Below are 144,179 nucleotides of genomic sequence, written 5' to 3' on the forward strand. Positions count from 1 at the left end.
CAGCAGATCCCTGCCTCACTGGCAGCAGCAGATCCCTGCCTCACTGGCAGCAGCAGATCCCTGCCTTACTGACAGCTGTATATAGGGCCTAATTCAGACCTGATCTCTGCTGTGCATATTCACACAACAGGAGATCAGGTCTGAAGTGTGTGTGTGTGCTGGTGCCGCAGTGCACCGGCACATGCCAGAGATGCGATCAGCATCTCTGCCCAGTGAGCGCCTCTGCCAACACATACTTATCTTGCATATGAGATCTCTTGATCATAAAGATAGTTCTCACAGGGTGAGGTTCATCCATTACATTTTAAAGTAGGAAGGTACAAATTACATATTCAAATTACATATATGTGCTGGATTCAAATGTTTTCCCCCCTTCCTTTCTCAATTGTGCCCATCAGCAGCTATTCTAATGTTGCTGCCAATGGGTGTGACACATTCATTTCTTCTGTGGGGTACACTGGACTCCACAAGGATTCACATTGGGGTGTAGAGTAGGATCTTGATCTGAGGCACCAACAGGCTCAAAGCTTTTGACTGTTCCCAAGATGCTCAGCGCCCCCTGCTCTATAACCTCGCTTCCATGAACAGGGAGCTCAGTTTGTAGTTGGTGCCTTCAGTAGCAGGCCACTTAACAGGGGGCTGCCTCAGGCAGCCTATTCTTAGCTATTAATTTTGACAAGAAAAGAAGAACTTTTTTTATAAGAATCTACAAGGGCTGCAGCAGGCTAGGTCTAATAGACATCTTTACTGCAGCTCCATCACTCCCAGCGGCGCAGTATACTCCCGTGCCCTGGTTGCTGGGTCACTGCAGCGGAGGCTCCGGTTTCTTCCTAAGGTCAGTCACACACACACCGCCCTCCGGGATCACGAGGCCGCTGATGAAAGGGAGGTAAGGGGCTTCTGTGCCCACACTATACCGAGATCCAGCGTGGCTGTAGGGGGCAGGCCGTGTGCGCACTGGCGTGGACACTGATTACTGGGCAGACGCTCCACTAGCCACCAGGGACAGTTAAGGAGCACAGCTCTGGGGGTTTTTCTCCTATATTAACCCCATTTTGTACTACCTGCAGTGCATTGTGATAGGTAATAGAGCCTGATTCAGGTTGGATTGTAATCGCAAAGAGCTGCGCATTGGAAAATTCAGGGCTATGCCGTGTAGATGATGGCCTAACAGGAGGCTTTAAAATTTTCTTTCTAGTGTCCTTCGTTTGGAATTTTAAAGCCTCCTGTTAGGCCATCATCTACACGGCATAGCCCTGAATTTTCCAATGCGCAGCTCTTTGCAAAAGAGAGACATTGGCAAGGAAAAGCTGTCTTGTACCTTTGCATTTTTCTCCCAAACGAAGGACACTAGAAAGAAAATTTTAAAGCCTCCTGTTAGGCCATCATCTACACGGCATAGCCCTGAATTTTCCAATGCGCAGCTCTTTGCAAAAGAGAGATATTGGCAAGGAAAAGCTGTCTTGTACCATTGGATTTTTCTCCCAAACGAAGGACACTAGAATGAAAATTTTAAAGCCTCCTGTTAGTGCTTCATCTACACGGTATAGCCCTGAATTTTCCAATGCGTAGCTCTTTGCAAAAGAGAGATATTGGCAAGGAAAAGCTGTCTTGTACCTTTGCATTTTTCTCCCAAACAAATGTAGTTTGTTTTTGTCAATTACCATTTTAATAATAGGGTAAAAAAAATTAAGTAGATTTTTGAAAGAAAACAATACTGTCAATATACTATTAAAACAAATTAAAATGGTAAAAGTTATTGTACTTTAAGAAAACATAAAAGAGCTAACATATCAATCCCAGTTTTGGATTACTTTAATTAACAAAAAAAATGCATATAGCAGAGGATAGTTTCAATCTGCCTACCTCTGGGTAATGGGCCCAGCATGCTTCCATTGCAGTACTCTGCTGCACATGTAAGTGCAAGAGATCCTAAAGCACTCACTCATCATGGGAAAGTACCAATGTGTTTCTTCGTTGGTTGATGGAAGAAACATCTTAAAAAAACTCTCCAGATTATTGACTTTTTAAAGTTTTTCTAGGAAAAGTTTTAGATGTATGCTTATTAGCCTTTGTCAGTATGTACTTTTCGCGAAGTGTCTCTGTGGCGCAATCGGTTAGTGTGTCCGGCTACTAACCAAAAGGTTGGTGGTTCAATCCCACCCAGGGATGTAATTGACCTTGTTATCAGATTTTGGTGATCTTTAAGTAGACAAGTCAAAATTTCAAACCCCCTGTTATGGTGTAGGGTACCTGGCCTTTTCTGATGTAATCAGAGTTAGATTTGATTCAGTGATTTAATAAAAACAGCTAGGAAGCACAATTTAGCAGTGGGTTGCAGAGAAAAAGAAATATGCTGGCAAAAAAAATCCAATTGAGTGATTAAACAGCTCTTCATTTTCTGGCTTTATTTTTATGCTAACAAATTTGTTCTCTGAAAAGTGTCCACAAAGCCAAGTCTCTGATTAACACCTTTGTAGGGATGATTTTTCACCTATTACTAAATTAAACTTGCTTCATTGGAAAGGCAGCAAGATGCATCCTCATTTCAATGTCTACTGAAATAATACAGGTTGACACCAGGAAACATTAACGCCACTGCATCTTTGCTGCTTTCTCATGTAGAAGTCTGTTTAATGTGAAAACAAGGTGATATCTAATTAGCACACAGGTAAGGAATTAAGAAAATCTTTATTTAAGGGTGAAGATGTTTCTCACAAAATCGTTGCCCCAATGCATCATTGAAATTCAAGCTGGAAAGATGATTTTAATATATCACTTGTACATTTTGTATTGCTCTTCTGGTGACAATGTAGTTTGTTTTTGTCAATTACCCTTTTAATAATAGGGTAAAGAAAATTAAGTGGATTTTTTAAAGAAAACAATACTGTCAATATACTATTAAAACAAATTAAAATGGTAAAAGTTATTGTACTTTAAGTAAAAATAAAAGAGCAAAAATATCAATCCCAGTTTTGATTACTTAAATTAACAAAAAAAATGCATATAGCAAAGGATAGTTTCAATCTGCCTACCTCTGGGTTATGGGCCCAGCATGCTTCCACTGCAGTACTCTGCTGCACATGTAAGTGCAAGAGATCCTGAAGCACTCACTCATCATGGGAAAGTACCAATGTGTTTCTTCATTGGTTGATGGAAGAAACATCTTACAAAAACTCTCCAGATTATTGACTTTTTAAAGTTTTTCTAGGAAACGTTCTAGATGTATGCTTATTAGACTTTGTCAGTACGTACTTTTTGCAAAGTGTCTCTGTGGCGCAATCGGTTAGTGTGTCCGGCTACTAACCAAAAGGTTAGTGGTTCAATCCCAACCAGGGATGTAATTGACCTTGTTATCAGATTTTGGTGATCTTTAAGTAGACAAGTCAAAATTTCAAACCCCCTCTTATGGTGTAGGGTACCTGGCCTTCTCTGATGTAATCAGAGTTAGATTTGATTCAGTGATTTTATAAAAACAGCTAGGAAGCACAATTTAGCAGTGGGTTGCAGAGAAAAAGAAATATGCTGGCAAAAAAATCCAATTGAGTGATTAAACAGCTCTTCATTTTCTGGCTTTATTTTTATGCTAACAAATTTGTTCTCTGAATAGTGTCCACAAAGCCAAGTCTCTGATTAACACCTTTGTAAGGATGGTTTTTCACCTATAACTAAATTAAACTTGCTTCATTGGAAAGGCAGCAAGATGCATCCTCATTTCAATGTCTACTGAAATAATACAGGTTGACACCAGGAAACATTAACGCCACTGCATCCTTGCTGCTTTCTCATGTGGAAGTCTGTTTAATGTGAAAACAAGGTGATATCTAATTAGCACACAGGTAAGGAATTAAGAAAATCTTTATTTAAGGGTGAAAATGTTTCTCACAAAATCGTTGCCCCAATGCATCATTGAAATTCAAGCTGGAAAGATGATTTTAATATATCACTTGTACATTTTGTATTGCTCTTCTGGTGACAATGTAGTTTGTTTTTGTCAATTACCATTTTAATAATAGGGTAAAGAAAATTAAGTGGATTTTTAAAAGAAAACAATACTTTCAATATACTATTAAAACAAATTAAAATGGTAAAAGTTATTGTACTTTAATGAAAAATAAAAGAGCAAAAATATCAATCCCAGTTTTGGATTACTTTAATTAACAAAAAAAATGCATATAGCAGAGGATAGTTTTAATCTGCCTACCTCTGGGTTATGGGCCCAGCATGCTTCTATTGCAGTACTCTGCTGCACATGTAAGTGCAAGAAATCCTGAAGCACTCACTCATCATGGGAAAGTACCAATGTGTTTCTTCGTTGGTGGATGGAAGAAACATCTTACAAAAACTCTCCAGATTATTGACTTTTTAAAGTTTTTCTAGGAAACGTTTTAGATGAATGCTTATTAGCCTTTGTCAGTATGTACTTTTGCAAAGTGTCTCTGTGGCGCAATTAGTTAGTGTGTACGGCTATAAACCAAAAGGTTGGTGGTTCAATCCCACCCAGGGACGTAATTGACCTTGTTATCAGATTTTGGTGATCTTTAAGTAGACAAGTCAAAATTTCAAACCCCCTCTTATGGTGTAGGGTACCTGGCCTTCTCTGATGTAATCAGAGTTAGATTTGATTCAGTGATTTTATAAAAACAGCTAGGAAGCACAATTTAGCAGTGGGTTGCAGAGAAAAAGAAATATGCTGGCAAAAAAATCCAATTGAGTGATTAAACAGCTCTTCATTTTCTGGCTTTATTTTTATGCTAACAAATTTGTTCTCTGAAAAGTGTCCACAAAGCCAAGTCTCTGATTAACACCTTTGTAGGGATGGTTTTTCACCTATTACTAAATTAAATTTGCTTCATTGGAAAGGCAGCAAGATGCATCCTCATTTCAATTTCTACTGAAATAATACGGGTTGACACCAGGAAACATTAACGCCACTGCATCCTTGCTGCTTTCTCATGTGGAAGTCTGTTTAATGTGAAAACAAGGTGATATCTAATTAGCACACAGGTAAGGAATTAAGAAAATCTTTATTTAAGGGTGAAGATGTTTCTCACAAAATCGTTGCCCCAATGCATCATTGAAATTCAAGCTGGAAAGATGATTTTAATATATCACTTGTACATTTTGTATTGCTCTTCTGGTGACAATGTAGTTTGTTTTTGTCAATTACCATTTTAATAATAGGGTAAAGAAAATTAAGTGGATTTTTAAAAGAAAACAATACTTTCAATATACTATTAAAACAAATTAAAATGGTAAAAGTTATTGTACTTTAATGAAAAATAAAAGAGCAAAAATATCAATCCCAGTTTTGGATTACTTTAATTAACAAAAAAAATGCATATAGCAGAGGATAGTTTTAATCTGCCTACCTCTGGGTTATGGGCCCATCATGCTTCCATTGCAGTACTCTGCTGCACATGTAAGTGCAAGAGATCCTGAAGCACTCAGTCATCATGGGAAAGTACCAATGTGTTTCTTCGTTGGTGGATGGAAGAAACATCTTACAAAAACTCTCCAGATTATTGACTTTTTAAAGTTTTTCTAGGAAACGTTTTAGATGAATGCTTATTAGCCTTTGTCAGTATGTACTTTCGCAAAGTGTCTCTGTGGTGCAATCAGTTAGTGTGTACGGCTATAAACCAAAAGGTTGGTGGTTCAATCCCACCCAGGGACGTAATTGACCTTGTGATCAGATTTTGGTGATCTTTAAGTAGACAAGTCAAAATTTCAAATCCCCTCTTATGGTGTAGGGTACCTGGCCTTCTCTGATGTAATCAGAGTTAGATTTTATAAAAACAGCTAGGAAGCACAATTTAGCAGTGGGTTGCAGAGAAAAAGAAATATGCTGGCAAAAAAATCCAATTGAGTGATTAAACAGCTCTTCATTTTCTGGCTTTATTTTTATGCTAACAAATTTGTTCTCTGAAAAGTGTCCACAAAGCCAAGTCTCTGATTAACACCTTTGTAGGGATGGTTTTTCACCTATTACTAAATTAAACTTGCTTCATTGGAAAGGCAGCAAGATGCATCCTCATTTCAATGTCTACTGAAATAATACAGGTTGACACCAGGAAACATTAACGCCAATGCATCCTTGCTGCTTTCTCATGTGGAAGTCTGTTTAATGTGAAAACATGGTGATATCTAATTAGCACACAGGTAAGGAATTAAGAAAATCTTTATTTAAGGGTGAAGATGTTTCTCACAAAATCGTTGCCCCAATGCATCATTGAAATTCAAGCTGGAAAGATGATTTTAATATATCACTTGTACATTTTGTATTGCTCTTCTGGTGACAATGTAGTTTGTTTTTGTCAATTACCATTTTAATAATAGGGTAAAGAAAATTAAGTGGATTTTTGAAAGAAAACAATACTGTCAATATACTATTAAAACAAATTAAAATGGTAAAAGTTATTGTACTTTAAGTAAACATAAAAAAGCTAACATATCAATCCCAGTTTTGGATTACTTTAATTAACAAAAAAAATGCATATAGCAGAGGATAGTTTCAATCTGCCTACCTCTGGGTAATGGGCCCAGCATGCTTCCATTGCAGTACTCAGATGCACATGTAAGTGCAAGAGATCCTGAAGCACTCACTCATCATGGGAAAGTACCAATGTGTTTCTTCGTTGGTTGATTTAAGAAAATTCTTACAAAAAATTCTCCAGATTATTGACTTTTTAAAGTTTTTCTAGGAAACGTTCTAGATGAATGCTTATTAGCCTTTGTCAGTATGTACTTTTTGCAAAGTGTCTCTGTGGCGCAATCGGTTAGTGTGTCTGGCTACTAACCAAAAGGTTGGTGGTTCAATACCACCCAGGGACATAATTGACCTTGTGATCGGGTTTTGGTGATATTTAAGTAGACAAGTCAAAATTTCAAACCCCCTCTTATGGTGTAGGGCATGGGTCTTCATCCTGTGGCCCTCCAGCTGCTGTGAAACTACACATCCCAGCATGCCCTGCCACAGTTTTGCTATTAAGGTATGCTAAAACTGAGGCAGGGCATGCTGGGATGTGTAGTTCCACAGCAGCTGGAGGGTCGCAGGTTGAAGACCCATGGTGTAGGGTACCTGGCCTTCTCTGATGTAATCAGAGTTAGATTTGATTCAGTGATTTTATAAAAAACAGCTAGGAAGCACAATTTAGCAATGGGTTGCAGAGAAAAAAAATATGCTGGCAGAAAAATCCAATTGAGTGATTAAACAGCTCTTCATTTTCTGCCTTTATTTTTATGCTAACAAATTTGTTCTCTAAAAAGTGTCCACAAAGCCAAGTCTCTGATTAACACCTTTGTAGGGATGGTTTTTCACCTATAACTAAATTAAACTTGCTTCATTGGAAAGGCAGCAAGATGCATACTCATTTCAATGTCTACTGAAATAATACAGGTTGACACCAGGAAACATTAACGCCACTGCATCCTTGCTGCTTTCTCATGTAGAAGTCTGTTTAATGTGAAAACAAGGTGATATCTAATTAGCACACAGGTAAGGAATTAAGAAAATCTTTATTTAAGGGTGAAGATGTTTCTCACAAAATCGTTGCCCCAATGCATCATTGAAATTCAAGCTGGAAAGATGATTTTAATATATCACTTGTACATTTTGTATTGCTCTTCTGGTGTTTTTGTCAATTACCCTTTTAATAATAGGGTAAAGAAAATTAAGTGGATTTTTTAAAGAAAACTATACTGTCAATATACTATTAAAACAAATTAAAATGGTAAAAGTTATTGTACTTTAAGTAAAAATAAAAGAGCAAAAATATCAATCCCAGTTTTGATTACTTAAATTAACAAAAAAAAATGCATATAGCAAAGGATAGTTTCAATCTGCCTACCTCTGGGTTATGGGCCCAGCATGCTTCCATTGCAGTACTCAGATGCACATGTAAGTGCAAGAGATCCTGAAGCACTCACTCATCATGGGAAAGTACCAATGTGTTTCTTCGTTGGTTGATGGAAGAAACATCTTACAAAAACTCTCCAGATTATTGACTTTTTAAAGTTTTTCTAGGAAACGTTCTAGATGTATGCTTATTAGCCTTTGTCAGTATATACTTTTTGCAAAGTGTCTCTGTGGCGCAATCGGTTAGTGTGTCCGGCTACTAACCAAAAGGTTGGTGGTTCAATCCCACCCAGGGATGTAATTGAACTTGTTATCAGATTTTGGTGATCTTTAAGTAGACAAGTCAAAATTTCAAACCCCCTCTTATGGTGTAGGGTACCTGGCCTTCTCTGATGTAATCAGAGTTAGATTTGATTCAGTGATTTTATAAAAACAGCTAGGAAGCACAATTTAGCAGTGGGTTGCAGAGAAAAAGAAATATGCTGGCAAAAAAAATCCAATTGAGTGATTAAACAGCTCTTCATTTTCTGGCTTTATTTTTATGCTAACAAATTTGTTCTCTGAAAAGTGTCCACAAAGCCAAGTCTCTGATTAACACCTTTGTAGGGATGGTTTTTCACCTATTACTAAATTAAACTTGCTTCATTGGAAAGGCAGTAAGATGCATCCTCATTTCAATGTCTACTGAAATAATACAGGTTGACACCAGGAAACATTAACGCCACTGCATCCTTGCTGCTTTCTCATGTAGAAGTCTGTTTAATGTGAAAACAAGGTGATATCTAATTAGCACACAGGTAAGGAATTAAGAAAATCTTTATTTAAGGGTGAAGATGTTTCTCACAAAATCGTTGCCCCAATGCATCATTGAAATTCAAGCTGGAAAGATGATTTTAATATATCACTTGTACATTTTGTATTGCTCTTCTGGTGACAATGTAGTTTGTTTTTGTCAATTACCCTTTTAATAATAGGGTAAAGAAAATTAAGTGGATTTTTTAAAGAAAACTATACTGTCAATATACTATTAAAACAAATTAAAATGGTAAAAGTTATTGTACTTTAAGTAAAAATAAAAGAGCAAAAATATCAATCCCAGTTTTGATTACTTAAATTAACAAAAAAAATGCATATAGCAAAGGATAGTTTCAATCTGCCTACCTCTGGGTTATGGGCCCAGCATGCTTCCATTGCAGTACTCTGCTGCACATGTAAGTGCAAGAGATCCTGAAGCACTCACTCATCATGGGAAAGTACCAATGTGTTTCTTCGTTGGTTGATGGAAGAAACATCTTACAAAAACTCTCCAGATTATTGACTTTTTAAAGTTTTTCTAGGAAACGTTCTAGATGTATGCTTATTAGCCTTTGTCAGTACGCACTTTTTACAAAGTGTCTCTGTGGCGCAATCGGTTAGTGTGTCTGGCTACTAACCAAAAGGTTGGTGGTTCAATCTCACCCAGGGACGTAATTGACCTTGTTATCAGATTTTGGTGATCTTTAAGTAGACAAGTCAAAATTTCAAACCCCTTGTTATGGTGTAGGGTACCTGGCCTTCTCTGATGTAATCAGAGTTAGATTTGATTCAGTGATTTTATAAAAACAGATAGGAAGCACAATTTAGCAGTGGGTTGCAGAGAAAAAGAAATATGCTGGAAAAAAATCCAATTGAGTGATTAAACAGCTCTTCATTTTCTGGCTTTATTTTTATGCTAACAAATTTGTTCTCTGAAAAGTGTCCACAAAGCCAAGTCTCTGATTAACACCTTTGTAGGGATGGTTTTTCACCTATTACTAAATTAAACTTGCTTCATTGGAAAGGCAGCAAGATGCATCCTCATTTCAATTTCTACTGAAATAATACAGGTTGACACCAGGAAACATTAACGCCACTGCATCCTTGCTGCTTTCTCATGTGGAAGTCTGTTTAATGTGAAAACAAGGTGATATCTAATTAGCACACAGGTAAGGAATTAAGAAAATCTTTATTTAAGGGTGAAGATGTTTCTCACAAAATCGTTGCCCCAATGCATCATTGAAATTCAAGCTGGAAAGATGATTTTAATATATCACTTGTACATTTTGTATTGCTCTTCTGGTGACAATGTAGTTTGTTTTTGTCAATTACCCTTTTAATAATAGGGTAAAGAAAATTAAGTTGATTTTTTAAAGAAAACTATACTGTCAATATACTATTCAAACAAATTAAAATGGTAAAAGTTATTGTACTTCAAGTAAAAATAAAAGAGCAAAAATATCAATCCCAGTTTTGATTACTTAAATTAACAAAAAAAATGCATATAGCAAAGGATAGTTTCAATATGCCTACCTCTGGGTTATGGGCCCAGCATGCTTCCATTGCAGTACTCTGCTGCACATGTAAGTGCAAGAGATCCTGAAGCACTCACTCATCATGGGAAAGTACCAATGTGTTTCTTCGTTGGTGGATGGAAGAAACATCTTACAAAAACTCTCCAGATTATTGACTTTTTAAAGATTTTCTAGGAAACGTTTTAGATGAATGCTTATTAGCCTTTGTCAGTATGTACTTTTGCAAAGTGTCTCTGTGGTGCAATCAGTTAGTGTGTACGGCTATAAACCAAAAGGTTGGTGGTTCAATCCCACCCAGGGACGTAATTGACCTTGTTATCAGATTTTGGTGATCTTTAAGTAGACAAGTCAAAATTTCAAATCCCCTCTTATGGTGTAGGGTACCTGGCCTTCTCTGATGTAATCAGAGTTAGATTTGATTCAGTGATTTTATAAAAACAGCTAGGAAGCACAATTTAGCAGTGGGTTGCAGAGAAAAAGAAATATGCTGGCAAAAAAATCCAATTGAGTGATTAAACAGCTCTTCATTTTCTGGCTTTATTTTTATGCTAACAAATTTGTTCTCTGAAAAGTGTCCACAAAGCCAAGTCTCTGATGAACACCTTTGTAAGGATGGTTTTTCACCTATTACTAAATTAAACTTGCTTCATTGGAAAGGCAGCAAGATGCATCCTCATTTCAATGTCTACTGAAATAATACAGGTTGACACCAGGAAACATTAACGCCAATGCATCCTTGCTGCTTTCTCATGTGGAAGTCTGTTTAATGTGAAAACAAGGTGATATCTAATTAGCACACAGGTAAGGAATTAAGAAAATCTTTATTTAAGGGTGAAGATGTTTCTCACAAAATCGTTGCCCCAATGCATCATTGAAATTCAAGCTGGAAAGATGATTTTAATATATCACTTGTACATTTTGTATTGCTCTTCTGGTGACAATGTAGTTTGTTTTTGTCAATTACCATTTTAATAATAGGGTAAAGAAAATTAAGTGGATTTTTGAAAGAAAACAATACTGTCAATATACTATTAAAACAAATTAAAATGGTAAAAGTTATTGTACTTTAAGTAAACATAAAATAGCTAACATATCAATCCCAGTTTTGGATTACTTTAATTAACAAAAAAAATGCATATAGCAGAGGATAGTTTCAATCTGCCTACCTCTGGGTTATGGGCCCAGCATGCTTCCATTGCAGTACTCTGCTGCACATGTAAGTGCAAGAGATCCTGAAGCACTCACTCATCATGGGAAAGTACCAATGTGTTTCTTCGTTGGTTGATGGAAGAAACATCTTACAAAAACTCTCCAGATTATTGACTTTTTAAAGTTTTTCTAGGAAACGTTCTAAATGTATGCTTATTAGCCTTTGTCAGTACATATTTTTTGCAAAGTGTCTCTGTGGCGCAATCGGTTAGTGTGTCCAGCTACTAACGAAAAGGTTGGTGGTTCAATCCCACCCAGGGATGTAATTGAACTTGTTATCAGATTTTGGTGATCTTTAAGTAGACAAGTCAAAATTTCAAACCCCCTCTTATGGTGTAGGGTACCTGGCCTTCTCTAATGTAATCAGAGTTAGATTTGATTCAGTGATTTTATAAAAACAGCTAGGAAGCACAATTTAGCAGTGGGTTGCAGAGAAAAAGAAATATGCTGGCAAAAAAAATCCAATTGAGTGATTAAACAGCTCTTCATTTTCTGGCTTTATTTTTATGCTAACAAATTTGTTCTCTGAAAAGTGTCCACAAAGCCAAGTCTCTGATTAACACCTTTGTAGGGATGGTTTTTCACCTATTACTAAATTAAACTTGCTTCATTGGAAAGGCAGTAAGATGCATCCTCATTTCAATGTCTACTGAAATAATACAGGTTGACACCAGGAAACATTAACGCCACTGCATCCTTGCTGCTTTCTCATGTAGAAGTCTGTTTAATGTGAAAACAAGGTGATATCTAATTAGCACACAGGTAAGGAATTAAGAAAATCTTTATTTAAGGGTGAAGATGTTTCTCACAAAATCGTTGCCCCAATGCATCATTGAAATTCAAGCTGGAAAGATGATTTTAATATATCACTTGTACATTTTGTATTGCTCTTCTGGTGACAATGTAGTTTGTTTTTGTCAATTACCCTTTTAATAATAGGGTAAAGAAAATTAAGTGGATTTTTTAAAGAAAACTATACTGTCAATATACTATTAAAACAAATTAAAATGGTAAAAGTTATTGTACTTTAAGTAAAAATAAAAGAGCAAAAATATCAATCCCAGTTTTGATTACTTAAATTAACAAAAAAAATGCATATAGCAAAGGATAGTTTCAATCTGCCTACCTCTGGGTTATGGGCCCAGCATGCTTCCATTGCAGTACTCTGCTGCACATGTAAGTGCAAGAGATCCTGAAGCACTCACTCATCATAGGAAAGTACCAATGTGTTTCTTCGTTGGTTGATGGAAGAAACATCTTACAAAAACTCTCCAGATTATTGACTTTTTAAAGTTTTTCTAGGAAACGTTCTAGATGTATGCTTATTAGCCTTTGTCAGTACGAACTTTTTACAAAGTGTCTCTGTGGCGCAATCGGTTAGTGTGTCTGGTTACTAACCAAAAGGTTGGTGGTTCAATCCCACCCAGAGACGTAATTGACCTTGTTATCAGATTTTGGTGATCTTTAAGTAGACAAGTCAAAATTTCAAACCCCCTGTTATGCTGTAGGGTACCTGGCCTTCTCTGATGTAGTTAGATTTGACTCAGTGATTTTATAAAAACAGCTAGGAAGCACAATTTAGCAGTGGGTTGCAGAGAAAAAGAAATATGCTGGCAAAAAAAAATCCAATTGAGTGATTAAACAGCTCTTCATTTTCTGGCTTTATTTTTATGCTAACAAATTTGTTCTTTGAAAAGTGTCCACAAAGCCAAGTCTCTGATTAACACCTTTGTAGGGATGGTTTTTCACCTATTACTAAATTAAACTTGCTTCATTGGAAAGGCAGCAAGATGCATCCTCATTTCAATGTCTACTGAAATAATACAGGTTGACACCAGGAAACATTAACGCCACTGTATCCTTGCTGCTTTCTCATGTGGAAGTCTGTTTAATGTGAAAACAAGGTGATATCTAATTAGCACACAGGTAAGGAATTAAGAAAATCTTTATTTAAGGGTGAAGATGTTTCTCACAAAATCGTTGCCCCAATGCATCATTGAAATTCAAGCTGGAAAGATGATTTTAATATATCACTTGTACATTTTGTATTGCTCTTCTGGTGACAATGTAGTTTGTTTTTGTCAATTACCATTTTAATAATAGGGTAAAGAAAATTAAGTGGATTTTTGAAAGAAAACAATACTGTCAATATACTATTAAAACAAATAAAAATGGTAAAAGTTATTGTACTTTAAGTAAAAATAAAAGAGCCAAAATATCAATCCCAGTTTTGGATTACTTTAATTAACAAAAAAAAATGCATATAGCAGAGGATAGTTTCAATCTGCCTACCTCTGGGTAATGTGCCCAGCATGATTCCATTGCTGTACTCTGCTGCACATGTAAGTGCAATAGATCCTGAAGCACTCACTCATCATGGGAAAGTACCAATGTGTTTCTTCGTTGGTTGATGGAAGAAACATCTTACAAAAACTCTCCAGATTATTGACTTTTTAAAGTTTTTCTAGGAATCGTTTTAGATGAATGCTTATTAGCCTTTGTCAGTATGTACTTTTGCAAAGTGTCTCTGTGGCGCAATCAGTTAGCGTGTATGGCTATTAACCAAAAGGTTGGTGGTTCAATCCCACCCAGGGACGTAATTGACCTTGTTATCAGATTTTGGTGATCTTTAAGTAGACAAGTCAAAATTTCAAACCCCCTCTTATGGTGTAGGGTACCTGGCCTTCTCTGATGTAATCAGAGTTAGATTTGATTAAGTGATTTTATAAAAACAGCTAGGGAGCACAATTTAGCAGTGGGTTGCAGAGAAAAAGAAATATGCTGGCAAAAAAATCCAATTGAGTGATTAAACAGCTCTTCATTTTCTGGCTTTATTTTTATGCTAACAAATTTGTTCTCTGAAAAGTGTCCACAAAGCAAAGTCTCTGATTAACACCTTTGTAGGGATGGTTTTTCACCTATTACTAAATTAAACTTGCTTCATTGGAAAGGCAGCAAGATGCATGCTCATTTCAATGTCTACTGAAATAATACAGGTTGACACCAGGAAACATTAACGCCACTGCATCCTTGCTGCTTTCTCATGTAGAAGTCTGTTTAATGTGAAAACAAGGTGATATCTAATTAGCACACAGGTAAGGAATTAAGAAAATCTTTATTTAAGGGTGAAGATGTTTCTCACAAAATCGTTGCCCCAATGCATCATTGAAATTCAAGCTGGAAAGATGATTTTAATATATCACTTGTACATTTTGTATTGCTCTTCTGGTGACAATGTAGTTTGTTTTTGTCAATTACCCTTTTAATAATAGGGTAAAGAAAATTAAGTGGATTTTTTAAAGAAAACTATACTGTCAATATACTATTAAAACAAATTAAAATGGTAAAAGTTATTGTACTTTAAGTAAAAATAAAAGAGCAAAAATATCAATCCCAGTTTTGATTACTTAAATTAACAAAAAAAATGCATATAGCAAAGGATAGTTTCAATCTGCCTACCTCTGGGTTATGGGCCCAGCATGCTTCCATTGCAGTACTCTGCTGCACATGTAAGTGCAAGAGATCCTGAAGCACTCAGTCATCATGGGAAAGTACCAATGTGTTTCTTCGTTGGTTGATGGAAGAAACATCTTACAAAAACTCTCCAGATTATTGACTTTTTAAAGTTTTTCTAGGAAACGTTCTAGATGTATGCTTATTAGCCTTTGTCAGTACGTACTTTTTGCAAAGTGTCTCTGTGGCGCAATCGGTTAGTGTGTCCGGCTACTAACCAAAAGGTTGGTGGTTCAATCCCACCCAGGGACGTAATTGACCTTGTTATCAGATTTTGGTGATCTTTAAGTAGACAAGTCAAAATTTCAAACCCCCTGTTATGGTGTAGGGTACCTGGCCTTCTCTGATGTAGTTAGATTTGATTCATTGATTTTATAAAAACAGCTAGGAAGCACAATTTAGCAGTGGGTTGCAGAGAAAAAGAAATATGCTGGCAAAAAAAAATCCAATTGAGTGATTAAACAGCTCTTCATTTCTGGCTTTATTTTTATGCTAACAAATTTGTTCTCTGAAAAGTGTCCACAAAGCCAAGTCTCTGATTAACACCTTTGTAGGGATGGTTTTTCACCTATTACTAAATTAAACTTGCTTCATTGGAAAGGCAGCAAGATGCATCCTCATTTCAATGTCTACTGAAATAATACAGGTTGACACCAGGAAACATTAACGCCACTGCATCCTTGCTGCTTTCTCATGTAGAAGTCTGTTTAATGTGAAAACAAGGTGATATCTAATTAGCACACAGGTAAGGAATTAAGAAAATCTTTATTTAAGGGTGAAGATGTTTCTCACAAAATCGTTGCCCCAATGCATCATTGAAATTCAAGCTGGAAAGATGATTTTAATATATCACTTGTACATTTTGTATTGCTCTTCTGGTGACAATGTAGTTTGTTTTTGTCAATTACCCTTTTAATAATAGGGTAAAAAAAATTAAGTGGATTTTTTAAAGAAAACTATACTGTCAATATACTATTAAAACAAATTAAAATGGTAAAAGTTATTGTACTTTAAGAAAAAATAAAAGAGCAAAAATATCAATCCCAGTTTTGATTACTTAAATTAACCAAAAAAATGTATATAGCAAAGGATAGTTTCAATCTGCCTACCTCTGGGTTATGGGCCCAGCATGCTTCCATTGCAGTACTCTGCTGCACATGTAAGTGCAAGAGATCCTGAAGCACTCAGTCATCATGGGAAAGTACCAATGTGTTTCTTCGTTGGTTGATGGAAGAAACATCTTACAAAAACTCTCCAGATTATTGACTTTTTAAAGTTTTTCTAGGAAACGTTCTAGATGTATGCTTATTAGCCTTTGTCAGTAAGTACCTTTTGCAAAGTGTCTCTGTGGCGCAATCGGTTAGTGTGTCCGGCTACTAACCAAAAGGTTGGTGGTTCAATCCAACCCAGGGACATAATTGACCTTGTTATCAGATTTTGGTGATCTTTAAGTAGACAAGTCAAAATTTCAAACCCCCTGTTATGGTGTAGGATACCTGGCCTTCTCTGATGTAATCAGAGTTAGATTTGATTCATTGATTTTATAAAAACAGCTAGGAAGCACAATTTAGCAGTGGGTTGCAGAGAAAAAGAAATATGCTGGCAAAAAAAAATCCAATTGAGTGATTAAACAGCTCTTCATTTTCTGGCTTTATTTTTATGCTAACAAATTTGTTCTCTGAAAAGTGTCCACAAAGCCAAGTCTCTGATTAACACCTTTGTAGGGATGGTTTTTCACCTATAACTAAATTAAACTTGCTTCATTGGAAAGGCAGCAAGATGCATCCTCATTTCAATGTCTACTGAAATAATACAGGTTGACACCAGGAAACATTAACGCCACTGCATCCTTGCTGCTTTCTCATGTAGAAGTCTGTTTAATGTGAAAACAAGGTGATATCTAATTAGCACACAGGTAAGGAATTAAGAAAATCTTTATTTAAGGGTGAAGATGTTTCTCACAAAATCGTTGCCCCAATGCATCATTGAAATTCAAGCTGGAAAGATGATTTTAATATATCACTTGTACATTTTGTATTGCTCTTCTGGTGACAATGTAGTTTGTTTTTGTCAATTACCCTTTTAATAATAGGGTAAAGAAAATTAAGTGGATTTTTTAAAGAAAACTATACTGTCAATATACTATTCAAACAAATTAAAATGGTAAAAGTTATTGTACTTCAAGTAAAAATAAAAGAGCAAAAATATCAATCCCAGTTTTGATTACTTAAATTAACAAAAAAAATGCATATAGCAAAGGATAGTTTCAATCTGCCTACCTCTGGGTTATGGGCCCAGCATGCTTCCATTGCAGTACTCTGCTGCACATGTAAGTGCAAGAGATCCTGAAGCACTCACTCATCATGGGAAAGTACCAATGTGTTTCTTCACTGGTTGATGGAAGAAACATCTTACAAAAACTCTCCAGATTATTGACTTTTTAAAGTTTTTCTAGGAAACGTTCTAGATGTATGCTTATTAGACTTTGTCAGTATGTACTTTTTGCAAAGTGTCTCTGTGGCGCAATCGGTTAGTGTGTCCGGCTACTAACCAAAAGGTTGGTGGTTCAATCCCAACCAGGGACGTAATTGACCTTGTTATCAGATTTTGGTGATCTTTAAGTAGACAAGTCAAAATTTCAACCCCCCTGTTATGCTGTAGGGTACCTGGCCTTCTCTGATGTAGTTAGATTTGACTCAGTGATTTTATAAAAACAGCTAGGAAGCACAATTTAGCAGTGGGTTGCAGAGAAAAAGAAATATGCTGGCAAAAAAAATCCAATTGAGTGATTAAACAGCTCTTCATTTTCTGGCTTTATTTTTATGCTAACAAATTTGTTCTTTGAAAAGTGTCCACAAAGCCAAGTCTCTGATTAACACCTTTGTAGGGATGGTTTTTCACCTATTACTAAATTAAACTTGCTTCATTGGAAAGGCAGCAAGATGCATCCTCAATTCAATGTCTACTGAAATAATACAGGTTGACACCAGGAAACATTAACGCCACTGTATCCTTGCTGCTTTCTCATGTGGAAGTCTGTTTAATGTGAAAACAAGGTGATATCTAATTAGCACACAGGTAAGGAATTAAGAAAATCTTTATTTAAGGGTGAAGATGTTGCTCACAAAATCGTTGCCCCAATGCATCATTGAAATTCAAGCTGGAAAGATGATTTTAATATATCACTTGTACATTTTGTATTGCTCTTCTGGTGACAATGTAGTTTGTTTTTGTCAATTACCATTTTAATAATAGGGTAAAGAAAATTAAGTGGATTTTTGAAAGAAAACAATACTGTCAATATACTATTAAAACAAATTAAAATGGTAAAAGTTATTGTACTTTAAGTAAAAATAAAAGAGCAAAAATATCAATCCCAGTTTTGATTACTTAAATGAACAAAAAAAATGCATATAGCAAAGGATAGTTTCAATCTGCCTACCGCTGGGTTATGGGCCCAGCATGCTTCCATTGCTGTACTCTGCTGCACATGTAAGTGCAAGAGATCCTGAAGCACTCGCTCATCATGGGAAAGTACCAATGTGTTTCTTCGTTGGTTGATGGAAGAAACATTTTGCAAAAACTCTCCAGATTATTGACTTTTTAAAGTTTTTCTAGGAAACGTTTTAGATGAATGCTTATTAGCCTTTGTCCGTAGGTACTTTTGCAAAGTGTCTTTGTGGCGCAATCAGTTAGTGTGCACGGCTATTAACCAAAAGGTTGGTGGTTCAATCCCACCCAGGGACGTAATTGACCTTGTTATCAGATTTTGGTGATCTTTAAGTAGACAAGTCAAAATTTCAAATCCCCCTGTTCTGGTGTAGGGTACCTGGCCTTCTCTGATGTAATCAGAGTTAGATTTGATTCAGTGATTTTATAAAAACAGCTAGGAAGCACAATTTAGCAGTGGGTTGCAGAGAAAAAGAAATATGCTGGCAAAAAAAATCCAATTGAGTGATTAAATAGCTCTTAATTTTCTGGCTTTATTTTTATGCTAACAAATTTGTTCTCTGAAAAGTGTCCACAAAGCCAAGTCTCTGATTAACACCTTTGTAAGGATGGTTTTTAACCTATTACTAAATTAAACTTGCTTCATTGGAAAGGCAGCAAGATGCATCCTCATTTCAATGTCTACTGAAATAATACAGGTTGACACCAGGAAACATTAACGCCACTGCATCCTTGCTGCTTTCTCATGTGGAAGTCTGTTTAATGTGAAAACAAGATGATATCTAATTAGCACACAGGTAAGGAATTAAGAAAATCTTTATTTAAGGGTGAAAATGTTTCTCACAAAATCGTTGCCCCAATGCATCATTGAAATTCAAGCTGGAAAGAAGATTTTAATATATCACTTGTACATTTTGTATTGCTCTTCTGGTGACAATGTAGTTTGTTTTTGTCAATTACCCTTTTAATAATAGGGTAAAGAAAATTAAGTGGCTTTTTTAAAGAAAACTATACTGTCAATATACTATTAAAACAAATTAAAATGGTAAAAGTTATTGTACTTTAAGTAAAAATAAAAGAGCAAAAATATCAATCCCAGTTTTGATTACTTAAATTAACAAAAAAAATGCATATAGCAAAGGATAGTTTCAATCTGCCTACCTCTGGGTTATGGGCCCAGCATGCTTCCATTGCAGTACTCTGCTGCACATGTAAGTGCAAGAGATCCTGAAGCACTCAGTCATCATGGGAAAGTACCAATGTGTTTCTTCGTTGGTTGATGGAAGAAACATCTTACAAAAACTCTCCAGATTATTGACTTTTTAAAGTTTTTCTAGGAAACGTTCTAGATGTATGCTTATTAGCCTTTGTCAGTATGCACTTTTTGCAAAGAGTCTCTGTGGCGCAATCAGCTAGTGTGTCCGGCTACTAACCAAAAGGTTGGTGGTTTAATCCCAACCAGGGACGTAATTGACCTTGTTATCAGATTTTGGTGATCTTTAAGTAGACAAGTCAAAATTTCAAACCCCTTGTTATGGTGTAGGGTACCTGGCCTTCTCTGATGTAATCAGAGTTAGATTTGATTCATTGATTTTATAAAAACAACTAGGAAGCACAATTTAGCAGTGGGTTGCAGAGAAAAAGAAATATGCTGGCAAAAAAAAATCCAATTGAGTGATTAAACAGCTCTTCATTTTCTGGCTTTATTTTTATGCTAACAAATTTGTTCTCTGAAAAGTGTCCACAAAGCCAAGTCTCTGATTAACACCTTTGTATGGATGGTTTTTCACCTATTACTAAATTAAACTTGCTTCATTGGAAAGGCAGCAAGATGCATCCTCATTTCAATGTCTACTGAAATAATACAGGTTGACACCAGGAAACATTAACGCCACTGCATCCTTGCTGCTTTCTCATGTAGAAGTCTGTTTAATGTGAAAACAAGGTGATATCTAATTAGCACACAGGTAAGGAATTAAGAAAATCTTTATTTAAGGGTGAAGATGTTTCTCACAAAACCGTTGCCCCAATGCATCATTGAAATTCAAGCTGGAAAGATGATTTTAATATATCACTTGTACATTTTGTATTGCTCTTCTGGTGACAATGTAGTTTGTTTTTGTCAATTACCCTTTTAATAATAGGGTAAAGAAAATTAAGTGGATTTTTTAAAGAAAACTATACTGTCAATATACTATTAAAACAAATTAAAATGGTAAAAGTTATTGTACTTTAAGTAAAAATAAAAGAGCAAAAATATCAATCCCAGTTTTGATTACTTAAATTAACAAAAAAAAATGCATATAGCAAAGGATAGTTTCAATCTGCCTACCTCTGGGTTATGGGCCCAGCATGCTTCCATTGCAGTACTCTGCTGCACATGTAAGTGCAAGAGATCCTGAAGCACTCAGTCATCATGGGAAAGTACCAATGTGTTTCTTCGTTGGTTGATGGAAGAAACATTTTACAAAAACTCTCCAGATTATTGACTTTTTAAAGTTTTTCTAGGAAACGTTCTAGATGTATGCTTATTAGCCTTTGTCAGTATGTACTTTTTACAAAGTGTCTCTGTGGCGCAATCGGTTAGTGTGTCTGGCTACTAACCAAAAGGTTGGTGGTTCAATCCCACCCAGGGATGTAATTGACCTTGTTATCAGATTTTGGTGATCTTTAAGTAGACAAGTCAAAATTTCAAACCCCCTGTTATGGTGTAGGGTACCTGGCCTTCTCTGATGTAATCAGAGTTAGATTTGATTCAGTGATTTTATAAAAACAGCTAGGAAGCACAATTTAGCAGTGGGTTGCAGAGAAAAAGAAATATGCTGGCAAAAAAAATCCAATTGAGTGATTAAACAGCTCTTCAATTTCTGGCTTTATTTTTATGCTAACAAATTTGTTCTCTGAAAAGTGTCCACAAAGCCAAGTCTCTGATTAACACCTTTGTAGGGATGGTTTTTCACCTATTACTAAATTAAACTTGCTTCATTGGAAAGGCAGCAAGATGCATCCTCATTTCAATTTCTACTGAAATAATACAGGTTGACACCAGGAAACATTAACGCCACTGCATCCTTGCTGCTTTCTCATGTGGAAGTTTGTTTAATGTGAAAACAAGGTGATATCTAATTAGCACACAGGTAAGGAATTAAGAAAACCTTTATTTAAGGGTGAAGATGATTCTCACAAAATCGTTGCCCCAATGCATCATTGAAATTCAAGCTGGAAAGATGATTTTAATATATCACTTGTACATTTTGTATTGCTCTTCTGGTGACAATGTAGTTTGTTTTTGTCAATTACCCTTTTAATAATAGGGTAAAGAAAATTAAGTGGATTTTTTAAAGAAAACTATACTGTCAATATACTATTCAAACAAATTAAAATGGTAAAAGTTATTGTACTTCAAGTAAAAATAAAAGAGCAAAAATATCAATCCCAGTTTTGATTACTTAAATTAACAAAAAAAATGCATATAGCAAAGGATAGTTTCAATCTGCCTACCTCTGGGTTATGGGCCCAGCATGCTTCCATTGCAGTACTCTGCTGCACATGTAAGTGCAAGAGATCCTGAAGCACTCACTCATCATGGGAAAGTACCAATGTGTTTCTTCATTGGTTGATGGAAGAAACATCTTACAAAAACTCTCCAGATTATTGACTTTTTAAAGTTTTTCTAGGAAACGTTCTAGATGTATGCTTATTAGACTTTGTCAGTATGTACTTTTTGCAAAGTGTCTCTGTGGCGCAATCGGTTAGTGTGTCCGACTACTAACCAAAAGGTTGGCGGTTCAATCCCAACCAGGGACGTAATTGACCTTGTTATCAGATTTTGGTGATCTTTAAGTAGACAAGTCAAAATTTCAAACCCCCTGTTATGCTGTAGGGTACCTGGCCTTCTCTGATGTAGTTAGATTTGACTCAGTGATTTTATAAAAACAGCTAGGAAGCACAATTTAGCAGTGGGTTGCAGAGAAAAAGAAATATGCTGGCAAAAAAAATCCAATTGAGTGATTAAACAGCTCTTCATTTTCTGGCTTTATTTTTATGCTAACAAATTTGTTCTCTGAAAAGTGTCCACAAAGCCAAGTCTCTGATTAACACCTTTGTAGGGATGGTTTTTCACCTATTACTAAATTAAACTTGCTTCATTGGAAAGGCAGCAAGATGCATCCTCATTTCAATGTCTACTGAAATAATACAGGTTGACACCAGGAAACATTAACGCCACTGCATCCTTGCTGCTTTCTCATGTAGAAGTCTGTTTAATGTGAAAACAATGTGATATCTAATTAGCACACAGGTAAGGAATTAAGAAAATCTTTATTTAAGGGTGAAGATGTTTCTCACAAAATCGTTGCCCCAATGCATCATTGAAATTCAAGCTGGAAAGATGATTTTAATATATCACTTGTACATTTTGTATTGCTCTTCTGGTGACAATGTAGTTTGTTTTTGTCAATTACCATTTTAATAATAGGGTAAAGAAAATTAAGTGGATTTTTGAAAGAAAACAATACTGTCAATATACTATTAAAACAAATTAAAATGGTAAAAGTTATTGTACTTTAAGTAAAAATAAAAGAGCAAAAATATCAATCCCAGTTTTGATTACTTAAATGAACAAAAAAAATGCATATAGCAAAGGATAGTTTCAATCTGCCTACCGCTGGGTTATGGGCCCAGCATGCTTCCATTGCTGTACTCTGCTGCACATGTAAGTGCAAGAGATCCTGAAGCACTCGCTCATCATGGGAAAGTACCAATGTGTTTCTTCGTTGGTTGATGGAAGAAACATTTTGCAAAAACTCTCCAGATTATTGACTTTTTAAAGTTTTTCTAGGAAACGTTTTAGATGAATGCTTATTAGCCTTTGTCCGTAGGTACTTTTGCAAAGTGTCTTTGTGGCGCAATCAGTTAGTGTGCACGGCTATTAACCAAAAGGTTGGTGGTTCAATCCCACCCAGGGACGTAATTGACCTTGTTATCAGATTTTGGTGATCTTTAAGTAGACAAGTCAAAATTTCAAATCCCCCTGTTCTGGTGTAGGGTACCTGGCCTTCTCTGATGTAATCAGAGTTAGATTTGATTCAGTGATTTTATAAAAACAGCTAGGAAGCACAATTTAGCAGTGGGTTGCAGAGAAAAAGAAATATGCTGGCAAAAAAAATCCAATTGAGTGATTAAATAGCTCTTAATTTTCTGGCTTTATTTTTATGCTAACAAATTTGTTCTCTGAAAAGTGTCCACAAAGCCAAGTCTCTGATTAACACCTTTGTAAGGATGGTTTTTAACCTATTACTAAATTAAACTTGCTTCATTGGAAAGGCAGCAAGATGCATCCTCATTTCAATGTCTACTGAAATAATACAGGTTGACACCAGGAAACATTAACGCCACTGCATCCTTGCTGCTTTCTCATGTGGAAGTCTGTTTAATGTGAAAACAAGGTGATATCTAATTAGCACACAGGTAAGGAATTAAGAAAATCTTTATTTAAGGGTGAAAATGTTTCTCACAAAATCGTTGCCCCAATGCATCATTGAAATTCAAGCTGGAAAGAAGATTTTAATATATCACTTGTACATTTTGTATTGCTCTTCTGGTGACAATGTAGTTTGTTTTTGTCAATTACCCTTTTAATAATAGGGTAAAGAAAATTAAGTGGCTTTTTTAAAGAAAACTATACTGTCAATATACTATTAAAACAAATTAAAATGGTAAAAGTTATTGTACTTTAAGTAAAAATAAAAGAGCAAAAATATCAATCCCAGTTTTGATTACTTAAATTAACAAAAAAAAATGCATATAGCAAAGGATAGTTTCAATCTGCCTACCTCTGGGTTATGGGCCCAGCATGCTTCCATTGCAGTACTCTGCTGCACATGTAAGTGCAAGAGATCCTGAAGCACTCAGTCATCATGGGAAAGTACCAATGTGTTTCTTCGTTGGTTGATGGAAGAAACATCTTACAAAAACTCTCCAGATTATTGACTTTTTAAAGTTTTTCTAGGAAACGTTCTAGATGTATGCTTATTAGCCTTTGTCAGTATGCACTTTTTGCAAAGAGTCTCTGTGGCGCAATCAGCTAGTGTGTCCGGCTACTAACCAAAAGGTTGGTGGTTTAATCCCAACCAGGGACGTAATTGACCTTGTTATCAGATTTTGGTGATCTTTAAGTAGACAAGTCAAAATTTCAAACCCCTTGTTATGGTGTAGGGTACCTGGCCTTCTCTGATGTAATCAGAGTTAGATTTGATTCATTGATTTTATAAAAACAACTAGGAAGCACAATTTAGCAGTGGGTTGCAGAGAAAAAGAAATATGCTGGCAAAAAAAAATCCAATTGAGTGATTAAACAGCTCTTCATTTTCTGGCTTTATTTTTATGCTAACAAATTTGTTCTCTGAAAAGTGTCCACAAAGCCAAGTCTCTGATTAACACCTTTGTAGGGATGGTTTTTCACCTATTACTAAATTAAACTTGCTTCATTGGAAAGGCAGCAAGATGCATCCTCATTTCAATGTCTACTGAAATAATACAGGTTGACACCAGGAAACATTAACGCCACTGCATCCTTGCTGCTTTCTCATGTAGAAGTCTGTTTAATGTGAAAACAAGGTGATATCTAATTAGCACACAGGTAAGGAATTAAGAAAATCTTTATTTAAGGGTGAAGATGTTTCTCACAAAACCGTTGCCCCAATGCATCATTGAAATTCAAGCTGGAAAGATGATTTTAATATATCACTTGTACATTTTGTATTGCTCTTCTGGTGACAATGTAGTTTGTTTTTGTCAATTACCCTTTTAATAATAGGGTAAAGAAAATTAAGTGGATTTTTTAAAGAAAACTATACTGTCAATATACTATTAAAACAAATTAAAATGGTAAAAGTTATTGTACTTTAAGTAAAAATAAAAGATCAAAAATATCAATCCCAGTTTTGATTACTTAAATTAACAAAAAAAAATGCATATAGCAAAGGATAGTTTCAATCTGCCTACCTCTGGGTTATGGGCCCAGCATGCTTCCATTGCAGTACTCTGCTGCACATGTAAGTGCAAGAGATCCTGAAGCACTCAGTCATCATGGGAAAGTACCAATGTGTTTCTTCGTTGGTTGATGGAAGAAACATTTTACAAAAACTCTCCAGATTATTGACTTTTTAAAGTTTTTCTAGGAAACGTTCTAGATGTATGCTTATTAGCCTTTGTCAGTATGTACTTTTTACAAAGTGTCTCTGTGGCGCAATCGGTTAGTGTGTCTGGCTACTAACCAAAAGGTTGGTGGTTCAATCCCACCCAGGGATGTAATTGACCTTGTTATCAGATTTTGGTGATCTTTAAGTAGACAAGTCAAAATTTCAAACCCCCTGTTATGGTGTAGGGTACCTGGCCTTCTCTGATGTAATCAGAGTTAGATTTGATTCAGTGATTTTATAAAAACAGCTAGGAAGCACAATTTAGCAGTGGGTTGCAGAGAAAAAGAAATATGCTGGCAAAAAAAATCCAATTGAGTGATTAAACAGCTCTTCAATTTCTGGCTTTATTTTTATGCTAACAAATTTGTTCTCTGAAAAGTGTCCACAAAGCCAAGTCTCTGATTAACACCTTTGTAGGGATGGTTTTTCACCTATTACTAAATTAAACTTGCTTCATTGGAAAGGCAGCAAGATGCATCCTCATTTCAATTTCTACTGAAATAATACAGGTTGACACCAGGAAACATTAACGCCACTGCATCCTTGCTGCTTTCTCATGTGGAAGTTTGTTTAATGTGAAAACAAGGTGATATCTAATTAGCACACAGGTAAGGAATTAAGAAAACCTTTATTTAAGGGTGAAGATGATTCTCACAAAATCGTTGCCCCAATGCATCATTGAAATTCAAGCTGGAAAGATGATTTTAATATATCACTTGTACATTTTGTATTGCTCTTCTGGTGACAATGTAGTTTGTTTTTGTCAATTACCCTTTTAATAATAGGGTAAAGAAAATTAAGTGGATTTTTTAAAGAAAACTATACTGTCAATATACTATTCAAACAAATTAAAATGGTAAAAGTTATTGTACTTCAAGTAAAAATAAAAGAGCAAAAATATCAATCCCAGTTTTGATTACTTAAATTAACAAAAAAAATGCATATAGCAAAGGATAGTTTCAATCTGCCTACCTCTGGGTTATGGGCCCAGCATGCTTCCATTGCAGTACTCTGCTGCACATGTAAGTGCAAGAGATCCTGAAGCACTCACTCATCATGGGAAAGTACCAATGTGTTTCTTCATTGGTTGATGGAAGAAACATCTTACAAAAACTCTCCAGATTATTGACTTTTTAAAGTTTTTCTAGGAAACGTTCTAGATGTATGCTTATTAGACTTTGTCAGTATGTACTTTTTGCAAAGTGTCTCTGTGGCGCAATCGGTTAGTGTGTCCGACTACTAACCAAAAGGTTGGCGGTTCAATCCCAACCAGGGACGTAATTGACCTTGTTATCAGATTTTGGTGATCTTTAAGTAGACAAGTCAAAATTTCAAACCCCCTGTTATGCTGTAGGGTACCTGGCCTTCTCTGATGTAGTTAGATTTGACTCAGTGATTTTATAAAAACAGCTAGGAAGCACAATTTAGCAGTGGGTTGCAGAGAAAAAGAAATATGCTGGCAAAAAAAATCCAATTGAGTGATTAAACAGCTCTTCATTTTCTGGCTTTATTTTTATGCTAACAAATTTGTTCTCTGAAAAGTGTCCACAAAGCCAAGTCTCTGATTAACACCTTTGTAGGGATGGTTTTTCACCTATTACTAAATTAAACTTGCTTCATTGGAAAGGCAGCAAGATGCATCCTCATTTCAATGTCTACTGAAATAATACAGGTTGACACCAGGAAACATTAACGCCACTGCATCCTTGCTGCTTTCTCATGTAGAAGTCTGTTTAATGTGAAAACAATGTGATATCTAATTAGCACACAGGTAAGGAATTAAGAAAATCTTTATTTAAGGGTGAAGATGTTTCTCACAAAATCGTTGCCCCAATGCATCATTGAAATTCAAGCTGGAAAGATGATTTTAATATATCACTTGTACATTTTGTATTGCTCTTCTGGTGACAATGTAGTTTGTTTTTGTCAATTACCCTTTTAATAATAGGGTAAAGAAAATTAAGTGGATTTTTTAAAGAAAACTATACTGTCAATATACTATTAAAACAAATTAAAATGGTAAAAGTTATTGTACTTTAAGTAAAAATAAAAGAGCAAAAATATCAATCCCAGTTTTGATTACTTAAATTAACAAAAAAAATGCATATAGCAAAGGATAGTTTCAATCTGCCTACCTCTGGGTTATGGGCCCAGCATGCTTCCATTGCAGTACTCTGCTGCACATGTAAGTGCAAGAGATCCTGAAGCACTCAGTCATCATGGGAAAGTACCAATGTGTTTCTTCGTTGGTTGATGGAAGAAACATCTTACAAAAACTCTCCAGATTATTGACTTTTTAAAGTTTTTCTAGGAAACGTTCTAGATGTATGCTTATTAGCCTTTGTCAGTAAATACTTTTTACAAAGTGTCTCTGTGGCGCAATCGGTTAGTGTGTCTGGCTACTAACAAAAGGTTGGTGGTTCAATCCCACCCAGGGACGTAATTGACCTTGTTATCAGATTTTGGTGATCTTTAAGTAGACAAGTCAAAATTTCAAACCCCCTGTTATGGTGTAGGGTACCTGGCCTTCTCTGATGTAATCAGAGTTAGATTTGATTCAGTGATTTTATAAAAACAGATAGGAAGCACAATTTAGCAGTGGGTTGCAGAGAAAAAGAAATATGCTGGCAAAAAAAATCCAATTGAGTGATTAAACAGCTCTTCATTTTCTGGCTTTATTTTTATGCTAACAAATTTGTTCTCTGAAAAGTGTCCACAAAGCCAAGTCTCTGATTAACACCTTTGTAGGGATGGTTTTTCACCTATTACTAAATTAAACTTGCTTCATTGGAAAGGCAGCAAGATGCATCCTCATTTCAATTTCTACTGAAATAATACAGGTTGACACCAGGAAACATTAACGCCACTGCATCCTTGCTGCTTTCTCATGTGGAAGTTTGTTTAATGTGAAAACAAGGTGATATCTAATTAGCACACAGGTAAGGAATTAAGAAAATCTTTATTTAAGGGTGAAGATGTTTCTCACAAAATCGTTGCCCCAATGCATCATTGAAATTCAAGCTGGAAAGATGATTTTAATATATCACTTGTACATTTTGTATTGCTCTTCTGGTGACAATGTAGTTTGTTTTTGTCAATTACCCTTTTAATAATAGGGTAAAGAAAATTAAGTGGATTTTTTAAAGAAAACTATACTGTCAATATACTATTCAAACAAATTAAAATGGTAAAAGTTATTGTACTTCAAGTAAAAATAAAAGAGCAAAAATATCAATCCCAGTTTTGATTACTTAAATTAACAAAAAAAAATGCATATAGCAAAGGATAGTTTCAATCTGCCTACCTCTGGGTTATGGGCCCAGCATGCTTCCATTGCAGTACTCTGCTGCACATGTAAGTGCAAGAGATCCTGAAGCACTCAGTCATCATGGGAAAGTACCAATGTGTTTCGTCGTTGGTTGATGGAAGAAACATCTTACAAAAACTCTCCAGATTATTGACTTTTTAAAGTTTTTCTAGGAAACGTTCTAGATGTATGCTTATTAGCCTTTGTCAGTATGTACTTTTTACAAAGTGTCACTGTGGCGCAATCGGTTAGTGTGCCTGGCTACTAACCAAAAGGTTGGTGGTTCAATCCCACCCAGGGACGTAATTGACCTTGTTATCAGATTTTGGTGATCTTTAAGTAGACAAGTCAAAATTTCAAACCCCCTGTTATGGTGTAGGGTACCTGGCCTTCTCTGATGTAATCAGAGTTAGATTTGATTCAGTGATTTTATAAAAACAGCTAGGAAGCACAATTTAGCAGTGGGTTGCAGAGAAAAAGAAATATGCTGGCAAAAAAAATCCAATTGAGTGATTAAACAGCTCTTCATTTTCTGGCTTTATTTTTATGCTAACAAATTTGTTCTCTGAAAAGTGTCCACAAAGCCAAGTCTCTGATTAACACCTTTGTAGGGATGGTTTTTCACCTATTACTAAATTAAACTTGCTTCATTGGAAAGGCAGCAAGATGCATCCTCATTTCAATTTCTACTGAAATAATACAGGTTGACACCAGGAAACATTAACGCCACTGCATCCTTGCTGCTTTCTCATGTGGAAGTTTGTTTAATGTGAAAACAAGGTGATATCTAATTAGCACACAGGTAAGGAATTAAGAAAACCTTTATTTAAGGGTGAAGATGTTAGATGTTTCTCACAAAATCGTTGCCCCAATGCATCATTGAAATTCAAGCTGGAAAGATGATTTTAATATATCACTTGTACATTTTGTATTGCTCTTCTGGTGACAATGTAGTTTGTTTTTGTCAATTACCCTTTTAATAATAGGGTAAAGAAAATTAAGTGAATTTTTTAAAGAAAACTATACTATCAATATACTATTCAAACAAATTAAAATGGTAAAAGTTATTGTACTTCAAGTAAAAATAAAAGAGCAAAAATATCAATCCCAGTTTTGATTACTTAAATTAACAAAAAAAATGCATATAGCAAAGGATAGTTTCAATCTGCCTACCTCTGGGTTATGGGCCCAGCATGCTTCCATTGCAGTACTCTGCTGCACATGTAAGTGCAAGAGATCCTGAAGCACTCACTCATCATGGGAAAGTACCAATGTGTTTCTTCATTGGTTGATGGAAGAAACATCTTACAAAAACTCTCCAGATTATTGACTTTTTAAAGTTTTTCTAGGAAACGTTCTAGATGTATGCTTATTAGACTTTGTCAGTATATACTTTTTGCAAAGTGTCTCTGTGGCGCAATCGGTTAGTGTGTCCGGCTACTAACCAAAAGGTTGGTGGTTCAATCCCAACCAGGGACGTAATTGACCTTGTTATCAGGTTTTGGTGATCTTTAAGTAGACAAGTCAAAATTTCAAACCCCCTGTTATGCTGTATGGTACCTGGCCTTCTCTGATGTAGTTAGATTTGACTCAGTGATTTTATAAAAACAGCTAGGAAGCACAATTTAGCAGTGGGTTGCAGAGAAAAAGAAATATGCTGGCAAAAAAAATCCAATTGAGTGATTAAACAGCTCTTCATTTTCTGGCTTTATTTTTATGCTAACAAATTTGTTCTCTGAAAAGTGTCCACAAAGCCAAGTCTCTGATTAACACCTTTGTAGGGATGGTTTTTCACCTATTACTAAATTAAACTTGCTTCATTGGAAAGGCAGCAAGATGCATACTCAATTCAATGTCTACTGAAATAATACAGGTTGACACCAGGAAACATTAACGCCACTGTATCCTTGCTGCTTTCTCATGTGGAAGTCTGTTTAATGTGAAAACAAGGTGATATCTAATTAGCACACAGGTAAATAATTAAGAAAATCTTTATTTAAGGGTGAAGATGTTGCTCACAAAATCGTTGCCCCAATGCATCATTGAAATTCAAGCTGGAAAGATGATTTTAATATATCACTTGTACATTTTGTATTGCTCTTCTGGTGACAATGTAGTTTGTTTTTGTCAATTACCATTTTAATAATAGGGTAAAGAAAATTAAGTGGATTTTTGAAAGAAAACAATACTGTCAATATACTATTAAAACAAATTAAAATGGTAAAAGTTATTGTACTTTAAGTAAAAATAAAAGAGCAAAAATATCAATCCCAGTTTTGATTACTTAAATGAACAAAAAAAATGCATATAGCAAAGGATAGTTTCAATCTGCCTACCGCTGGGTTATGGGCCCAGCATGCTTCCATTGCTGTACTCTGCTGCACATGTAAGTGCAAGAGATCCTGAAGCACTCGCTCATCATGGGAAAGTACCAATGTGTTTCTTCGTTGGTTGATGGAAGAAACATTTTACAAAAACTCTCCAGATTATTGACTTTTTAAAGTTTTTCTAGGAAACGTTTTAGATGAATGCTTATTAGCCTTTGTCCGTAGGTACTTTTGCAAAGTGTCTTTGTGGCGCAATCAGTTAGTGTGCACGGCTATTAACCAAAAGGTTGGTGGTTCAATCCCACCCAGGGACGTAATTGACCTTGTTATCAGATTTTGGTGATCTTTAAGTAGACAAGTCAAAATTTCAAACCCCCTCTTATGGTGTAGGGTACCTGGCCTTCTCTGATGTAATCAGAGTTAGATTTGATTCAGTGATTTTATAAAAACAGCTAGGAAGCACAATTTAGCAGTGGGTTGCAGAGAAAAAGAAATATGCTGGCAAAAAAATCCAATTGAGTGATTAAACAGCTCTTCATTTTCTGGCTTTATTTTTATGCTAACAAATTTGTTCTCTGAAAAGTGTCCACAAAGCCAAGTCTCTGATTAACACCTTTGTAGGGATGGTTTTTCACCTATTACTAAATTTAATTTGCTTCATTGGAAAGGCAGCAAGATGCATCCTCATTTCAATGTCTACTGAAATAATACGGGTTGACACCAGGAAACATTAACGCCACAGCATCCTTGCTGCTTTCTCATGTGGAAGTCTGTTTAATGTGAAAACAAGGTGATATCTAATTAGCACACAGGTAAGGAATTAAGAAAATCTTTATTTAAGGGTGAAGATGTTTCTCACAAAATCGTTGCCCCAATGCATCATTGAAATTCAAGCTGGAAAGATGATTTTAATATATCACTTGTACATTTTGTATTGCTCTTCTGGTGACAATGTAGTTTGTTTTTGTCAATTACCCTTTTAATAATAGGGTAAAGAAAATTAAGTGGATTTTTTAAAGAAAACTATACTGTCAATATACTATTAAAACAAATTAAAATGGTAAGTAAAAATAAAAGAGCAAAAATATCAATCCCAGTTTTGATTACTTAAATTAACAAAAAAAATGCATATAGCAAAGGATAGTTTCAATCTGCCTACCTCTGGGTTATGGGCCCAGCATGCTTCCATTGCAGTACTCTGCTGCACATGTAAGTGCAAGAGATCCTGAAGCACTCAGTCATCATGGGAAAGTACCAATGTGTTTCTTCGTTGGTTGATGGAAGAAACATCTTACAAAAACTCTCCAGATTATTGACTTTTTAAAGTTTTTCTAGGAAACGTTCTAGATGTATGCTTATTAGCCTTTGTCAGTACGGGCTTTTTGCAAAGTGTCTCTGTGGCGCAATTGGTTAGTGTGTCTGGCTACTAACCAAATGGTTGGTGGTTCAATCCCACCCAGGGACGTAATTGACCTTGTTATCAGATTTTGGTGATCTTTAAGTAGACAAGTCAAAATTTCAAACCCCCTGTTCTGGTGTAGGGTACCTCGCCTTCTCTGATGTAATCAGAGTTAGATTTGATTCATTGATTTTATAAAAACAGCTAGGAAGCACAATTTAGCAGTGGGTTGCAGAGAAAAAGAAATATGCTGGCAAAAAAAATCCAATTGAGTGATTAAACAGCTCTTCATTTTCTGGCTTTATTTTTATGCTAACAAATTTGTTCTCTGAAAAGTGTCCACAAAGCCAAGTCTCTGATTAACACCTTTGTAGGGATGGTTTTTCACCTATTACTAAATTAAACTTGCTTCATTGGAAAGGCAGCAAGATGCATCCTCATTTCAATGTCTACTGAAATAATACAGGTTGACACCAGGAAACATTAACGCCACTGCATCCTTGCTGCTTTCTCATGTAGAAGTCTGTTTAATGTGAAAACAAGGTGATATCTAATTAGCACACAGGTAAGGAATTAAGAAAATCTTTATTTAAGGGTGAAGATGTTTCTCACAAAATCGTTGCCCCAATGCATCATTGAAATTCAAGCTGGAAAGATGATTTTAATATATCACTTGTACATTTTGTATTGCTCTTCTGGTGACAATGTAGTTTGTTTTTGTCAATTACCCTTTTAATAATAGGGTAAAGAAAATTAAGTGGATTTTTTAAAGAAAACTATACTGTCAATATACTATTAAAACAAATTAAAATGGTAAAAGTTATTGTACTTTAAGTAAAAATAAAAGAGCAAAAATATCAATCCCAGTTTTGATTACTTAAATTAACAAAAAAAAATGCATATAGCAAAGGATAGTTTCAATCTGTCTACCTCTGGGTTATGGGCCCAGCATGCTTCCATTGCAGTACTCTGCTGCACATGTAAGTGCAAGAGATCCTGAAGCACTCACTCATCATGGGAAAGTACCAACGTGTTTCTTCGTTGGTTGATGGAAGAAACATTTTACAAAAACTCTCCAGATTATTGACTTTTTAAAGTTTTTCTAGGAAACGTTCTAGATGTATGCTTATTAGCCTTTGTCAGTATGTGCTTTTTGCAACGTGTCTCTGTGGCGCAATTGGTTAGTGTGTCCGGCTACTAACCAAATGGTTGGTGGCTCAATCCCACCCAGGGACGTAATTGACCTTGTTATCAGATTTTGGTGATCTTTAAGTAGACAAGTCAAAATTTCAAACCCCCTGTTCTGGTGTAGGGTACCTCGCCTTCTCTGATGTAATCAGAGTTAGATTTGATTCATTGATTTTATAAAAACAGCTAGGAAGCACAATTTAGCAGTGGGTTGCAGAGAAAAAGAAATATGCTGGCAAAAAAAATCCAATTGAGTGATTAAACAGCTCTTCATTTTCTGGCTTTATTTTTATGCTAACAAATTTGTTCTCTGAAAAGTGTCCACAAAGCCAAGTCTCTGATTAACACCTTTGTAGGAATGGTTTTTCACCTATTACTAAATTAAACTTGCTTCATTGGAAAGGCAGCAAGATGCATCCTCATTTCAATGTCTACTGAAATAATACAGGTTGACACCAGGAAACATTAACGCCACTGCATCCTTGCTGCTTTCTCATGTAGAAGTCTGTTTAATGTGAAAACAAGGTGATATCTAATTAGCACACAGGTAAGGAATTAAGAAAATCTTTATTTAAGGGTGAAGATGTTTCTCACAAAATCGTTGCCCCAATGCATCATTGAAATTCAAGCTGGAAAGATGATTTTAATATATCACTTGTACATTTTGTATTGCTCTTCTGGTGACAATGTAGTTTGTTTTTGTCAATTACCCTTTTAATAATAGGGTAAAGAAAATTAAGTGGATTTTTTAAAGAAAACTATACTGTCAATATACTATTAAAACAAATTAAAATGGTAAAAGTTATTGTACTTTAAGTAAAAATAAAAGAGCAAAAATATCAATCCCAGTTTTGATTACTTAAATTAACAAAAAAAAAATGCATATAGCAAAGGATAGTTTCAATCTGCCTACCTCTGGGTTATGGGCCCAGCATGCTTCCATTGCAGTACTCTGCTGCACATGTAAGTGCAAGAGATCCTGAAGCACTCACTCATCATGGGAAAGTACCAATGTGTTTCTTCGTTGGTTGATGGAAGAAACATCTTACAAAAACTCTCCAGATTATTGACTTTTTAAAGTTTTTCTAGGAAACGTTCTAGATGTATGCTTATTAGCCTTTGTCAGTAGGTGCTTTTTGCAACGTGTCTCTGTGGCGCAATTGGTTAGTGTGTCCGGCTACTAACCAAATGGTTGGTGGTTCAATCCCAACCAGGGACGTAATTGACCTTGTTATCAGATTTTGGTGATCTTTAAGTAGACAAGTCAAAATTTCAAACCCTCTGTTCTGGTGTAGGGTACCTGGCCTTCTCTGATGTAATCAGAGTTAGATTTGATTCATTGATTTTATAAAAACAGCTAGGAAGCACAATTTAGCAGTGGGTTGCAGAGAAAAAGAAATATGCTGGCAAAAAAAATCCAATTGAGTGATTAAACAGCTCTTCATTTTCTGGCTTTATTTTTATGCTAACAAATTTGTTCTCTGAAAAGTGTCCACAAAGCCAAGTCTCTGATTAACACCTTTGTAGGGATGGTTTTTCACCTATTACTAAATTAAACTTGCTTCATTGGAAAGGCAGCAAGATGCATCCTCATTTCAATGTCTACTGAAATAATACAGGTTGACACCAGGAAACATTAACGCCACTGCATCCTTGCTGCTTTCTCATGTAGAAGTCTGTTTAATGTGAAAACAAGGTGATATCTAATTAGCACACAGGTAAGGAATTAAGAAAATCTTTATTTAAGGGTGAAGATGTTTCTCACAAAATCGTTGCCCCAATGCATCATTGAAATTCAAGCTGGAAAGATGATTTTAATATATCACTTGTACATTTTGTATTGCTCTTCTGGTGACAATGTAGTTTGTTTTTGTCAATTACCCTTTTAATAATAGGGTAAAGAAAATTAAGTGGATTTTTTTAAAGAAAACTATACTGTCAATATACTATTCAAACAAATTAAAATGGTAAAAGTTATTGTACTTCAAGTAAAAATAAAAGAGCAAAATATCAATCCCAGTTTTGATTACTTAAATTAACAAAAAAAATGCATATAGCAAAGGATAGTTTCAATCTGCCTACCTCTGGGTTATGGGCCCAGCATGCTTCCATTGCAGTACTCTGCTGCACATGTAAGTGCAAGAGATCCTGAAGCACTCACTCATCATGGGAAAGTACCAATGTGTTTCTTCGTTGGTTGATGGAAGAAACATTTTACGAAAACTCTCCAGATTATTGACTTTTTAAAGTCTTTCTAGGAAACGTTCTAGATGTATGCTTATTAGCCTTTGTCAGTATGTGCATTTTGCAAAGTGTCTCTGTGGCGCAATCGGTTAGTGTGTCCGGCTACTAACCAAATGGTTGGTGGTTCAATCCCAACCAGGGATGTAATTGACCTTGTTATCAGATTTTGGTGATCTTTAAGTAGACAAGTCAAAATTTCAAACCCCCTGTTCTGGTGTAGGGTACCTGGCCTTCTCTGATGTAATCAGAGTTAGATTTGATTCATTGATTTTATAAAAACAGCTAGGAAGCACAATTTAGCAGTGGGTTGCAGAGAAAAAGAAATATGCTGGCAAAAAAAATTCAATTGAGTGATTAAACAGCTCTTCATTTTCTGGCTTTATTTTTATGCTAACAAATTTGTTCTCTGAAAAGTGTCCACAAAGCCAAGTCTCTGATTAACACCTTTGTAAGGATGGTTTTTCACCTATTACTAAATTAAACTTGCTTCATTGGAAAGGCAGCAAGATGCATCCTCATTTCAATGTCTACTGAAATAATACAGGTTGACACCAGGAAACATTAACGCCACTGCATCCTTGCTGCTTTCTCATGTAGAAGTCTGTTTAATGTGAAAACAAGGTGATATCTAATTAGCACACAGGTAAGGAATTAAGAAAATCTTTATTTAAGGGTGAAGATGTTTCTCACAAAATCGTTGCCCCAATGCATCATTGAAATTCAAGCTGGAAAGATGATTTTAATATATCACTTGTACATTTTGTATTGCTCTTCTGGTGACAATGTAGTTTGTTTTTGTCTATTACCCTTTTAATAATAGGGTAAAGAAAATTAAGTGGATTTTTTTAAAGAAAACTATACTGTCAATATACTATTCAAACAAATTAAAATGGTAAAAGTTATTGTACTTCAAGTAAAAATAAAAGAGCAAAATATCAATCCCAGTTTTGATTACTTAAATTAACAAAAAAAATGCATATAGCAAAGGATAGTTTCAATCTGCCTACCTCTGGGTTATGGGCCCAGCATGCTTCCATTGCAGTACTCTGCTGCACATGTAAGTGCAAGAGATCCTGAAGCACTCACTCATCATGGGAAAGTACCAATGTGTTTCTTTGTTGGTTGATGGAAGAAACATTTTACAAAAACTCTCCAGATTATTGACTTTTTAAAGTCTTTCTAGGAAACGTTCTAGATGTATGCTTATTAGCCTTTGTCAGTATGTGCATTTTGCAAAGTGTCTCTGTGGCGCAATCGGTTAGTGTGTCCGGCTACTAACCAAATGGTTGGTGATTCAATCCCAACCAGGGACGTAATTGACCTTGTTATCAGATTTTGGTGATCTTTAAGTAGACAAGTCAAAATTTCAAACCCCTTGTTCTGGTGTAGGGTACCTGGCCTTCTCTGATGTAATCAGAGTTAGATTTGATTCATTGATTTTATAAAAACAGCTAGGAAGCACAATTTAGCAGTGGGTTGCAGAGAAAAAGAAATATGCTGGCAAAAAAAATTCAATTGAGTGATTAAACAGCTCTTCATTTTCTGGCTTTATTTTTATGCTAACAAATTTGTTCTCTGAAAAGTGTCCACAAAGCCAAGTCTCTGATTAACACCTTTGTAGGGATGGTTTTTCACCTATTACTAAATTAAACTTGCTTCATTGGAAAGGCAGCAAGATGCATCCTCATTTCAATGTCTACTGAAATAATACAGGTTGACACCAGGAAACATTAACGCCACTGCATCCTTGCTGCTTTCTCATGTAGAAGTCTGTTTAATGTGAAAACAAGGTGATATCTAATTAGCACACAGGTAAGGAATTAAGAAAATCTTTATTTAAGGGTGAAGATGTTTCTCACAAAATCGTTGCCCCAATGCATCATTGAAATTCAAGCTGGAAAGATGATTTTAATATATCACTTGTACATTTTGTATTGCTCTTCTGGTGACAACGTAGTTTGTTTTTGTCAATTACCCTTTTAATAATAGGGTAAAGAAAATTAAGTGGATTTTTTAAAGAAAACTATACTGTCAATATACTATTAAAACAAATTAAAATGGTAAAAGTTATTGTACTTTAAGTAAAAATAAAAGAGCAAAAATATCAATCCCAGTTTTGATTACTTAAATTAACAAAAAAAAATGCATATAGCAAAGGATAGTTTCAATCTGCCTACCTCTGGGTTATGGGCCCAGCATGCTTCCATTGCAGTACTCTGCTGCACATATAAGTGCAAGAGATCCTGAAGCACTCACTCATCATGGGAAAGTACCAATGTGTTTCTTCGTTGGTTGATGGAAGAAACATCTTACAAAAACTCTCCAGATTATTGACTTTTTAAAGTTTTTCTAGGAAACGTTCTAGATGTATGCTTATTAGCCTTTGTCAGTATGTGCTTTTTGCAAAGTGTCTCTGTGGCGCAATTGGTTAGTGTGTCCGGCTACTAACCAAATGGTTGGTGGTTCAATCCCACCCAGGGACGTAATTGACCTTGTTATCAGATTTTGGTGATCTTTAAGTAGACAAGTCAAAATTTCAAACCCCCTGTTCTGGTGTAGGGTACCTCGCCTTCTCTGATGTAATCAGAGTTAGATTTGATTCATTGATTTTATAAAAACAGCTAGGAAGCACAATTTAGCAGTGGGTTGCAGAGAAAAAGAAATATGCTGGCAAAAAAAATCCAATTGAGTGATTAAACAGCTCTTCATTTTCTGGCTTTATTTTTATGCTAACAAATTTGTTCTCTGAAAAGTGTCCACAAAGCCAAGTCTCTGATTAACACCTTTGTAGGGATGGTTTTTCACCTATTACTAAATTAAACTTGCTTCATTGGAAAGGCAGCAAGATGCATCCTCATTTCAATGTCTACTGAAATAATACAGGTTGACACCAGGAAACATTAACGCCACTGCATCCTTGCTGCTTTCTCATGTAGAAGTCTGTTTAATGTGAAAACAAGGTGATATCTAATTAGCACACAGGTAAGGAATTAAGAAAATCTTTATTTAAGGGTGAAGATGTTTCTCACAAAATCGTTGCCCCAATGCATCATTGAAATTCAAGCTGGAAAGATGATTTTAATATATCACTTGTACATTTTGTATTGCTCTTCTGGTGACAATGTAGTTTGTTTTTGTCAATTACCCTTTTAATAATAGGGTAAAGAAAATTAAGTGGATTTTTTAAAGAAAACAATACTGTCAATATACTATTAAAACAAATTAAAATGGTAAAAGTTATTGTACTTTAATGAAAAATAAAAGAGCAAAAATATCAATCCCAGTTTTGGATTACTTTAACAAAAAAAATGCATATAGCAGAGGATAGTTTTAATCTGCCTACCTCTGGGTTATGGGCCCAGCATGCTTCCATTGCAGTACTCTGCTGCACATGTAAGTGCAAGAGATCCTGAAGCACTCACTCATCATGGGAAAGTACCAATGTGTTTCTTTGTTGGTGGATGGAAGAAACATCTTACAAAAACTCTCCAGATTATTGACTTTTTAAAGTTTTTCTAGGAAACGTTTTAGATGAATGCTTATTAGCCTATGTCAGTAAGGATTTTTGCAAAGTGTCTCTGTGGCGCAATCAGTTAGTGTGTACGGCTATAAACCAAAAGGTTGGCGGTTCAATCCCACCCAGGCACGTAATTGACCTTGTTATCAGATTTTGGTGATCTTTAAGTAGACAAGTCAAAAATTTCAAACCCCCTCTTATGGTGTAGGGTACCTGGCCTTCTCTGATGTAATCAGAGTTAGATTTGATTCAGTGATTTTATAAAAACAGCTAGGAAGCACAATTTAGCAGTGGGTTGCAGAGAAAAAGAAATATGCTGGCAAAAAAATCCAATTGAGTGATTAAACAGCTCTTAATTTTCTGGCTTTATTTTTATGCTAACAAATTTGTTCTCTGAAAAGTGTCCACAAAGCCAAGTCTCTGATTAACACATTTGTAGGGATGGTTTTTCACCTATTACTAAATTAAATTTGCTTCATTGGAAAGGCAGCAAGATGCATCCTCATTTCAATGTCTACTGAAATAATACGGGTTGACACCAGGAAACATTAACGCCACTGCATCCTTGCTGCTTTCTCATGTGGAAGTCTGTTTAATGTGAAAACAAGGTGATATCTAATTAGCACACAGGTAAGGAATTAAGAAAATCTTTATTTAAGGGTGAAGATGTTTCTCACAAAATCGTTGCCCCAATGCATCATTGAAATTCAAGCTGGAAAGATGATTTTAATATATCACTTGTACATTTTGTATTGCTCTTCTGGTGACAATGTAGTTTGTTTTTGTCAATTACCATTTTAATAATAGGGTAAAGAAAATTAAGTGGATTTTTGAAAGAAAACAATACTGTCAATATACTATTAAAACAAATTAAAATGGTAAAAGTTATTGTACTTTAAGTAAAAATAAAAGAACCAAAATATCAATCCCAGTTTTGGATTACTTTAATTAACAAAAAAAAATGCATATAGCAGAGGATAGTTTCAATATGCCTACCTCTGGGTTATGGGCCCAGCATGCTTCCATTGCAGTACTCTGCTGCACATATAAGTGCAAGAGATCCTGAAGCACTCACTCATCATGGGAAAGTACCAATGTGTTTCTTCGTTGGTTGATGGAAGAAACATCTTACAAAAACTCTCCAGATTATTGACTTTTTAAAGTTTTTCTAGGAAACGTTCTAGATGTATGCTTATTAGCCTTTGTCAGTATGTAATTTTTACAAAGTGTCTCTGTGGCGCAATTGGTTAGTGTGTCTGGCTACTAACCAAAAGGTTGGTGGTTCAATCCCACCCAGGGACGTAATTGACCTTGTTATCAGATTTTGGTGATCTTTAAGTAGACAAGTCAAAATTTCAAACCCCCTCTTATGGTGTAGGGTACCTGGCCTTCTCTGATGTAATCAGAGTTAGATTTGATTCAGTGATTTTATAAAAACAGCTAGGAAGCACAATTTAGCAGTGGGTTGCAGAGAAAAAGAAATATGCTGGCAAAAAAATCCAATTGAGTGATTAAACAGCTCTTCATTTTCTGGCTTTATTTTTATGCTAACAAATTTGTTCTCTGAAAAGTTTCCACAAAGCCAAGTCTCTGATTAACACCTTTGTAAGGATGGTTTTTCACCTATTACTAAATTAAACTTGCTTCATTGGAAAGGCAGCAAGATGCATCCTCATTTCAATGTCTACTGAAATAATACAGGTTGACACCAGGAAACATTAACGCCACTGCATCCTTGCTGCTTTCTCATGTGGAAGTCTGTTTAATGTGAAAACAAGGTGATATCTAATTAGCACACAGGTAAGGAATTAAGAAAATCTTTATTTAAGGGTGAAAATGTTTCTCACAAAATCGTTGCCCCAATGCATCATTGAAATTCAAGCTGGAAAGATGATTTTAATATATCACTTGTACATTTTGTATTGCTCTTCTGGTGACAATGTAGTTTGTTTTTGTCAATTACCATTTTAATAATAGGGTAAAGAAAATTAAGTGGATTTTTAAAAGAAAACAATACTTTCAATATACTATTAAAACAAATTAAAATGGTAAAAGTTATTGTACTTTAATGAAAAATAAAAGAGCAAAAATATCAATCCCAGTTTTGGATTACTTTAATTAACAAAAAAAATGCATATAGCAGAGGATAGTTTTAATCTGCCTACCTCTGGGTTATGGGCCCAGCATGCTTCCATTGCAGTACTCTGCTGCACATGTAAGTGCAAGAGATCCTGAAGCACTCACTCATCATGGGAAAGTACCAATGTGTTTCTTTGTTGGTGGATGGAAGAAACATCTTACAAAAACTCTCCAGATTATTGACTTTTTAAAGTTTTTCTAGGAAACGTTTTAGATGAATGCTTATTAGCCTATGTCAGTAAGTACTTTTGCAAAGTGTCTCTGTGGCGCAATCAGTTAGTGTGTACGGCTATAAACCAAAAGGTTGGTGGTTCAATCCCACCCAGGCACGTAATTAACCTTGTTATCAGATTTTGGTGATCTTTAAGTAGACAAGTCAAAATTTCAAACCCCCTCTTATGGTGTAGGGTACCTGGCCTTCTCTGATGTAATCAGAGTTAGATTTGATTCAGTGATTTTATAAAAACAGCTAGGAAGCACAATTTAGCAGTGGGTTGCAGAGAAAAAGAAATATGCTGGCAAAAAAATCCAATTGAGTGATTAAACAGCTCTTAATTTTCTGGCTTTATTTTTATGCTAACAAATTTGTTCTCTGAAAAGTGTCCACAAAGCCAAGTCTCTGATTAACACATTTGTAGGGATGGTTTTTCACCTATTACTAAATTAAATTTGCTTCATTGGAAAGGCAGCAAGATGCATCCTCATTTCAATGTCTACTGAAATAATACAGGTTGACACCAGGAAACATTAACGCCACTGCATCCTTGCTGCTTTCTCATGTGGAAGTCTGTTTAATGTGAAAACAAGGTGATATCTAATTAGCACACAGGTAAGGAATTAAGAAAATCTTTATTTAAGGGTGAAGATGTTTCTCACAAAATCGTTGCCCCAATGCATCATTGAAATTCAAGCTGGAAAGATGATTTTAATATATCACTTGTACATTTTGTATTGCTCTTCTGGTGACAATGTAGTTTGTTTTTGTCAATTACCATTTTAATAATAGGGTAAAGAAAATTAAGTGGATTTTTGAAAGAAAACAATACTGTCAATATACTATTAAAACAAATTAAAATGGTAAAAGTTATTGTACTTTAAGTAAAAATAAAAGAACCAAAATATCAATCCCAGTTTTGGATTACTTTAATTAACAAAAAAAAATGCATATAGCAGAGGATAGTTTCAATCTGCCTACCTCTGGGTTATGGGCCCAGCATGCTTCCATTGCAGTACTCTGCTGCACATGTAAGTGCAAGAGAACCTGAAGCACTCACTCATAATGGAAAAGTACCAATGTGTTTCTTCGTTGGTTGATGAAAGAAACATCTTACAAAAACTCTCCAGATTATTGACTTTTTAAAGTTTTTCTAGGAAACGTTCTAGATAAATGCTTATTAGCCTTTGTCAGTATGCACTTTTTGCAAAGTGTCTCTGTGGCGCAATTGGTTAGTGTGTTCGGCTATTAACCAAAAGGTTGGTGGTTCAATCCCACCCAGGGACGAGATTGACCTTGTGATCAGATTTTGGTGATCTTTAAGTAGACAAGTCAAAATTTCAAACCCCCTGTTATGGTGTAGGGTACCTGGCCTTCTCTGATGTAATCAGAGTTAGATTTGATTCAGTGATTTTATAAAAACAGCTAGGAAGCACAATTTAGCAGTGGGTTGCAGAGAAAAAGAAATATGCTGGCAAAAAAATCCAATTGAGTGATTAAACAGCTCTTCATTTTCTGGCTTTATTTTTATGCTAACAAATATGTTCTCTGAAAAGTGTCCACAAAGCCATGTCTCTGATTAACACCTTTGTAGGGATGGTTTTTCACCTATTACTAAATTAAATTTGCTTCATTGGAAAGGCAGCAAGATGCATCCTCATTTCAATGTCTACTGAAATAATACGGGTTGACACCAGGAAACATTAACGCCACTGCATCCTTGCTGCTTTCTCATGTGGAAGTCTGTTTAATGTGAAAACAAGGTGATATCTAATTAGCACACAGGTAAGGAATTAAGAAAATCTTTTTTTTAAGGGTGAAGATGTTTCTCACAAAATCGTTGCCCCAATGCATCATTGAAATTCAAGCTGGAAAGATGATTTTAATATATCACTTGTACATTTTGTATTGCTCTTCTGGTGACAATGTAGTTTGTTTTTGTAAATTACCCTTTTAATAATAGGGTAAAGAAAATTAAGTGGATTTTTTAAAGAAAACTATACTGTCAATATACTATTAAAACAAATTAAAATGGTAAAAGTTATTGTACTTTAAGTAAAAATAAAAGAGCAAAAATATCAATCCCAGTTTTGATTACTTAAATGAACAAAAAAAATGCATATAGCAAAGGATAGTTTCAATCTGCCTACCTCTGGGTTATGGGCCCAGCATGCTTCCATTGCAGTACTCTGCTGCACATGTAAGTGCAAGAGATCCTGAAGCACTCAGTCATCATGGGAAAGTACCAATGTGTTTCTTCGTTGGTTGATGGAAGAAACATCTTACAAAAACTCTCCAGATTATTGACTTTTTAAAGTTTTTCTAGGAAACGTTCTAGATGAATGCTTATTAGCCTTTGTCAGTATGCACTTTTGCAAAGTGTCTTTGTGGCGCAATCAGTTAGTGTGCACAGCTATTAACCAAAAGGTTGGTGGTTCAATCCCACCCAGGGACGTAATTGACCTTGTTATCAGATTTTGGTGATCTTTAAGTAGACAAGTCAAAATTTCAAATCCCCCTGTTCTGGTGTAGGGTACCTGGCCTTCTCTGATGTAATCAGAGTTAGATTTGATTCATTGATTTTATAAAAACAGCTAGGAAGCACAATTTAGCAGTGGGTTGCAGAGAAAAAGAAATATGCTGGCAAAAAAAATCCAATTGAGTGATTAAACAGCTCTTCATTTTCTGGCTTTATTTTTATGCTAACAAATTTGTTCTCTGAAAGGTGTCCACAAAGCCAAGTCTCTGATTAACACCTTTGTAGGGATGGTTTTTCACCTATTACTAAATTAAACTTGCTTCATTGGAAAGGCAGCAAGATGCATCCTCATTTCAATGTCTACTGAAATAATACAGGTTGACACCAGGAAACATTAACGCCACTGCATCCTTGCTGCTTTCTCATGTAGAAGTCTGTTTAATGTGAAAACAAGGTGATATCTAATTAGCACACATGTAAGGAATTAAGAAAATCTTTATTTAAGGGTGAAGGTGTTTCTCACAAAATCATTGCCCCAATGCATCATTGAAATTCAAGCTGGAAAGATGATTTTAATATATCACTTGTACATTTTGTATTGCTCTTCTGGTGACAATGTAGTTTGTTTTTGTCAATTACCCTTTTAATAATAGGGTAAAGAAAATTAAGTGGATTTTTTAAAGAAAACTATACTGTCAATATACTATTAAAACAAATTAAAATGGTAAAAGTTATTGTACTTTAAGTAAAAATAAAAGAGCAAAAATATCAATCCCAGTTTTGATTACTTTAATTAACAAAAAAAAAATGCATATAGCAAAGGATAGTTTCAATCTGCCTACCTCTGGGTTATGGGCCCAGCATGCTTCCATTGCAGTACTCTGCTGCACATGTAAGTGCAAGAGATCCTGAAGCACTCACTCATCATGGGAAAGTACCAATGTGTTTCTTCATTGGTTGATGGAAGAAACATCTTACAAAAACTCTCCAGATTATTGACTTTTTAAAGTTTTTCTAGGAAACGTTCTAGATGTATGCTTATTAGACTTTGTCAGTATGTACTTTTTGCAAAGTGTCTCTGTGGCGCAATCGGTTAGTGTGTCCGGCTACTAACCAAAAGGTTGGTGGTTCAATCCCAACCAGGGACGTAATTGATCTTGTTATCAGATTTTGGTGATCTTTAAGTAGACAAGTCAAAATTTCAAACCCCCTGTTATGGTGTAGGGTACCTGGCCTTCTCTGATGTAGTTAGATTTGATTCAGTGATTTTATAAAAACAGCTAGGAAGCACAATTTAGCAGTGGGTTGCAGAGAAAAAGAAATATGCTGGCAAAAAAAATCCAATTGAGTGATTAAACAGCTCTTCATTTTCTGGCTTTATTTTTATGCTAACAAATTTGTTCTTTGAAAAGTGTCCACAAAGCCAAGTCTCTGATGAACACCTTTGTAGGGATGGTTTTTCACCTATTACTAAATTAAACTTGCTTCATTGGAAAGGCAGCAAGATGCATCCTCAATTCAATGTCTACTGAAATAATACAGGTTGACACCAGGAAACATTAACGCCACTGTATCCTTGCTGCTTTCTCATGTGGAAGTCTGTTTAATGTGAAAACAAGGTGATATCTAATTAGCACACAGGTAAGGAATTAAGAAAATCTTTATTTAAGGGTGAAGATGTTTCTCACAAAATCGTTGCCCCAATGCATCATTGAAATTCAAGCTGGAAAGATGATTTTAATATATCACTTGTACATTTTGTATTGCTCTTCTGGTGACAATGTAGTTTGTTTTTGTCAATTACCATTTTAATAATAGGGTAAAGAAAATTAAGTGGATTTTTGAAAGAAAACAATACTGTCAATATACTATTAAAACAAATTAAAATGGTAAAAGTTATTGTACTTTAAGTAAAAATAAAAGAGCCAAAATATCAATCCCAGTTTTGGATTACTTTAATTAACAAAAAAAAATGCATATAGCAGAGGATAGTTTCAATCTGCCTACCGCTGGGTTATGGGCCCAGCATGCTTCCATTGCTGTACTCTGCTGCACATGTAAGTGCAAAAGATCCTGAAGCACTCACTCATCATGGGAAAGTACCAATGTGTTTCTTTGTTGGTGGATGGAAGAAACATCTTACAAAAACTCTCCAGATTATTGACTTTTTAAAGTTTTTCTAGGAAACGTTTTAGATGAATGCTTATTAGCCTTTGTCAGTATGGACTTTTGCAAAGTGTCTTTGTGGCGCAATCAGTTAGTGTGCACGGCTATTAACCAAAAGGTTGGTGGTTCAATCCCACCCAGGGACGTAATTGACCTTGTTATCAGATTTTGGTGATCTTTAAGTAGACAAGTCAAAATTTCAAATCCCCCTGTTCTGGTGTAGGGTACCTGGCCTTCTCTGATGTAATCAGAGTTAGATTTGATTCAGTGATTTTATAAAAACAGCTAGGAAGCACAATTTAGCAGTGGGTTGCAGAGAAAAAGAAATATGCTGGCAAAAAAAATCCAATTGAGTGATTAAACAGCTCTTAATTTTCTGGCTTTATTTTTATGCTAACAAATTTGTTCTCTGAAAAGTGTCCACAAAGCCAAGTCTCTGATTAACACCTTTGTAAGGATGGTTTTTAACCTATTACTAAATTAAACTTGCTTCATTGGAAAGGCAGCAAGATGCATCCTCATTTCAATGTCTACTGAAATAATACAGGTTGACACCAGGAAACATTAACGCCACTGCATCCTTGCTGCTTTCTCATGTAGAAGTCTGTTTAATGTGAAAACAAGGTGATATCTAATTAGCACACATGTAAGGAATTAAGAAAATCTTTATTTAAGGGTGAAGGTGTTTCTCACAAAATCGTTGCCCCAATGCATCATTGAAATTCAAGCTGGAAAGATGATTTTAATATATCACTTGTACATTTTGTATTGCTCTTCTGGTGACAATGTAGTTTGTTTTTGTCAATTACCCTTTTAATAATAGGGTAAAGAAAATTAAGTGGATTTTTTAAAGAAAACTATACTGTCAATATACTATTAAAACAAATTAAAATGGTAAAAGTTATTGTACTTTAAGTAAAAATAAAAGAGCAAAAATATCAATCCCAGTTTTGATTACTTAAATTAACAAAAAAAAAATGCATATAGCAAAGGATAGTTTCAATCTGCCTACCTCTGGGTTATGGGCCCAGCATGCTTCCATTGCAGTACTCTGCTGCACATGTAAGTGCAAGAGATCCTGAAGCACTCACTCATCATGGGAAAGTACCAATGTGTTTCTTCATTGGTTGATGGAAGAAACATCTTACAAAAACTCTCCAGATTATTGACTTTTTAAAGTTTTTCTAGGAAACGTTCTAGATGTATGCTTATTAGACTTTGTCAGTATGTACTTTTTGCAAAGTGTCTCTGTGGCGCAATCGGTTAGTGTGTCCGGCTACTAACCAAAAGGTTGGTGGTTCAATCCCAACCAGGGACGTAATTGATCTTGTTATCAGATTTTGGTGATCTTTAAGTAGACAAGTCAAAATTTCAAACCCCCTGTTATGGTGTAGGGTACCTGGCCTTCTCTGATGTAGTTAGATTTGATTCAGTGATTTTATAAAAACAGCTAGGAAGCACAATTTAGCAGTGGGTTGCAGAGAAAAAGAAATATGCTGGCAAAAAAAATCCAATTGAGTGATTAAACAGCTCTTCATTTTCTGGCTTTATTTTTATGCTAACAAATTTGTTCTTTGAAAAGTGTCCACAAAGCCAAGTCTCTGATTAACACCTTTGTAGGGATGGTTTTTCACCTATTACTAAATTAAACTTGCTTCATTGGAAAGGCAGCAAGATGCATCCTCAATTCAATGTCTACTGAAATAATACAGGTTGACACCAGGAAACATTAACGCCACTGTATCCTTGCTGCTTTCTCATGTGGAAGTCTGTTTAATGTGAAAACAAGGTGATATCTAATTAGCACACAGGTAAGGAATTAAGAAAATCTTTATTTAAGGGTGAAGATGTTTCTCACAAAATCGTTGCCCCAATGCATCATTGAAATTCAAGCTGGAAAGATGATTTTAATATATCACTTGTACATTTTGTATTGCTCTTCTGGTGACAATGTAGTTTGTTTTTGTCAATTACCATTTTAATAATAGGGTAAAGAAAATTAAGTGGATTTTTGAAAGAAAACAATACTGTCAATATACTATTAAAACAAATTAAAATGGTAAAAGTTATTGTACTTTAAGTAAAAATAAAAGAGCCAAAATATCAATCCCAGTTTTGGATTACTTTAATTAACAAAAAAAAATGCATATAGCAGAGGATAGTTTCAATCTGCCTACCGCTGGGTTATGGGCCCAGCATGCTTCCATTGCTGTACTCTGCTGCACATGTAAGTGCAAAAGATCCTGAAGCACTCACTCATCATGGGAAAGTACCAATGTGTTTCTTTGTTGGTGGATGGAAGAAACATCTTACAAAAACTCTCCAGATTATTGACTTTTTAAAGTTTTTCTAGGAAACGTTTTAGATGAATGCTTATTAGCCTTTGTCAGTATGGACTTTTGCAAAGTGTCTTTGTGGCGCAATCAGTTAGTGTACACGGCTATTAACCAAAAGGTTGGTGGTTCAATCCCACCCAGGGACGTAATTGACCTTGTTATCAGATTTTGGTGATCTTTAAGTAGACAAGTCAAAATTTCAAATCCCCCTGTTCTGGTGTAGGGTACCTGGCCTTCTCTGATGTAATCAGAGTTAGATTTGATTCAGTGATTTTATAAAAACAGCTAGGAAGCACAATTTAGCAGTGGGTTGCAGAGAAAAAGAAATATGCTGGCAAAAAAAATCCAATTGAGTGATTAAACAGCTCTTAATTTTCTGGCTTTATTTTTATGCTAACAAATTTGTTCTCTGAAAAGTGTCCACAAAGCCAAGTCTCTGATTAACACCTTTGTAAGGATGGTTTTTAACCTATTACTAAATTAAACTTGCTTCATTGGAAAGGCAGCAAGATGCATCCTCATTTCAATGTCTACTGAAATAATACAGGTTGACACCAGGAAACATTAACGCCACTGCATCCTTGCTGCTTTCTCATGTGGAAGTCTGTTTAATGTGAAAACAAGGTGATATCTAATTAGCACACAGGTAAGGAATTAAGAAAATCTTTATTTAAGGGTGAAAATGTTTCTCACAAAATCGTTGCCCCAATGCATCATTGAAATTCAAGCTGGAAAGATGATTTTAATATATCACTTGTACATTTTGTATTGCTCTTCTGGTGACAATGTAGTTTGTTTTTGTCAATTACCATTTTAATAATAGGGTAAAGAAAATTAAGTGGATTTTTGAAAGAAAACAATACTGTCAATATACTATTAAAACAAATTAAAATGGTAAAAGTTATTGTACTTTAAGTAAAAATAAAAGAGCCAAAATATCAATCCCAGTTTTGGATTACTTTAATTAACAAAAAAAAATGCATATAGCAGAGGATAGTTTCAATCTGCCTACCGCTGGGTTATGGGCCCAGCATGCTTCCATTGCTGTACTCTGCTGCACATGTAAGTGCAAAAGATCCTGAAGCACTCACTCATCATGGGAAAGTACCAATGTGTTTCTTTGTTGGTGGATGGAAGAAACATCTTACAAAAACTCTCCAGATTATTGACTTTTTAAAGTTTTTCTAGGAAACGTTTTAGATGAATGCTTATTAGCCTTTGTCAGTATGGACTTTTGCAAAGTGTCTTTGTGGCGCAATCAGTTAGTGTACACGGCTATTAACCAAAAGGTTGGTGGTTCAATCCCACCCAGGGACGTAATTGACCTTGTTATCAGATTTTGGTGATCTTTAAGTAGACAAGTCAAAATTTCAAATCCCCCTGTTCTGGTGTAGGGTACCTGGCCTTCTCTGATGTAATCAGAGTTAGATTTGATTCAGTGATTTTATAAAAACAGCTAGGAAGCACAATTTAGCAGTGGGTTGCAGAGAAAAAGAAATATGCTGGCAAAAAAAATCCAATTGAGTGATTAAACAGCTCTTAATTTTCTGGCTTTATTTTTATGCTAACAAATTTGTTCTCTGAAAAGTGTCCACAAAGCCAAGTCTCTGATTAACACCTTTGTAAGGATGGTTTTTAACCTATTACTAAATTAAACTTGCTTCATTGGAAAGGCAGCAAGATGCATCCTCATTTCAATGTCTACTGAAATAATACAGGTTGACACCAGGAAACATTAACGCCACTGCATCCTTGCTGCTTTCTCATGTGGAAGTCTGTTTAATGTGAAAACAAGGTGATATCTAATTAGCACACAGGTAAGGAATTAAGAAAATCTTTATTTAAGGGTGAAAATGTTTCTCACAAAATCGTTGCCCCAATGCATCATTGAAATTCAAGCTGGAAAGATGATTTTAATATATCACTTGTACATTTTGTATTGCTCTTCTGGTGACAATGTAGTTTGTTTTTGTCAATTACCCTTTTAATAATAGGGTAAAGAAAATTAAGTGGATTTTTTAAAGAAAACAATACTGTCAATATACTATTAAAACAAATTAAAATGGTAAAAGTTATTGTACTTTAATGAAAAATAAAAGAGCAAAAATATCAATCCCAGTTTTGGATTACTTTAATTAACAAAAAAAATGCATATAGCAGAGGATAGTTTTAATCTGCCTACCTCTGGGTTATGGGCCCAGCATGCTTCCATTGCAGTACTCTGCTGCACATGTAAGTGCAAGAGATCCTGAAGCACTCACTCATCATGGGAAAGTACCAATGTGTTTCTTTGTTGGTGGATGGAAGAAACATCTTACAAAAACTCTCCAGATTATTGACTTTTTAAAGTTTTTCTAGGAAACGTTTTAGATGAATGCTTATTAGCCTATGTCAGTAAGTACTTTTGCAAAGTGTCTCTGTGGCGCAATCAGTTAGTGTGTACGGCTATAAACCAAAAGGTTGGCGGTTCAATCCCACCCAGGCACGTAATTGACCTTGTTATCAGATTTTGGTGATCTTTAAGTAGACAAGTCAAAAATTTCAAACCCCCTCTTATGGTGTAGGGTACCTGGCCTTCTCTGATGTAATCAGAGTTAGATTTGATTCAGTGATTTTATAAAAACAGCTAGGAAGCACAATTTAGCAGTGGGTTGCAGAGAAAAAGAAATATGCTGGCAAAAAAATCCAATTGAGTGATTAAACAGCTCTTAATTTTCTGGCTTTATTTTTATGCTAACAAATTTGTTCTCTGAAAAGTGTCCACAAAGCCAAGTCTCTGATTAACACATTTGTAGGGATGGTTTTTCACCTATTACTAAATTAAATTTGCTTCATTGGAAAGGCAGCAAGATGCATCCTCATTTCAATGTCTACTGAAATAATACGGGTTGACACCAGGAAACATTAACGCCACTGCATCCTTGCTGCTTTCTCATGTGGAAGTCTGTTTAATGTGAAAACAAGGTGATATCTAATTAGCACACAGGTAAGGAATTAAGAAAATCTTTATTTAAGGGTGAAGATGTTTCTCACAAAATCGTTGCCCCAATGCATCATTGAAATTCAAGCTGGAAAGATGATTTTAATATATCACTTGTACATTTTGTATTGCTCTTCTGGTGACAATGTAGTTTGTTTTTGTCAATTACCATTTTAATAATAGGGTAAAGAAAATTAAGTGGATTTTTGAAAGAAAACAATACTGTCAATATACTATTAAAACAAATTAAAATGGTAAAAGTTATTGTACTTTAAGTAAAAATAAAAGAACCAAAATATCAATCCCAGTTTTGGATTACTTTAATTAACAAAAAAAAAATGCATATAGCAGAGGATAGTTTCAATCTGCCTACCTCTGGGTTATGGGCCCAGCATGCTTCCATTGCAGTACTCTGCTGCACATATAAGTGCAAGAGATCCTGAAGCACTCACTCATCATGGGAAAGTACCAATGTGTTTCTTCGTTGGTTGATGGAAGAAACATCTTACAAAAACTCTCCAGATTATTGACTTTTTAAAGTTTTTCTAGGAAACGTTCTAGATGTATGCTTATTAGCCTTTGTCAGTATGTAATTTTTACAAAGTGTCTCTGTGGCGCAATTGGTTAGTGTGTCTGGCTACTAACCAAAAGGTTGGTGGTTCAATCCCACCCAGGGACGTAATTGACCTTGTTATCAGATTTTGGTGATCTTTAAGTAGACAAGTCAAAATTTCAAACCCCCTCTTATGGTGTAGGGTACCTGGCCTTCTCTGATGTAATCAGAGTTAGATTTGATTCAGTGATTTTATAAAAACAGCTAGGAAGCACAATTTAGCAGTGGGTTGCAGAGAAAAAGAAATATGCTGGCAAAAAAATCCAATTGAGTGATTAAACAGCTCTTCATTTTCTGGCTTTATTTTTATGCTAACAAATTTGTTCTCTGAAAAGTTTCCACAAAGCCAAGTCTCTGATTAACACCTTTGTAAGGATGGTTTTTCACCTATTACTAAATTAAACTTGCTTCATTGGAAAGGCAGCAAGATGCATCCTCATTTCAATGTCTACTGAAATAATACAGGTTGACACCAGGAAACATTAACGCCACTGCATCCTTGCTGCTTTCTCATGTGGAAGTCTGTTTAATGTGAAAACAAGGTGATATCTAATTAGCACACAGGTAAGGAATTAAGAAAATCTTTATTTAAGGGTGAAAATGTTTCTCACAAAATCGTTGCCCCAATGCATCATTGAAATTCAAGCTGGAAAGATGATTTTAATATATCACTTGTACATTTTGTATTGCTCTTCTGGTGACAATGTAGTTTGTTTTTGTCAATTACCATTTTAATAATAGGGTAAAGAAAATTAAGTGGATTTTTAAAAGAAAACAATACTTTCAATATACTAGTAAAACAAATTAAAATGGTAAAAGTTATTGTACTTTAATGAAAAATAAAAGAGCAAAAATATCAATCCCAGTTTTGGATTACTTTAATTAACAAAAAAAATGCATATAGCAGAGGATAGTTTTAATCTGCCTACCTCTGGGTTATGGGCCCAGCATGCTTCCATTGCAGTACTCTGCTGCACATGTAAGTGCAAGAGATCCTGAAGCACTCACTCATCATGGGAAAGTACCAATGTGTTTCTTTGTTGGTGGATGGAAGAAACATCTTACAAAAACTCTCCAGATTATTGACTTTTTAAAGTTTTTCTAGGAAACGTTTTAGATGAATGCTTATTAGCCTATGTCAGTAAGTACTTTCGCAAAGTGTCTCTGTGGCGCAATCAGTTAGTGTGTACGGCTATAAACCAAAAGGTTGGTGGTTCAATCCCACCCAGGCACGTAATTAACCTTGTTATCAGATTTTGGTGATCTTTAAGTAGACAAGTCAAAATTTCAAACCCCCTCTTATGGTGTAGGGTACCTGGCCTTCTCTGATGTAATCAGAGTTAGATTTGATTCAGTGATTTTATAAAAACAGCTAGGAAGCACAATTTAGCAGTGGGTTGCAGAGAAAAAGAAATATGCTGGCAAAAAAATCCAATTGAGTGATTAAACAGCTCTTAATTTTCTGGCTTTATTTTTATGCTAACAAATTTGTTCTCTGAAAAGTGTCCACAAAGCCAAGTCTCTGATTAACACATTTGTAGGGATGGTTTTTCACCTATTACTAAATTAAATTTGCTTCATTGGAAAGGCAGCAAGATGCATCCTCATTTCAATGTCTACTGAAATAATACAGGTTGACACCAGGAAACATTAACGCCACTGCATCCTTGCTGCTTTCTCATGTGGAAGTCTGTTTAATGTGAAAACAAGGTGATATCTAATTAGCACACAGGTAAGGAATTAAGAAAATCTTTATTTAAGGGTGAAGATGTTTCTCACAAAATCGTTGCCCCAATGCATCATTGAAATTCAAGCTGGAAAGATGATTTTAATATATCACTTGTACATTTTGTATTGCTCTTCTGGTGACAATGTAGTTTGTTTTTGTCAATTACCATTTTAATAATAGGGTAAAGAAAATTAAGTGGATTTTTGAAAGAAAACAATACTGTCAATATACTATTAAAACAAATTAAAATGGTAAAAGTTATTGTACTTTAAGTAAAAATAAAAGAACCAAAATATCAATCCCAGTTTTGGATTACTTTAATTAACAAAAAAAAATGCATATAGCAGAGGATAGTTTCAATCTGCCTACCTCTGGGTTATGGGCCCAGCATGCTTCCATTGCAGTACTCTGCTGCACATGTAAGTGCAAGAGAACCTGAAGCACTCACTCATCATGGAAAAGTACCAATGTGTTTCTTCGTTGGTTGATGAAAGAAACATCTTACAAAAACTCTCCAGATTATTGACTTTTTAAAGTTTTTCTAGGAAACGTTCTAGATAAATGCTTATTAGCCTTTGTCAGTATGCACTTTTTGCAAAGTGTCTCTGTGGCGCAATTGGTTAGTGTGTTCGGCTATTAACCAAAAGGTTGGTGGTTCAATCCCAACCAGGGATGTAATTGACCTTGTTATCAGATTTTGGTGATCTTTAAGTAGACAAGTCAAAATTTCAAACCCCCTGTTATGGTGTAGGGTACCTGGCCTTCTCTGATGTAATCAGAGTTAGATTTGATTCAGTGATTTTATAAAAACAGCTAGGAAGCACAATTTAGCAGTGGGTTGCAGAGAAAAAGAAATATGCTGGCAAAAAAAATCCAATTGAGTGATTAAACAGCTCTTCATTTTCTGGCTTTATTTTTATGCTAACAAATTTGTTCTCTGAAAGGTGTCCACAAAGCCAAGTCTCTGATTAACACCTTTGTAGGGATGGTTTTTCACCTATTACTAAATTAAACTTGCTTCATTGGAAAGGCAGCAAGATGCATCCTCATTTCAATGTCTACTGAAATAATACAGGTTGACACCAGGAAACATTAACGCCACTGCATCCTTGCTGCTTTCTCATGTAGAAGTCTGTTTAATGTGAAAACAAGGTGATATCTAATTAGCACACATGTAAGGAATTAAGAAAATCTTTATTTAAGGGTGAAGGTGTTTCTCACAAAATCGTTGCCCCAATGCATCATTGAAATTCAAGCTGGAAAGATGATTTTAATATATCACTTGTACATTTTGTATTGCTCTTCTGGTGACAATGTAGTTTGTTTTTGTCAATTACCCTTTTAATAATAGGGTAAAGAAAATTAAGTGGATTTTTTAAAGAAAACTATACTGTCAATATACTATTAAAACAAATTAAAATGGTAAAAGTTATTGTACTTTAAGTAAAAATAAAAGAGCAAAAATATCAATCCCAGTTTTGATTACTTAAATTAACAAAAAAAAAATGCATATAGCAAAGGATAGTTTCAATCTGCCTACCTCTGGGTTATGGGCCCAGCATGCTTCCATTGCAGTACTCTGCTGCACATGTAAGTGCAAGAGATCCTGAAGCACTCACTCATCATGGGAAAGTACCAATGTGTTTCTTCATTGGTTGATGGAAGAAACATCTTACAAAAACTCTCCAGATTATTGACTTTTTAAAGTTTTTCTAGGAAACGTTCTAGATGTATGCTTATTAGACTTTGTCAGTATGTACTTTTTGCAAAGTGTCTCTGTGGCGCAATCGGTTAGTGTGTCCGGCTACTAACCAAAAGGTTGGTGGTTCAATCCCAACCAGGGACGTAATTGATCTTGTTATCAGATTTTGGTGATCTTTAAGTAGACAAGTCAAAATTTCAAACCCCCTGTTATGGTGTAGGGTACCTGGCCTTCTCTGATGTAGTTAGATTTGATTCAGTGATTTTATAAAAACAGCTAGGAAGCACAATTTAGCAGTGGGTTGCAGAGAAAAAGAAATATGCTGGCAAAAAAAATCCAATTGAGTGATTAAACAGCTCTTCATTTTCTGGCTTTATTTTTATGCTAACAAATTTGTTCTTTGAAAAGTGTCCACAAAGCCAAGTCTCTGATTAACACCTTTGTAGGGATGGTTTTTCACCTATTACTAAATTAAACTTGCTTCATTGGAAAGGCAGCAAGATGCATCCTCAATTCAATGTCTACTGAAATAATACAGGTTGACACCAGGAAACATTAACGCCACTGTATCCTTGCTGCTTTCTCATGTGGAAGTCTGTTTAATGTGAAAACAAGGTGATATCTAATTAGCACACAGGTAAGGAATTAAGAAAATCTTTATTTAAGGGTGAAGATGTTTCTCACAAAATCGTTGCCCCAATGCATCATTGAAATTCAAGCTGGAAAGATGATTTTAATATATCACTTGTACATTTTGTATTGCTCTTCTGGTGACAATGTAGTTTGTTTTTGTCAATTACCATTTTAATAATAGGGTAAAGAAAATTAAGTGGATTTTTGAAAGAAAACAATACTGTCAATATACTATTAAAACAAATTAAAATGGTAAAAGTTATTGTACTTTAAGTAAAAATAAAAGAGCCAAAATATCAATCCCAGTTTTGGATTACTTTAATTAACAAAAAAAAATGCATATAGCAGAGGATAGTTTCAATCTGCCTACCGCTGGGTTATGGGCCCAGCATGCTTCCATTGCTGTACTCTGCTGCACATGTAAGTGCAAAAGATCCTGAAGCACTCACTCATCATGGGAAAGTACCAATGTGTTTCTTTGTTGGTGGATGGAAGAAACATCTTACAAAAACTCTCCAGATTATTGACTTTTTAAAGTTTTTCTAGGAAACGTTTTAGATGAATGCTTATTAGCCTTTGTCAGTATAGACTTTTGCAAAGTGTCTTTGTGGCGCAATCAGTTAGTGTGCACGGCTATTAACCAAAAGGTTGGTGGTTCAATCCCACCCAGGGACGTAATTGACCTTGTTATCAGATTTTGGTGATCTTTAAGTAGACAAGTCAAAATTTCAAATCCCCCTGTTCTGGTGTAGGGTACCTGGCCTTCTCTGATGTAATCAGAGTTAGATTTGATTCAGTGATTTTATAAAAACAGCTAGGAAGCACAATTTAGCAGTGGGTTGCAGAGAAAAAGAAATATGCTGGCAAAAAAAATCCAATTGAGTGATTAAACAGCTCTTAATTTTCTGGCTTTATTTTTATGCTAACAAATTTGTTCTCTGAAAAGTGTCCACAAAGCCAAGTCTCTGATTAACACCTTTGTAAGGATGGTTTTTAACCTATTACTAAATTAAACTTGCTTCATTGGAAAGGCAGCAAGATGCATCCTCATTTCAATGTCTACTGAAATAATACAGGTTGACACCAGGAAACATTAACGCCACTGCATCCTTGCTGCTTTCTCATGTGGAAGTCTGTTTAATGTGAAAACAAGGTGATATCTAATTAGCACACAGGTAAGGAATTAAGAAAATCTTTATTTAAGGGTGAAAATGTTTCTCACAAAATCGTTGCCCCAATGCATCATTGAAATTCAAGCTGGAAAGATGATTTTAATATATCACTTGTACATTTTGTATTGCTCTTCTGGTGACAATGTAGTTTGTTTTTGTCAATTACCATTTTAATAATAGGGTAAAGAAAATTAAGTGGATTTTTGAAAGAAAACAATACTGTCAATATACTATTAAAACAAATTAAAATGGTAAAAGTTATTGTACTTTAAGTAAAAATAAAAGAGCCAAAATATCAATCCCAGTTTTGGATTACTTTAATTAACAAAAAAAAATGCATATAGCAGAGGATAGTTTCAATATGCCTACCGCTGGGTTATGGGCCCAGCATGCTTCTATTGCTGTACTCTGCTGCACATGTAAGTGCAAGAGATCCTGAAGCACTCACTCATCATGGGAAAGTACCAATGTGTTTCTTCGTTGGTTGATGGAAGAAACATTTTACAAAAACTCTCCAGATTATTGACTTTTTAAAGTTTTTCTAGGAAACGTTTTAGATGAATGCTTATTAGCCTTTGTCAGTAAGGACTTTTGCAAAGTGTCTTTGTGCCGCATTCAGTTAGTGTGCACGGCTATTAACGAAAAGGTTGGTGGTTCAATCCCACCCAGGGACGTAATTGACCTTGTTATCAGATTTTGGTGATCTTTAAGTAGACAAGTCAAAATTTCAAATCCCCTCTTATGGTGTAGGGTACCTGGCCTTCTCTTATGTAATCAGAGTTAGATTTGATTCAGTGATTTTATAAAAACAGCTAGGAAGCACAATTTAGCAGTGGGTTGCAGAGAAAAAGAAATATGCTGGCAAAAAAATCCAATTGAGTGATTAAACAGCTCTTCATTTTCTGGCTTTATTTTTATGCTAACAAATTTGTTCTCTGAAAAGTGTCCACAAAGCCAAGTCTCTGATGAACACCTTTGTAAGGATGGTTTTTCACCTATTACTAAATTAAACTTGCTTCATTGGAAAGGCAGCAAGATGCATCCTCATTTCAATGTCTACTGAAATAATACAGGTTGACACCAGGAAACATTAACGCCAATGCATCCTTGCTGCTTTCTCATGTGGAAGACATTTTAATGTGAAAACAAGGTGATATCTAATTAGCACACAGGTAAGGAATTAAGAAAATCTTTATTTAAGGGTGAAGATGTTTCTCACAAAATCGTTGCCCCAATGCATCATTGAAATTCAAGCTGGAAAGATGATTTTAATATATCACTTGTACATTTTGTATTGCTCTTCTGGTGACAATGTAGTTTGTTTTTGTCAATTACCATTTTAATAATAGGGTAAAGAAAATTAAGTGGATTTTTAAAAGAAAACAATACTTTCAATATACTAGTAAAACAAATTAAAATGGTAAAAGTTATTGTACTTTAATGAAAAATAAAAGAGCAAAAATATCAATCCCAGTTTTGGATTACTTTAATTAACAAAAAAAATGCATATAGCAGAGGATAGTTTTAATCTGCCTACCTCTGGGTTATGGGCCCAGCATGCTTCCATTGCAGTACTCTGCTGCACATGTAAGTGCAAGAGATCCTGAAGCACTCACTCATCATGGGAAAGTACCAATGTGTTTCTTTGTTGGTGGATGGAAGAAACATCTTACAAAAACTCTCCAGATTATTGACTTTTTAAAGTTTTTCTAGGAAACGTTTTAGATGAATGCTTATTAGCCTATGTCAGTAAGTACTTTCGCAAAGTGTCTCTGTGGCGCAATCAGTTAGTGTGTACGGCTATAAACCAAAAGGTTGGTGGTTCAATCCCACCCAGGCACGTAATTAACCTTGTTATCAGATTTTGGTGATCTTTAAGTAGACAAGTCAAAATTTCAAACCCCCTCTTATGGTGTAGGGTACCTGGCCTTCTCTGATGTAATCAGAGTTAGATTTGATTCAGTGATTTTATAAAAACAGCTAGGAAGCACAATTTAGCAGTGGGTTGCAGAGAAAAAGAAATATGCTGGCAAAAAAATCCAATTGAGTGATTAAACAGCTCTTAATTTTCTGGCTTTATTTTTATGCTAACAAATTTGTTCTCTGAAAAGTGTCCACAAAGCCAAGTCTCTGATTAACACATTTGTAGGGATGGTTTTTCACCTATTACTAAATTAAATTTGCTTCATTGGAAAGGCAGCAAGATGCATCCTCATTTCAATGTCTACTGAAATAATACAGGTTGACACCAGGAAACATTAACGCCACTGCATCCTTGCTGCTTTCTCATGTGGAAGTCTGTTTAATGTGAAAACAAGGTGATATCTAATTAGCACACAGGTAAGGAATTAAGAAAATCTTTATTTAAGGGTGAAGATGTTTCTCACAAAATCGTTGCCCCAATGCATCATTGAAATTCAAGCTGGAAAGATGATTTTAATATATCACTTGTACATTTTGTATTGCTCTTCTGGTGACAATGTAGTTTGTTTTTGTCAATTACCATTTTAATAATAGGGTAAAGAAAATTAAGTGGATTTTTGAAAGAAAACAATACTGTCAATATACTATTAAAACAAATTAAAATGGTAAAAGTTATTGTACTTTAAGTAAAAATAAAAGAACCAAAATATCAATCCCAGTTTTGGATTACTTTAATTAACAAAAAAAAATGCATATAGCAGAGGATAGTTTCAATCTGCCTACCTCTGGGTTATGGGCCCAGCATGCTTCCATTGCAGTACTCTGCTGCACATGTAAGTGCAAGAGAACCTGAAGCACTCACTCATCATGGAAAAGTACCAATGTGTTTCTTCGTTGGTTGATGAAAGAAACATCTTACAAAAACTCTCCAGATTATTGACTTTTTAAAGTTTTTCTAGGAAACGTTCTAGATAAATGCTTATTAGCCTTTGTCAGTATGCACTTTTTGCAAAGTGTCTCTGTGGCGCAATTGGTTAGTGTGTTCGGCTATTAACCAAAAGGTTGGTGGTTCAATCCCAACCAGGGATGTAATTGACCTTGTTATCAGATTTTGGTGATCTTTAAGTAGACAAGTCAAAATTTCAAACCCCCTGTTATGGTGTAGGGTACCTGGCCTTCTCTGATGTAATCAGAGTTAGATTTGATTCAGTGATTTTATAAAAACAGCTAGGAAGCACAATTTAGCAGTGGGTTGCAGAGAAAAAGAAATATGCTGGCAAAAAAATCCAATTGAGTGATTAAACAGCTCTTCATTTTCTGGCTTTATTTTTATGCTAACAAATATGTTCTCTGAAAAGTGTCCACAAAGCCATGTCTCTGATTAACACCTTTGTAGGGATGGTTTTTCACCTATTACTAAATTAAATTTGCTTCATTGGAAAGGCAGCAAGATGCATCCTCATTTCAATGTCTACTGAAATAATACGGGTTGACACCAGGAAACATTAACGCCACTGCATCCTTGCTGCTTTCTCATGTGGAAGTCTGTTTAATGTGAAAACAAGGTGATATCTAATTAGCACACAGGTAAGGAATTAAGAAAATCTTTTTTTTAAGGGTGAAGATGTTTCTCACAAAATCGTTGCCCCAATGCATCATTGAAATTCAAGCTGGAAAGATGATTTTAATATATCACTTGTACATTTTGTATTGCTCTTCTGGTGACAATGTAGTTTGTTTTTGTAAATTACCCTTTTAATAATAGGGTAAAGAAAATTAAGTGGATTTTTTTAAAGAAAACTATACTGTCAATATACTATTAAAACAAATTAAAATGGTAAAAGTTATTGTACTTTAAGTAAAAATAAAAGAGCAAAAATATCAATCCCAGTTTTGATTACTTAAATGAACAAAAAAAAATGCATATAGCAAAGGATAGTTTCAATCTGCCTACCTCTGGGTTATGGGCCCAGCATGCTTCCATTGCAGTACTCTGCTGCACATGTAAGTGCAAGAGATCCTGAAGCACTCAGTCATCATGGGAAAGTACCAATGTGTTTCTTCGTTGGTTGATGGAAGAAACATCTTACAAAAACTCTCCAGATTATTGACTTTTTAAAGTTTTTCTAGGAAACGTTCTAGATGAATGCTTATTAGCCTTTGTCAGTATGCACTTTTGCAAAGTGTCTTTGTGGCGCAATCAGTTAGTGTGCACAGCTATTAACCAAAAGGTTGGTGGTTCAATCCCACCCAGGGACGTAATTGACCTTGTTATCAGATTTTGGTGATCTTTAAGTAGACAAGTCAAAATTTCAAATCCCCCTGTTCTGGTGTAGGGTACCTGGCCTTCTCTGATGTAATCAGAGTTAGATTTGATTCATTGATTTTATAAAAACAGCTAGGAAGCACAATTTAGCAGTGGGTTGCAGAGAAAAAGAAATATGCTGGCAAAAAAAATCCAATTGAGTGATTAAACAGCTCTTCATTTTCTGGCTTTATTTTTATGCTAACAAATTTGTTCTCTGAAAGGTGTCCACAAAGCCAAGTCTCTGATTAACACCTTTGTAGGGATGGTTTTTCACCTATTACTAAATTAAACTTGCTTCATTGGAAAGGCAGCAAGATGCATCCTCATTTCAATGTCTACTGAAATAATACAGGTTGACACCAGGAAACATTAACGCCACTGCATCCTTGCTGCTTTCTCATGTAGAAGTCTGTTTAATGTGAAAACAAGGTGATATCTAATTAGCACACATGTAAGGAATTAAGAAAATCTTTATTTAAGGGTGAAGGTGTTTCTCACAAAATCGTTGCCCCAATGCATCATTGAAATTCAAGCTGGAAAGATGATTTTAATATATCACTTGTACATTTTGTATTGCTCTTCTGGTGACAATGTAGTTTGTTTTTGTCAATTACCCTTTTAATAATAGGGTAAAGAAAATTAAGTGGATTTTTTAAAGAAAACTATACTGTCAATATACTATTAAAACAAATTAAAATGGTAAAAGTTATTGTACTTTAAGTAAAAATAAAAGAGCAAAAATATCAATCCCAGTTTTGATTACTTAAATTAACAAAAAAAAAATGCATATAGCAAAGGATAGTTTCAATCTGCCTACCTCTGGGTTATGGGCCCAGCATGCTTCCATTGCAGTACTCTGCTGCACATGTAAGTGCAAGAGATCCTGAAGCACTCACTCATCATGGGAAAGTACCAATGTGTTTCTTCATTGGTTGATGGAAGAAACATCTTACAAAAACTCTCCAGATTATTGACTTTTTAAAGTTTTTCTAGGAAACGTTCTAGATGTATGCTTATTAGACTTTGTCAGTATGTACTTTTTGCAAAGTGTCTCTGTGGCGCAATCGGTTAGTGTGTCCGGCTACTAACCAAAAGGTTGGTGGTTCAATCCCAACCAGGGACGTAATTGATCTTGTTATCAGATTTTGGTGATCTTTAAGTAGACAAGTCAAAATTTCAAACCCCCTGTTATGGTGTAGGGTACCTGGCCTTCTCTGATGTAGTTAGATTTGATTCAGTGATTTTATAAAAACAGCTAGGAAGCACAATTTAGCAGTGGGTTGCAGAGAAAAAGAAATATGCTGGCAAAAAAAATCCAATTGAGTGATTAAACAGCTCTTCATTTTCTGGCTTTATTTTTATGCTAACAAATTTGTTCTTTGAAAAGTGTCCACAAAGCCAAGTCTCTGATTAACACCTTTGTAGGGATGGTTTTTCACCTATTACTAAATTAAACTTGCTTCATTGGAAAGGCAGCAAGATGCATCCTCAATTCAATGTCTACTGAAATAATACAGGTTGACACCAGGAAACATTAACGCCACTGTATCCTTGCTGCTTTCTCATGTGGAAGTCTGTTTAATGTGAAAACAAGGTGATATCTAATTAGCACACAGGTAAGGAATTAAGAAAATCTTTATTTAAGGGTGAAGATGTTTCTCACAAAATCGTTGCCCCAATGCATCATTGAAATTCAAGCTGGAAAGATGATTTTAATATATCACTTGTACATTTTGTATTGCTCTTCTGGTGACAATGTAGTTTGTTTTTGTCAATTACCATTTTAATAATAGGGTAAAGAAAATTAAGTGGATTTTTGAAAGAAAACAATACTGTCAATATACTATTAAAACAAATTAAAATGGTAAAAGTTATTGTACTTTAAGTAAAAATAAAAGAGCCAAAATATCAATCCCAGTTTTGGATTACTTTAATTAACAAAAAAAAATGCATATAGCAGAGGATAGTTTCAATCTGCCTACCGCTGGGTTATGGGCCCAGCATGCTTCCATTGCTGTACTCTGCTGCACATGTAAGTGCAAAAGATCCTGAAGCACTCACTCATCATGGGAAAGTACCAATGTGTTTCTTTGTTGGTGGATGGAAGAAACATCTTACAAAAACTCTCCAGATTATTGACTTTTTAAAGTTTTTCTAGGAAACGTTTTAGATGAATGCTTATTAGCCTTTGTCAGTATGGACTTTTGCAAAGTGTCTTTGTGGCGCAATCAGTTAGTGTGCACGGCTATTAACCAAAAGGTTGGTGGTTCAATCCCACCCAGGGACGTAATTGACCTTGTTATCAGATTTTGGTGATCTTTAAGTAGACAAGTCAAAATTTCAAATCCCCCTGTTCTGGTGTAGGGTACCTGGCCTTCTCTGATGTAATCAGAGTTAGATTTGATTCAGTGATTTTATAAAAACAGCTAGGAAGCACAATTTAGCAGTGGGTTGCAGAGAAAAAGAAATATGCTGGCAAAAAAAATCCAATTGAGTGATTAAACAGCTCTTAATTTTCTGGCTTTATTTTTATGCTAACAAATTTGTTCTCTGAAAAGTGTCCACAAAGCCAAGTCTCTGATTAACACCTTTGTAAGGATGGTTTTTAACCTATTACTAAATTAAACTTGCTTCATTGGAAAGGCAGCAAGATGCATCCTCATTTCAATGTCTACTGAAATAATACAGGTTGACACCAGGAAACATTAACGCCACTGCATCCTTGCTGCTTTCTCATGTGGAAGTCTGTTTAATGTGAAAACAAGGTGATATCTAATTAGCACACAGGTAAGGAATTAAGAAAATCTTTATTTAAGGGTGAAAATGTTTCTCACAAAATCGTTGCCCCAATGCATCATTGAAATTCAAGCTGGAAAGATGATTTTAATATATCACTTGTACATTTTGTATTGCTCTTCTGGTGACAATGTAGTTTGTTTTTGTCAATTACCATTTTAATAATAGGGTAAAGAAAATTAAGTGGATTTTTGAAAGAAAACAATACTGTCAATATACTATTAAAACAAATTAAAATGGTAAAAGTTATTGTACTTTAAGTAAAAATAAAAGAGCCAAAATATCAATCCCAGTTTTGGATTACTTTAATTAACAAAAAAAAATGCATATAGCAGAGGATAGTTTCAATATGCCTACCGCTGGGTTATGGGCCCAGCATGCTTCTATTGCTGTACTCTGCTGCACATGTAAGTGCAAGAGATCCTGAAGCACTCACTCATCATGGGAAAGTACCAATGTGTTTCTTCGTTGGTTGATGGAAGAAACATTTTACAAAAACTCTCCAGATTATTGACTTTTTAAAGTTTTTCTAGGAAACGTTTTAGATGAATGCTTATTAGCCTTTGTCAGTAAGGACTTTTGCAAAGTGTCTTTGTGCCGCATTCAGTTAGTGTGCACGGCTATTAACGAAAAGGTTGGTGGTTCAATCCCACCCAGGGACGTAATTGACCTTGTTATCAGATTTTGGTGATCTTTAAGTAGACAAGTCAAAATTTCAAATCCCCTCTTATGGTGTAGGGTACCTGGCCTTCTCTTATGTAATCAGAGTTAGATTTGATTCAGTGATTTTATAAAAACAGCTAGGAAGCACAATTTAGCAGTGGGTTGCAGAGAAAAAGAAATATGCTGGCAAAAAAATCCAATTGAGTGATTAAACAGCTCTTCATTTTCTGGCTTTATTTTTATGCTAACAAATTTGTTCTCTGAAAAGTGTCCACAAAGCCAAGTCTCTGATGAACACCTTTGTAAGGATGGTTTTTCACCTATTACTAAATTAAACTTGCTTCATTGGAAAGGCAGCAAGATGCATCCTCATTTCAATGTCTACTGAAATAATACAGGTTGACACCAGGAAACATTAACGCCAATGCATCCTTGCTGCTTTCTCATGTGGAAGACATTTTAATGTGAAAACAAGGTGATATCTAATTAGCACACAGGTAAGGAATTAAGAAAATCTTTATTTAAGGGTGAAGATGTTTCTCACAAAATCGTTGCCCCAATGCATCATTGAAATTCAAGCTGGAAAGATGATTTTAATATATCACTTGTACATTTTGTATTGCTCTTCTGGTGACAATGTAGTTTGTTTTTGTCAATTACCATTTTAATAATAGGGTAAAGAAAATTAAGTGGATTTTTGAAAGAAAACAATACTGTCAATATACTATTAAAACAAATTAAAATGGTAAAAGTTATTGTACTTTAATTAAATAAAAAATAGCTAACATATCAATCCCAGTTTTGGATTACTTTAACAAAAAAAATGCATATAGCAGAGGATAGTTTCAATCTGCCTACCTCTGGGTAATGGGCCCAGCATGCTTCCATTGCAGTACTCTGCTGCACATGTAAGTGCAAGAGATCCTGAAGCACTCACTCATCATGGGAAAGTACCAATGTGTTTCTTCGTTGGTTGATTTAAGAAATTCTTACAAAAACTCTCCAGATTATTGACTTTTTAAAGTTTTTCTAGGAAACGTTCTAGATTAATGCTTATTAGCCTTTGTCAGTATGTACTTTTTGCAAAGTGTCTCTGTGGCGCAATCGGTTAGTGTGTCTGGCTACTAACCAAAAGGTTGGTGGTTTAATCCCACCCAGGGACATGATTGACCTTGTGATCAGGTTTTGGTGATATTTAAGTAGACAAGTCAAAATTTCAAACCCCCTCTTTTGGTGTAGGGTACCTGGCATCTCTGATGTAATCGGAGTTAGATTTGATTCAGTGATTTTATAAAAAACAGCTAGGAAGCACAATTTAGCAATGGGTTGCAGAGAAAAAAATATGCTTGTAGAAAAATCCAATTGAGTGATTAAACAGCTCTTCATTTTCTGCCTTTATTTTTATGCTAACAAATTTGTTCTCTGAAAAGTGTCCACAAAGCCAAGTCTCTGATTAACACCTTTGTAAGGATGGTTTTTCACCTATTACTAAATTAAACTTGCTTCATTGGAAAGGCAGCAAGATGCATCCTCATTTCAATGTCTACTGAAATAATACAGGTTGACACCAGGAAACATTAACGCCACTGCATCCTTGCTGCTTTCTCATGTAGAAGTCTGTTTTATGTGAAAACAAGGTGACATGTAATTAGCACACAGGTAAGGAATTAAGAAAATCTTTATTTAAGGGTGAAGATGTTTCTCACAAAATCGTTGCCCCAATGCATCATTGAAATTCAAGCTGGAAAGATGATTTTAATATATCACTTGTACATTTTGTATTGCTCTTCTGGTGACAATGTAGTTTGTTTTTGTCAATTACCCTTTTAATAATAGGGTAAAGAAAATTAAGTGGATTTTTTAAAGAAAACTATACTGTCAATATACTATTAAAACAAATTAAAATGGTAAAAGTTATTGTACTTTAAGTAAAAATAAAAGAGCAAAAATATCAATCCCAGTTTTGATTACTTAAATTAACAAAAAAAAATGCATATAGCAAAGGATAGTTTCAATCTGCCTACCTCTGGGTTATGGGCCCAGCATGCTTCCATTGCAGTACTCTGCTGCACATGTAAGTGCAAGAGATCCTGAAGCACTCACTCATCATGGGAAAGTACCAATGTGTTTCTTCATTGGTTGATGGAAGAAACATCTTACAAAAACTCTCCAGATTATAGACTTTTTAAAGTTTTTCTAGGAAACGTTCTAGATGTATGCTTATTAGCCTTTGTCAGTATGTAATTTTTGCAAAGTGTCTCTGTGGCGCAATCGGTTAGTGTGTCCAGCTACTAACCAAAAGGTTGGTGGTTCAATCCCAACCAGGGACGTAATTGACCTTGTTATCAGATTTTGGTGATCTTTAAGTAGACAAGTCAAAATTTCAAACCCCCTGTTATGGTGTAGGGTACCTGGCCTTCTCTGATGTAATCAGAGTTAGATTTGATTCATTGATTTTATAAAAACAGCTAGGAAGCACAATTTAGCAGTGGGTTGCAGAGAAAAAGAAATATGCTGGCAAAAAAAATCCAATTGAGTGATTAAACAGCTCTTCATTTTCTGGCTTTATTTTTATGCTAACAAATTTGTTCTCTGAAAAGTGTCCACAAAGCCAAGTCTCTGATTAACACCTTTGTAGGGATGGTTTTTCACCTATTACTAAATTAAACTTGCTTCATTGGAAAGGCAGCAAGATGCATCCTCATTTCAATGTCTACTGAAATAATACAGGTTGACACCAGGAAACATTAACGCCACTGCATCCTTACTGCTTTCTCATGTAGAAGACTGTTTAATGTGAAAACAAGGTGATATCTAATTAGCACACAGGTAAGGAATTAAGAAAATCTTTATTTAAGGGTGAAGATGTTTCTCACAAAATCGTTGCCCCAATGCATCATTGAAATTCAAGCTGGAAAGATGATTTTAATATATCACTTGTACATTTTGTATTGCTCTTCTGGTGACAATGTAGTTTGTTTTTGTCAATTACCCTTTTAATAATAGGGTAAAGAAAATTAAGTGGATTTTTTAAAGAAAACTATACTGTCAATATACTATTAAAACAAATTAAAATGGTAAAAGTTATTGTACTTTAAGTAAAAATAAAAGAGCAAAAATATCAATCCCAGTTTTGATTACTTTAATTAACAAAAAAAATGCATATAGCAGAGGATAGTTTCAATCTGACTACCTCTGGGTAATGGGCCCAGCATGCTTCCATTGCAGTACTTTGCTGCACATGTAAGTGCAAGAGATCCTGAAGCACTCACTCATCATGGGAAAGTACCAATGTGTTTCTTCATTGGTTGATGGAAGAAACATCTTACAAAAACTCTCCAGATTATTGACTTTTTAAAGTTTTTCTAGGAAACGTTCTAGATGTATGCTTATTAGACTTTGTCAGTATGTACTTTTTGCAAAGTGTCTCTGTGGCGCAATCAGTTAGTGTGTATGGCTATTAATTAAAAGGTTGGTGGTTCAATCCCACCCAGTGACGTAATTGACCTTGTTATCAGATTTTAGTGATCTTTAAGTAGACAAGTCAAAATTTCAAACCCCCTCTTATGGTGTAGGGTACCTGGCCTTCTCTGATGTAATCAGAGTTAGATTTGATTCAGTGATTTTATAAAAACAGCTAGGAAGCACAATTTAGCAGTGGGTTGCAGAGAAAAAGAAATATGCTGGCAAAAAAATCCAATTGAGTGATTAAACAGCTCTTCATTTTCTGGCTTTATTTTTATGCTAACAAATTTGTTCTCTGAAAAGTGTCCACAAAGCCAAGTCTCTGATTAACACCTTTGTAAGGATGGTTTTTCACCTATTACTAAATTAAACTTGCTTCATTGGAAAGGCAGCAAGATGCATCCTCATTTCAATGTCTACTGAAATAATACAGGTTGACACCAGGAAACATTAACGCCACTGCATCCTTGCTGCTTTCTCATGTGGAAGTCTGTTTAATGTGAAAACAAGGTGATATCTAATTAGCACACAGGTAAGGAATTAAGAAAATCTTTATTTAAGGGTGAAAATGTTTCTCACAAAATCGTTGCCCCAATGCATCATTGAAATTCAAGCTGGAAAGATGATTTTAATATATCACTTGTACATTTTGTATTGCTCTTCTGGTGACAATGTAGTTTGTTTTTGTCAATTACCATTTTAATAATAGGGTAAAGAAAATTAAGTGGATTTTTAAAAGAAAACAATACTTTCAATATACTATTAAAACAAATTAAAATGGTAAAAGTTATTGTACTTTAATGAAAAATAAAAGAGCAAAAATATCAATCCCAGTTTTGGATTACTTTAATTAACAAAAAAAATGCATATAGCAGAGGATAGTTTTAATCTGCCTACCTCTGGGTTATGGGCCCAGCATGCTTCCATTGCAGTACTCTGCTGCACATGTAAGTGCAAGAGATCCTGAAGCACTCACTCATCATGGGAAAGTACCAATGTGTTTCTTCGTTGGTGGATGGAAGAAACATCTTACAAAAACTCTCCAGATTATTGACTTTTTAAAGTTTTTCTAGGAAACGTTTTAGATGAATGCTTATTAGCCTTTGTCAGTATGTACTTTTGCAAAGTCTCTCTGTGGCGCAATCAGTTAGTGTGTACGGCTAAAAACCAAAAGGTTGGTGGTTCAATCCCACCCAGGGACGTAATTGACCTTGTTATCAGATTTTGGTGATCTTTAAGTAGACAAGTCAAAATTTCAAACCCCCTCTTATGGTGTAGGGTACCTGGCCTTCTCTGATGTAATCAGAGTTAGATTTGATTCAGTGATTTTATAAAAACAGCTAGGAAGCACAATTTAGCAGTGGGTTGCAGAGAAAAAGAAATATGCTGGCAAAAAAATCCAATTGAGTGATTAAACAGCTCTTCATTTTCTGGCTTTATTTTTATGCTAACAAATTTGTTCTCTGAAAAGTGTCCACAAAGCCAAGTCTCTGATTAACACCTTTGTAGGGATGGTTTTTCACCTATTACTAAATTTAATTTGCTTCATTGGAAAGGCAGCAAGATGCATCCTCATTTCAATGTCTACTGAAATAATACGGGTTGACACCAGGAAACATTAACGCCACTGCATCCTTGCTGCTTTCTCATGTGGAAGTCTGTTTAATGTGAAAACAAGGTGATATCTAATTAGCACACAGGTAAGGAATTAAGAAAATCTTTATTTAAGGGTGAAGATGTTTCTCACAAAATCGTTGCCCCAATGCATCATTGAAATTCAAGCTGGAAAGATGATTTTAATATATCACTTGTACATTTTGTATAGCTCTTCTGGTGACAATGTAGTTTGTTTTTGTCAATTACCCTTTTAATAATAGGGTAAAGAAAATTAAGTGGATTTTTTAAAGAAAACTATACTGTCAATATACTATTAAAACAAATTAAAATGGTAAGTAAAAATAAAAGAGCAAAAATATCAATCCCAGTTTTGATTACTTAAATTAACAAAAAAAATGCATATAGCAAAGGATAGTTTCAATCTGCCTACCTCTGGGTTATGGGCCCAGCATGCTTCCATTGCAGTACTCTGCTGCACATGTAAGTGCAAGAGATCCTGAAGCACTCAGTCATCATGGGAAAGTACCAATGTGTTTCTTCGTTGGTTGATGGAAGAAACATCTTACAAAAACTCTCCAGATTATTGACTTTTTAAAGTTTTTCTAGGAAACGTTCTAGATGTATGCTTATTAGCCTTTGTCAGTATGTGCTTTTTGCAAAGTGTCTCTGTGGCGCAATTGGTTAGTGTGTCCGGCTACTAACCAAATGGTTGGTGGTTCAATCCCACCCAGGGACGTAATTGACCTTGTTATCAGATTTTGGTGATCTTTAAGTAGACAAGTCAAAATTTCAAACCCCCTGTTCTGGTGTAGGGTACCTGGCCTTCTCTGATGTAATCAGAGTTAGATTTGATTCATTGATTTTATAAAAACAGCTAGGAAGCACAATTTAGCAGTGGGTTGCAGAGAAAAAGAAATATGCTGGCAAAAAAAATCCAATTGAGTGATTAAACAGCTCTTCATTTTCTGGCTTTATTTTTATGCTAACAAATTTGTTCTCTGAAAAGTGTCCACAAAGCCAAGTCTCTGATTAACACCTTTGTAGGGATGGTTTTTCACCTATTACTAAATTAAACTTGCTTCATTGGAAAGGCAGCAAGATGCATCCTCATTTCAATGTCTACTGAAATAATACAGGTTGACACCAGGAAACATTAACGCCACTGCATCCTTGCTGCTTTCTCATGTAGAAGTCTGTTTAATGTGAAAACAAGGTGATATCTAATTAGCACACAGGTAAGGAATTAAGAAAATCTTTATTTAAGGGTGAAGATGTTTCTCACAAAATCGTTGCCCCAATGCATCATTGAAATTCAAGCTGGAAAGATGATTTTAATATATCACTTGTACATTTTGTATTGCTCTTCTGGTGACAATGTAGTTTGTTTTTGTCAATTACCCTTTTAATAATAGGGTAAAGAAAATTAAGTGGATTTTTTAAAGAAAACTATACTGTCAATATACTATTAAAACAAATTAAAATGGTAAAAGTTATTGTACTTTAAGTAAAAATAAAAGAGCAAAAATATCAATCCCAGTTTTGATTACTTAAATTAACAAAAAAAAATGCATATAGCAAAGGATAGTTTCAATCTGCCTACCTCTGGGTTATGGGCCCAGCATGCTTCCATTGCAGTACTCTGCTGCACATGTAAGTGCAAGAGATCCTGAAGCACTCACTCATCATGGGAAAGTACCAATGTGTTTCTTCGTTGGTTGATGGAAGAAACATCTTACAAAAACTCTCCAGATTATTGACTTTTTAAAGTTTTTCTAGGAAACGTTCTAGATGTATGCTTATTAGCCTTTGTCAGTATGTGCTTTTTGCAACGTGTCTCTGTGGCGCAATTGGTTTGTGTGTCTGGCTACTAACCAAATTGTTGGTGGTTCAATCCCAACCAGGGACGTAATTGACCTTGTTTTCAGATTTTGGTGATCTTTAAGTAGACAAGTCAAAATTTCAAACCCCCTGTTCTGGTGTAGGGTACCTGGCCTTCTCTGATGTAATCAGAGTTAGATTTGATTCATTGATTTTATAAAAACAGCTAGGAAGCACAATTTAGCAGTGGGTTGCAGAGAAAAAGAAATATGCTGGCAAAAAAAATCCAATTGAGTGATTAAACAGCTCTTCATTTTCTGGCTTTATTTTTATGCTAACAAATTTGTTCTCTGAAAAGTGTCCACAAAGCCAAGTCTCTGATTAACACCTTTGTAGGGATGGTTTTCACCTATTACTAAATTAAACTTGCTTCATTGGAAAGGCAGCAAGATGCATCCTCATTTCAATGTCTACTGAAATAATACAGGTTGACACCAGGAAACATTAACGCCACTGCATCCTTGCTGCTTTCTCATGTAGAAGTCTGTTTAATGTGAAAACAAGGTGATATCTAATTAGCACACAGGTAAGGAATTAAGAAAATCTTTATTTAAGGGTGAAGATGTTTCTCACAAAATCGTTGCCCCAATGCATCATTGAAATTCAAGCTGGAAAGATGATTTTAATATATCACTTGTACATTTTGTATTGCTCTTCTGGTGACAATGTAGTTTGTTTTTGTCAATTACCCTTTTAATAATAGGGTAAAGAAAATTAAGTGGATTTTTTTAAAGAAAACTTTACTGTCAATATACTATTCAAACAAATTAAAATGGTAAAAGTTATTGTACTTCAAGTAAAAATAAAAGAGCAAAAATATCAATCCCAGTTTTGATTACTTAAATTAACAAAAAAAATGCATATAGCAAAGGATAGTTTCAATCTGCCTACCTCTGGGTTATGGGCCCAGCATGCTTCCATTGCAGTACTCTGCTGCACATGTAAGTGCAAGAGATCCTGAAGCACTCACTCATCATGGGAAAGTACCAATGTGTTTCTTCGTTGGTTGATGGAAGAAACATTTTACAAAAACTCTCCAGATTATTGACTTTTTAAAGTCTTTCTAGGAAACGTTCTAGATGTATGCTTATTAGCCTTTGTCAGTATGTGCATTTTGCAAAGTGTCTCTGTGGCGCAATCGGTTAGTGTGTCCGACTACTAACCAAATGGTTGGTGGTTCAATCCCAACCAGGGACGTAATTGACCTTGTTATCAGATTTTGGTGATCTTTAAGTAGACAAGTCAAAATTTCAAACCCCCTGTTCTGGTGTAGGGTACCTGGCCTTCTCTGATGTAATCAGAGTTAGATTTGATTCATTGATTTTATAAAAACAGCTAGGAAGCACAATTTAGCAGTGGGTTGCAGAGAAAAAGAAATATGCTGGCAAAAAAAATCCAATTGAGTGATTAAACAGCTCTTCATTTTCTGGCTTTATTTTTATGCTAACAAATTTGTTCTCTGAAAAGTGTCCACAAAGCCAAGTCTCTGATTAACACCTTTGTAGGGATGGTTTTTCACCTATTACTAAATTAAACTTGCTTCATTGGAAAGGCAGCAAGATGCATCCTCATTTCAATGTCTACTGAAATAATACAGGTTGACACCAGGAAACATTAACGCCACTGCATCCTTGCTGCTTTCTCATGTGGAAGTCTGTTTAATGTGAAAACAAGGTGATATCTAATTAGCACACAGGTAAGGAATTAAGAAAATCTTTATTTAAGGGTGAAGATGTTTCTCACAAAATCGTTGCCCCAATGCATCATTGAAATTCAAGCTGGAAAGATGATTTTAATATATCACTTGTACATTTTGTATTGCTCTTCTGGTGACAATGTAGTTTGTTTTTGTCAATTACCCTTTTAATAATAGGGTAAAGAAAATTAAGTGGATTTTTTAAAGAAAACTATACTGTCAATATACTATTAAAACAAATTAAAATGGTAAAAGTTATTGTACTTTAAGTAAAAATAAAAGAGCAAAAATATCAATCCCAGTTTTGATTACTTAAATTAACAAAAAAAAATGCATATAGCAAAGGATAGTTTCAATCTGCCTACCTCTGGGTTATGGGCCCAGCATGCTTCCATTGCTGTACTCTTCTGCACATATAAGTGCAAGAGATCCTGAAGCACTCACTCATCATGGGAAAGTACCAATGTGTTTCTTCGTTGGTTGATGGAAGAAACATCTTACAAAAACTCTCCAGATTATTGACTTTTTAAAGTTTTTCTAGGAAACGTTCTAGATGTATGCTTGTTAGCCTTTGTCAGTATATAATTTTTACAAAGTGTCTCTGTGGCGCAATTGGTTAGTGTGTCTGGCTACTAACCAAAAGGTTGGTGGTTCAATCCCACTCAGGGACGTAATTGACCTTGTTATAAGATTTTGGTGATCTTTAAGTAGACAAGTCAAAATTTCAAACCCCCTGGTATGGTGTAGGGTACCTGGCCTTCTCTGATGTAATCAGAGTTAGATTTGATTCAGTGATTTTATAAAAACAGCTAGGAAGCACAATTTAGCAGTGGGTTGCAGAGAAAAAGAAATATGCTGGCAAAAAAAATCCAATTGAGTGATTAAACAGCTCTTCATTTTCTGGCTTTATTTTTATGCTAACAAATTTGTTCTCTGAAAAGTGTCCACAAAGCCAAGTCTCTGATTAACACCTTTGTAGGGATGGTTTTTCACCTATTACTAAATTTAATTTGCTTCATTGGAAAGGCAGCAAGATGCATCCTCATTTCAATGTCTACTGAAATAATACGGGTTGACACCAGGAAACATTAACGCCACTGCATCCTTGCTGCTTTCTCATGTGGAAGTCTGTTTAATGTGAAAACAAGGTGATATCTAATTAGCACACAGGTAAGGAATTAAGAAAATCTTTATTTAAGGGTGAAGATGTTTCTCACAAAATCGTTGCCCCAATGCATCATTGAAATTCAAGCTGGAAAGATGATTTTAATATATCACTTGTACATTTTGTATTGCTCTTCTGGTGACAATGTAGTTTGTTTTTGTCAATTACCCTTTTAATAATAGGGTAAAGAAAATTAAGTGGATTTTTTAAAGAAAACTATACTGTCAATATACTATTAAAACAAATTAAAATGGTAAGTAAAAATAAAAGAGCAAAAATATCAATCCCAGTTTTGATTACTTAAATTAACAAAAAAAATGCATATAGCAAAGGATAGTTTCAATCTGCCTACCTCTGGGTTATGGGCCCAGCATGCTTCCATTGCAGTACTCTGCTGCACATGTAAGTGCAAGAGATCCTGAAGCACTCAGTCATCATGGGAAAGTACCAATGTGTTTCTTCGTTGGTTGATGGAAGAAACATCTTACAAAAATTCTCCAGATTATTGACTTTTTAAAGTTTTTCTAGGAAACGTTCTAGATGTATGCTTATTAGCCTTTGTCAGTATGTGCTTTTTGCAAAGTGTCTCTGTGGCGCAATTGGTTAGTGTGTCCGGCTACTAACCAAATGGTTGGTGGTTCAATCCCACCCAGGGACGTAATTGACCTTGTTATCAGATTTTGGTGATCTTTAAGTAGACAAGTCAAAATTTCAAACCCCCTGTTCTGGTGTAGGGTACCTGGCCTTCTCTGATGTAATCAGAGTTAGATTTGATTCATTGATTTTATAAAAACAGCTAGGAAGCACAATTTAGCAGTGGGTTGCAGAGAAAAAGAAATATGCTGGCAAAAAAAATCCAATTGAGTGATTAAACAGCTCTTCATTTTCTGGCTTTATTTTTATGCTAACAAATTTGTTCTCTGAAAAGTGTCCACAAAGCCAAGTCTCTGATTAACACCTTTGTAGGGATGGTTTTTCACCTATTACTAAATTAAACTTGCTTCATTGGAAAGGCAGCAAGATGCATCCTCATTTCAATGTCTACTGAAATAATACAGGTTGACACCAGGAAACATTAACGCCACTGCATCCTTGCTGCTTTCTCATGTAGAAGTCTGTTAAATGTGAAAACAAGGTGATATCTAATTAGCACACAGGTAAGGAATTAAGAAAATCTTTATTTAAGGGTGAAGATGTTTCTCACAAAATCGTTGCCCCAATGCATCATTGAAATTCAAGCTGGAAAGATGATTTTAATATATCACTTGTACATTTTGTATTGCTCTTCTGGTGACAATGTAGTTTGTTTTTGTCAATTACCCTTTTAATAATAGGGTAAAGAAAATTAAGTGGATTTTTTAAAGAAAACTATACTGTCAATATACTATTAAAACAAATTAAAATGGTAAAAGTTATTGTACTTTAAGTAAAAATAAAAGAGCAAAAATATCAATCCCAGTTTTGATTACTTAAATTAACAAAAAAAAATGCATATAGCAAAGGATAGTTTCAATCTGCCTACCTCTGGGTTATGGGCCCAGCATGCTTCCATTGCAGTACTCTGCTGCACATGTAAGTGCAAGAGATCCTGAAGCACTCACTCATCATGGGAAAGTACCAATGTGTTTCTTCGTTGGTTGATGGAAGAAACATTTTACAAAAACTCTCCAGATTATTGACTTTTTAAAGTCTTTCTAGGAAACGTTCTAGATGTATGCTTATTAGCCTTTGTCAGTATGTGCATTTTGCAAAGTGTCTCTGTGGCGCAATCGGTTAGTGTGTCCGACTACTAACCAAATGGTTGGTGGTTCAATCCCAACCAGGGACGTAATTGACCTTGTTATCAGATTTTGGTGATCTTTAAGTAGACAAGTCAAAATTTCAAACCCCCTGTTCTGGTGTAGGGTACCTGGCCTTCTCTGATGTAATCAGAGTTAGATTTGATTCATTGATTTTATAAAAACAGCTAGGAAGCACAATTTAGCAGTGGGTTGCAGAGAAAAAGAAATATGCTGGCAAAAAAAATCCAATTGAGTGATTAAACAGCTCTTCATTTTCTGGCTTTATTTTTATGCTAACAAATTTGTTCTCTGAAAAGTGTCCACAAAGCCAAGTCTCTGATTAACACCTTTGTAGGGATGGTTTTTCACCTATTACTAAATTAAACTTGCTTCATTGGAAAGGCAGCAAGATGCATCCTCATTTCAATGTCTACTGAAATAATACAGGTTGACACCAGGAAACATTAACGCCACTGCATCCTTGCTGCTTTCTCATGTAGAAGTCTGTTTAATGTGAAAACAAGGTGATATCTAATTAGCACACAGGTAAGGAATTAAGAAAATCTTTATTTAAGGGTGAAGATGTTTCTCACAAAATCGTTGCCCCAATGCATCATTGAAATTCAAGCTGGAAAGATGATTTTAATATATCACTTGTACATTTTGTATTGCTCTTCTGGTGACAATGTAGTTTGCTTTTGTCAATTACCCTTTTAATAATAGGGTAAAGAAAATTAAGTGGATTTTTTAAAGAAAACTATACTGTCAATATACTATTAAAACAAATTAAAATGGTAAAAGTTATTGTACTTTAAGTAAAAATAAAAGAGCAAAAATATCAATCCCAGTTTTGATTACTTAAATTAACAAAAAAAAATGCATATAGCAAAGGATAGTTTCAATCTGCCTACCTCTGGGTTATGGGCCCAGCATGCTTCCATTGCTGTACTCTGCTGCACATATAAGTGCAAGAGATCCTGAAGCACTCACTCATCATGGGAAAGTACCAATGTGTTTCTTCGTTGGTTGATGGAAGAAACATCTTACAAAAACTCTCCAGATTATTGACTTTTTAAAGTTTTTCTAGGAATTGTTCTAGATGTATGCTTATTAGCCTTTGTCAGTATATATTTTTTACAAAGTGTCTCTGTGGCGCAATTGGTTAGTGTGTCTGGCTACTAACCAAAAGGTTGGTGGTTCAATCCCACTCGGGGACGTAATTGACCTTGTTATCAGATTTTGGTGATCTTTAAGTAGACAAGTCAAAATTTCAAACCCCCTGGTATGGTGTAGGGTACCTGGCCTTCTCTGATGTAATCAGAGTTAGATTTGATTCAGTGATTTTATAAAAACAGCTAGGAAGCACAATTTAGCAGTGGGTTGCAGAGAAAAAGAAATATGCTGGCAAAAAAAATCCAATTGAGTGATTAAACAGCTCTTCATTTTCTGGCTTTATTTTTATGCTAACAAATTTGTTCTCTGAAAAGTGTCCACAAAGCCAAGTCTCTGATTAACACCTTTGTAGGGATGGTTTTTCACCTATTACTAAATTTAATTTGCTTCATTGGAAAGGCAGCAAGATGCATCCTCATTTCAATGTCTACTGAAATAATACGGGTTGACACCAGGAAACATTAACGCCACTGCATCCTTGCTGCTTTCTCATGTGGAAGTCTGTTTAATGTGAAAACAAGGTGATATCTAATTAGCACACAGGTAAGGAATTAAGAAAATCTTTATTTAAGGGTGAAGATGTTTCTCACAAAATCGTTGCCCCAATGCATCATTGAAATTCAAGCTGGAAAGATGATTTTAATATATCACTTGTACATTTTGTATTGCTCTTCTGGTGACAATGTAGTTTGTTTTTGTCAATTACCCTTTTAATAATAGGGTAAAGAAAATTAAGTGGATTTTTTAAAGAAAACTATACTGTCAATATACTATTAAAACAAATTAAAATGGTAAGTAAAAATAAAAGAGCAAAAATATCAATCCCAGTTTTGATTACTTAAATTAACAAAAAAAATGCATATAGCAAAGGATAGTTTCAATCTGCCTACCTCTGGGTTATGGGCCCAGCATGCTTCCATTGCAGTACTCTGCTGCACATGTAAGTGCAAGAGATCCTGAAGCACTCAGTCATCATGGGAAAGTACCAATGTGTTTCTTCGTTGGTTGATGGAAGAAACATCTTACAAAAACTCTCCAGATTATTGACTTTTTAAAGTTTTTCTAGGAAACGTTCTAGATGTATGCTTATTAGCCTTTGTCAGTATGTGCTTTTTGCAAAGTGTCTCTGTGGCGCAATTGGTTAGTGTGTCCGGCTACTAACCAAATGGTTGGTGGTTCAATCCCACCCAGGGACGTAATTGACCTTGTTATCAGATTTTGGTGATCTTTAAGTAGACAAGTCAAAATTTCAAACCCCCTGTTTTGGTGTAGGGTACCTGGCCTTCTCTGATGTAATCAGAGTTAGATTTGATTCATTGATTTTATAAAAACAGCTAGGAAGCACAATTTAGCAGTGGGTTGCAGAGAAAAAGAAATATGCTGGCAAAAAAAATCCAATTGAGTGATTAAACAGCTCTTCATTTTCTGGCTTTATTTTTATGCTAACAAATTTGTTCTCTGAAAAGTGTCCACAAAGCCAAGTCTCTGATTAACACCTTTGTAGGGATGGTTTTTCACCTATTACTAAATTAAACTTGCTTCATTGGAAAGGCAGCAAGATGCATCCTCATTTCAATGTCTACTGAAATAATACAGGTTGACACCAGGAAACATTAACGCCACTGCATCCTTGCTGCTTTCTCATGTAGAAGTCTGTTTAATGTGAAAACAAGGTGATATCTAATTAGCACACAGGTAAGGAATTAAGAAAATCTTTATTTAAGGGTGAAGATGTTTCTCACAAAATCGTTGCCCCAATGCATCATTGAAATTCAAGCTGGAAAGATGATTTTAATATATCACTTGTACATTTTGTATTGCTCTTCTGGTGACAATGTAGTTTGTTTTTGTCAATTACCCTTTTAATAATAGGTTAAAGAAAATTAAGTGGATTTTTTAAAGAAAACTATACTGTCAATATACTATTAAAACAAATTTAAATGGTAAAAGTTATTGTACTTTAAGTAAAAATAAAAGAGCAAAAATATCAATCCCAGTTTTGATTACTTAAATTAACAAAAAAAAATGCATATAGCAAAGGATAGTTTCAATCTGCCTACCTCTGGGTTATGGGCCCAGCATGCTTCCATTGCAGTACTCTGCTGCACATGTAAGTGCAAGAGATCCTGAAGCACTCAGTCATCATGGGAAAGTACCAATGTGTTTCTTCGTTGGTTGATGGAAGAAACATCTTACAAAAACTCTCCAGATTATTGACTTTTTAAAGTTTTTCTAGGAAACGTTCTAGATGTATGCTTATTAGCCTTTGTCAGTATGTGCTTTTTGCAACGTGTCTCTGTGGCGCAATTGGTTTGTGTGTCTGGCTACTAACCAAATTGTTGGTGGTTCAATCCCAACCAGGGACGTAATTGACCTTGTTTTCAGATTTTGGTGATCTTTAAGTAGACAAGTCAAAATTTCAAACCCCCTGTTCTGGTGTAGGGTACCTGGCCTTCTCTGATGTAATCAGAGTTAGATTTGATTCATTGATTTTATAAAAAACAGCTAGGAAGCACAATTTAGCAGTGGGTTGCAGAGAAAAAGAAATATGCTGGCAAAAAAAATCCAATTGAGTGATTAAACAGCTCTTCATTTTCTGGCTTTATTTTTATGCTAACAAATTTGTTCTCTGAAAAGTGTCCACAAAGCCAAGTCTCTGATTAACACCTTTGTAGGGATGGTTTTCACCTATTACTAAATTAAACTTGCTTCATTGGAAAGGCAGCAAGATGCATCCTCATTTCAATGTCTACTGAAATAATACAGGTTGACACCAGGAAACATTAACGCCACTGCATCCTTGCTGCTTTCTCATGTAGAAGTCTGTTTAATGTGAAAACAAGGTGATATCTAATTAGCACACAGGTAAGGAATTAAGAAAATCTTTATTTAAGGGTGAAGATGTTTCTCACAAAATCGTTGCCCCAATGCATCATTGAAATTCAAGCTGGAAAGATGATTTTAATATATCACTTGTACATTTTGTATTGCTCTTCTGGTGACAATGTAGTTTGTTTTTGTCAATTACCCTTATAATAATAGGGTAAAGAAAATTAAGTGGATTTTTTTAAAGAAAACTATACTGTCAATATACTATTCAAACAAATTAAAATGGTAAAAGTTATTGTACTTCAAGTAAAAATAAAAGAGCAAAAATATCAATCCCAGTTTTGATTACTTAAATTAACAAAAAAAATGCATATAGCAAAGGATAGTTTCAATCTGCCTACCTCTGGGTTATGGGCCCAGCATGCTTCCATTGCAGTACTCTGCTGCACATGTAAGTGCAAGAGATCCTGAAGCACTCACTCATCATGGGAAAGTACCAATGTGTTTCTTCGTTGGTTGATGGAAGAAACATTTTACAAAAACTCTCCAGATTATTGACTTTTTAAAGTCTTTCTAGGAAACGTTCTAGATGTATGCTTATTAGCCTTTGTCAGTATGTGCATTTCACAAAGTGTCTCTGTGGCGCAATCGGTTAGTGTGTCCGACTACTAACCAAATGGTTGGTGGTTCAATCCCAACCAGGGACGTAATTGACCTTGTTTCAGATTTTGGTGATCTTTAAGTAGACAAGTCAAAATTTCAAACCCCCTGTTCTGGTGTAGGGTACCTGGCCTTCTCTGATGTAATCAGAGTTAGATTTGATTCAGTGATTTTATAAAAACAGCTAGGAAGCACAATTTAGCAGTGGGTTGCAGAGAAAAAGAAATATGCTGGCAAAAAAAATCCAATTGAGTGATTAAACAGCTCTTCATTTTCTGGCTTTATTTTTATGCTAACAAATTTGTTCTCTGAAAAGTGTCCACAAAGCCAAGTCTCTGATTAACACCTTTGTAGGGATGGTTTTTCACCTATTACTAAATTTAATTTGCTTCATTGGAAAGGCAGCAAGATGCATCCTCATTTCAATGTCTACTGAAATAATACGGGTTGACACCAGGAAACATTAACGCCACTGCATCCTTGCTGCTTTCTCATGTGGAAGTCTGTTTAATGTGAAAACAAGGTGATATCTAATTAGCACACAGGTAAGGAATTAAGAAAATCTTTATTTAAGGGTGAAGATGTTTCTCACAAAATCGTTGCCCCAATGCATCATTGAAATTCAAGCTGGAAAGATGATTTTAATATATCACTTGTACATTTTGTATTGCTCTTCTGGTGACAATGTAGTTTGTTTTTGTCAATTACCCTTTTAATAATAGGGTAAAGAAAATTAAGTGGATTTTTTAAAGAAAACTATACTGTCAATATACTATTAAAACAAATTAAAATGGTAAGTAAAAATAAAAGAGCAAAAATATCAATCCCAGTTTTGATTACTTAAATTAACAAAAAAAATGCATATAGCAAAGGATAGTTTCAATCTGCCTACCTCTGGGTTATGGGCCCAGCATGCTTCCATTGCAGTACTCTGCTGCACATGTAAGTGCAAGAGATCCTGAAGCACTCAGTCATCATGGGAAAGTACCAATGTGTTTCTTCGTTGGTTGATGGAAGAAACATCTTACAAAAACTCTCCAGATTATTGACTTTTTAAAGTTTTTCTAGGAAACGTTCTAGATGTATGCTTATTAGCCTTTGTCAGTATGTGCTTTTTGCAAAGTGTCTCTGTGGCGCAATTGGTTAGTGTGTCCGGCTACTAACCAAATGGTTGGTGGTTCAATCCCACCCAGGGACGTAATTGACCTTGTTATCAGATTTTGGTGATCTTTAAGTAGACAAGTCAAAATTTCAAACCCCCTGTTCTGGTGTAGGGTACCTGGCCTTCTCTGATGTAATCAGAGTTAGATTTGATTCATTGATTTTATAAAAACAGCTAGGAAGCACAATTTAGCAGTGGGTTGCAGAGAAAAAGAAATATGCTGGCAAAAAAAATCCAATTGAGTGATTAAACAGCTCTTCATTTTCTGGCTTTATTTTTATGCTAACAAATTTGTTCTCTGAAAAGTGTCCACAAAGCCAAGTCTCTGATTAACACCTTTGTAGGGATGGTTTTTCACCTATTACTAAATTAAACTTGCTTCATTGGAAAGGCAGCAAGATGCATCCTCATTTCAATGTCTACTGAAATAATACAGGTTGACACCAGGAAACATTAACGCCACTGCATCCTTGCTGCTTTCTCATGTAGAAGTCTGTTTAATGTGAAAACAAGGTGATATCTAATTAGCACACAGGTAAGGAATTAAGAAAATCTTTATTTAAGGGTGAAGATGTTTCTCACAAAATCGTTGCCCCAATGCATCATTGAAATTCAAGCTGGAAAGATGATTTTAATATATCACTTGTACATTTTGTATTGCTCTTCTGGTGACAATGTAGTTTGTTTTTGTCAATTACCCTTTTAATAATAGGGTAAAGAAAATTAAGTGGATTTTTTAAAGAAAACTATACTGTCAATATACTATTAAAACAAATTAAAATGGTAAAAGTTATTGTACTTTAAGTAAAAATAAAAGAGCAAAAATATCAATCCCAGTTTTGATTACTTAAATTAACAAAAAAAATGCATATAGCAAAGGATAGTTTCAATCTGCCTACCTCTGGGTTATGGGCCCAGCATGCTTCCATTGCAGTACTCTGCTGCACATGTAAGTGCAAGAGATCCTGAAGCACTCACTCATCATGGGAAAGTACCAATGTGTTTCTTCGTTGGTTGATGGAAGAAACATTTTACAAAAACTCTCCAGATTATTGACTTTTTAAAGTCTTTCTAGGAAACGTTCTAGATGTATGCTTATTAGCATTTGTCAGTATGTGCATTTTGCAAAGTGTCTCTGTGGCGCAATCGGTTAGTGTGTCCGACTACTAACCAAATGGTTGGTGGTTCAATCCCAACCAGGGACGTAATTGACCTTGTTATCAGATTTTGGTGATCTTTAAGTAGACAAGTCAAAATTTCAAACCCCCTGTTCTGGTGTAGGGTACCTGGCCTTCTCTGATGTAATCAGAGTTAGATTTGATTCATTGATTTTATAAAAACAGCTAGGAAGCACAATTTAGCAGTGGGTTGCAGAGAAAAAGAAATATGCTGGCAAAAAAAATCCAATTGAGTGATTAAACAGCTCTTCATTTTCTGGCTTTATTTTTATGCTAACAAATTTGTTCTCTGAAAAGTGTCCACAAAGCCAAGTCTCTGATTAACACCTTTGTAGGGATGGTTTTTCACCTATTACTAAATTAAACTTGCTTCATTGGAAAGGCAGCAAGATGCATCCTCATTTCAATGTCTACTGAAATAATACAGGTTGACACCAGGAAACATTAACGCCACTGCATCCTTGCTGCTTTCTCATGTAGAAGTCTGTTTAATGTGAAAACAAGGTGATATCTAATTAGCACACAGGTAAGGAATTCAGAAAATCTTTATTTAAGGGTGAAGATGTTTCTCACAAAATCGTTGCCCCAATGCATCATTGAAATTCAAGCTGGAAAGATGATTTTAATATATCACTTGTACATTTTGTATTGCTCTTCTGGTGACAATGTAGTTTGTTTTTGTCAATTACCCTTTTAATAATAGGGTAAAGAAAATTAAGTGGATTTTTTAAAGAAAACTATACTGTCAATATACTATTAAAACAAATTAAAATGGTAAAAGTTATTGTACTTTAAGTAAAAATAAAAGAGCAAAAATATCAATCCCAGTTTTGATTACTTAAATTAACAAAAAAAAATGCATATAGCAAAGGATAGTTTCAATCTGCCTACCTCTGGGTTATGGGCCCAGCATGCTTCCATTGCTGTACTCTGCTGCACATATAAGTGCAAGAGATCCTGAAGCACTCACTCATCATGGGAAAGTACCAATGTGTTTCTTCGTTGGTTGATGGAAGAAACATCTTACAAAAACTCTCCAGATTATTGACTTTTTAAAGTTTTTCTAGGAAACGTTCTAGATGTATGCTTATTAGCCTTTGTCAGTATGTGCTTTTTGCAACGTGTCTCTGTGGCGCAATTGGTTTGTGTGTCTGGCTACTAACCAAATTGTTGGTGGTTCAATCCCAACCAGGGACGTAATTGACCTTGTTTTCAGATTTTGGTGATCTTTAAGTAGACAAGTCAAAATTTCAAACCCCCTGTTCTGGTGTAGGGTACCTGGCCTTCTCTGATGTAATCAGAGTTAGATTTGATTCATTGATTTTATAAAAACAGCTAGGAAGCACAATTTAGCAGTGGGTTGCAGAGAAAAAGAAATATGCTGGCAAAAAAAATCCAATTGAGTGATTAAACAGCTCTTCATTTTCTGGCTTTATTTTTATGCTAACAAATTTGTTCTCTGAAAAGTGTCCACAAAGCCAAGTCTCTGATTAACACCTTTGTAGGGATGGTTTTCACCTATTACTAAATTAAACTTGCTTCATTGGAAAGGCAGCAAGATGCATCCTCATTTCAATGTCTACTGAAATAATACAGGTTGACACCAGGAAACATTAACGCCACTGCATCCTTGCTGCTTTCTCATGTAGAAGTCTGTTTAATGTGAAAACAAGGTGATATCTAATTAGCACACAGGTAAGGAATTAAGAAAATCTTTATTTAAGGGTGAAGATGTTTCTCACAAAATCGTTGCCCCAATGCATCATTGAAATTCAAGCTGGAAAGATGATTTTAATATATCACTTGTACATTTTGTATTGCTCTTCTGGTGACAATGTAGTTTGTTTTTGTCAATTACCCTTTTAATAATAGGGTAAAGAAAATTAAGTGGATTTTTTTAAAGAAAACTATACTGTCAATATACTATTCAAACAAATTAAAATGGTAAAAGTTATTGTACTTCAAGTAAAAATAAAAGAGCAAAAATATCAATCCCAGTTTTGATTACTTAAATTAACAAAAAAAATGCATATAGCAAAGGATAGTTTCAATCTGCCTACCTCTGGGTTATGGGCCCAGCATGCTTCCATTGCAGTACTCTGCTGCACATGTAAGTGCAAGAGATCCTGAAGCACTCACTCATCATGGGAAAGTACCAATGTGTTTCTTCGTTGGTTGATGGAAGAAACATTTTACAAAAACTCTCCAGATTATTGACTTTTTAAAGTCTTTCTAGGAAACGTTCTAGATGTATGCTTATTAGCCTTTGTCAGTATGTGCATTTTGCAAAGTGTCTCTGTGGCGCAATCGGTTAGTGTGTCCGACTACTAACCAAATGGTTGGTGGTTCAATCCCAACCAGGGACGTAATTGACCTTGTTATCAGATTTTGGTGATCTTTAAGTAGACAAGTCAAAATTTCAAACCCCCTGTTCTGGTGTAGGGTACCTGGCCTTCTCTGATGTAATCAGAGTTAGATTTGATTCATTGATTTTATAAAAACAGCTAGGAAGCACAATTTAGCAGTGGGTTGCAGAGAAAAAGAAATATGCTGGCAAAAAAAATCCAATTGAGTGATTAAACAGCTCTTCATTTTCTGGCTTTATTTTTATGCTAACAAATTTGTTCTCTGAAAAGTGTCCACAAAGCCAAGTCTCTGATTAACACCTTTGTAGGGATGGTTTTTCACCTATTACTAAATTAAACTTGCTTCATTGGAAAGGCAGCAAGATGCATCCTCATTTCAATGTCTACTGAAATAATACAGGTTGACACCAGGAAACATTAACGCCACTGCATCCTTGCTGCTTTCTCATGTAGAAGTCTGTTTAATGTGAAAACAAGGTGATATCTAATTAGCACACAGGTAAGGAATTCAGAAAATCTTTATTTAAGGGTGAAGATGTTTCTCACAAAATCGTTGCCCCAATGCATCATTGAAATTCAAGCTGGAAAGATGATTTTAATATATCACTTGTACATTTTGTATTGCTCTTCTGGTGACAATGTAGTTTGTTTTTGTCAATTACCCTTTTAATAATAGGGTAAAGAAAATTAAGTGGATTTTTTAAAGAAAACTATACTGTCAATATACTATTAAAACAAATTAAAATGGTAAAAGTTATTGTACTTTAAGTAAAAATAAAAGAGCAAAAATATCAATCCCAGTTTTGATTACTTAAATTAACAAAAAAAAATGCATATAGCAAAGGATAGTTTCAATCTGCCTACCTCTGGGTTATGGGCCCAGCATGCTTCCATTGCTGTACTCTGCTGCACATATAAGTGCAAGAGATCCTGAAGCACTCACTCATCATGGGAAAGTACCAATGTGTTTCTTCGTTGGTTGATGGAAGAAACATCTTACAAAAACTCTCCAGATTATTGACTTTTTAAAGTTTTTCTAGGAAACGTTCTAGATGTATGCTTATTAGCCTTTGTCAGTATATAATTTTTACAAAGTGTCTCTGTGGCGCAATTGGTTAGTGTGTCTGGCTACTCACCAAAAGGTTGGTGGTTCAATCCCACTCAGGGACGTAATTGACCTTGTTATCAGATTTTGGTGATCTTTAAGTAGACAAGTCAAAATTTCAAACCCCCTGGTATGGTGTAGGGTACCTGGCCTTCTCTGATGTAATCAGAGTTAGATTTGATTCAGTGATTTTATAAAAACAGCTAGGAAGCACAATTTAGCAGTGGGTTGCAGAGAAAAAGAAATATGCTGGCAAAAAAAATCCAATTGAGTGATTAAACAGCTCTTCATTTTCTGGCTTTATTTTTATGCTAACAAATTTGTTCTCTGAAAAGTGTCCACAAAGCCAAGTCTCTGATTAACACCTTTGTAGGGATGGTTTTTCACCTATTACTAAATTTAATTTGCTTCATTGGAAAGGCAGCAAGATGCATCCTCATTTCAATGTCTACTGAAATAATACGGGTTGACACCAGGAAACATTAACGCCACTGCATCCTTGCTGCTTTCTCATGTGGAAGTCTGTTTAATGTGAAAACAAGGTGATATCTAATTAGCACACAGGTAAGGAATTAAGAAAATCTTTATTTAAGGGTGAAGATGTTTCTCACAAAATCGTTGCCCCAATGCATCATTGAAATTCAAGCTGGAAAGATGATTTTAATATATCACTTGTACATTTTGTATTGCTCTTCTGGTGACAATGTAGTTTGTTTTTGTCAATTACCCTTTTAATAATAGGGTAAAGAAAATTAAGTGGATTTTTTAAAGAAAACTATACTGTCAATATACTATTAAAACAAATTAAAATGGTAAGTAAAAATAAAAGAGCAAAAATATCAATCCCAGTTTTGATTACTTAAATTAACAAAAAAAATGCATATAGCAAAGGATAGTTTCAATCTGCCTACCTCTGGGTTATGGGCCCAGCATGCTTCCATTGCAGTACTCTGCTGCACATGTAAGTGCAAGAGATCCTGAAGCACTCAGTCATCATGGGAAAGTACCAATGTGTTTCTTCGTTGGTTGATGGAAGAAACATCTTACAAAAACTCTCCAGATTATTGACTTTTTAAAGTTTTTCTAGGAAACGTTCTAGATGTATGCTTATTAGCCTTTGTCAGTATGTGCTTTTTGCAACGTGTCTCTGTGGCGCAATTGGTTTGTGTGTCTGGCTACTAACCAAATTGTTGGTGGTTCAATCCCAACCAGGGACGTAATTGACCTTGTTTTCAGATTTTGGTGATCTTTAAGTAGACAAGTCAAAATTTCAAACCCCCTGTTCTGGTGTAGGGTACCTGGCCTTCTCTGATGTAATCAGAGTTAGATTTGATTCATTGATTTTATAAAAACAGCTAGGAAGCACAATTTAGCAGTGGGTTGCAGAGAAAAAGAAATATGCTGGCAAAAAAAATCCAATTGAGTGATTAAACAGCTCTTCATTTTCTGGCTTTATTTTTATGCTAACAAATTTGTTCTCTGAAAAGTGTCCACAAAGCCAAGTCTCTGATTAACACCTTTGTAGGGATGGTTTTCACCTATTACTAAATTAAACTTGCTTCATTGGAAAGGCAGCAAGATGCATCCTCATTTCAATGTCTACTGAAATAATACAGGTTGACACCAGGAAACATTAACGCCACTGCATCCTTGCTGCTTTCTCATGTAGAAGTCTGTTTAATGTGAAAACAAGGTGATATCTAATTAGCACACAGGTAAGGAATTCAGAAAATCTTTATTTAAGGGTGAAGATGTTTCTCACAAAATCGTTGCCCCAATGCATCATTGAAATTCAAGCTGGAAAGATGATTTTAATATATCACTTGTACATTTTGTATTGCTCTTCTGGTGACAATGTAGTTTGTTTTTGTCAATTACCCTTTTAATAATAGGGTAAAGAAAATTAAGTGGATTTTTTAAAGAAAACTATACTGTCAATATACTATTAAAACAAATTAAAATGGTAAGTAAAAATAAAAGAGCAAAAATATCAATCCCAGTTTTGATTACTTAAATTAACAAAAAAAATGCATATAGCAAAGGATAGTTTCAATCTGCCTACCTCTGGGTTATGGGCCCAGCATGCTTCCATTGCAGTACTCTGCTGCACATGTAAGTGCAAGAGATCCTGAAGCACTCAGTCATCATGGGAAAGTACCAATGTGTTTCTTCGTTGGTTGATGGAAGAAACATCTTACAAAAACTCTCCAGATTATTGACTTTTTAAAGTTTTTCTAGGAAACGTTCTAGATGTATGCTTATTAGCCTTTGTCAGTATGTGCTTTTTGCAGAGTGTCTCTGTGGCGCAATTGGTTAGTGTGTCCGGCTACTAACCAAATGGTTGGTGGTTCAATCCCACCCAGGGACGTAATTGACCTTGTTATCAGATTTTGGTGATCTTTAAGTAGACAAGTCAAAATTTCAAACCCCCTGTTCTGGTGTAGGGTACCTGGCCTTCTCTGATGTAATCAGAGTTAGATTTGATTCATTGATTTTATAAAAACAGCTAGGAAGCACAATTTAGCAGTGGGTTGCAGAGAAAAAGAAATATGCTGGCAAAAAAAATCCAATTGAGTGATTAAACAGCTCTTCATTTTCTGGCTTTATTTTTATGCTAACAAATTTGTTCTCTGAAAAGTGTCCACAAAGCCAAGTCTCTGATTAACACCTTTGTAGGGATGGTTTTTCACCTATTACTAAATTAAACTTGCTTCATTGGAAAGGCAGCAAGATGCATCCTCATTTCAATGTCTACTGAATTAATACAGGTTGACACCAGGAAACATTAACGCCACTGCATCCTTGCTGCTTTCTCATGTAGAAGTCTGTTTAATGTGAAAACAAGGTGATATCTAATTAGCACACAGGTAAGGAATTAAGAAAATCTTTATTTAAGGGTGAAGATGTTTCTCACAAAATCGTTGCCCCAATGCATCATTGAAATTCAAGCTGGAAAGATGATTTTAATATATCACTTGTACATTTTGTATTGCTCTTCTGGTGACAATGTAGTTTGTTTTTGTCAATTACCCTTTTAATAATAGGGTAAAGAAAATTAAGTGGATTTTTTAAAGAAAACTATACTGTCAATATACTATTAAAACAAATTAAAATGGTAAAAGTTATTGTACTTTAAGTAAAAATAAAAGAGCAAAAATATCAATCCCAGTTTTGATTACTTAAATTAACAAAAAAAAATGCATATAGCAAAGGATAGTTTCAATCTGCCTACCTCTGGGTTATGGGCCCAGCATGCTTCCATTGCAGTACTCTGCTGCACATGTAAGTGCAAGAGATCCTGAAGCACTCACTCATCATGGGAAAGTACCAATGTGTTTCTTCGTTGGTTGATGGAAGAAACATCTTACAAAAACTCTCCAGATTATTGACTTTTTAAAGTTTTTCTAGGAAACGTTCTAGATGTATGCTTATTAGCCTTTGTCAGTATGTGCTTTTTGCAACGTGTCTCTGTGGCGCAATTGGTTTGTGTGTCTGGCTACTAACCAAATTGTTGGTGGTTCAATCCCAACCAGGGACGTAATTGACCTTGTTTTCAGATTTTGGTGATCTTTAAGTAGACAAGTCAAAATTTCAAACCCCCTGTTCTGGTGTAGGGTACCTGGCCTTCTCTGATGTAATCAGAGTTAGATTTGATTCATTGATTTTATAAAAACAGCTAGGAAGCACAATTTAGCAGTGGGTTGCAGAGAAAAAGAAATATGCTGGCAAAAAAAATCCAATTGAGTGATTAAACAGCTCTTCATTTTCTGGCTTTATTTTTATGCTAACAAATTTGTTCTCTGAAAAGTGTCCACAAAGCCAAGTCTCTGATTAACACCTTTGTAGGGATGGTTTTCACCTATTACTAAATTAAACTTGCTTCATTGGAAAGGCAGCAAGATGCATCCTCATTTCAATGTCTACTGAAATAATACAGGTTGACACCAGGAAACATTAACGCCACTGCATCCTTGCTGCTTTCTCATGTAGAAGTCTGTTTAATGTGAAAACAAGGTGATATCTAATTAGCACACAGGTAAGGAATTAAGAAAATCTTTATTTAAGGGTGAAGATGTTTCTCACAAAATCGTTGCCCCAATGCATCATTGAAATTCAAGCTGGAAAGATGATTTTAATATATCACTTGTACATTTTGTATTGCTCTTCTGGTGACAATGTAGTTTGTTTTTGTCAATTACCCTTTTAATAATAGGGTAAAGAAAATTAAGTGGATTTTTTTAAAGAAAACTATACTGTCAATATACTATTCAAACAAATTAAAATGGTAAAAGTTATTGTACTTCAAGTAAAAATAAAAGAGCAAAAATATCAATCCCAGTTTTGATTACTTAAATTAACAAAAAAAATGCATATAGCAAAGGATAGTTTCAATCTGCCTACCTCTGGGTTATGGGCCCAGCATGCTTCCATTGCAGTACTCTGCTGCACATGTAAGTGCAAGAGATCCTGAAGCACTCACTCATCATGGGAAAGTACCAATGTGTTTCTTCGTTGGTTGATGGAAGAAACATTTTACAAAAACTCTCCAGATTATTGACTTTTTAAAGTCTTTCTAGGAAACATTCTAGATGTATGCTTATTAGCCTTTGTCAGTATGTGCATTTTGCAAAGTGTCTCTGTGGCGCAATCGGTTAGTGTGTCCGACTACTAACCAAATGGTTGGTGGTTCAATCCCAACCAGGGACGTAATTGACCTTGTTATCAGATTTTGGTGATCTTTAAGTAGACAAGTCAAAATTTCAAACCCCCTGTTCTGGTGTAGGGTACCTGGCCTTCTCTGATGTAATCAGAGTTAGATTTGATTCATTGATTTTATAAAAACAGCTAGGAAGCACAATTTAGCAGTGGGTTGCAGAGAAAAAGAAATATGCTGGCAAAAAAAATCCAATTGAGTGATTAAACAGCTCTTCATTTTCTGGCTTTATTTTTATGCTAACAAATTTGTTCTCTGAAAAGTGTCCACAAAGCCAAGTCTCTGATTAACACCTTTGTAGGGATGGTTTTTCACCTATTACTAAATTAAACTTGCTTCATTGGAAAGGCAGCAAGATGCATCCTCATTTCAATGTCTACTGAAATAATACAGGTTGACACCAGGAAACATTAACGCCACTGCATCCTTGCTGCTTTCTCATGTAGAAGTCTGTTTAATGTGAAAACAAGGTGATATCTAATTAGCACACAGGTAAGGAATTCAGAAAATCTTTATTTAAGGGTGAAGATGTTTCTCACAAAATCGTTGCCCCAATGCATCATTGAAATTCAAGCTGGAAAGATGATTTTAATATATCACTTGTACATTTTGTATTGCTCTTCTGGTGACAATGTAGTTTGTTTTTGTCAATTACCCTTTTAATAATAGGGTAAAGAAAATTAAGTGGATTTTTTAAAGAAAACTATACTGTCAATATACTATTAAAACAAATTAAAATGGTAAAAGTTATTGTACTTTAAGTAAAAATAAAAGAGCAAAAATATCAATCCCAGTTTTGATTACTTAAATTAACAAAAAAAAATGCATATAGCAAAGGATAGTTTCAATCTGCCTACCTCTGGGTTATGAGCCCAGCATGCTTCCATTGCTGTACTCTGCTGCACATATAAGTGCAAGAGATCCTGAAGCACTCACTCATCATGGGAAAGTACCAATGTGTTTCTTCGTTGGTTGATGGAAGAAACATCTTACAAAAACTCTCCAGATTATTGACTTTTTAAAGTTTTTCTAGGAAACGTTCTAGATGTATGCTTATTAGCCTTTGTCAGTATATAATTTTTACAAAGTGTCTCTGTGGCGCAATTGGTTAGTGTGTCTGGCTACTAACCAAAAGGTTGGTGGTTCAATCCCACTCAGGGACGTAATTGACCTTGTTATCAGATTTTGGTGATCTTTAAGTAGACAAGTCAAAATTTCAAACCCCCTGGTATGGTGTAGGGTACCTGGCCTTCTCTGATGTAATCAGAGTTAGATTTGATTCAGTGATTTTATAAAAACAGCTAGGAAGCACAATTTAGCAGTGGGTTGCAGAGAAAAAGAAATATGCTGGCAAAAAAAATCCAATTGAGTGATTAAACAGCTCTTCATTTTCTGGCTTTATTTTTATGCTAACAAATTTGTTCTCTGAAAAGTGTCCACAAAGCCAAGTCTCTGATTAACACCTTTGTAGGGATGGTTTTTCACCTATTACTAAATTAAACTTGCTTTATTGGAAAGGCAGCAAGATGCATCCTCATTTCAATTTCTTCTGAAATAATACAGGTTGACACCAGGAAACATTAACGCCACTGCATCCTTGCTGCTTTCTCATGTAGAAGTCTGTTTAATGTGAAAACAAGGTGATATCTAATTAGCACACAGGTAAGGAATTCAGAAAATCTTTATTTAAGGGTGAAGATGTTTCTCACAAAATCGTTGCCCCAATGCATCAATGAAATTCAAGCTGGAAAGATGATTTTAATATATCACTTGTACATTTTGTATTGCTCTTCTGGTGACAATGTAGTTTGTTTTTGTCAATTACCCTTTTAATAATAGGGTAAAGAAAATTAAGTGGATTTTTTAAAGAAAACTATACTGTCAATATACTATTAAAACAAATTAAAATGGTAAAAGTTATTGTACTTTAAGTAAAAATAAAAGAGCAAAAATATCAATCCCAGTTTTGATTACTTAAATTAACAAAAAAAAATGCATATAGCAAAGGATAGTTTCAATCTGCCTACCTCTGGGTTATGGGCCCAGCATGCTTCCATTGCTGTACTCTGCTGCACATATAAGTGCAAGAGATCCTGAAGCACTCACTCATCATGGGAAAGTACCAATGTGTTTCTTCGTTGGTTGATGGAAGAAACATCTTACAAAAACTCTCCAGATTATTGACTTTTTAAAGTTTTTCTAGGAAACGTTCTAGATGTATGCTTATTAGCCTTTGTCAGTATATAATTTTTACAAAGTGTCTCTGTGGCGCAATTGGTTAGTGTGTCTGGCTACTAACCAAAAGGTTGGTGGTTCAATCCCACTCAGGGACGTAATTGATCTTGTTATCAGATTTTGGTGATCTTTAAGTAGACAAGTCAAAATTTCAAACCCCCTTTTATGGTGTAGGGTACCTGGCCTTCTCTGATGTAATCAGAGTTAGATTTGATTCAGTGATTTTATAAAAACAGCTAGGAAGCACAATTTAGCAGTGGGTTGCAGAGAAAAAGAAATATGCTGGCAAAAAAAATCCAATTGAGTGATTAAACAGCTCTTCATTTTCTGGCTTTATTTTTATGCTAACAAATTTGTTCTCTGAAAAGTGTCCACAAAGCCAAGTCTCTGATTAACACCTTTGTAGGGATGGTTTTTCACCTATTACTAAATTAAACTTGCTTCATTGGAAAGGCAGCAAGATGCATCCTCATTTCAATGTCTACTGAAATAATACAGGTTGACACCAGGAAACATTAACGCCACTGCATCCTTGCTGCTTTCTCATGTAGAAGTCTGTTTAATGTGAAAACAAGGTGATATCTAATTAGCACACAGGTAAGGAATTCAGAAAATCTTTATTTAAGGGTGAAGATGTTTCTCACAAAATCGTTGCCCCAATGCATCATTGAAATTCAAGCTGGAAAGATGATTTTAATATATCACTTGTACATTTTGTATTGCTCTTCTGGTGACAATGTAGTTTGTTTTTGTCAATTACCCTTTTAATAATAGGGTAAAGAAAATTAAGTGGATTTTTTAAAGAAAACTATACTGTCAATATACTATTAAAACAAATTAAAATGGTAAAAGTTATTGTACTTTAAGTAAAAATAAAAGAGCAAAAATATCAATCCCAGTTTTGATTACTTAAATTAACAAAAAAAAATGCATATAGCAAAGGATAGTTTCAATCTGCCTACCTCTGGGTTATGGGCCCAGCATGCTTCCATTGCTGTACTCTGCTGCACATATAAGTGCAAGAGATCCTGAAGCACTCACTCATCATGGGAAAGTACCAATGTGTTTCTTCGTTGGTTGATGGAAGAAACATCTTACAAAAACTCTCCAGATTATTGACTTTTTAAAGTTTTTCTAGGAAACGTTCTAGATGTATGCTTATTAGCCTTTGTCAGTATATAATTTTTACAAAGTGTCTCTGTGGCGCAATTGGTTAGTGTGTTTGGCTACTAACCAAAAGGTTGGTGGTTCAATCCCACTCAGGGACGTAATTGATCTTGTTATCAGATTTTGGTGATCTTTAAGTAGACAAGTCAAAATTTCAAACCCCCTTTTATGGTGTAGGGTACCTGGCCTTCTCTGATGTAATCAGAGTTAGATTTGATTCAGTGATTTTATAAAAACAGCTAGGAAGCACAATTTAGCAGTGGGTTGCAGAGAAAAAGAAATATGCTGGCAAAAAAAATCCAATTGAGTGATTAAACAGCTCTTCATTTTCTGGCTTTATTTTTATGCTAACAAATTTGTTCTCTGAAAAGTGTCCACAAAGCCAAGTCTCTGATTAACACCTTTGTAGGGATGGTTTTTCACCTATTACTAAATTAAACTTGCTTCATTGGAAAGGCAGCAAGATGCATCCTCATTTCAATGTCTACTGAAATAATACAGGTTGACACCAGGAAACATTAACGCCACTGCATCCTTGCTGCTTTCTCATGTAGAAGACTGTTTAATGTGAAAACAAGGTGATATCTAATTAGCACACAGGTAAGGAATTAAGAAAATCTTTATTTAAGGGTGAAGATGTTTCTCACAAAATCGTTGCCCCAATGCATCATTGAAATTCAAGCTGGAAAGATGATTTTAATATATCACTTGTACATTTTGTATTGCTCTTCTGGTGACAATGTAGTTTGTTTTTGTCAATTACCCTTTTAATAATAGGGTAAAGAAAATTAAGTGGATTTTTTAAAGAAAACTATACTGTCAATATACTATTAAAACAAATTAAAATGGTAAAAGTTATTGTACTTTAAGTAAAAATAAAAGAGCAAAAATATCAATCCCAGTTTTGATTACTTTAATTAACAAAAAAAATGCATATAGCAGAGGATAGTTTCAATCTGACTACCTCTGGGTAATGGGCCCAGCATGCTTCCATTGCAGTACTTTGCTGCACATGTAAGTGCAAGAGATCCTGAAGCACTCACTCATCATGGGAAAGTACCAATGTGTTTCTTCATTGGTTGATGGAAGAAACATCTTACAAAAACTCTCCAGATTATTGACTTTTTAAAGTTTTTCTAGGAAACGTTCTAGATGTATGCTTATTAGACTTTGTCAGTATGTACTTTTTGCAAAGTGTCTCTGTGGCGCAATCAGTTAGTGTGTATGGCAATTAATTGAAAGGTTGGTGGTTCAATCCCACCCAGTGACGTAATTGACCTTGTTATCAGATTTTGGTGATCTTTAAGTAGACAAGTCAAAATTTCAAACCCCCTCTTATGGTGTAGGGTACCTGGCCTTCTCTGATGTAATCAGAGTTAGATTTGATTCAGTGATTTTATAAAAACAGCTAGGAAGCACAATTTAGCAGTGGGTTGCAGAGAAAAAGAAATATGCTGGCAAAAAAATCCAATTGAGTGATTAAACAGCTCTTCATTTTCTGGCTTTATTTTTATGCTAACAAATTTGTTCTCTGAAAAGTGTCCACAAAGCCAAGTCTCTGATTAACACCTTTGTAAGGATGGTTTTTCACCTATTACTAAATTAAACTTGCTTCATTGGAAAGGCAGCAAGATGCATCCTCATTTCAATGTCTACTGAAATAATACAGGTTGACACCAGGAAACATTAACGCCACTGCATCCTTGCTGCTTTCTCATGTGGAAGTCTGTTTAATGTGAAAACAAGGTGATATCTAATTAGCACACAGGTAAGGAATTAAGAAAATCTTTATTTAAGGGTGAAAATGTTTCTCACAAAATCGTTGCCCCAATGCATCATTGAAATTCAAGCTGGAAAGATGATTTTAATATATCACTTGTACATTTTGTATTGCTCTTCTGGTGACAACGTAGTTTGTTTTTGTCAATTACCATTTTAATAATAGGGTAAAGAAAATTAAGTGGATTTTTAAAAGAAAACAATACTTTCAATATACTATTAAAACAAATTAAAATGGTAAAAGTTATTGTACTTTAATGAAAAATAAAAGAGCAAAAATATCAATCCCAGTTTTGGATTACTTTAATTAACAAAAAAAATGCATATAGCAGAGGATAGTTTTAATCTGCCTACCTCTGGGTTATGGGCCCAGCATGCTTCCATTGCAGTACTCTGCTGCACATGTAAGTGCAAGAGATCCTGAAGCACTCACTCATCATGGGAAAGTACCAATGTGTTTCTTCGTTGGTGGATGGAAGAAACATCTTACAAAAACTCTCCAGATTATTGACTTTTTAAAGTCTTTCTAGGAAACGTTCTAGATGTATGCTTATTAGCCTTTGTCAGTATGTGCATTTTGCAAAGTGTCTCTGTGGCGCAATCGGTTAGTGTGTCCGACTACTAACCAAATGGTTGGTGGTTCAATCCCAACCAGGGACGTAATTGACCTTGTTATCAGATTTTGGTGATCTTTAAGTAGACAAGTCAAAATTTCAAACCCCCTGTTCTGGTGTAGGGTACCTGGCCTTCTCTGATGTAATCAGAGTTAGATTTGATTCATTGATTTTATAAAAACAGCTAGGAAGCACAATTTAGCAGTGGGTTGCAGAGAAAAAGAAATATGCTGGCAAAAAAAATCCAATTGAGTGATTAAACAGCTCTTCATTTTCTGGCTTTATTTTTATGCTAACAAATTTGTTCTCTGAAAAGTGTCCACAAAGCCAAGTCTCTGATTAACACCTTTGTAGGGATGGTTTTTCACCTATTACTAAATTAAACTTGCTTCATTGGAAAGGCAGCAAGATGCATCCTCATTTCAATGTCTACTGAAATAATACAGGTTGACACCAGGAAACATTAACGCCACTGCATCCTTGCTGCTTTCTCATGTAGAAGTCTGTTTAATGTGAAAACAAGGTGATATCTAATTAGCACACAGGTAAGGAATTCAGAAAATCTTTATTTAAGGGTGAATATGTTTCTCACAAAATCGTTGCCCCAATGCATCATTGAAATTCAAGCTGGAAAGATGATTTTAATATATCACTTGTACATTTTGTATTGCTCTTCTGGTGACAATGTAGTTTGTTTTTGTCAATTACCCTTTTAATAATAGGGTAAAGAAAATTAAGTGGATTTTTTAAAGAAAACTATACTGTCAATATACTATTAAAACAAATTAAAATGGTAAAAGTTATTGTACTTTAAGTAAAAATAAAAGAGCAAAAATATCAATCCCAGTTTTGATTACTTAAATTAACAAAAAAAAATGCATATAGCAAAGGATAGTTTCAATCTGCCTACCTCTGGGTTATGGGCCCAGCATGCTTCCATTGCTGTACTCTGCTGCACATATAAGTGCAAGAGATCCTGAAGCACTCACTCATCATGGGAAAGTACCAATGTGTTTCTTCGTTGGTTGATGGAAGAAACATCTTACAAAAACTCTCCAGATTATTGACTTTTTAAAGTTTTTCTAGGAAACGTTCTAGATGTATGCTTATTAGCCTTTGTCAGTATATAATTTTTACAAAGTGTCTCTGTGGCGCAATTGGTTAGTGTGTCTGGCTACTCACCAAAAGGTTGGTGGTTCAATCCCACTCAGGGACGTAATTGACCTTGTTATCAGATTTTGGTGATCTTTAAGTAGACAAGTCAAAATTTCAAACCCCCTGGTATGGTGTAGGGTACCTGGCCTTCTCTGATGTAATCAGAGTTAGATTTGATTCAGTGATTTTATAAAAACAGCTAGGAAGCACAATTTAGCAGTGGGTTGCAGAGAAAAAGAAATATGCTGGCAAAAAAAATCCAATTGAGTGATTAAACAGCTCTTCATTTTCTGGCTTTATTTTTATGCTAACAAATTTGTTCTCTGAAAAGTGTCCACAAAGCCAAGTCTCTGATTAACACCTTTGTAGGGATGGTTTTTCACCTATTACTAAATTTAATTTGCTTCATTGGAAAGGCAGCAAGATGCATCCTCATTTCAATGTCTACTGAAATAATACGGGTTGACACCAGGAAACATTAACGCCACTGCATCCTTGCTGCTTTCTCATGTGGAAGTCTGTTTAATGTGAAAACAAGGTGATATCTAATTAGCACACAGGTAAGGAATTAAGAAAATCTTTATTTAAGGGTGAAGATGTTTCTCACAAAATCGTTGCCCCAATGCATCATTGAAATTCAAGCTGGAAAGATGATTTTAATATATCACTTGTACATTTTGTATTGCTCTTCTGGTGACAATGTAGTTTGTTTTTGTCAATTACCCTTTTAATAATAGGGTAAAGAAAATTAAGTGGATTTTTTAAAGAAAACTATACTGTCAATATACTATTAAAACAAATTAAAATGGTAAGTAAAAATAAAAGAGCAAAAATATCAATCCCAGTTTTGATTACTTAAATTAACAAAAAAAAATGCATATAGCAAAGGATAGTTTCAATCTGCCTACCTCTGGGTTATGGGCCCAGCATGCTTCCATTGCAGTACTCTGCTGCACATGTAAGTGCAAGAGATCCTGAAGCACTCAGTCATCATGGGAAAGTACCAATGTGTTTCTTCGTTGGTTGATGGAAGAAACATCTTACAAAAACTCTCCAGATTATTGACTTTTTAAAGTTTTTCTAGGAAACGTTCTAGATGTATGCTTATTAGCCTTTGTCAGTATGTGCTTTTTGCAACGTGTCTCTGTGGTGCAATTGGTTTGTGTGTCTGGCTACTAACCAAATTGTTGGTGGTTCAATCCCAACCAGGGACGTAATTGACCTTGTTTTCAGATTTTGGTGATCTTTAAGTAGACAAGTCAAAATTTCAAACCCCCTGTTCTGGTGTAGGGTACCTGGCCTTCTCTGATGTAATCAGAGTTAGATTTGATTCATTGATTTTATAAAAACAGCTAGGAAGCACAATTTAGCAGTGGGTTGCAGAGAAAAAGAAATATGCTGGCAAAAAAAATCCAATTGAGTGATTAAACAGCTCTTCATTTTCTGGCTTTATTTTTATGCTAACAAATTTGTTCTCTGAAAAGTGTCCACAAAGCCAAGTCTCTGATTAACACCTTTGTAGGGATGGTTTTCACCTATTACTAAATTAAACTTGCTTCATTGGAAAGGCAGCAAGATGCATCCTCATTTCAATGTCTACTGAAATAATACAGGTTGACACCAGGAAACATTAACGCCACTGCATCCTTGCTGCTTTCTCATGTAGAAGTCTGTTTAATGTGAAAACAAGGTGATATCTAATTAGCACACAGGTAAGGAATTCAGAAAATCTTTATTTAAGGGTGAAGATGTTTCTCACAAAATCGTTGCCCCAATGCATCATTGAAATTCAAGCTGGAAAGATGATTTTAATATATCACTTGTACATTTTGTATTGCTCTTCTGGTGACAATGTAGTTTGTTTTTGTCAATTACCCTTTTAATAATAGGGTAAAGAAAATTAAGTGGATTTTTTAAAGAAAACTATACTGTCAATATACTATTAAAACAAATTAAAATGGTAAGTAAAAATAAAAGAGCAAAAATATCAATCCCAGTTTTAATTACTTAAATTAACAAAAAAAATGCATATAGCAAAGGATAGTTTCAATCTGCCTACCTCTGGGTTATGGGCCCAGCATGCTTCCATTGCAGTACTCTGCTGCACATGTAAGTGCAAGAGATCCTGAAGCACTCAGTCATCATGGGAAAGTACCAATGTGTTTCTTCGTTGGTTGATGGAAGAAACATCTTACAAAAACTCTCCAGATTATTGACTTTTTAAAGTTTTTCTAGGAAACGTTCTAGATGTATGCTTATTAGCCTTTGTCAGTATGTGCTTTTTGCAAAGTGTCTCTGTGGCGCAATTGGTTAGTGTGTCCGGCTACTAACCAAATGGTTGGTGGTTCAATCCCACCCAGGGACGTAATTGACCTTGTTATCAGATTTTGGTGATCTTTAAGTAGACAAGTCAAAATTTCAAACCCCCTGTTCTGGTGTAGGGTACCTGGCCTTCTCTGATGTAATCAGAGTTAGATTTGATTCATTGATTTTATAAAAACAGCTAGGAAGCACAATTTAGCAGTGGGTTGCAGAGAAAAAGAAATATGCTGGCAAAAAAAATCCAATTGAGTGATTAAACAGCTCTTCATTTTCTGGCTTTATTTTTATGCTAACAAATTTGTTCTCTGAAAAGTGTCCACAAAGCCAAGTCTCTGATTAACACCTTTGTAGGGATGGTTTTTCACCTATTACTAAATTAAACTTGCTTCATTGGAAAGGCAGCAAGATGCATCCTCATTTCAATGTCTACTGAATTAATACAGGTTGACACCAGGAAACATTAACGCCACTGCATCCTTGCTGCTTTCTCATGTAGAAGTCTGTTTAATGTGAAAACAAGGTGATATCTAATTAGCACACAGGTAAGGAATTAAGAAAATCTTTATTTAAGGGTGAAGATGTTTCTCACAAAATCGTTGCCCCAATGCATCATTGAAATTCAAGCTGGAAAGATGATTTTAATATATCACTTGTACATTTTGTATTGCTCTTCTGGTGACAATGTAGTTTGTTTTTGTCAATTACCCTTTTAATAATAGGGTAAAGAAAATTAAGTGGATTTTTTAAAGAAAACTATACTGTCAATATACTATTAAAACAAATTAAAATGGTAAAAGTTATTGTACTTTAAGTAAAAATAAAAGAGCAAAAATATCAATCCCAGTTTTGATTACTTAAATTAACAAAAAAAAATGCATATAGCAAAGGATAGTTTCAATCTGCCTACCTCTGGGTTATGGGCCCAGCATGCTTCCATTGCAGTACTCTGCTGCACATGTAAGTGCAAGAGATCCTGAAGCACTCACTCATCATGGGAAAGTACCAATGTGTTTCTTTGTTGGTTGATGGAAGAAACATCTTACAAAAACTCTCCAGATTATTGACTTTTTAAAGTTTTTCTAGGAAACGTTCTAGATGTATGCTTATTAGCCTTTGTCAGTATGTGCTTTTTGCAACGTGTCTCTGTGGCGCAATTGGTTTGTGTGTCTGGCTACTAACCAAATTGTTGGTGGTTCAATCCCAACCAGGGACGTAATTGACCTTGTTTTCAGATTTTGGTGATCTTTAAGTAGACAAGTCAAAATTTCAAACCCCCTGTTCTGGTGTAGGGTACCTGGCCTTCTCTGATGTAATCAGAGTTAGATTTGATTCATTGATTTTATAAAAACAGCTAGGAAGCACAATTTAGCAGTGGGTTGCAGAGAAAAAGAAATATGCTGGCAAAAAAAATCCAATTGAGTGATTAAACAGCTCTTCATTTTCTGGCTTTATTTTTATGCTAACAAATTTGTTCTCTGAAAAGTGTCCACAAAGCCAAGTCTCTGATTAACACCTTTGTAGGGATGGTTTTCACCTATTACTAAATTAAACTTGCTTCATTGGAAAGGCAGCAAGATGCATCCTCATTTCAATGTCTACTGAAATAATACAGGTTGACACCAGGAAACATTAACGCCACTGCATCCTTGCTGCTTTCTCATGTAGAAGTCTGTTTAATGTGAAAACAAGGTGATATCTAATTAGCACACAGGTAAGGAATTAAGAAAATCTTTATTTAAGGGTGAAGATGTTTCTCACAAAATCGTTGCCCCAATGCATCATTGAAATTCAAGCTGGAAAGATGATTTTAATATATCACTTGTACATTTTGTATTGCTCATCTGGTGACAATGTAGTTTGTTTTTGTCAATTACCCTTTTAATAATAGGGTAAAGAAAATTAAGTGGATTTTTTTAAAGAAAACTATACTGTCAATATACTATTCAAACAAATTAAAATGGTAAAAGTTATTGTACTTCAAGTAAAAATAAAAGAGCAAAAATATCAATCCCAGTTTTGATTACTTAAATTAACAAAAAAAATGCATATAGCAAAGGATAGTTTCAATCTGCCTACCTCTGGGTTATGGGCCCAGCATGCTTCCATTGCAGTACTCTGCTGCACATGTAAGTGCAAGAGATCCTGAAGCACTCACTCATCATGGGAAAGTACCAATGTGTTTCTTCGTTGGTTGATGGAAGAAACATTTTACAAAAACTCTCCAGATTATTGACTTTTTAAAGTCTTTCTAGGAAACATTCTAGATGTATGCTTATTAGCCTTTGTCAGTATGTGCATTTTGCAAAGTGTCTCTGTGGCGCAATCGGTTAGTGTGTCCAACTACTAACCAAATGGTTGGTGGTTCAATCCCAACCAGGGACGTAATTGACCTTGTTATCAGATTTTGGTGATCTTTAAGTAGACAAGTCAAAATTTCAAACCCCCTGTTCTGGTGTAGGGTACCTGGCCTTCTCTGATGTAATCAGAGTTAGATTTGATTCATTGATTTTATAAAAACAGCTAGGAAGCACAATTTAGCAGTGGGTTGCAGAGAAAAAGAAATATGCTGGCAAAAAAAATCCAATTGAGTGATTAAACAGCTCTTCATTTTCTGGCTTTATTTTTATGCTAACAAATTTGTTCTCTGAAAAGTGTCCACAAAGCCAAGTCTCTGATTAACACCTTTGTAGGGATGGTTTTTCACCTATTACTAAATTAAACTTGCTTCATTGGAAAGGCAGCAAGATGCATCCTCATTTCAATGTCTACTGAAATAATACAGGTTGACACCAGGAAACATTAACGCCACTGCATCCTTGCTGCTTTCTCATGTAGAAGTCTGTTTAATGTGAAAACAAGGTGATATCTAATTAGCACACAGGTAAGGAATTCAGAAAATCTTTATTTAAGGGTGAAGATGTTTCTCACAAAATCGTTGCCCCAATGCATCATTGAAATTCAAGCTGGAAAGATGATTTTAATATATCACTTGTACATTTTGTATTGCTCTTCTGGTGACAATGTAGTTTGTTTTTGTCAATTACCCTTTTAATAATAGGGTAAAGAAAATTAAGTGGATTTTTTAAAGAAAACTATACTGTCAATATACTATTAAAACAAATTAAAATGGTAAAAGTTATTGTACTTTAAGTAAAAATAAAAGAGCAAAAATATCAATCCCAGTTTTGATTACTTAAATTAACAAAAAAAAATGCATATAGCAAAGCATAGTTTCAATCTGCCTACCTCTGGGTTATGGGCCCAGCATGCTTCCATTGCTGTACTCTGCTGCACATATAAGTGCAAGAGATCCTGAAGCACTCACTCATCATGGGAAAGTACCAATGTGTTTCTTCGTTGGTTGATGGAAGAAACATCTTACAAAAACTCTCCAGATTATTGACTTTTTAAAGTTTTTCTAGGAAACGTTCTAGATGTATGCTTATTAGCCTTTGTCAGTATATAATTTTTACAAAGTGTCTCTGTGGCGCAATTGGTTAGTGTGTCTGGCTACTAACCAAAAGGTTGGTGGTTCAATCCCACTCAGGGACGTAATTGACCTTGTTATCAGATTTTGGTGATCTTTAAGTAGACAAGTCAAAATTTCAAACCCCCTGGTATGGTGTAGGGTACCTGGCCTTCTCTGATGTAATCAGAGTTAGATTTGATTCAGTGATTTTATAAAAACAGCTAGGAAGCACAATTTAGCAGTGGGTTGCAGAGAAAAAGAAATATGCTGGCAAAAAAAATCCAATTGAGTGATTAAACAGCTCTTCATTTTCTGGCTTTATTTTTATGCTAACAAATTTGTTCTCTGAAAAGTGTCCACAAAGCCAAGTCTCTGATTAACACCTTTGTAGGGATGGTTTTTCACCTATTACTAAATTAAACTTGCTTCATTGGAAAGGCAGCAAGATGCATCCTCATTTCAATTTCTTCTGAAATAATACAGGTTGACACCAGGAAACATTAACGCCACTGCATCCTTGCTGCTTTCTCATGTAGAAGTCTGTTTAATGTGAAAACAAGGTGATATCTAATTAGCACACAGGTAAGGAATTCAGAAAATTTTAATTTAAGGGTGAAGATGTTTCTCACAAAATCGTTGCCCCAATGCATCATTGAAATTCAAGCTGGAAAGATGATTTTAATATATCACTTGTACATTTTGTATTGCTCTTCTGGTGACAATGTAGTTTGTTTTTGTCAATTACCCTTTTAATAATAGGGTAAAGAAAATTAAGTGGATTTTTTAAAGAAAACTATACTGTCAATATACTATTAAAACAAATTAAAATGGTAAAAGTTATTGTACTTTAAGTAAAAATAAAAGAGCAAAAATATCAATCCCAGTTTTGATTACTTAAATTAACAAAAAAAAATGCATATAGCAAAGGATAGTTTCAATCTGCCTACCTCTGGGTTATGGGCCCAGCATGCTTCCATTGCTGTACTCTGCTGCACATATAAGTGCAAGAGATCCTGAAGCACTCACTCATCATGGGAAAGTACCAATGTGTTTCTTCGTTGGTTGATGGAAGAAACATCTTACAAAAACTCTCCAGATTATTGACTTTTTAAAGTTTTTCTAGGAAACGTTCTAGATGTATGCTTATTAGCCTTTGTCAGTATATAATTTTTACAAAGTGTCTCTGTGGCGCAATTGGTTAGTGTGTCTGGCTACTAACCAAAAGGTTGGTGGTTCAATCCCACTCAGGGACGTAATTGATCTTGTTATCAGATTTTGGTGATCTTTAAGTAGACAAGTCAAAATTTCAAACCCCCTTTTATGGTGTAGGGTACCTGGCCTTCTCTGATGTAATCAGAGTTAGATTTGATTCAGTGATTTTATAAAAACAGCTAGGAAGCACAATTTAGCAGTGGGTTGCAGAGAAAAAGAAATATGCTGGCAAAAAAAATCCAATTGAGTGATTAAACAGCTCTTCATTTTCTGGCTTTATTTTTATGCTAACAAATTTGTTCTCTGAAAAGTGTCCACAAAGCCAAGTCTCTGATTAACACCTTTGTAGGGATGGTTTTTCACCTATTACTAAATTAAACTTGCTTCATTGGAAAGGCAGCAAGATGCATCCTCATTTCAATGTCTACTGAAATAATACAGGTTGACACCAGGAAACATTAACGCCACTGCATCCTTGCTGCTTTCTCATGTAGAAGTCTGTTTAATGTGAAAACAAGGTGATATCTAATTAGCACACAGGTAAGGAATTCAGAAAATCTTTATTTAAGGGTGAAGATGTTTCTCACAAAATCGTTGCCCCAATGCATCATTGAAATTCAAGCTGGAAAGATGATTTTAATATATCACTTGTACATTTTGTATTGCTCTTCTGGTGACAATGTAGTTTGTTTTTGTCAATTACCCTTTTAATAATAGGGTAAAGAAAATTAAGTGGATTTTTTAAAGAAAACTATACTGTCAATATACTATTAAAACAAATTAAAATGGTAAAAGTTATTGTACTTTAAGTAAAAATAAAAGAGCAAAAATATCAATCCCAGTTTTGATTACTTAAATTAACAAAAAAAAATGCATATAGCAAAGGATAGTTTCAATCTGCCTACCTCTGGGTTATGGGCCCAGCATGCTTCCATTGCTGTACTCTGCTGCACATATAAGTGCAAGAGATCCTGAAGCACTCACTCATCATGGGAAAGTACCAATGTGTTTCTTCGTTGGTTGATGGAAGAAACATCTTACAAAAACTCTCCAGATTATTGACTTTTTAAAGTTTTTCTAGGAAACGTTCTAGATGTATGCTTATTAGCCTTTGTCAGTATATAATTTTTACAAAGTGTCTCTGTGGCGCAATTGGTTAGTGTGTTTGGCTACTAACCAAAAGGTTGGTGGTTCAATCCCACTCAGGGACGTAATTGATCTTGTTATCAGATTTTGGTGATCTTTAAGTAGACAAGTCAAAATTTCAAACCCCCTTTTATGGTGTAGGGTACCTGGCCTTCTCTGATGTAATCAGAGTTAGATTTGATTCAGTGATTTTATAAAAACAGCTAGGAAGCACAATTTAGCAGTGGGTTGCAGAGAAAAAGAAATATGCTGGCAAAAAAAATCCAATTGAGTGATTAAACAGCTCTTCATTTTCTGGCTTTATTTTTATGCTAACAAATTTGTTCTCTGAAAAGTGTCCACAAAGCCAAGTCTCTGATTAACACCTTTGTAGGGATGGTTTTTCACCTATTACTAAATTAAACTTGCTTCATTGGAAAGGCAGCAAGATGCATCCTCATTTCAATGTCTACTGAAATAATACAGGTTGACACCAGGAAACATTAACGCCACTGCATCCTTGCTGCTTTCTCATGTAGAAGACTGTTTAATGTGAAAACAAGGTGATATCTAATTAGCACACAGGTAAGGAATTAAGAAAATCTTTATTTAAGGGTGAAGATGTTTCTCACAAAATCGTTGCCCCAATGCATCATTGAAATTCAAGCTGGAAAGATGATTTTAATATATCACTTGTACATTTTGTATTGCTCTTCTGGTGACAATGTAGTTTGTTTTTGTCAATTACCCTTTTAATAATAGGGTAAAGAAAATTAAGTGGATTTTTTAAAGAAAACTATACTGTCAATATACTATTAAAACAAATTAAAATGGTAAAAGTTATTGTACTTTAAGTAAAAATAAAAGAGCAAAAATATCAATCCCAGTTTTGATTACTTTAATTAACAAAAAAAATGCATATAGCAGAGGATAGTTTCAATCTGACTACCTCTGGGTAATGGGCCCAGCATGCTTCCATTGCAGTACTTTGCTGCACATGTAAGTGCAAGAGATCCTGAAGCACTCACTCATCATGGGAAAGTACCAATGTGTTTCTTCATTGGTTGATGGAAGAAACATCTTACAAAAACTCTCCAGATTATTGACTTTATAAAGTTTTTCTAGGAAACGTTCTAGATGTATGCTTATTAGACTTTGTCAGTATGTACTTTTTGCAAAGTGTCTCTGTGGCGCAATCAGTTAGTGTGTATGGCAATTAATTGAAAGGTTGGTGGTTCAATCCCACCCAGTGACGTAATTGACCTTGTTATCAGATTTTGGTGATCTTTAAGTAGACAAGTCAAAATTTCAAACCCCCTCTTATGGTGTAGGGTACCTGGCCTTCTCTGATGTAATCAGAGTTAGATTTGATTCAGTGATTTTATAAAAACAGCTAGGAAGCACAATTTAGCAGTGGGTTGCAGAGAAAAAGAAATATGCTGGCAAAAAAATCCAATTGAGTGATTAAACAGCTCATCATTTTCTGGCTTTATTTTTATGCTAACAAATTTGTTCTCTGAAAAGTGTCCACAAAGCCAAGTCTCTGATTAACACCTTTGTAAGGATGGTTTTTCACCTATTACTAAATTAAACTTGCTTCATTGGAAAGGCAGCAAGATGCATCCTCATTTCAATGTCTACTGAAATAATACAGGTTGACACCAGGAAACATTAACGCCACTGCATCCTTGCTGCTTTCTCATGTGGAAGTCTGTTTAATGTGAAAACAAGGTGATATCTAATTAGCACACAGGTAAGGAATTAAGAAAATCTTTATTTAAGGGTGAAAATGTTTCTCACAAAATCGTTGCCCCAATGCATCATTGAAATTCAAGCTGGAAAGATGATTTTAATATATCACTTGTACATTTTGTATTGCTCTTCTGGTGACAACGTAGTTTGTTTTTGTCAATTACCATTTTAATAATAGGGTAAAGAAAATTAAGTGGATTTTTAAAAGAAAACAATACTTTCAATATACTATTAAAACAAATTAAAATGGTAAAAGTTATTGTACTTTAATGAAAAATAAAAGAGCAAAAATATCAATCCCAGTTTTGGATTACTTTAATTAACAAAAAAAATGCATATAGCAGAGGATAGTTTTAATCTGCCTACCTCTGGGTTATGGGCCCAGCATGCTTCCATTGCAGTACTCTGCTGCACATGTAAGTGCAAGAGATCCTGAAGCACTCACTCATCATGGGAAAGTACCAATGTGTTTCTTCGTTGGTGGATGGAAGAAACATCTTACAAAAACTCTCCAGATTATTGACTTTTTAAAGTTTTTCTAGGAAACGTTTTAGATGAATGCTTATTAGCCTTTGTCAGTATGCACTTTCGCAAAGTCTCTCTGTGGCGCAATCAGTTAGTGTGTACGGCTAAAAACCAAAAGGTTGGTGGTTCAATCCCACCCAGGGACGTAATTGACCTTGTTATCAGATTTTGGTGATCTTTAAGTAGACAAGTCAAAATTTCAAGCCCCCTCTTATGGTGTAGGGTACCTGGCCTTCTCTGATGTAATCAGAGTTAGATTTGATTCAGTGATTTTATAAAAACAGCTAGGAAGCACAATTTAGCAGTGGGTTGCAGAGAAAAAGAAATATGCTGGCAAAAAAATCCAATTGAGTGATTAAACAGCTCTTCATTTTCTGGCTTTATTTTTATGCTAACAAATTTGTTCTCTGAAAAGTGTCCACAAAGCCAAGTCTCTGATTAACACCTTTGTAGGGATGGTTTTTCACCTATTACTAAATTTAATTTGCTTCATTGGAAAGGCAGCAAGATGCATCCTCATTTCAATGTCTACTGAAATAATACGGGTTGACACCAGGAAACATTAACGCCACTGCATCCTTGCTGCTTTCTCATGTGGAAGTCTGTTTAATGTGAAAACAAGGTGATATCTAATTAGCACACAGGTAAGGAATTAAGAAAATCTTTATTTAAGGGTGAAGATGTTTCTCACAAAATCGTTGCCCCAATGCATCATTGAAATTCAAGCTGGAAAGATGAATTTAATATATCACTTGTACATTTTGTATTGCTCTTCTGGTGACAATGTAGTTTGTTTTTGTCAATTACCCTTTTAATAATAGGGTAAAGAAAATTAAGTGGATTTTTTAAAGAAAACTATACTGTCAATATACTATTAAAACAAATTAAAATGGTAAGTAAAAATAAAAGAGCAAAAATATCAATCCCAGTTTTGATTACTTAAATTAACAAAAAAAATGCATATAGCAAAGGATAGTTTCAATCTGCCTACCTCTGGGTTATGGGCCCAGCATGCTTCCATTGCAGTACTCTGCTGCACATGTAAGTGCAAGAGATCCTGAAGCACTCAGTCATCATGGGAAAGTACCAATGTGTTTCTTCGTTGGTTGATGGAAGAAACATCTTACAAAAACTCTCCAGATTATTGACTTTTTAAAGTTTTTCTAGGAAACGTTTTAGATGAATGCTTATTAGCCTTTGTCAGTATGAACTTTTGCAAAGTGTCTCTGTGGTGCAATCAGTTAGTGTGTATGGCTATTAACCAAAAGGTTGGTGGTTCAATCCCACCCAGGGACGTAATTGACCTTGTTATCAGATTTTGGTGATCTTTAAGTAGACAAGTCAAAATTTCAAACCCCCTCTTATGGTGTAGGGTACCTAGCCTTCTCTGATGTAATCAGAGTTAGATTTGATTCAGTGATTTTATAAAAACAGCTAGGAAGCACAATTTAGCAGTGGGTTGCAGAGAAAAAGAAATATGCTGGCAAAAAAAATCCAATTGAGTGATTAAACAGCTCTTCATTTTCTGGCTTTATTTTTATGCTAACAAATTTGTTCTCTGAAAAGTGTCCACAAAGCCAAGTCTCTGATTAACACCTTTGTAGGGATGGTTTTCACCTATTACTAAATTAAACTTGCTTCATTGGAAAGGCAGCAAGATGCATCCTCATTTCAATGTCTACTGAAATAATACAGGTTGACACCAGGAAACATTAACGCCACTGCATCCTTGCTGCTTTCTCATGTAGAAGTCTGTTTAATGTGAAAACAAGGTGATATCTAATTAGCACACAGGTAAGGAATTAAGAAAATCTTTATTTAAGGGTGAAGATGTTTCTCACAAAATCGTTGCCCCAATGCATCATTGAAATTCAAGCTGGAAAGATGATTTTAATATATCACTTGTACATTTTGTATTGCTCTTCTGGTGACAATGTAGTTTGTTTTTGTCAATTACCCTTTTAATAATAGGGTAAAGAAAATTAAGTGGATTTTTTAAAGAAAACTATACTGTCAATATACTATTAAAACAAATTAAAATGGTAAAAGTTATTGTACTTTAAGTAAAAATAAAAGAGCAAAAATATCAATCCCAGTTTTGATTACTTAAATTAACAAAAAAAAATGCATATAGCAAAGGATAGTTTCAATCTGCCTACCTCTGGGTTATGGGCCCAGCATGCTTCCATTGCTGTACTCTGCTGCACATATAAGTGCAAGAGATCCTGAAGCACTCACTCATCATGGGAAAGTACCAATGTGTTTCTTCGTTGGTTGATGGAAGAAACATCTTACAAAAACTCTCCAGATTATTGACTTTTTAAAGTTTTTCTAGGAAACGTTCTAGATGTATGCTTATTAGCCTTTGTCAGTATATAATTTTTACAAAGTGTCTCTGTGGCGCAATTGGTTAGTGTGTCTGGCTACTAACCAAAAGGTTGGTGGTTCAATCCCACTCAGGGACGTAATTGACCTTGATATCAGATTTTGGTGATCTTTAAGTAGACAAGTCAAAATTTCAAACCCCCTGGTATGGTGTAGGGTACCTGGCCTTCTCTGATGTAGTTAGATTTGATTCAGTGATTTTATAAAAACAGCTAGGAAGCACAATTTAGCAGTGGGTTGCAGAGAAAAAGAAATATGCTGGCAAAAAAAATCCAATTGAGTGATTAAACAGCTCTTCATTTTCTGGCTTTATTTTTATGCTAACAAATTTGTTCTCTGAAAAGTGTCCACAAAGCCAAGTCTCTGATTAACACCTTTGTAGGGATGGTTTTTCACCTATTACTAAATTAAACTTGCTTCATTGGAAAGGCAGCAAGATGCATCCTCATTTCAATTTCTACTGAAATAATACAGGTTGACACCAGGAAACATTAACGCCACTGCATCCTTGCTGCTTTCTCATGTGGAAGTCTGTTTAATGTGAAAACAAGGTGATATCTAATTAGCACACAGGTAAGGAATTAAGAAAATCTTTATTTAAGGGTGAAGATGTTTCTCACAAAATCGTTGCCCCAGTGCATCATTGAAATTCAAGCTGGAAAGATGATTTTAATATATCACTTGTACATTTTGTATTGCTCTTCTGGTGACAATGTAGTTTGTTTTTGTCAATTACCCTTTTAATAATAGGGTAAAGAAAATTAAGTGGATTTTTTAAAGAAAACTATACTGTCAATATACTATTCAAACAAATTAAAATGGTAAAAGTTATTGTACTTCAAGTAAAAATAAAAGAGCAAAAATATCAATCCCAGTTTTGATTACTTAAATTAACAAAAAAAATGCATATAGCAAAGGATAGTTTCAATCTGCCTACCTCTGTGTTATGGGCCCAGCATGCTTCCATTGCAGTACTCTGCTGCACATGTAAGTGCAAGAGATCCTGAAGCACTCACTCATCATGGGAAAGTACCAATGTGTTTCTTCGTTGGTTGATGGAAGAAACATTTTACAAAAACTCTCCAGATTATTGACTTTTTAAAGTCTTTCTAGGAAACGTTCTAGATGTATGCTTATTAGCCTTTGTCAGTATGTGCATTTTGCAAAGTGTCTCTGTGGCGCAATCGGTTAGTGTGTCCGACTACTAACCAAATGGTTGGTGGTTCAATCCCAACCAGGGACGTAATCGACCTTGTTATCAGATTTTGGTGATCTTTAAGTAGACAAGTCAAAATTTCAAACCCCCTGTTCTGGTGTAGGGTACCTGGCCTTCTCTGATGTAATCAGAGTTAGATTTGATTCATTGATTTTATAAAAACAGCTAGGAAGCACAATTTAGCAGTGGGTTGCAGAGAAAAAGAAATATGCTGGCAAAAAAAATCCAATTGAGTGATTAAACAGCTCTTCATTTTCTGGCTTTATTTTTATGCTAACAAATTTGTTCTCTGAAAAGTGTCCACAAAGCCAAGTCTCTGATTAACACCTTTGTAGGGATGGTTTTTCACCTATTACTAAATTAAACTTGCTTCATTGGAAAGGCAGCAAGATGCATCCTCATTTCAATGTCTACAGAAATAATACAGGTTGACACCAGGAAGCATTAACGCCACTGCATCCTTGCTGCTTTCTCATGTAGAAGTCTGTTTAATGTGAAAACAAGGTGATATCTAATTAGCACACAGGTAAGGAATTAAGAAAATCTTTATTTAAGGGTGAAGATGTTTCTCACAAAATCGTTGCCCCAATGCATCATTGAAATTCAAGCTGGAAAGATGATTTTAATATATCACTTGTACATTTTGTATTGCTCTTCTGGTGACAATGTAGTTTGTTTTTGTCAATTACCCTTTTAATAATAGGGTAAAGAAAATTAAGTGGATTTTTTAAAGAAAACTATACTGTCAATATACTATTAAAACAAATTAAAATGGTAAAAGTTATTGTACTTTAAGTAAAAATAAAAGAGCAAAAATATCAATCCCAGTTTTGATTACTTAAATTAACAAAAAAAAATGCATATAGCAAAGGATAGTTTCAATCTGCCTACCTCTGGGTTATGGGCCCAGCATGCTTCCATTGCTGTACTCTGCTGCACATATAAGTGCAAGAGATCCTGAAGCACTCACTCATCATGGGAAAGTACCAATGTGTTTCTTCGTTGGTTGATGGAAGAAACATCTTACAAAAACTCTCCAGATTATTGACTTTTTAAAGTTTTTCTAGGAAACGTTCTAGATGTATGCTTATTAGCCTTTGTCAGTACATAATTTTTACAAAGTGTCTCTGTGGCGCAATTGGTTAGTGTGTCTGGCTACTAACCAAAAGGTTGGTGGTTCAATCCCACTCAGGGACGTAATTGACCTTGTTATCAGATTTTGGTGATCTTTAAGTAGACAAGTCAAAATTTCAAACCCCCTGTTATGGTGTAGGGTACCTGGCCTTCTCTGATGTAATCAGAGTTAGATTTGATTCAGTGATTTTATAAAAACAGCTAGGAAGCACAATTTAGCAGTGGGTTGCAGAGAAAAAGAAATATGCTGGCAAAAAAAATCCAATTGAGTGATTAAACAGCTCTTCATTTTCTGGCTTTATTTTTATGCTAACAAATTTGTTCTCTGAAAAGTGTCCACAAAGCCAAGTCTCTGATTAACACCTTTGTAGGGATGGTTTTTCACCTATTACTAAATTAAACTTGCTTCATTGGAAAGGCAGCAAGATGCATCCTCATTTCAATTTCTACTGAAATAATACAGGTTGACACCAGGAAACATTAACGCCACTGCATCCTTGCTGCTTTCTCATGTGGAAGTCTGTTTAATGTGAAAACAAGGTGATATCTAATTAGCACACAGGTAAGGAATTAAGAAAATCTTTATTTAAGGGTGAAGATGTTTCTCACAAAATCGTTGCCCCAATGCATCATTGAAATTCAAGCTGGAAAGATGATTTTAATATATCACTAGTACATTTTGTATTGCTCTTCTGGTGACAATGTAGTTTGTTTTTGTAAATTACCCTTTTAATAATAGGGTAAAGAAAATTAAGTGGATTTTTTAAAGAAAACTATACTGTCAATATACTATTCAAACAAATTAAAATGGTAAAAGTTATTGTACTTTAAGTAAACATAAAATAGCTAACATATCAATCCCAGTTTTGGATTACTTTAACAAAAAAAATGCATATAGCAGAGGATAGTTTCAATCTGCCTACCTCTGGGTAATGGGCCCAGCATGCTTTCATTGCAGTACTCTGCTGCACATGTAAGTGCAAGAGATCCTGAAGCACTCACTCATCATGGGAAAGTACCAATGTGTTTCTTCGTTGGTTGATTTAAGAAAATTCTTACAAAAACTCTCCAGATTATTGACTTTTTAAAGTTTTTCTAGGAAACGTTCTAGATGAATGCTTATTAGCCTTTGTCAGTATGTACTTTTTGCAAAGTGTCTATGTGGCGCAATCGGTTAGTGTGTCTGGCTACTAACCAAAAGGTTGGTGATTCAATCCCACCCAGGGACGTAATTGACTTTGTGATCAGGTTTTGGTGATATTTAAGTAGACAAGTCAAAATTTCAAACCCCCTCTTATGGTGTAGGGTACCTGGCCTTCTCTGATGTAATCAGAGTTAGATTTGATTCAGTGATTTTATAAAAAACAGCTAGGAAGCACAATTTAGCAATGGGTTGCAGAGAAAAAAATATGCTGGTAGAAAAATCCAATTGAGTGATTAAACAGCTCTTCATTTTCTGCCTTTATTTTTATGCTAACAAATTTGTTCTCTAAAAAGTGTCCACAAAACCAAGTCTCTGATTAACACCTTTGTAGGGATGGTTTTTCACCTATAACTAAATTAAACTTGCTTCATTGGAAAGGCAGCAAGATGCATCCTCATTTCAATGTCTACTGAAATAATACAGGTTGACACCAGGAAACATTAACGCCACTGCATCCTTGCTGCTTTCTCATGTAGAAGTCTGTTTAATGTGAAAACAAGGTGACATCTAATTAGCACACAGGTAAGGAATTAAGAAAATATTTAAGGGTGAAGATGTTTCTCACAAAATCGTTGCCCCAATGCATCATTGAAATTCAAGCTGGAAAGATGATTTTAATATATCACTTGTACATTTTGTATTGCTCTTCTGGTGACAATGTAGTTTGTTTTTGTCAATTACCCTTTTAATAATAGGGTAAAGAAAATTAAGTGGATTTTTTAAAGAAAACTATACTGTCAATATACTATTAAAACAAATTAAAATGGTAAAAGTTATTGTACTTTAAGTAAAAATAAAAGAGCAAAAATATCAATCCCAGTTTTGATTACTTAAATGAACAAAAAAAATGCATATAGCAAAGGATAGTTTCAATCTGCCTACCTCTGGGTTATGGGCCCAGCATGCTTCCATTGCAGTACTCTGCTGCACATGTAAGTGCAAGAGATCCTGAAGCACTCAGTCATCATGGGAAAGTACCAATGTGTTTCTTCGTTGGTTGATGGAAGAAACATCTTACTAAAACTCTCCAGATTATTGACTTGTTAAAGTTTTTCTAGGAAACGTTCTAGATGTATACTTATTAGACTTTGTCAGTATGTACTTTTTGCAAAGTGTCTCTGTGGCGCAATCGGTTAGTGTGTCCGGCTACTAACCAAAAGGTTGGTGGTTCAATCCCAGCCAGGGATATAATTGACCTTGTTATCAGATTTTGGTGATCTTTAAGTAGACAAGTCAAAATTTCAAATTCCCTGTTATGGTGTAGGGTACCTGGCCTTCTCTGATGTAATCAGAGTTAGATTTGATTCAGTGATTTTATAAAAACAGCTAGGAAGCACAATTTAGCAGTGGGTTGCAGAGAAAAAGAAATATGCTGGAAAAAAAAATCCAATTGAGTGATTAAACAGCTCTTCATTTTCTGGCTTTATTTTTATGCTAACAAATTTGTTCTCTGAAAAGTGTCCACAAAGCCAAGTCTCTGATTAACACCTTTGTAGGGATGGTTTTTCACCTATTACTAAATTAAATTTGCTTCATTGGAAAGGCAGCAAGATGCATCCTCATTTCAATGTCTACTGAAATAATACGGGTTGACACCAGGAAACATTAACGCCACTGCATCCTTGCTGCTTTCTCATGTGGAAGTCTGTTTAATGTGAAAACAAGGTGATATCTAATTAGCACACAGGTAAGGAATTAAGAAAATCTTTATTTAAGGGTGAAGATGTTTCTCACAAAATCGTTGCCCCAATGCATCATTGAAATTCAAGCTGGAAAGATGATTTTAATATATCACTTGTACATTTTGTATTGCTCTTCTGGTGACAATGTAGTTTGTTTTTGTCAATTACCATTTTAATAATAGGGTAAAGAAAATTAAGTGGATTTTTGAAAGAAAACAATACTGTCAATATACTATTAAAACAAATTAAAATGGTAAAAGTTATTGTACTTTAAGTAAAAATAAAAGAGCCAAAATATCAATCCCAGTTTTGGATTACTTTAATTAACAAAAAAAAATGCATATAGCAGAGGATAGTTTCAATCTGCCTACCGCTGGGTTATGGGCCCAGCATGCTTCCATTGCTGTACTCTGCTGCACATGTAAGTGCAAGAGATCCTGAAGCACTCACTCATCATGGGAAAGTACCAATGTGTTTCTTCGTTGGTTGATGGAAGAAACATCTTACAAAAACTCTCCAGATTATTGACTTTTTAAAGTTTTTCTAGGAAACGTTTTAGATGAATGCTTATTAGCCTTTGTCAGTACGAACTTTTGCAAAGTGTCTCTGTGGCGCAATCAGTTAGTCTGTACGGCTATAAACCAAAAGGTTGGTGGTTCAATCCCACCCAGGGACGTAATTGACCTTGTTATCAGATTTTGGTGATCTTTAAGTAGACAAGTCAAAATTTCAAATCCCCCTGTTCTGGTGTAGGGTACCTGGCCTTCTCTGATGTAATCAGAGTTAGATTTGATTCATTGATTTTATAAAAACAGCTAGGAAGCACAATTTAGCAGTGGGTTGCAGAGAAAAAGAAATATGCTGGCAAAAAAAATCCAATTGAGTGATTAAACAGCTCTTCATTTTCTGGCTTTATTTTTATGCTAACAAATTTGTTCTCTGAAAAGTGTCCACAAAGCCAAGTCTCTGATTAACACCTTTGTAAGGATGGTTTTTAACCTATTACTAAATTAAACTTGCTTCATTGGAAAGGCAGCAAGATGCATCCTCATTTCAATGTCTACTGAAATAATACAGGTTGACACCAGGAAACATTAACGCCACTGCATACTTGCTGCTTTCTCATGTGGAAGTCTGTTTAATGTGAAAACAAGGTGATATCTAATTAGCACACAGGTAAGGAATTAAGAAAATCTTTATTTAAGGGTGAAAATGTTTCTCACAAAATCGTTGCCCCAATGCATCATTGAAATTCAAGCTGGAAAGATGATTTTAATATATCACTTGTACATTTTGTATTGCTCTTCTGGTGACAATGTAGTTTGTTTTTGTCAATTACCATTTTAATAATAGGGTAAAGAAAATTAAGTGGATTTTTGAAAGAAAACAATACTGTCTATATACTATTAAAACAAATTAAAATGGTAAAAGTTATTGTACTGTAAGTAAAAATAAAAGAGCCAACATATCAATCCCAGTTTTGGATTACTTTAATTGACAAAAAAAAAAATGCATATAGCAGAGGATAGTTTCAATCTGCCTACCTCTGGGTTATGTGCCCAGCATGCTTCCATTGCTGTACTCTGCTGCACATGTAAGTGCAATAGATCCTGAAGCACTCACTCATCATGGGAAAGTACCAATGTGTTTCTTCGTTGGTTGATGGAAGAAACATCTTACAAAAACTCTCCAGATTATTGACTTTTTAAAGTTTTTCTAGGAAACGTTTTAGATGAATGCTTATTAGCCTTTGTCAGTATGAACTTTTGCAAAGTGTCTCTGTGGCGCAATCAGTTAGTGTGTATGGCTATTAACCAAAAGGTTGGTGGTTCAATCCCACCCAGGGACGTAATTGACCTTGTTATCAGATTTTGGTGATCTTTAAGTAGACAAGTCAAAATTTCAAACCCCCTCTTATGGTGTAGGGTACCTAGCCTTCTCTGATGTAATCAGAGTTAGATTTGATTCAGTGATTTTATAAAAACAGCTAGGAAGCACAATTTAGCAGTGGGTTGCAGAGAAAAAGAAATATGCTGGCAAAAAAATCCAATTGAGTGATTAAACAGCTCTTCATTTTCTGGCTTTATTTTTATGCTAACAAATTTGTTATCTGAAAAGTGTCCACAAAGCCAAGTCTCTGATTAACACCTTTGTAAGGATGGTTTTTCACCTATTACTAAATTAAACTTGCTTCATTGGAAAGGCAGCAAGATGCATCCTCATTTCAATGTCTACTGAAATAATACAGGTTGACACCAGGAAACATTAACGCCACTGCATCCTTGCTGCTTTCTCATGTGGAAGTCTGTTTAATGGGAAAACAAGGTGATATCTAATTAGCACACAGGTAAGGAATTAAGAAAATCTTTATTTAAGGGTGAAAATGTTTCTCACAAAATCGTTGCCCCAATGCATCATTGAAATTCAAGCTGGAAAGATGATTTTAATATATCACTTGTACATTTTGTATTGCTCTTCTGGTGACAATGTAGTTTGTTTTTGTCAATTACCATTTTAATAATAGGGTAAAGAAAATTAAGTGGATTTTTAAAAGAAAACAATACTTTCAATATACTATTAAAACAAATTAAAATGGTAACAGTTATTGTACTTTAATGAAAAATAAAAGAGCAAAAATATCAATCCCAGTTTTGGATTACTTTAATTAACAAAAAAAATGCATATAGCAGAGGATAGTTTTAATCTGCCTACCTCTGGGTTATGGGCCCAGCATGCTTCCATTGCAGTACTCTATTGCACATGTAAGTGCAAGAGATCCTGAAGCACTCACTCATCATGGGAAAGTACCAATGTGTTTCTTCGTTGGTGGATGGAAGAAACATTTTACAAAAACTCTCCAGATTATTGACTTTTTAAAGTTTTTCTAGGAAACGTTTTAGATGAATGCTTATTAGCCTTTGTCAGTATGTACTTTTGCAAAGTGTCTCTGTGGCGCAATCATTTAGTCTGTACGGCTATAAACCAAAAGGTTGGTGGTTCAATCCCACCCAGGGACGTAATTGACCTTGTTATCAGATTTTGGTGATCTTTAAGTAGACAAGTCAAAATTTCAAATCCCCTCTTATGGTGTAGGGTACCTTGCCTTCTCTGATGTAATCAGAGTTAGATTTGATTCAGTGATTTTATAAAAACAGCTAGGAAGCACAATTTAGCAGTGGGTTGCAGAGAAAAAGAAATATGCTGGCAAAAAAATCCAATTGAGTGATTAAACAGCTCTTCATTTTCTGGCTTTATTTTTATGCTAACAAATTTGTTCTCTGAAAAGTGTCCACAAAGCCAAGTCTCTGATGAACACCTTTGTAAGGATGGTTTTTCACCTATTACTAAATTAAACTTGCTTCATTGGAAAGGCAGCAAGATGCATCCTCATTTCAATGTCTACTGAAATAATACAGGTTGACACCAGGAAACATTAACGCCACTGTATCCTTGCTGCTTTCTCATGTGGAAGTCTGTTTAATGTGAAAACAAGGTGATATCTAATTAGCACACAGGTAAGGAATTAAGAAAATCTTTATTTAAGGGTGAAGATGTTTCTCACAAAATCGTTGCCCCAATGCATCATTGAAATTCAAGCTGGAAAGATGATTTTAATATATCACTTGTACATTTTGTATTGCTCTTCTGGTGACAATGTAGTTTGTTTTTGTCAATTACCATTTTAATAATAGGGTAAAGAAATTTAAGTGGATTTTTTAAAGAAAACTATACTGTCAATATACTATTAAAACAAATTAAAATGGTAACAGTTATTGTACTTTAATGAAAAATAAAAGAGCAAAAATATCAATCCCAGTTTTGATTACTTAAATGAACAAAAAAAAATGCATATAGCAAAGGATAGTTTCAATCTGCCTACCTCTGGGTTATGGGCCCAGCATGCTTCCATTGCAGTACTCTGCTGCACATGTAAGTGCAAGAGATCCTGAAGCACTCAGTCATCATGGGAAAGTACCAATGTGTTTCTTCGTTGGTTGATGGAAGAAACATCTTACAAAAACTCTCCAGATTATTGACTTTTTAAAGTTTTTCTAGGAAACGTTCTAGATGTATGCTTATTAGCCTTTTCAGTATGTACTTTTTGCAAAGTGTCTCTGTGGCGCAATCGGTTAGTGTGTCCAGCTACTAACCAAAAGGTTGGTGGTTCAATCCCACCCAGGGACGTAATTGACCTTGTTATCAGATTTTGGTGATCTTTAAGTAAACAAGTCAAAATTTCAAACCCCCTGTTATGGTGTAGGGTACCTGGCCTTCTCTGATGTAATCAGTTAGATTTGATTCATTGATTTTATAAAAACAGCTAGGAAGCACAATTTAGCAGTGGGTTGCAGAGAAAAAGAAATATGCTGACAAAAAAAATCCAATTGAGTGATTAAACAGCTCTTCATTTTCTGGCTTTATTTTTATGCTAACAAATTTGTTCTCGGAAAAGTGTCCACAAAGCCAAGTCTCTGATTAACACCTTTGTTGGGATGGTTTTTCACCTATTACTAAATTAAACTTGCTTCATTGGAAAGGCAGCAAGATGCATCCTCATTTCAATGTCTACTGAAATAATACAGGTTGACACCAGGAAACATTAACGCCACTGCATCCTTGCTGCTTTCTCATGTAGAAGTCTGTTTAATGTGAAAACAAGGTGATATCTAATTAGCACACAGGTAAGGAATTAAGAAAATCTTTATTTAAGGGTGAAGATGTTTCTCACAAAATCGTTGCCCCAATGCATCATTGAAATTCAAGCTGGAAAGATGATTTTAATATATCACTTGTACATTTTGTATTGCTCTTCTGGTGACAATGTAGTTTGTTTTTGTCAATTACCCTTTTAATAATAGGGTAAAGAAAATTAAGTGGATTTTTTAAAGAAAACTATACTGTCAATATACTATTAAAACAAATTAAAATGGTAAAAGTTATTGTACTTTAAGTAAAAATAAAAGAGCAAAAATATCAATCCCAGTTTTGATTACTTAAATTAACAAAAAAAAGCATATAGCAAAGGATAGTTTCAATCTGCCTACCTCTGGGTTATGGGCCCAGCATGCTTCCATTGCAGTACTCTGCTGCACATGTAAGTGCAAGAGATCCTGAAGCACTCACTCATCATGGGAAAGTACCAATGTGTTTCTTCATTGGTTGATGGAAGAAACATCTTACAAAAACTCTCCAGATTATTGATTTTTTTAAGTTTTTCTAGGAAACGTTCTAGATGTATACTTATTAGACTTTGTCAGTATGTACTTCTTGCAAAGTGTCTCTGTGGCGCAATCGGTTAGTGTGTCCAGCTACTAACCAAAAGGTTGGTGGTTCAATCCCAACCAGGGATGTAATTGACCTTGTTATCAGATTTTGGTGATCTTAAAGTAGACAAGTCAAAATTTCAAACCCCCTGTTATGGTGTAGGGTACCTGGCCTTCTCTGATGTAATCAGAGTTAGATTTGATTCAGTGATTTTATAAAAACAGCTAGGAAGCACAATTTAGCAGTGGGTTGCAGAGAAAAAGAAATATGCTGGCAAAAAAAATCCAATTGAGTGATTAAACAGCTCTTCATTTTCTGGCTTTATTTTTATGCTAACAAATTTGTTCTTTGAAAAGTGTCCACAAAGCCAAGTCTCTGATTAACACCTTTGTAGGGATGGTTTTTCACCTATTACTAAATTAAACTTGCTTCATTGGAAAGGCAGCAAGATGCATCCTCATTTCAATGTCTACTAAAATAATACAGGTTGACACCAGGAAACATTAACGCCACTGTATCCTTGCTGCTTTCTCATGTGGAAGTCTGTTTAATGTGAAAACAAGGTGATATCTAATTAGCACACAGGTAAGGAATTAAGAAAATCTTTATTTAAGGGTGAAGATGTTTCTCACAAAATCGTTGCCCCAATGCATCATTGAAATTCAAGCTGGAAAGATGATTTTAATATATCACTTGTACATTTTGTATTGCTCTTCTGGTGACAATGTAGTTTGTTTTTGTCAATTACCATTTTAATAATAGGGTAAAGAAAATTAAGTGGATTTTTGAAAGAAAACAATACTGTCAATATACTATTAAAACAAATTAAAATGGTAAAAGTTATTGTACTTTAAGTAAAAATAAAAGAGCCAAAATATCAATCCCAGTTTTGGATTACTTTAACAAAAAAAAATGCATATAGCAGAGGATAGTTTCAATCTGCCTACCGCTGGGTTATGGGCCCAGCATGCTTCCATTGCTGTACTCTGCTGCACATGTAAGTGCAAGAGATCCTGAAGCACTCACTCATCATGGGAAAGTACCAATGTGTTTCTTCGTTGGTTGATGGAAGAAACATCTTACAAAAACTCTCCAGATTATTGACTTTTTAAAGTTTTTCTAGGAAACGTTTTAGATGAATGCTTATTAGCCTTTGTCAGTATGCACTTTTGCAAAGTGTCTTTGTGGCGCAATCAGTTAGTGTGCACATCTATTAACCAAAAGGTTGGTGGTTCAATCCCACCCAGGGACGTAATTGACCTTGTTATCAGATTTTGGTGATCTTTAAGTAGACAAGTCAAAATTTCAAATCCCCCTGTTCTGGTGTAGGGTACCTGGCCTTCTCTGATGTAATCAGAGTTAGATTTGATTCATTGATTTTATAAAAACAGCTAGGAAGCACAATTTAGCAGTGGGTTGCAGAGAAAAAGAAATATGCTGGCAAAAAAAATCCAATTGAGTGATTAAACAGCTCTTCATTTTCTGGCTTTATTTTTATGCTAACAAATTTGTTCTCTGAAAAGTGTCCACAAAGCCAAGTCTCTGATTAACACCTTTGTAAGGATGGTTTTTAACCTATTACTAAATTAAACTTGCTTCATTGGAAAGGCAGCAAGATGCATCCTCATTTCAATGTCTACTGAAATAATACAGGTTGACACCAGGAAACATTAACGCCATTGCATCCTTGCTGCTTTCTCATGTGGAAGTCTGTTTAATGTGAAAACAAGGTGATATCTAATTAGCACACAGGTAAGGAATTAAGAAAAACTTTATTTAAGGGTGAAAATGTTTCTCACAAAATCGTTGCCCCAATGCATCATTGAAATTCAAGCTGGAAAGATGATTTTAATATATCACTTGTACATTTTGTATTGCTCTTCTGGTGACAATGTAGTTTGTTTTTGTCAATTACCATTTTAATAATAGGGTAAAGAAAATTAAGTGGATTTTTAAAAGAAAACAATACTTTCAATATACTATTAAAACAAATTAAAATGGTAAAAGTTATTGTACTTTAATGAAAAATAAAAGAGCAAAAATATCAATCCCAGTTTTGGATTACTTTAATTAACAAAAAAAATGCATATAGCAGAGGATAGTTTTAATCTGCCTACCTCTGGGTTATGGGCCCAGCATGCTTCCATTGCAGTACTCTGCTGCACATGTAAGTGCAAGAGATCCTGAAGCACTCACTCATCATAGGAAAGTACCAATGTGTTTCTTCGTTGGTGGATGGAAGAAACATCTTACAAAAACTCTCCAGATTATTGACTTTTTAAAGTTTTTCTAGGAAACGTTTTAGATGAATGCTTATTAGCCTTTGTCAGTATATACTTTTGCAAAGTGTCTCTGTGGCGCAATCAGTTAGTGTGTACGGCTATAAACCAAAAGGTTGGTGGTTCAATCCCACCCAGGGACGTAATTGACCTTGTTATCATATTTTGGTGATCTTTAAGTAGACAAGTCAAAATTTCAAACCCCCTCTTATGGTGTAGGGTACCTGGCCTTCTCTGATGTAATCAGAGTTAGATTTGATTCAGTGATTTTATAAAAACAGCTAGGAAGCACAATTTAGCAGTGGGTTGCAGAGAAAAAGAAATATGCTGGCAAAAAAATCCAATTGAGTGATTAAACAGCTCTTAATTTTCTGGCTTTATTTTTATGCTAACAAATTTGTTCTCTGAAAAGTGTCCACAAAGCCAAGTCTCTGATTAACACCTTTGTAGGGATGGTTTTTCACCTATTACTAAATTAAATTTGCTTCATTGGAAAGGCAGCAAGATGCATCCATTTCAATGTCTACTGAAATAATACGGGTTGACACCAGGAAACATTAACGCCACAGCATCCTTGCTGCTTTCTCATGTGGAAGTCTGTTTAATGTGAAAACAAGGTGATATCTAATTAGCACACAGGTAAGGAATTAAGAAAATCTTTATTTAAGGGTGAAGATGTTGCTAAAAAAATTGTTGCCCCAATGCATCATTGAAATTCAAGCTGGAAAGATGATTTTAATATATCACTTGTACATTTTGTATTGCTCTTCTGGTGACAATGTAGTTTGTTTTTGTCAATTACCATTTTAATAATAGGGTAAAGAAAATTAAGTGGATATTTGAAAGAAAACAATACTGTCAATATACTATTAAAACAAATTAAAATGGTAAAAGTTATTGTACTTTAAGTAAAAATAAAAGAGCAAAAATATCAATCCCAGTTTTGATTACTTAAATTAACAAAAAAAAATGCATATAGCAAAGGATAGTTTCAATCTGCCTACCTCTGGGTTATGGGCCCAGCATGCTTCCATTGCAGTACTCTGCTGCACATGTAAGTGCAAGAGATCCTGAAGCACTCAGTCATCATGGGAAAGTACCAATGTGTTTCTTCGTTGGTTGATGGAAGAAACATCTTACAAAAACTCTCCAGATTATTGACTTTTTAAAGTTTTTCTAGGAAACGTTCTAGATGTATGCTTATTAGCCTTTGTCAGTATGTGCTTTTTGCAAAGTGTCTCTGTGGCGCAATCGGTTAGTGCGTCCGGCTACTAACCAAATGGTTGGTGGTTCAATCCCACCCAGGGACGTAATTGACCTTGTTATCAGATTTTGGTGATCTTTAAGTAGACAAGTCAAAATTTCAAACCCCCTGTTCTGGTGTAGGGTACCTGGCCTTCTCTGATGTAATCAGAGTTAGATTTGATTCATTGATTTTATAAAAACAGCTAGGAAGCACAATTTAGCAGTGGGTTGCAGAGAAAAAGAAATATGCTGGCAAAAAAAATCCAATTGAGTGATTAAGCAGCTCTTCATTTTCTGGCTTTATTTTTATGCTAACAAATTTGTTCTCTGAAAAGTGTCCACAAAGCCAAGTCTCTGATTAACACCTTTGTAGGGATGGTTTTTCACCTATTACTAAATTAAACTTGCTTCATTGGAAAGGCAGCAAGATGCATCCTCATTTCAATGTCTACTGAAATAATACGGGTTGACACCAGGAAACATTAACGCCACTGCATCCTTGCTGCTTTCTCATGTGGAAGTCTGTTTAATGTGAAAACAAGGTGATATCTAATTAGCACACAGGTAAGGAATTAAGAAAATCTTTATTTAAGGGTGAAAATGTTTCTCACAAAATCGTTGCCCCAATGCATCATTGAAATTCAAGCTGGAAAGATGATTTTAATATATCACTTGTACATTTTGTATTGCTCTTCTGGTGACAATGTAGTTTGTTTTTGCCAATTACCATTTTAATAATAGGGTAAAGAAAATTAAGTGGATTTTTAAAAGAAAACAATACTTTCAATATACTATTAAAACAAATTAAAATGGTAAAAGTTATTGTACTTTAATGAAAAATAAAAGAGCAAAAATATCAATCCCAGTTTTGGATTACATTAATTAACAAAAAAAATGCATATAGCAGAGGATAGTTTTAATCTGCCTACCTCTGGGTTATGGGCCCAGCATGCTTCCATTGCAGTACTCTGCTGCACATGTAAGTGCAAGAGATCCTGAAGCACTCACTCATCATGGGAAAGTACCAATGTGTTTCTTTGTTGGTGGATGGAAGAAACATCTTACAAAAACTCTCCAGATTATTGACTTTTTAAAGTTTTTCTAGGAAACGTTTTAGATGAATGCTTATTAGCCTATGTCAGTAAGTAATTTTGCAAAGTGTCTCTGTGGCGCAATCAGTTAGTGTGTACGGCTATAAACCAAAAGGTTGGTGGTTCAATCCCACCCAGGCACGTAATTGACCTTGTTATCAGATTTTGGTGATCTTTAAGTAGACAAGTCAAAATTTCAAACCCCCTCTTATGGTGTAAGGTACCTGGCCTTCTCTGATGTAATCAGAGTTAGATTTGATTCAGTGATTTTATAAAAACAGCTAGGAAGCACAATTTAGCAGTGGGTTGCAGAGAAAAAGAAATATGCTGGCAAAAAAATCCAATTGAGTGATTAAACAGCTCTTAATTTTCTGGCTTTATTTTTATGCTAACAAATTTGTTCTCTGAAAAGTGTCCACAAAGCCAAGTCTCTGATTAACACATTTGTAGGGATGGTTTTTCACCTATTACTAAATTAAATTTGCTTCATTGGAAAGGCAGCAAGATGCATCCTCATTTCAATGTCTACTGAAATAATACGGGTTGACACCAGGAAACATTAACGCCACTGCATCCTTGCTGCTTTCTCATGTGGAAGTCTGTTTAATGTGAAAACAAGGTGATATCTAATTAGCACACAGGTAAGGAATTAAGAAAATCTTTATTTAAGGGTGAAGATGTTTCTCACAAAATCGTTGCCCCAATGCATCATTGAAATTCAAGCTGGAAAGATGATTTTAATATATCACTTGTACATTTTGTATTGCTCTTCTGGTGACAATGTAGTTTGTTTTTGTCAATTACCATTTTAATAATAGGGTAAAGAAAATTAAGTGGATTTTTGAAAGAAAACAATACTGTCAATATACTATTAAAACAAATTAAAATGGTAAAAGTTATTGTACTTTAAGTAAACATAAAATAGCTAACATATCAATCCCAGTTTTGGATTACTTTAACAAAAAAAATGCATATAGCAGAGGATAGTTTCAATCTGCCTACCTCTGGGTAATGGGCCCAGCATGCTTTCATTGCAGTACTCTGCTGCACATGTAAGTGCAAGAGATCCTGAAGCACTCACTCATCATGGGAAAGTACCAATGTGTTTCTTCATTGGTTGATTTAAGAAAATTCTTACAAAAACTCTCCAGATTATTGACTTTTTAAAGTTTTTCTAGGAAACGTTCTAGATGAATGCTTATTAGCCTTTGTCAGTATATACTTTTTGCAAAGTGTCTCTGTGGCGCAATCGGTTAGTGTGTCTGGCTACTAACCAAAAAGTTGGTGGTTCAATCCCACCCAGGGACGTAATTGACTTTGTGATCAGGTTTTGGTGATATTTAAGTAGACAAGTCAAAATTTCAAACCCCCTCTTATGGTGTAGGGTACCTGGCCTTCTCTGATGTAATCAGAGTTAGATTTGATTCAGTGATTTTATAAAAAACAGCTAGGAAGCACAATTTAGCAATGGGTTGCAGAGAAAAAAATATGCTGGTAGAAAAATCCAATTGAGTGATTAAACAGCTCTTCATTTTCTGCCTTTATTTTTATGCTAACAAATTTGTTCTCTAAAAAGTGTCCACAAAGCCAAGTCTCTGATTAACACCTTTGTAGGGATGGTTTTTCACCTATAACTAAATTAAACTTGCTTCATTGGAAAGGCAGCAAGATGCATCCTCATTTCAATGTCTACTGAAATAATACAGGTTGACACCAGGAAACATTAACGCCACTGCATCCTTGCTGCTTTCTCATGTAGAAGTCTGTTTAATGTGAAAACAAGGTGACATCTAATTAGCACACAGGTAAGGAATTAAGAAAATATTTAAGGGTGAAGATGTTTCTCACAAAATCGTTGCCCCAATGCATCATTGAAATTCAAGCTGGAAAGATGATTTTAATATATCACTTGTACATTTTGTATTGCTCTTCTGGTGACAATGTAGTTTGTTTTTGTCAATTACCCTTTTAATAATAGGGTAAAGAAAATTAAGTGGATTTTTTAAAGAAAACTATACTGTCAATATACTATTAAAACAAATTAAAATGGTAAAAGTTATTGTACTTTAAGTAAAAATAAAAGAGCAAAAATATCAATCCCAGTTTTGATTACTTAAATTAACAAAAAAAATGCATATAGCAAAGGATAGTTTCAATCTGCCTACCTCTGGGTTATGGGCCCAGCATGCTTCCATTGCAGTACTCTGCTGCACATGTAAGGGGCCCTACACACTCGGCGATGCGCCGCCGAGGTGCCCGACGGCCGATACGGCCGACGAGCAACCCGGCGGCGGGGGGGCAGTGACGGGGGGAGTGAAGTTTCTTCACTCCCCCCGTCACCCGGCTGCATTGTAGTGCAGGCAAATATGGACGAGATCGTCCATATTGGCCTGCATGCACAGCCGACGGGAGATCAGCGATGAACGAGCGCGGGGCCGCGCATCGTTCATCGCTGGAGTCTCCACACTGAAAGATATGAACGAGTTCTCGTTCATTTATGAACGAGATCGTTCATATCTTTCAGAATATCGGCATGTGTGTAGGGCCTATAAGAGCAAGAGATCCTGAAGCACTCACTCATCATGGGAAAGTACCAATGTGTTTCTTCGTTGGTGGATGGAAGAAACATCTTACAAAAACTCTCCAGATTATTGACTTTTTAAAGTTTTTCTAGGAAACGTTCTAGATGTATGCTTATTAGCCTTTGTCAGTATGTACTTTTTGCAAAGTGTCTCTGTGGCGCAATCGGTTAGTGTGTCCGGCTACTAACCAAAAGGTTGGTGGTTCAATCCCACCCACGGACGTAATTGACCTTGTTATCAGATTTTGGTGATCTTTAAGTAGACAAGTCAAAATTTCAAACCCCCTGTTATGGTGTAGGGTACCTGGCCTTCTCTGATGTAATTAGATTTGATTCAGTGATTTTATAAAAACAGCTAGGAAGCACAATTTAGCAGTGGGTTGCAGAGAAAAAGAAATATGCTGGCAAAAAAATCCAATTGAGTGATTAAACAGCTCTTCATTTTCTGGCTTTATTTTTATGCTAACAAATTTGTTCTCTGAAAAGTGTCCACAAAGCCATGTCTCTGATTAACACCTTTGTAGGGATGGTTTTTCACCTATTACTAAATTAAATTTGCTTCATTGGAAAGGCAGCAAGATGCATCCTCATTTCAATGTCTACTGAAATAATACGGGTTGACACCAGGAAACATTAACGCCACTGCATCCTTGCTGCTTTCTCATGTGGAAGTCTGTTTAATGTGAAAACAAGGTGATATCTTATTAGCACACAGGTAAGGAATTAAGAAAATCTTTATTTAAGGGTGAAGATGTTTCTCACAAAATCGTTGCCCCAATGCATCATTGAAATTCAAGCTGGAAAGATGATTTTAATATATCACTTGTACATTTTGTATTGCTCTTCTGGTGACAATGTAGTTTGTTTTTGTAAATTACCCTTTTAATAATAGGGTAAAGAAAATTAAGTGGATTTTTTAAAGAAAACTATACTGTCAATATACTATTAAAACAAATTAAAATGGTAAAAGTTATTGTACTTTAAGTAAAAATAAAAGAGCAAAAATATCAATCCCAGTTTTGATTACTTAAATGAACAAAAAAAAATGCATATAGCAAAGGATAGTTTCAATCTGCCTACCTCTGGGTTATGGGCCCAGCATGCTTCCATTGCAGTACTCTGCTGCACATGTAAGTGCAAGAGATCCTGAAGCACTCAGTCATCATGGGAAAGTACCAATGTGTTTCTTCGTTGGTTGATGGAAGAAACATCTTACAAAAACTCTCCAGATTATTGACTTTTTAAAGTTTTTCTAGGAAACGTTCTAGATGTATGCTTATTAGCCTTTTCAGTATGTAGTTTTTGCAAAGTGTCTCTGTGGCGCAATAGGTTAGTGTGTCCAGCTACTAACCAAAAGGTTGGTGGTTCAATCCCACCCAGGGACGTAATTGACCTTGTTATCAGATTTTGGTGATCTTTAAGTAGACAAGTCAAAATTTCAAACCCCCTGTTATGGTGTAGGGTACCTGGCCTTCTCTGATGTAATCAGTTAGATTTGATTCATTGATTTTATAAAAACAGCTAGGAAGCACAATTTAGCAGTGGGTTGCAGAGAAAAAGAAATATGCTGGCAAAAAAAATCCAATTGAGTGATTAAACAGCTCTTCATTTTCTGGCTTTATTTTTATGCTAACAAATTTGTTCTCTGAAAAGTGTCCACAAAGCCAAGTCTCTGATTAACACCTTTGTTGGGATGGTTTTTCACCTATTACTAAATTAAACTTGCTTCATTGGAAAGGCAGCAAGATGCATCCTCATTTCAATGTCTACTGAAATAATACAGGTTGACACCAGGAAACATTAACGCCACTGCATCCTTGCTGCTTTCTCATGTAGAAGTCTGTTTAATGTGAAAACAAGGTGATATCTAATTAGCACACAGGTAAGGAATTAAGAAAATCTTTATTTAAGGGTGAAGATGTTTCTCACAAAATCGTTGCCCCAATGCATCATTGAAATTCAAGCTGGAAAGATGATTTTAATATATCACTTGTACATTTTGTATTGCTCTTCTGGTGACAATGTAGTTTGTTTTTGTCAATTACCCTTTTAATAATAGGGTAAAGAAAATTAAGTGGATTTTTTAAAGAAAACTATACTGTCAATATACTATTAAAACAAATTAAAATGGTAAAAGTTATTGTACTTTAAGTAAAAATAAAAGAGCAAAAATATCAATCCCAGTTTTGATTACTTAAATTAACAAAAAAAATGCATATAGCAAAGGATAGTTTCAATCTGCCTACCTCTGGGTTATGGGCCCAGCATGCTTCCATTGCAGTACTCTGCTGCACATGTAAGTGCAAGAGATCCTGAAGCACTCACTCATCATGGGAAAGTACCAATGTGTTTCTTCATTAGTTGATGGAAGAAACATCTTACAAAAACTCTCCAGATTATTGATTTTTTTAAGTTTTTCTAGGAAACGTTCTAGATGTATACTTATTAGACTTTGTCAGTATGTACTTTTTGCAAAGTGTCTCTGTGGCGCAATCGGTTAGTGTGTCCAGCTACTAACCAAAAGGTTGGTGGTTCAATCCCAACCAGGGATGTAATTGACCTTGTTATCAGATTTTGGTGATCTTTAAGTAGACAAGTCAAAATTTCAAACCCCCTGTTATGGTGTAGGGTACCTGGCCTTCTCTGATGTAATCAGAGTTAGATTTGATTCAGTGATTTTATAAAAACAGCTAGGAAGCACAATTTAGCAGTGGGTTGCAGAGAAAAAGAAATATGCTGGCAAAAAAAATCCAATTGAGTGATTAAACAGCTCTTCATTTTCTGGCTTTATTTTTATGCTAACAAATTTGTTCTTTGAAAAGTGTCCACAAAGCCAAGTCTCTGATTAACACCTTTGTAGGGATGGTTTTTCACCTATTACTAAATTAAACTTGCTTCATTGGAAAGGCAGCAAGATGCATCCTCATTTCAATGTCTACTGAAATAATACAGGTTGACACCAGGAAACATTAACGCCACTGTATCCTTGCTGCTTTCTCATGTGGAAGTCTGTTTAATGTGAAAACAAGGTGATATCTAATTAGCACACAGGTAAGGAATTAAGAAAATCTTTATTTAAGGGTGAAGATGTTTCTCACAAAATCGTTGCCCCAATGCATCATTGAAATTCAAGCTGGAAAGATGATTTTAATATATCACTTGTACATTTTGTATTGCTCTTCTGGTGACAATGTAGTTTGTTTTTGTCAATTACCATTTTAATAATAGGGTAAAGAAAATTAAGTGGATTTTTGAAAGAAAACAATACTGTCAATATACTATTAAAACAAATTAAAATGGTAAAAGTTATTGTACTTTAAGTAAAAATAAAAGAGCCAAAATATCAATCCCAGTTTTGGATTACTTTAATTAACAAAAAAAAATGCATATAGCAGAGGATAGTTTCAATCTGCCTACCGCTGGGTTATGGGCCCAGCATGCTTCCATTGCTGTACTCTGCTGCACATGTAAGTGCAAGAGATCCTGAAGCACTCACTCATCATGGGAAAGTACCAATGTGTTTCTTCGTTGGTTGATGGAAGAAACATCTTACAAAAACTCTCCAGATTATTGACTTTTTAAAGTTTTTCTAGGAAACGTTTTAGATGAATGCTTATTAGCCTTTGTCAGTATGCACTTTTGCAAAGTGTTTTTGTGGCGCAATCAGTTAGTGTGCACGGCTATTAACCAAAAGGTTGGAGGTTCAATCCCACCCAGGGACGTAATTGACCTTGTTATCAGATTTTGGTGATCTTTAAGTAGACAAGTCAAAATTTCAAATCCCCCTGTTCTGGTGTAGGGTACCTGGCCTTCTCTGATGTAATCAGAGTTAGATTTGATTCATTGATTTTATAAAAACAGCTAGGAAGCACAATTTAGCAGTGGGTTGCAGAGAAAAAGAAATATGCTGGCAAAAAAAATCCAATTGAGTGATTAAACAGCTCTTCATTTTCTGGCTTTATTTTTATGCTAACAAATTTGTTCTCTGAAAAGTGTCCACAAAGCCAAGTCTCTGATTAACACCTTTGTAAGGATGGTTTTTAACCTATTACTAAATTAAACTTGCTTCATTGGAAAGGCAGCAAGATGCATCCTCATTTCAATGTCTACTGAAATAATACAGGTTGACACCAGGAAACATTAACGCCACTGCATCCTTGCTGCTTTCTCATGTGGAAGTCTGTTTAATGTGAAAACAAGGTGATATCTAATTAGCACACAGGTAAGGAATTAAGAAAATCTTTATTTAAGGGTGAAAATGTTTCTCACAAAATCGTTGCCCCAATGCATCATTGAAATTCAAGCTGGAAAGATGATTTTAATATATCACTTGTACATTTTGTATTGCTCTTCTGGTGACAATGTAGTTTGTTTTTGTCAATTACCATTTTAATAATAGGGTAAAGAAAATTAAGTGGATTTTTAAAAGAAAACAATACTTTCAATATACTATTAAAACAAATTAAAATGGTAAAAGTTATTGTACTTTAATGAAAAATAAAAGAGCAAAAATATCAATCCCAGTTTTGGATTACTTTAATTAACAAAAAAAATGCATATAGCAGAGGATAGTTTTAATCTGCCTACCTCTGGGTTATGGGCCCAGCATGCTTCCATTGCAGTACTCTGCTGCACATGTAAGTGCAAGAGATCCTGAAGCACTCACTCATCATGGGAAAGTACCAATGTGTTTCTTCGTTGGTGGATGGAAGAAACATCTTACAAAAACTCTCCAGATTATTGACTTTTTAAAGTTTTTCTAGGAAACGTTTTAGATGAATGCTTATTAGCCTTTGTCAGTATGTACTTTTGCAAAGTGTCTCTGTGGCGCAATCAGTTAGTGTGTACGGCTATAAACCAAAAGGTTGGTGGTTCAATCCCACCCAGGGACGTAATTGACCTTGTTATCAGATTTTGGTGATCTTTAAGTAGACAAGTCAAAATTTCAAACCCCCTCTTATGGTGTAGGGTACCTGGCCTTCTCTGATGTAATCAGAGTTAGATTTGATTCAGTGATTTTATAAAAACAGCTAGGAAGCACAATTTAGCAGTGGGTTGCAGAGAAAAAGAAATATGCTGGCAAAAAAATCCAATTGAGTGATTAAACAGCTCTTAATTTTCTGGCTTTATTTTTATGCTAACAAATTTGTTCTCTGAAAAGTGTCCACAAAGCCAAGTCTCTGATTAACACCTTTGTAGGGATGGTTTTTCACCTATTACTAAATTAAATTTGCTTCATTGGAAAGGCAGCAAGATGCATCCATTTCAATGTCTACTGAAATAATACGGGTTGACACCAGGAAACATTAACGCTAAAGCATCCTTGCTGCTTTCTCATGTGGAAGTCTGTTTAATGTGAAAACAAGGTGATATCTAATTAGCACACAGGTAAGGAATTAAGAAAATCTTTATTTAAGGGTGAAGATGTTTCTCACAAAATCGTTGCCCCAATGCATCATTGAAATTCAAGCTGGAAAGATGATTTTAATATATCACTTGTACATTTTGTATTGCTCTTCTGGTGACAATGTAGTTTGTTTTTGTCAATTACCCTTTTAATAATAGGGTAAAGAAAATTAAGTGGATTTTTTAAAGAAAACTATACTGTCAATATACTATTAAAACAAATTAAAATGGTAAAAGTTATTGTACTTTAAGTAAAAATAAAAGAGCAAAAATATCAATCCCAGTTTTGATTACTTAAATTAACAAAAAAAAATGCATATAGCAAAGGATTGTTTCAATCTGCCTACCTCTGGGTTATGGGCCCAGCATGCTTCCATTGCAGTACTCTGCTGCACATGTAAGTGCAAGAGATCCTGAAGCACTCAGTCATCATGGGAAAGTACCAATGTGTTTCTTCGTTGGTTGATGGAAGAAACATCTTACAAAAACTCTCCAGATTATTGACTTTTTAAAGTTTTTCTAGGAAACGTTCTAGATGTATGCTTATTAGCCTTTGTCAGTATGTACTTTTTGCAAAGTGTCTCTGTGGCGCAATCGGTTAGTGTGTCCGGCTACTAACCAAATGGTTGGTGGTTCAATCCCACCCAGGGACGTAATTGACCTTGTTATCAGATTTTGGTGATCTTTAAGTAGACAAGTCAAAATTTCAAACCCCCTGTTCTGGTGTAGGGTACCTGGCCTTCTCTGATGTAATCAGAGTTAGATTTGATTCATTGATTTTATAAAAACAGCTAGGAAGCACAATTTAGCAGTGGGTTGCAGAGAAAAAGAAATATGCTGGCAAAAAAAATCCAATTGAGTGATTAAACAGCTCTTAATTTTCTGGCTTTATTTTTATGCTAACAAATTTGTTCTCTGAAAAGTGTCCACAAAGCCAAGTCTCTGATTAACACCTTTGTAAGGATGGTTTTTAACCTATTACTAAATTAAACTTGCTTCATTGGAAAGGCAGCAAGATGCATCCTCATTTCAATGTCTACTGAAATAATACAGGTTGACACCAGGAAACATTAACGCCACTGCATCCTTGCTGCTTTCTCATGTGGAAGTCTGTTTAATGTGAAAACAAGGTGATATCTAATTAGCACACAGGTAAGGAATTAAGAAAATCTTTATTTAAGGGTGAAGATGTTGCTAAAAAAATTGTTGCCCCAATGCATCATTGAAATTCAAGCTGGAAAGATGATTTTAATATATCACTTGTACATTTTGTATTGCTCTTCTGGTGACAATGTAGTTTGTTTTTGTCAATTACCATTTTAATAATAGGGTAAAGAAAATTAAGTGGATATTTGAAAGAAAACAATACTGTCAATATACTATTAAAACAAATTAAAATGGTAAAAGTTATTGTACTTTAAGTAAAAATAAAAGAGCAAAAATATCAATCCCAGTTTTGATTACTTAAATTAACAAAAAAAAATGCATATAGCAAAGGATAGTTTCAATCTGCCTACCTCTGGGTTATGGGCCCAGCATGCTTCCATTGCAGTACTCTGCTGCACATGTAAGTGCAAGAGATCCTGAAGCACTCAGTCATCATGGGAAAGTACCAATGTGTTTCTTCGTTGGTTGATGGAAGAAACATCTTACAAAAACTCTCCAGATTATTGACTTTTTAAAGTTTTTCTAGGAAACGTTCTAGATAAATGCTTATTAGCCTTTGTCAGTATGTACTTTTTGCAAAGTGTCTCTGTGGCGCAATCGGTTAGTGTGTTTGGCTATTAACCAAAAGGTTGGTGGTTCAATCCCACCCAGGGACGTAATTGACCATGTGATCAGATTTTGGTGATCTTTAAGTAGACAAGTCAAAATTTCAAACCCCCTGTTATGGTGTAGGGTACCTGGCCTTCTCTGATGTAATCAGAGTTAGATTTGATTCAGTGATTTTATAAAAACAGCTAGGAAGCACAATTTAGCAGTGGGTTGCAGAGAAAAAGAAATATGCTGGCAAAAAAATCCAATTGAGTGATTAAACAGCTCTTCATTTTCTGGCTTTACTTTTATGCTAACAAAGTTGTTCTCTGAAAAGTGTCCACAAAGCCAAGTCTCTGATTAACACCTTTGTAGGGATGGTTTTTCACCTATTACTAAATTAAACTTGCTTCATTGGAAAGGCAGCAAGAAACACTAGACTAATTGGAGGTGCGCCCTAAAGCAAATTACAATGTTAGGATTAGGGGGTTCGGAAAGACCTCTAGTGTATACTGTCACGATCCGGGTATCTGGACGCCATAACTTACCTTTCAGATGCCTCCTAAGGCTGGCTCAGCGCTCCAGGACCGGATCCCATCTGTTATTCTGATGTCCCCATTCCTGCCTCCTCTCCTGTCACTCTGAGACGCTGTCACAGCGGCGCCATGTTACATCCTGAATGGCATCTCCCGCGGCCTCCGCCGCCGTCCCTGAGTTTCTGCATGCAGGATGTCAGAGTGGCGCTTATGTCAGCCGCGGCCTCCGCTGTTGCCCGCGTGGTTCAAATGTGCACTCATCAGTCTGGCGTCTCCTGTTTACTGTGGCCGGCGCCGCCATTGCTGTTAAAGTTCCCACATGGATTTTCAAACCAATCTTCCCTCCAAGTGTCTGCATGGGCTCAGCCATGTTGGATTCTGTCACCTGTTCATTTCCACCAATCCGCTGTTTCCATTGTAATCTGCATAATTGCCTAGCCAATCCCTTCCTTGCTGCAGGTATAAGTATTCTGTGCCTGAGCAAGGAAGGCGTCAGTGATTTGGTTGTCAAACCTAGTTCCAGTTTGTCTCTCTCCCGTGGTTGTTTTCCAGGTTCCAGTTACCATCTCCAAACCTCCACTAAAGAGACCAGCTCTAGTCTACCACCTGCGGTGCAGCCTGACTCTCCAGTCCTCTGGGACTCATCTGTTTCCAGTTACAGATTTACCTGCTTCCAGCCTAGCTTCCAGCAGAGATCAGCTCTTCTTAAAGTGCCGGTATCATTTCCGCAGATTACCACTCACCACCGGCACTATTATTTCACCGCTCTCAAACTCCATATATCAATCATATTTCATCGCTCTCAAGCTTCATTTATTATTTGGCTGGTTCCATCCAGCAATCCACTCCGTGCTTACATCAGTCTGGTTTCAGCCAGTACCCACAGCAGCCATTTTATCCACAGCAGCCCAGCTTTTCCTGGAACACTAGCTAGTATGATCCTGGGCTATCTCCATTGCTACAGTCGAGCCTGGTAAGGACTTTCCAACTAGAAGATAATAAGAACTGTCTCATACTACCAGAGCCCTTTGGTCCTTGTCCTCCTGTAGTACACAGGAACTGTATTATTTCTCTGCTGATTTTATGTTTCTCTTTTATTACTGCTGTGATGCATGGAGTTTGTCAAAATAAACATCATTGACTTTTATCCTGGTTGTCGTGGGCACGCCTTCGGGCAATTCTTCTACATTTAACTTACATGTCCAGGGGTCTGATACAACCTCCCAGGTTCCACTACACCTCAGCCCCTACAACTGAGGCTGCCTCCAGTCAGCTCAGGCCCTCAGTTGTGACATATACACTGTATATACATTTTAAGATAGGAAGGTACAAATTACATATTCACATTGCATCTATGGGCTGGATTCAAATGTCCCTTTCCTCCCTCAATCGTGCCCGTCAGCAGCTATTCTATTCTATATAAGGAGCCACGAGTCGCCGCCATTTTCACTTGTGCATTGGAGATGATAGGGAGAGGACGTGCAGCGTTTTCTCAGTTTCTGTGTTCAGTGTGCTGCAAATATCTGTGCTCAGTGTGCTTGCAAATATCTGTGCTCAGTGTGCTGAAAATATCTCTGCCTGAAAAATGCTCCATATCTGTGCTGCATTGTATTATATAGTATGAGGACAGGGCAGAATTTTGCTGACCACCAGTATATAATATATAGCAATACGGTACAGTAGGCCACTGCTCTACCTACCTCTGTGTCGTCAAGTATACTATCCATCCATACCTGTGGTGTATTTTAGTAGTTGTGCGCACTATATATAGTAGGAGGACAGTGCAAAATTTTGCTGACCACCAGACTTCTACTTAAGTCCAATGGTGTAGGATGTGCAAAGCTGTTTGGCTGTGCATTTATTGATCTAAGCATGCATTTTTATCAAAGCGTGATAAAATTGACACATAACGCAGCGTTCAATCAGCGTTAATTTATCTTCAGCTGATATCGATTGTGAATTGACGTTTCTTCTCTTCTTGTCACCTACAGGTAATTACAATTGACTACAACCACCAATCTATTCTGCTGCACTATATCTATATATGCAAAGCTAATTCTGCTGGGTAATGCAAATTGAAACATTATTGCATAGTATGTGATTTTGAAGTACTTTTTTAAAGTTTTGAATGATATAGACCCAGTTTAATCTTTGTGGAATGCCTGGTTGTTGTTTTTAAGGTAATTTATTGCCTGGCATTTGAGGGGGTGGGGTGTGGTTACAGATTTCAATTATTGGTTTCACTTGTAATAGTCTTCTACTTAAGTCCAATGGTGTAGGCTGTGCAAAGCCATTTGGCTGTGCATTTATTGATCTAAGCGTGCATTTTTATAAAAGCGTGATAAAATTGACACATAACAGCAGTGTTCAATTAGCGTTCAATCGAAGTGAAAAAGAAGGAAAACAGAAGCACACCAATCTAACAAAACAAAGAAAACTGAAGAACTAATAACAAATGTGAGTCACTTACTCCTCAGATCACTCACCTCCTGATTGTTGCATCTGATTACATAGCACAGAACTACCTTACTTGGACATTTCATAAACCATCCATTTCACCTACAAATGCCTGTATCTGTATTATTGTAATTTTGTTTTTTAAGCACAGCTGCACCAATGCAATTTTACCTGCAAACACTTAAAACATCTAACATAATTACCATTGCTTCTTAAACCTCTCACAATCCTTTCATTTCTTACACTCCAAATACATTTCTGCACCCACTTTATCTACGCTTTTGACTCATTTCATACTAAATCTACACCCCTTGAGCCTACACTGCTTTTCTCACCTGCATTTCTACAATTCTTCTGCTCGGATTCCCTTACAGTCTCCTCTCCTACTTCCACTTTCCCTCAACCTATTTACCTACTTAACACTATGTGAATGCTTTCTTATACTCCCCACATCACTCAGTGTCTACCTAATAATGTATCTTTATCCTTTCCCCCCCCCTAGTCTCCTCCACCTCCTCCTCTGTCTCCCCTCCATCCCTCTGTTTCCTTCCCCCACCTTTCCTGTTACCCCACTTTCATTCACCTCTGCCCCATGGTCCTGCTACCCCACAACTCAGCCCTGCTCCCTCTCTCCCTTCCCTGTCACCTCCCCACACCCCCATCCACATCACACTGACCTCCCTCCCTGCCCACCTCCTGCAGTTTCCCCTCCTATCTCAGGCACCCATACCATCACTACTCTCTCATCCCTGCCCTCAAAGTTAATCCCACCTCATCGCTACAGCAACCCTGAAAATCTAATTCACATCTCTCCCACAAACTCATACCCCCTATCCTGTGCCCTCTGGAATGCCAGATCCGTTTGTAACAAACTGGTCCCCACTCATGACCTTTTCATTTCCAACTCCCTACACCTACTAGCCATTACTGAAACTTGGATTACGCCCTCTGACACTACTTCTGCTGCTGCTCTCTCTGCTGGGGGCCTTACATTCACACACACCCCCCGACCTGGGGGTCGCCATGGGGGTGGTGTTGGGGTCCTTTTACCTTCTAGTTACTCCTACCAACTCATACCACCAGAACCATCCCTTATATTATCTACATTTGAGGTCCACTCCATATGTCTCTTCCAACCAGTCCATCTTAGAGTAGCTGTCATTTACCGCCCCCCTGGCACTGCTTCCAAATTCATCGACAACTTTGCTTCCTGGCTTCCTCACTTCCTCTCTTCTGACATTCCCACTATTATCCTAGGCGATTTCAACATCCCTATTGACATCCCCACACAATCCCCTGCCTCTAAACTCCTTAACCTCACCTCTTCACTTGGTCTCTCCCAGTGGACCTCCTCACCCTCCCATGTGAATGGGAGCTCACTGGATCTGGTCTTCACTCACCGCTGTGATATTTCTGATTTTTCCAACTCCCCATTTCCCCTCTCTGACCACCACCTGCTCTCCTTCAACCTATCTCTCTCGACTTCCCCATCTCAACCTCCTAAGGCTACCATCACTAAGCGTAACATTGAAGCTATTGACACCACATTCCTTTCCTCCCTGTTTGACTCACTTCTCTCTCCTATTCTCTCTCTCTCTCTCATGCCCTGAACAAGCCACTTCCACATACAATGCTTCCCTTACTTCTGCTCTTGACTCTGTTGCTCCACCAACCACTGTTCACCCTCGCAAATTAACACCTCAACCCTGGCACACCAAATGCACCAGATATCTGCAAAAATGCTCACGTACTGCTGAGCGACACTGGAGGAAATCACGCTCTAAGGCAGACTTCCTCCATTTCAAACTTATGCTCTCATCCTTCAGTGCTGCCCTTTCTCTTGCTAAACAGTCATACTTCAAGAACCTCATCTCCTCCCAGTCTTCCAACCCCCGGCGCCTCTTTGCCACTCTCAACTCACTCCTCTGCCCACCTCCACCTCGTCTCCCTTCCTCACTCTCTGCTCTTGAATTTGCCACTTACTTCACATCCAAAATTGACTCCATACGTCAGGACATCACATCACACCAGACTATCAGTAACCAGCCTTCTCCCATCCCTTACCAACCCTCCCCATCCCTCGCACCAACTCTGTCATCTTTCTCCCATGCATCTGGAGAGGAAGTCATGGCCCTCATTCGTTCCTGTCCCCTCACCACCTCCCCACTTGACCCTATCCCCTCCCGCCTCCTCTGCCACATCTCTTCTTCTGCTTGTTCCCATCTTTCCCACCTTCTCAATCTCTCCCTCTCATCAGGCACTGTCCCCTCTGCCTTCAAGCACGCTCTCATCTCTCCTATTCTTAAAAAACCTACCCTTGATCCAAACACTCTCTCCAACTACCGACCCATCTCTCTTCTCCCTTTTGCCTCCAAACTCCTTGAGCGTATTGTCTACAACCGCCTTACTTCCTTTCTTTCCTCACACTCACTGCTTGACCCATTCCAGTCTGGCTTCCGTCCTCTCCACTCCACTGAAACTGCCCTTACAAAAGTATGCAATGACCTCCATGCTGCTAAATCTAAGGGACACTACTCTCTACTTATTCTACTTGATCTCTCTGCTGCTTTTGACACTGTGGACCATCCTCTCCTACTGCAAATCCTTCACTCCATTGGTCTGCGTAACACTGCCCTCTCTTGGTTGTCGTCCTACCTTTCTGACCGTTCATTCTCTGTCTCCTCTCATGACTCCACCTCCCCCTCACTTCCACTAACTGTAGGGGTACCCCAAGGTTCTGTCCTTGGTCCTCTTCTCTCTCTATACGTCCTCACTAGGTAAGCTCATTAGTTCTTTTGGTTTCCAATATCATCTCTATGCTGATGACACTCAAATCTATCTTTCCTCTCCAGACCTCTCCCCTACTCTCCTCACTCGTATCTCCAACTGTCTCTCTGCTATCTCTTCCTGGATGTCCCAGCGCTTTCTTAAACTTAACATGTCTAAGACCGAGCTGATCATCTTCCCTCCCTCCCGCATAACCTCACCTCCTACAATCTCATTATCTATTGATGGCACTACTATCTCCTCTACCCCCCAAGTGCGCTGTCTTGGAGTAATCCTTGACTCCTCCCTCTCCTTCAAACCACACATTTAGCACCTCTCACAAACCTGCCGTTTTCATCTAAAAAATATTTCCAGGATCAGACCCTTTCTGACCCAGGATGCTACTAAGACTCTTATCCACTCACTGGTCATCTCCAGACTGGACTACTGTAATCTCCTCCTGACTGGCATTCCTGACAAATACCTCTCTCCACTCCAATCTATCCTCAATGCTGCTGCCCGGCTCATTTTCCTCACCAAATGCACTACGTCCACCTCTCCTCTCTTACTAGTCCTTCACTGGCTCCCCTTCCCTTTCAGAATCCATTTCAAGCTTCTCACACTTGCTTACAAAACCCTCACCCACTCCTCTCCCATCTACATCTCTGATCTTATCTCGCTTTACACTCCCACCCGTCCTCTTCGCTCTGCTAATGCACGCCGACTCTCCTGCCTACGGATTACTTCCTCCCACTCCTACCTCCAAGATTTTTCACGTGCTGCACCACTTCTCTGGAATTCCCTACCTCTCCCCCTCAGACTCTCCACCTCTCTACAAAACTTCAAATGGGCTCTCAAGACCCACTTCTTCACCAAACCCAGCCAAATCTCATCCTAAACCTCTGTTCCACGCTCTCTATGTACCCCATCTGTCTCACCCCTGTCTGTCTACCCCTCCCCTTTAGAATGTAAGCTCTCATGAGCAGGGCCCTCTTCCCTCATGTGCTTACTCTTTTCTTACTTTAATAATCTTCAGCTGCACCAAATCCAGCAGTCTTCTGCCACCTGATACTTATTCCAGTGTCATCTGCTGATGTAGCTATGTTTATTTACCCTGTACTTGTCCTATATTGTCATCAACTGTAAGTTGCTGTTTTCCTGTTTGATTATTTGTTTATGTACTCTGTAATTTGGTGCTGCGGAACCCTTGTGGCGCCATATAAATAAAGGATAATAATAATAAATAATATAATATATAGCAGTACGGTACAGTAGGCCACTGCTCTACCTACCTCTGTGTCGTCAAGTATACTATCCATCCATACCTGTGGTGCATTTTAGAAAAAAAACATCTCGGCAGAGCAATCTATATATCCATCATTTTTCAGACAGCAACAGTGGGTATTGTAATAGTCACCCAATCCATCACTTTTATAGGGTTACATGCATCCACATGCTACAGCCTGTCTCAATAATTTTACTGTCACGGTGTGTGTGTTTGTGTTTTTATTTGGGTATTTTTTGTTGTTGTAGAACTACAGGTACCAGCGAGCCCGTTATTTCCCTGCCTGCTGGTACTTGAGGTTCTCCAAGTACCAGCAAGTGGGGGAGGCTTGCTGGGCCTTTTAGTTCCACA

At 35.6% G+C, this 144,179-nt stretch overlaps 22 non-coding genes across 22 annotated transcripts; all 22 read left to right on the top strand.

The window, feature by feature from the left end:
- The first annotated feature begins 6,760 nt into the window (after positions 1–6,760).
- TRNAS-ACU (transfer RNA serine (anticodon ACU)) lies at positions 6,761–6,834 on the top strand. Its single transcript has one exon. It is a non-coding gene; the product is annotated as a tRNA-Ser (tRNA).
- Positions 6,835–12,755: 5,921 nt separating this feature from the next.
- TRNAS-ACU (transfer RNA serine (anticodon ACU)) lies at positions 12,756–12,829 on the top strand. The gene has a single exon. It is a non-coding gene; the product is annotated as a tRNA-Ser (tRNA).
- Positions 12,830–15,088: 2,259 nt separating this feature from the next.
- Positions 15,089–15,162, top strand: TRNAS-ACU (transfer RNA serine (anticodon ACU)). Its single transcript has one exon. It is a non-coding gene; the product is annotated as a tRNA-Ser (tRNA).
- A 5,762-nt stretch (positions 15,163–20,924) lies between these two features.
- Positions 20,925–20,998, top strand: TRNAS-ACU (transfer RNA serine (anticodon ACU)). The gene has a single exon. It is a non-coding gene; the product is annotated as a tRNA-Ser (tRNA).
- A 4,599-nt stretch (positions 20,999–25,597) lies between these two features.
- On the top strand, positions 25,598–25,671 carry TRNAS-ACU (transfer RNA serine (anticodon ACU)). Its single transcript has one exon. It is a non-coding gene; the product is annotated as a tRNA-Ser (tRNA).
- A 6,916-nt stretch (positions 25,672–32,587) lies between these two features.
- TRNAS-ACU (transfer RNA serine (anticodon ACU)) lies at positions 32,588–32,661 on the top strand. Its single transcript has one exon. It is a non-coding gene; the product is annotated as a tRNA-Ser (tRNA).
- An 8,111-nt stretch (positions 32,662–40,772) lies between these two features.
- On the top strand, positions 40,773–40,846 carry TRNAS-ACU (transfer RNA serine (anticodon ACU)). Its single transcript has one exon. It is a non-coding gene; the product is annotated as a tRNA-Ser (tRNA).
- Positions 40,847–52,463: 11,617 nt separating this feature from the next.
- Positions 52,464–52,537, top strand: TRNAS-ACU (transfer RNA serine (anticodon ACU)). The gene has a single exon. It is a non-coding gene; the product is annotated as a tRNA-Ser (tRNA).
- A 13,949-nt stretch (positions 52,538–66,486) lies between these two features.
- On the top strand, positions 66,487–66,560 carry TRNAS-ACU (transfer RNA serine (anticodon ACU)). The gene has a single exon. It is a non-coding gene; the product is annotated as a tRNA-Ser (tRNA).
- Positions 66,561–74,650: 8,090 nt separating this feature from the next.
- TRNAS-ACU (transfer RNA serine (anticodon ACU)) lies at positions 74,651–74,724 on the top strand. The gene has a single exon. It is a non-coding gene; the product is annotated as a tRNA-Ser (tRNA).
- Positions 74,725–78,142: 3,418 nt separating this feature from the next.
- TRNAS-ACU (transfer RNA serine (anticodon ACU)) lies at positions 78,143–78,216 on the top strand. The gene has a single exon. It is a non-coding gene; the product is annotated as a tRNA-Ser (tRNA).
- A 15,059-nt stretch (positions 78,217–93,275) lies between these two features.
- Positions 93,276–93,349, top strand: TRNAS-ACU (transfer RNA serine (anticodon ACU)). Its single transcript has one exon. It is a non-coding gene; the product is annotated as a tRNA-Ser (tRNA).
- A 1,096-nt stretch (positions 93,350–94,445) lies between these two features.
- On the top strand, positions 94,446–94,519 carry TRNAS-ACU (transfer RNA serine (anticodon ACU)). Its single transcript has one exon. It is a non-coding gene; the product is annotated as a tRNA-Ser (tRNA).
- Positions 94,520–95,615: 1,096 nt separating this feature from the next.
- Positions 95,616–95,689, top strand: TRNAS-ACU (transfer RNA serine (anticodon ACU)). The gene has a single exon. It is a non-coding gene; the product is annotated as a tRNA-Ser (tRNA).
- A 9,247-nt stretch (positions 95,690–104,936) lies between these two features.
- Positions 104,937–105,010, top strand: TRNAS-ACU (transfer RNA serine (anticodon ACU)). The gene has a single exon. It is a non-coding gene; the product is annotated as a tRNA-Ser (tRNA).
- Positions 105,011–106,106: 1,096 nt separating this feature from the next.
- On the top strand, positions 106,107–106,180 carry TRNAS-ACU (transfer RNA serine (anticodon ACU)). The gene has a single exon. It is a non-coding gene; the product is annotated as a tRNA-Ser (tRNA).
- Positions 106,181–107,276: 1,096 nt separating this feature from the next.
- TRNAS-ACU (transfer RNA serine (anticodon ACU)) lies at positions 107,277–107,350 on the top strand. Its single transcript has one exon. It is a non-coding gene; the product is annotated as a tRNA-Ser (tRNA).
- A 4,582-nt stretch (positions 107,351–111,932) lies between these two features.
- TRNAS-ACU (transfer RNA serine (anticodon ACU)) lies at positions 111,933–112,006 on the top strand. Its single transcript has one exon. It is a non-coding gene; the product is annotated as a tRNA-Ser (tRNA).
- Positions 112,007–114,265: 2,259 nt separating this feature from the next.
- Positions 114,266–114,339, top strand: TRNAS-ACU (transfer RNA serine (anticodon ACU)). The gene has a single exon. It is a non-coding gene; the product is annotated as a tRNA-Ser (tRNA).
- Positions 114,340–125,942: 11,603 nt separating this feature from the next.
- On the top strand, positions 125,943–126,016 carry TRNAS-ACU (transfer RNA serine (anticodon ACU)). Its single transcript has one exon. It is a non-coding gene; the product is annotated as a tRNA-Ser (tRNA).
- Positions 126,017–128,276: 2,260 nt separating this feature from the next.
- TRNAS-ACU (transfer RNA serine (anticodon ACU)) lies at positions 128,277–128,350 on the top strand. Its single transcript has one exon. It is a non-coding gene; the product is annotated as a tRNA-Ser (tRNA).
- An 8,428-nt stretch (positions 128,351–136,778) lies between these two features.
- Positions 136,779–136,852, top strand: TRNAN-AUU (transfer RNA asparagine (anticodon AUU)). The gene has a single exon. It is a non-coding gene; the product is annotated as a tRNA-Asn (tRNA).
- Positions 136,853–144,179: the final 7,327 nt, after the last annotated feature.

The sequence above is a fragment of the Pseudophryne corroboree genome, chromosome 8 (assembly GCF_028390025.1).
Source record: "Pseudophryne corroboree isolate aPseCor3 chromosome 8, aPseCor3.hap2, whole genome shotgun sequence".
Lineage (NCBI taxonomy): Eukaryota > Metazoa > Chordata > Amphibia > Anura > Myobatrachidae > Pseudophryne > Pseudophryne corroboree.